Below are 144179 nucleotides of genomic sequence, written 5' to 3' on the forward strand. Positions count from 1 at the left end.
TGAGGGTCACCCCTAGACACATCAGAACATGTGGGAGACACTTGGGTGGCAGGGATTCAGGACAGGCGGAAGGGCCATCTGTTGGGGGCAGGGCTGGGGCCTCAGAGGAGGTGGAAAGTGCCACAGGCAGCTCGCTGGACACCTCACTGGATGAAGCTCTGAGGAGGTCAGGAGCCAAGGACCGAAGGTTAGACCAGGGCTCCTCTGAGACTCCAGGCAGAAGAAAAGAGCTGAACTCTCATAGCTCGTGCAGATGACTTCTCTGCCTTCTTCAGCGGCAAGTCTGTGAAAATCAGAGCCGCAGGCCACGTGCCCCTTGACTGTTCGGCTGGTTTCACAGTGTGGCTGTTCTGTGCACACTTGGGCTAGGTGAGAAGGTATTTATTAGTGCAGGCCAGCACCTAGATGAACATCCAGCCGAGGCCTTGGGAGAACGCCAACCCACAGGCCTGGAGCCGTCGACGTTTCCAGAGCAGGGATGCAGGCAGGCCAGGGTTAGTGATGTGGCTTGGTTTAGCAAATAACATCCCAGACGATCTCAGACCACAAAATTGTGCTCAGTCCGGAAAGCTCCAAAATTAGAACTTCAAACATTAGCTAGTTACAAATTAGAGGAGTCCTTTATTTACCTGGGTCTCCCACAGTGGGCCACGTCTTTCTGTGAAGATGGCCAAAGCAAAGAGAGTCAATAGAGTTAAAGTTGCTATGCTGGGATGTGTTTGGGTTGGGTCTCTTCAGACTCACACCCGCCATCTTGTGTGAAAGAAAAGGGGCTTTCTCAAAGCTGCTGGCTTTTTCCATCTCTTTGTGATTCAAGTTCTTTTGACCCCAGCCCAGGTCAAGGAGAGAGCTAGGGACTTGAGCCCAGCAGACCAGTTGCTGAGGATTGGGAATGCCAACTATTCTTGTGAATCTGTGTAAAAGCTATCTACAACTGATCAAACAGCAGAACAAGCTTGAGGTGCAGGTGGGTCTGTGAGTTCAAGGCCAGCCTAGTCTATATAGCGAGGTCTAGGACAGCCAGGACTACATAGAGAGACTCTGTCTCAAAAATATAACAGAACAACCGTGTGTGTGTGTGTGTGTGTGTGTGTGTGTGTGTGTGTGTGTGTGCTTCCAACATTACCAGTGTTCAGGTGACCAAGCACAGGTCACAGCTTTCGTGACAAGCTGCTTTACCCACTGAGCTATCATCTCACCAGTCCTGTAAACACCTCTGATCACATGAAAAAAAAAATACCAACTCTGCTTCAACGGGCTAAAAAGTTTTTTTTCTGAGCCAAATCTAAATTATGACATAGTGGCCTGGGATCACAGATTCCAGTTACCCCAAATGACATGCCCCTCCATGCAAAGGTTGCATGAGCGCTGGTTTTTCAAACTATTGCACATGTTGTCCTCAAAATCTTGCAACATGTTCTGGAGAGGGCACCTTTAGAGCTCCTAGAGTCACAGACTCCACGGAACAATAACCTCTGTCTACATAATGACATAGTCACTGGTGAGGAGAGAATTCGCCTAAGATGGGCTAGGCCAGCGGGCTGTCACTGAGCTACATCCGTCGCCTGACATGAACTTTTTATAGTTCCAGAAAGGAAACTCATGAATTAATGTGTTTACAAAATGGACAGTAACTGGGTGTGGTGTGCATGCCCATAAACCCAGCTCTCCCTGGACTGAATTCTGAATTCCGAAGGAGATGGGAAGTTCCTGGCTCTAGCAAGTTCTAGGGCAGCTTGGGCCACTTAGAGATACCCTGTCTCTCTAAGGCAATAGCCTCGAGGTCGGGGGTTGAGCTCCACTTTGATCTCGGCGCTCAGGAAGCAGAGGCAGATGGGTATCTGTTCAAAGCCAGCCTGATCTCCAGAGGGAGTTCCAGCCTAGCCAGGGCTGCACGGAGAAACCCTGTCTACAAACAACTAAAACAAAGACCCAACAAAGCCTGACCTTCAGGCTCGGGCCCAGAGGCCCGGCTTCTGGGGAGTGTGAGAGAGGAAGGTTCCAAGTTCAAGAGAGTTCAAGGGTATCCTGGGCAACCCAGCAAAGTCTGCAAAGCAAATCATTAAGGGGCGATGAGATGGCTTCCCAGCTTGAGTTTGATCCCTGAACACCTTGTGGTGGAAGTAAAGATCCACTCTTAAAAGTTTTCCTCTCTCCGGTGGTGGTGGTGGTGGTGGTGGTGGTGGTGGTGGTGGTGGTGGTGGTGGCAGTGGCAGCGGCAATCCCAGCACTTGGGAGGCAGAGGCAGGCAGATCTCTGAGTTCCAGGCCAGCCTGGTCTACAGAGTGAGTTCCAGGACAGCCAGGGCAACACAGAGAAACCCTGTCTGGAAAAAACAAAACAAAACAAAACAAAAACCTTTTCCTTAGACTCCTGTGCACACACTGTGAGATACTCACACCTGTGCGCACAGACACAGACAGACACAGATACACACACACACACACACACACACACCAAATAAACAAGATGTTAGCTAATTTTAAAAAGGAAAATCCTAGCCGGGCTGTGGTGGCGCACAGTGGCGCACACCTATAGTCCCAGCACTTGGGAGGCAGAGGCAGGCGGATTTCTGAGTTCAAGGCCAGCCTGGTCTACAGAGTGAGTTCAGGACAGCCAGGGCTACACAGAGAAACCCTGTCTGGGGGGGGGGGGGGGACGACAAACAAACAAACAAAAAGGAAAGTCCAACACTGAAGAGGCAGAGGCAGGCAGACCTCTGAGCTTGAGGCTAGCATGGTCTACAGAGCTAGTTCCAATACATCCAGGATTATACAGAAAAAAAAAAAAAAACCCTGTCTTCAAATACCACCACCACCACCACCACCCCTCACAAAAAGGCAAAAAGCATTTACCTAGCATGTGCAAAGTCTTGAGCTTGAGTGTACATGTCACTTCTTCAAAGAACTTCAGTTCCATAGTCATATATGACAGGCTCCAAGCACAGGATGAGGACAGATGCCATCTTAATGGGGTGGGAGTTGGGGGAGGGCACGGAGCGCTGCTATTGGTAGGTTGGCTAGTGGCAGAAGGTCTCTTGTGAGTGGGAGCCCATGCTGTTGGCCTAGTCTCCCATTCCTCAGACTCCCATTCATGTACTACTGTCTTGGGTCTATTTCTCTCACTAACAACACAGTATCCACAGCATGGGTAACATATAAAGAAAGGGTTATTTTCAGCCCATGGTTCTGGAGGCTTGGTGTTGAAGGGCAGTGTCTGGTGATATCCTTCTTGCTGAGAGTCTCACGACAGAACAGGTTAGCATGCGTAAAGAGACGGAATATGTGTGTGTCTATATGTTCTGCTCTTTCCCTCTACCCCACCTTCTGTGTAGCCCTGAGTGTCCTGGAATTCATTCTGTAGATCCGCCTGCCTCTGCCTCCAAGTGCTGGGATTAAAGGCGTGCGCTACCACCGTCTGGCTCTCTCTCTTCCTATAGACTCAGCAGTACTCAACCTATGCATTTTAATCCCTTTGGGGGGGGTCACATATCAGATATCCTGCATATCATATATTTACATTATGATTTATAACAGTAGCAAAATTATTTATGAAGTAGCAATGAAACAGTTTTATGGTTGGGGTCATTACAACATGAGGAACTGTATTAAAGGGTTGCAGCATTAGCAAGACTGAGAACCAGCTATAGAGCAAGCCATCGGTATTCAGTTATGGGGCTCTATTCCCTAACCTTATTTAATCTTAATCTCCTCCCCAAATCCCTACCCCTAAACACCATTCTCAAATTAAATTCCACCTTTTTTTCCCATTAATTAATTTATTTTACATCTCGGTTGCTGCCCCCGAGTCTCCCCTCATACCTCCCTCCCCTTCTACTATGAGAGGGAGGAGGTCCCCCTGGATATCCCCTCCACACCCTGGCATATCAAGTTTCTGCAGGGCTAGACACGCCCTGTCCCATTGAGGCCAAACAAGGCAGCCCAGTTAGGGGTACGGGATCCACAGACAGGCAGCAGCTTTAGAGACAGCCCCTGCCCCAGCTGTTGGGGGACCCACACGGAGACGGAGCTGCCCACCTGCTAGGTATGCGTGCAGGGAGGGCAAATTCCACCTTCTTCCAACCTCAGGATGACTAATCTCCAACATGAACTTCCGAGGCAAACCATATTAAAATCCCAGGACACGCAGCAAGCATGCAGTGAGCGGAACAGCCGCAGAGGCTGGCTGAGGCGTGGTGTGTCCTACTCGCGTCGGCTCGCGTCGGCTGTAGGATTTCCCAGGCAGATGTTTAACACAGAGACCCTTGACCGTCACGTCCACAGGTCCACCTGCAGCTCTCGGCCCTGCCTACTTCCCCGCCAGGCCCATCTTATCTTTCAAGTCCCCGGCCACCAGTCAAGTCACTTCCCCCCTGGGCATGACCCTTAGCTTCTCTTCCCTCTGTCCTTTTCCCAGAAAGTCTTGGATGCTCCGGGGCCTAGCGAAGCTCTGCATGCTGGGAGGACTGGTCACTGTCTCTGATGTTATCCAGAGGGTGACAAAGAGGGACTGCCCTGCAGTTGACATCTGTTCTTCGTTTATTTCCACTGAGTCAACCCATCTGTGGCCTAGGTCTTGAAGGATCATCACCCTCCCTATGTGGGCAGGGCCGTGGTGGAAGATAACACAGTCTGGGCCTTCAGCCTATACAGCCTGTACCTCGTGTGTCCTGTTTTTCTCAAGTTCAATCCTGGATACACTCCTTCTCAAACCTCAGAGTGCTGCTAGGCCTATGTGACTTTGTAGATTTGACAGAATTGAACTCAGGATGGGTCGTTCTAGTTTCAGGAACCTTGAGAAGCATGGCCAGCTGTTCTCTTTCTACTGGAGGCTGCCTCACTCCACCCCAGCCCCACCCCCACCCACCCACAGTAGGGATTAAATCTAGGGCTTGGCGTCTCTACCTCTGAGTTACAGGTCAAGACTTCAGAAGCCATTCAGCAAAATGCACACAGTGATCTTAAATAGATAACAGATCTTAAAATTCTGACAGCTCCAGAATCCCACGTGTCTCCCATTTCACCGGTGTGCTCCGTAAACTGCACGTAGTTTCTCAAAGATATCGCATACTATAGTTGTATGCCAGAGGCTGCGCTGTGGTAATGCTCACACTGTGGCTGGACCCTGCTTCCTTACTCTGGACACCTCCAACAGCATCCAAGGCAGTGCTTCTAAATATGGAAAGATGCCTCCAGAACCCACAGGACCTCCAGCCCCACCCCCCACATCCAATTACAATAAGAATTGCAAACCTTAAATCTCGTGTAAATATTAGCTCGAGAACAAACAAACCAAACAAAATTGGGAAGTGGGGCTGGGGAGATGGCTCATCAGTTAAGAGCACTGGCTGCTCTTCCAGAGGTCCCAGTTTCAATTCCCAGCAACTACATGGTGGCTCACAACTGTAAACGCCAACCCCAGGAGATAAGGTGCCCTCTCCTGGCCTCTTCCAGTACTGCATGTGCGGAGTGCACATACATACTGCACGCAAAGCACCCATACCCAATAAAATAAAATGAAAAAGAAAAGTTTGCCTGGCAGTAGTGGCGCATGCCTTTAATCCCAGCACTTGGGAGGCAGAGGCAGGTGGATTTCTCAGTTCGAGGCCAGCCTGGTCTACAAAGTGAGTTCCAGGACAGCCAGGACTATACAGAGAAACCCTGTCTTGGAAATAACAACAAAAAAAAACAAAACAAAAAGTTCAAAATTTTATTTGTGAGTCGGGTGTAGCTTATTCCTTTAATGTGAGCCTATAAGTAACAGCTGTAGGTAAGTTTCTTCTCCCCCTCTGAACCCATGAAGTTAAAGAAAAAAGTTACAAGCCAGGCCTACAATCTGTTTCTTGGGATTATAAGACAAGATGGTTGAAAGTTCAAGACCTGCCCAGGCTGTTAGTAAATTTGAGGCTGTTAAGGGCAGTTTAGCAAGACGGCATCTCAAAAAGTAGACAACGTGGGGCGGATGTGACGGGGCAGGGTGCGGGCGGGGGTGTGGGATGAGATACCGCCCGGGCCGGTAGCACGGATGAGGCCTGAGACTTACTTTTTTTTTTTTAAAGATTTATTTTATTTATATGAGTACACTGTAGCTGTCTTGAGACACACCAGAAGAGGGCGCCAGATCTCATTATAGATGGTTGTGAGCCACCATGTGGTTGCTGGGAATTGAACTCAGGGCCTCTGGAAGAACAGTCAGTGCTCTTAACCGCTGAGCCATCTCTCCAGCCCCCGAGACTTACTTTTTAGAACTAAAAAGGATTTAGTATGTCACCGAGAGTCACAATACACAACAGTGGGTCAGGATAAGCTTAGCGGTTCCATTTGGCTCACCAAGGAAGAAATGCCGGAGTACAAACCAGTTTGCCCCAGGTCCTAGGCAAACTCACGGGTTTTAATTCTGAGGATGGTTCTTTCCAGACCTTGCTGCACCCTCTGGCTCTGAAGCCGGCTTGGCCTCCTCTACCCTTCCCACAGGACCTTCAGGTTTGCTGCTGTGATATCAACCTGCCCCCTGGCGGCAACATCTTGGGAAGCCTGGAATCTTCTTCCATCTTGGACTCCATGCCACGTAGCTAGAGGCTCCTGAGCTCTGTGGGTGCAACGCGAGTAAGACGCCTGTGGGTCAGCACAGGTGTGGCAAAGACTCATTTTATTCATCCAAATGTTTTTCAGATCTTCCCAAAGTGATCCTTCCTGAGCCAGACATGGTATTTCCATAGCTGGGAAGCTGAGACAGAGAGAGGTCAGGAGTTCAATGCCCGTCCAGGGTACTTGGAGACAGGGTTTTCCCATGGCTGACCTGGAACTTACTCTGTAGACCAGGCTGGCCTTGAACTTGGTAGACCTACATGCCTCTCCCTCCCAGTACTGGGATTAAAGGTATAAGCCATCATGGTGAATTCTATCTTCAAAAAAGAAACAAACAGGTGGTTGTGATCTTTAAGAAAAAAGAAACAAACAAACTAAGTACAACAAAAAAAGCATTGTGTGGTGGTGTGACACCTTTAGTCCCAGCACTTGGGGAACAGAGGCAGGAGTATCTCTGTGAGTTCTAGGCCAGCCTGATTTTACATAGCAAGTTTCAAGTTCCAGGAGAGCCCGAGACCCTGGTTGTTTCTGTTGTTGGTTTTTCTACTTTGTTGTTGTTTTGATTTTGTTTTTCTGAGACGAGGTTTCTCTATGTAGTATTGGCTGTCCTGGAACTCTCTATAGACCAGGCTGGCCTCTGATTCAGTGACCTTCCTGCCTCTGCCTCCTGACCGCAGTGACAAAAGGGTTGCACCTCCACCCCGTAAATCCTGTCTTAAAAAAACAAGGCCAAGGCCGCATGAGCTCCTTAGAGTTCCCTAAGACTCTAATGGGCAGATGCAAGAACAATCACCCTTAGCACAGGATGAATTCATAAGGCAAAGTCCTAACCCTGGGCACTTAACTCAGCCTGATTAGAAAACGGGGTTTCATAGAAGTCGTTAGTTAAGATGAAGTTGAGAGCTATGGCCAAGAGGCGAGAGCAGATACTTACCCAGCAGAAGTGAAGACTGGTTTCATTCTTAGTGCTACTAAAACTAAAACGAATAAGTGAAAGAATGCAGGGTCACACCTATAAACCTCTCCCTGGTAAACTGAGACAGGAGGATTACCAGCAGTTCAAGACAAAGTCAGGTGTTGCCACCCACACATTTAAACCCAGTACTCAGGAAGTAGAGGTAGGCATATCTCTGGGTTCCAGGACAGCCAGGGCTACTCAGGGAAACTCTTGTTTCACAAAAAAGTTCAAGACAGCCAGGGTTCCATGATAGAGACTCTGTCAACGAACTCAACGGGGGTGGGGTGGGGGTGGGTGGGGGTGGGGTTAAGGAACAGGGTGGACCCTTGATCTACTGTGACTGGGGCAGTTTAGGTACAGACACGTGCACATAGGGAACACCTCCTCAGGGTGAGGGTCAGGTAGACATTCTGCAAGCCAAACAGTATTAAAAGCTGCCTGCAAACTGGCAGAAAGGAGTGGCAGGGAATGTGTCCTCAGAGAGCACAGACAGGCGGCTGTCACGTGGCAGTCGCCAGAACCGTGAGGAGACTGGTCCAGGCTGGCCTCAGAGTCAGCATGTCACCGAGAATCACCCTGAGATCTTAATCCTCCTGCCTTCACCGTTATTATATTTGTAATTTAATTTTAGCTTCTCTGAGTGCTGAGGATGGACCTAGAGCCCGCGCGCGCACATCAAGCCGGCCCACTCTCAAGCAGCTGTCCCACTCACAGCTCTAGACACAGGGTTTGCTCAGCTGCTCAGCCTGGCCTTGAACTCGCTTGTCTTCCTGCATCGATCCCTGAGCGCTGGCGCCTCAGGAATCAATCACGGAGCATGTTCAGCACGATCCCCGAGCTTTAGGGTTTTTTCCTGTCTTTCATTTCTATTTTCCTTTTTTAAAGAAAAGTCTTTTGGGCTGGCTGCGGGGGCACGTGCTCCCAGCATTCAGGGACGGGGAGGCCGGCAGACCTCGGAGTCCAAGGCCAGTTTGGTCGGTCTACGGTCTACATAGCAAGCTCAAGGCCAGTCCGGGCTATATAGTAAGACTCTGTCTAAACAAACAAACAAAAAACAAACAAACAAACAAAAATAACACACTGTTCACAGGCTGGCTAGGTTGAGAATTTTTCAAATTAAAGTCCTGGCCTCTTTGGACTTTGTAAAAGTATTTATTTATTTAGAGTCTTATTCCTTTAATGTGTGTAAATGTTTTCCCTGTATGTATGCATGTATGTGTGTATATGTATGTATGTATGTATGCATGCATGCACACCACGTGTGCCTGGTGCTTCAGGAAGACAGAAGATGGAGATCTGGAGTTGTAGATGGTTGTGAGCCACCATGCTGGTTCTAGGAATTGATCCCAGGTCTTCTATAAGAGCAACAAGTAGCCTCCGAGCTGATTTACTTTCTGCAAAGATGAGGCCTCTTCCTGTAGCCCCAGCTGTCCAGGGTCTCATAGGCCAGGCTGGCTTCAAATCCACAAAGAGTTAGCTGCCTCTGCTGTTCAGAGTGCTGGGATTAAAGGTGCTCCTATCAAGCCCAGGCAGTTGTTTTAATTACACTTTTTTTGGGTAAGTTCATGCATCATGAGTGTGTATGTGTGTATATGTGTGTATGTGAATATATGTGTGTATGTGTATATATGTATATATGTATATGTTGGTGTGTATATGTATGTATAAGTGTGTATGTGTATGTGTATATATGTGTATGTGTATATATGTGTGTGTGTATATGTGTGTATGTGAGTATATAGTGTATATATGTGTATGTGTGTATGTGTGTGTATGTGTGTTTATGTGTGTATGTGTATATATGTGTATATGTGTGTATGCGTATATGTATATATATGTGTGTGTATGTGTGTATATGTGTGTATATGTGAATATATGTGTGTATGTGTATATATGTATATATGTGTATGTAGGTGTGTATATGTATGTATAAGTGTTTATGTGTGTGTATATGTGTATGTATATATGTGTGTGTATATGTGTGTATGTGAGTATATATGTGTGTATATGTGTATGTGTGTATGTGTGTGTATATATGTGTGTTTATGTGTGTATGTGCATGTGTATATATGTGTATATGTGTGTATGCGTATGTGTGTATGTGTGTATGTGTGTGTGTATATATGTGTGTTTATATGTGTATGTGTATATTTGTGTATATGTATGTATGTGTATGTGTGTATGTGTGTATATGTATATGTGTATATGTATATGTATTGTGTGTGTGTGTGAACTCATTTGCGCAATGCAAATGCCTAGCCACTATGGTACAACTATGTCAGTCAGAAGACCAGTTGTGGAGCCGGGCGTGGTAGCGCATGCCTGCTATCCCAGCACTTGGGAGGCAGAGGCAGGCAGATTTCTGATTTCGAGGCCAGCCTGGTATACAGAGTGAGTTCCAGAACAGCCAGGGCTACACAGAGAAACCCTGTCTCGAAAAAAACAAAACAAAACAAAAAGCCAACCCCCCCCCCAAAAAAAGACCAGTTGTGCAGCTGTGGGAGCCATTTGTCCCTTTCCGCTGTGTGGATTCCATGAATTGTATTCAGACTTGATGGTAGGTGCTTCACGCCCTGAGCCAATCACAGCCCCTACAACAAACAACACCGTTTTATATAGCTAGGCTCAACTTGAAATCCTAATCCCTCTGTCTCTGCTTCCCAAGTGCAGGGATTACAGGCATGAGTCACAGAAGTAGAAACTTAAGGGTTCTTTGAAAGTCACTTGTGTCGGATGGTGTTTTGCTGGGGCAAACACGTGAAGGAGTGCGTTCCTGAAGTGGACACAGGTGAAAGGCTAAGGCAGACTCGTGAAGAAACATTTCGCTGAAGCAGACACAGGAGAGAGGATGTTCTGCTAAAACAAACATGTGAAAGGACACGGATGAAGGATTCTTTGCTAACGACAAATGTCTTGGTCTGCCTTACACTGAACAGTTAAGCTCTGTTTGTCCTGACTCCAAGGACTCGGGTTGATTGGATGCACATGCTGAGACAAGACCTGGGCTGAGGCAAAACACGTGACGTTTGGAGGGTATAAATAGGACACCGAGTGACAGGCACAGAGCTTGGCTTGCTGCTAGCTGCGCAACGCGTGTTCCTCTTCACTATTATTCGCTTCCCTGAGAGAGGCACAGCTGAGAACTTCTCCTGCTGTCCCTCCAGGTCCCTCCTGCTGAGGCTGAGGCCTGGCCTGGCTCTGCCACTGTTGCTAACCCGACTCTACCGAACTGGGCTGCTGGTGTATCTGTGAGGTGTTTGTGAGCCGATCGAGATGCTGCCGCCTGCTGACCTGTGAACTAAACTGCCGATTTCCAGACACCAGACAGGAGTTGCTCCAAAGAACCTTTCTAAACAGGTCCACACACACACACACACACACACACACACCTCTCACTCACTCCCCCCCCCCTTATTCTTTCCTTTCTTCTACCTCTGGTGGGTGATAGGCTACAAGGGAGGCTAAAGAGTTTAAGAACCATCATTAAAAATAAGGTTTAAAAATATTAAAGGTCACCAGCTTGCTTTTTAAGAGAAATATTGGTGGTGGGGGGCATTAGTTAGCTCTGGAGCTCGGATTCAGGCCCTCAGGCTTTTGAGGCAAGCCCCTTACCCACTGAGACAGCTTGCCTCTTCCCCCGCCTCCTGCATAGCTTGACGTTTGTTTAACAGTTCTTTCCTGACATATTTTTTTTCCTTTATCTCACACATTACTGTGAGTAGCAAAAAAGTGGCCAAGCTTCACCCTGGAAGTCGCTTTAGCATTTGCAAACTCTGTTTTGCATAGAACGGCTACAGTCCCAGGCTGGCCACCAAAGGCACATTCCTCTCAGAGTGTCCACTGAGGGTGTCCAGTCCAGCTGCTTCTACCAAGGTCTCTTCCTCAAGCTTCAAGATTTCTGCTGGGTGTGGCCTATCACTCAGTACCTGGGAAGCACAGGCAGGATTGCTGTGAGTTCGAGGCTAACCTGGTCTACACAACATGTTCCCAGGCTAGCCAAGGTGGCACTGTGAAACTGTGTTGGAAGGAAACCAACACATGAAGGCAATTTAAGATTTTTTATGATGGCTACACAGTTGTAATTTTTACTCTAACAGTATCACTAGCTTGTATGAATTTTTTTTTTTTTTTGAAACAGGGTCTCACTATGTAGCCCTTGGCTAGCCTGAACTTTTTTTTTGTTCAAGACAGGGTTTCTCTGTGTAGCCCTAGCTGTCCTGGAACTCATTCTGTAGACCAGGCTGGCCTCGAACTCAGAAATCTGCCTGCCTCTGCCTCCCAGAGTGCTGGGATTACAGGTGTGCACCACCACTGCCCAACTCTGAACTTTCTTATGTGGACAAGGCTGACCTTGAACACTCCCTGCCTCTGCTTCCTGAGGACCACCATACCCAGGCCAGCTTCTGTATTTTTACCGAAGTTGATCAAGGCAATCTTTCAAAAAACAAACACAAACAAACAAAAAAAACCCCCCAAACAATAATAATGTTTTAAAATCAAACTTCGCCGGGCGGTGGTGGCATGCCTGTAATCCCAGCACTCTGGGAGGCAGAGGCAGGCGGATTTCTGAGTTCGAGGCCAGCCTGGTCTACAGAGTGAGTTCCAGAATAGCCAGGGCTATACAGAGAAACCCTGTCTCGGAAAAAAAAAAAAATCCAAAAAAAAAAAAAACCCAAAAAAAACAAAAAAATAAAAATAAAAAAATAAAAAATAAAATCAAACTTCACAAAGTTCTTCCAGGCCCCTCTCACCTGCCTACTTCCAGAGCTGTGACTGTAGATGTCTACCATAGCAATATCAGGGCACTTACATTCTCGTTTTCTGCTGGATAACATATAGCAAAGGATTTGTTGTTGTTGTTGTCATTGTTATTGTTGTTTTTGTTTTTTGAGAGAAAGAGGGTCTCACTATGTAGTTCTGGCTGTCCTGGAACTCACTGTGTAGAGTACTGGTGCTCAATCTGAGGGTCCTTTGGGGTTCAAATGAGCCTTTCACAGGGGTCACATCCTGTGACGCCAAATACTTACATTATGATTCGTAACAGTAGCAAAGTTACAGTTATGAAACAGCAAGGAAATAATCTTGTGGTTGGGGGTTCAGCACATTAGGAATTACATTAAAGGGTCACAGCATTAGAAAGGTTGAGAACCACAGCTGTAGACCAGGCTGGCCTCCGAAAGACATCCACCTGCCTGTCTCCCAAGTACTGGGATTAAAGATTTTTACAAAACTCAAATGTAGTGCCCTTAAGCAATTCAGAGCCCTGTGACTTTACACTTACTCCTCGGTCCTCTACCCCCATGGGTGACAAGACAGTCACACTTGTCCTCCAGCTCCCCATCTGTGCTCAGCAGGAGCCCACAGACAGTACTTCCCTGGCTGACCCTGTGACCTGCGTCCAGGGCGCTGGGCGCTGCCCTACTTTAACCATGCTCAGTGGCTCCACCACCAGGGCAGAGGCGGTATTACTAGTAGGCTAGCAATTCCCACACAAGAGCTGCCTTCCTCGAGCCCCTCAAACCCATCAGACGTTCTGAGCACTGACACCAGCAGTCAAAGGTAAGAGCTGGTAAGTGAAGGAAGTAGGTCAGGTCGGAGGTCATGTTGGAAGTAGGTCAGGTCAGAGGTCATGCTGGATACAGGGTCTGGCCGTGATGCCGTCACAGCAAAGTCTGCAGTTGATGTCACAGGAGTTCAGTAAAGGGTAACTCTTGATCTCATCCCGTCCAAAGCAACAGGCCTGGTTTGTATGCCAGGCAGAGGTGGGCCTCCCCTGGGGAGACGGGAGACACTGAGAGATCAGGGCTGGGTGACTGACCCCTTCATCCTGGAGAGGAACATCTGGGCACAAGCCATAGCGGCACTGCCACGGTTGTTTTCTTGTTTCTCACCCTCTTGATAGTCCATAATGGTACTTTTAATTTTTTTATTATGTTTACTTTTTGAATTGTGTGTGTGTGTGTGTGTGTGTGTAGTATGCTACCATGCATGGTGCATGTGTGGAAAGTCAGGTCAACTTTTGGAGTCAGTTCTCTCCTTCGCCCATCTGGGTCCCAGAGAACAGACTCAATAGACAAACAGATCTCCCTTTATTTTGTTTTGTTTTTGTTTTTTTCGAGACAGGGTTTCTCTGTGTAGCCCTGGCTGTCCTGGAGCTCACTCTCTAGACCAGGCTGGCCTCGAACTCAGAAATTCCACATGTCTCTGCCTCCCAAGTGCTGGGATTAAAGGCGAGCGCCACCACGGCCCGGCCAGATCTCCCTTTGTAACGCAGGCTGAAATTCACAATCCTCCTTTGCTTATAGTTGTGTACCACTGTGTCTGGCTGTCATAATTATACCTTTTTCTTTTTTAATTGAGACAAGGTTGTGTGTAGCCAAGGTTAGTCCCAAACTTGCTGTGTAGTCAAGGGTGAGCTCGGACTCCTGATTGTCTTGCCTCCACTTCCAAGTTCTAGAACTGCAGGTGTGTGCCAGCCGCCATATGCTGGGGACTGAACCTAACTAAGACTTTGTGCATAAATGCATTCCCTGATCCTTGCAATTTAAACTTTATTGCTTTATAACAAATTAGCTCTAGAACCAGGCCTGTCACCCCGGGTTCTTGGGAGGCCGAGGCAGTGTGATCTAAAGTCAAAGGCTTGCATGGACTGCAGAGTGAGTTCACAGCCAACCTGGGCAACTTGTTGAGACTCAGTCTCAAAATGCGTTACAAGAAAGGCTGGGGCTATAAGAGTGTGCACAGCATGCATAAGGCTCTTGCTTTCCGGTGCCATTCAAATCTAAAACAAAAGACAAAACTGCCCCCCAAAGTTAGCGGCTAAAAAATGCATTACCTCAGTTTCCGTCGTCAGGAGTCTGAGCTCAGCTTAACTGAGTGTCTGGCTCTGGGGTTTCCTGAGACTGTTATCACACACCCAGCCTAGAAGCTCAAGGCTCGGCCCTGCCTGGAGAGTCCTCTTCTAACCTAGAGTATGCGTCTCCTGGCAGGCCTTAGCAGATCTGCTTCCAAGTTCACTCTCGTGGTTGTTGGCCAGCTTCAGTTCTGTGGCATTTTCCGTAGTTGCTTTAGTGCCCTTGTGACTCAGCAGCTGGTGACTGAAGATCAAGGCCGCATCCTGAAGGGGTCTTGTGTGTGTGTGTGTGTGTGTGTGTGTGTTTGAGATAGTGTCTCATGTAGCCCAGGCTGGTCAGAACTTACTAGGCTAGCCCAAGGATGTCTTTGAACTTCTGATTTTCCTGACTCTACTTCCTGAGGGGCAGTGATCACAGCTAAATTTCTAGAGTTCTTTATGATTTCACCTTGCCTGTCACCTCTGCCATACTGCACTGACCAGGAGGAAGTCACTGAATCCAAGCCACATAAAAGAGGGCATCACTTACAGAGTCCCATGTTATTGGAAGTTAACTGTCCCAAAACCGATCTGGCAGACACTGAGCTGAGAGACTTTTACCCGCCTGGCTTCTCTTAATCCTCAGGCTGATCTATGGCCGTGGTTATCAACGCTACCACTTGCAGACATGGGAACCAGCTCCGAGTGGTTAAACTGCTTGCTCACACCCATGGACTATGACTCAGAGGTTCGCAACCTGAGTCACACATCAGATATCCTACGTATCAGGTGTTTACCTTGCGATTAATAACAGTAGCAAGATTACAGTTATGAAGTAGCAGTGAACTAATCTTGTAGTTGGCAGGAGGGGGGTCACCATAACGTGAACTGTATCAAGGGGTTGCAGAGTTAGGAAGGATAGAATCACTGAAGTATGTGGTGGAGAGGAGCTGTATCCTGTGATCACCTGTGAACAAGCCCACGTGTTTCTGCTTCCTTTGCGGTAAGAGCTCCTTCTCTGGTATGTTGGGAAGAATCAAGGTTGTGCAGATTGAGTGGAGCTGAACTGGTGCAGGTCAGAGGGTGGGAAATCCCACATTCCCTGAATGCAGAGCTCAGGAACGGGTCTGGGAACATGGAGCACATGGTCGTATTTGTTTCCAGATCCCTGCTTCCTGTTCTGTTCTCAAGGAAGGAGGGAGAATTTCATCCATATGACCATTTCAGTTTTCACTGAGATAGGGTCTCACCGTGTATCCCTGGCTCGCCTGGGACTCTTGGCAGACCTGGCTGATCTAGATCCCAGAGATCCACCTGCCTCTGCCTCCTGAGTGCTAGGATTAGAGGTGTGCACCACCATGCCCAGCACAATCACTTACCTTGGGGACCTCAAAAAGATGAGTTATAAGCTAGGCTGTGGTGGTGCATGCCTTTAATCCCAGCACTTGGGAGGCAGAGGCAGGTGGATTTCTGAGTTTGAGGCCAGCCTGGTCTACAGAGTGAGTTCTAGGACAGCCAGGGCTATACAGAGAAAGCCTGTCTCGAAAAACCAAAAGAGTTATGTAGAGCTTTGAAGGTAGCTAAGTGGTAGAGTACTTGCCTAGAATATGTACCCCTCCAGTCCAACGCCCAGTACCCACTTCCCAAAAGGTGCCTATGTTTGAATTGCAAAGAAGTGCTTGTACTTAGCTGCTGGTTACGGCACTAGTAATGGCCATGGGCTCCAGTGAGAAAGAACTGCAAAGTGCCTGAGAAGAAAGGGTCTCCACTGCAGGACACTGTGCTGAATAATGGCCAGTTAGGAGCAATCAGACAGAGAAGTGGCAAAGCTTAAGACATCAGAAAATCCAGTTAAAACAACCAGATTGTCTATGAAATTGAATTCAGGCTGCTGCTGCAAAGGGACTGTGGACATACGCTGCTCTGGGACAGGGTTTGCACTCCAAACAGAACTCATTAGTGAGCCTCAAAATTAGTTTAGGGGCTCAGGATCCACATTTAAAAAAAACAGTAAATCCAGGGGCTGAGGATGGTGGTTCAGTCAGTAAAGGGCGTGCCCTGCAAGCAGGAGTCCCCGAGTTCATCAGAGAAGCACAGTCAAAGGCCAGGCGTTGGTGGCACTTCATTGGTAATCCCAGGGCTGGGGAAGCAGAGGCAGAAGGATCACTGGGCTTGCTGCCCAGCCAGGTTAGCCTAACAGGTGAGTTCAAAGTTCAGTGAGACACCCTTTCTCAAGGGAGGTGGATGACATTTCTGAGGATGGCTGAGGCTATCCTCTGGCCTACTGATACACACACACACACACACACACACCACACACATACACAATACTTATATAGACACATAACACACTCAACGCACATACACATACCACACATAATCACACCCTTACACACACATATACATAACACGTACCACACACACACACATACACATATACCACACACACACACCACACATACACATGCACACACACACATATATACATAACACACACACATATACACATACATACACATATACCACACATACACACACAACACACATATACATAAAAAAACATACATACACATACATCAATAGGCAAATAGGTAATAGGACTTGAGAGGCTGAGGTTGGAGATTTGTAAGTTCAAGGCCAGCCTATATTATATCATGAGCTCCAGGTCAGCCAGAGGTACATTGTGAAACTTACTCTCGCAAAAAAAATGAATGAAAGCACAGCAGATAAGGCTATCTTTGATTTTTTCCCCCACTTATATAAGTAAGTGTTTACATGTGTGTTAGATAGAAAATACCTGTAAATATATTTCTTACTAAAGTTGTGGTCAAGTCTGAAAGCCACTGCTGTAATGTGTGCTGGTGGAGGGCTTCAGTGGGTACTAGTAAGGAAACTGTGCGGCTGGCTGGGTGGGCCTGGGGGCACACACCTGTAAACCTAGCACTAGGGACTTGGAAGCAGGAAGAACAGGAACTCAATGTCACCCTCAAATACACAGCAAGTACTACAGAGCCAGGACTACTAAAGCCATCTCCAAAACGGAAACAGCTAGGCATTGCGGCATACCCTTCAAGCCCAGCACTGAAGAGGCAGAGGCAGCTAGGTCTTTATAGAGGGCTTCAGGCCAATGTGGCTACTGTGAGACTTTGTCTCAAAATCAAAACCAATCAAACAAACAGAAAACTAAGAAAAGAAACTGTTAATATCTGTGTCTAGGCAGAGATAGGGAGGGGGGAGAGGGGGAGATGACTCAGCAGTTAAGAAACATCAGCACCTTATCAGGCAGCTCAGAAGCATCAGGCACTCCAGCTCACGAGGGCGCACACACAAACACCTACACACACACACCATACACATCACACACACTACACATACACACCACACACACACCACACACACACCATACACATCACACACACTACACATACACACCACACACACGCACCATACACATCACACACACTATACACATCACACACACTACACATACACACAGATACCACACATGGACACACACCACACACATAAACCACACCACACACACATCATATGCACATGTACATACTCTAAAACAAACCTTAAAAAGAAAAGAATAAAAATGGCGATTCTGTGGTCTGTTCAGCTCTGCTCTGTTCTAAGTTTCAAACAGGGAAATGTGAACAATAAGGTTTCCTTCCTAGACACTAACCTCCCTAATTGGAATCCCGTAAAAAGGAACAAACAGGGTGGATGTGAGCTGGAAAGGCTTGTGACAGAGCTGGCTTATCTTCCAGTTGGCACAGCCCTATCTCAGAGGGCAAGCTTCAGGTTACAGCGACCCACATCACCTGACACCAAATTACAAAATTTTAAATGTATATACCCATGTACGCTCTCCCTCCCCCAGTGCAAAGGATGGGCCCCAGGACCTTTGTCAGGCTGAGTGGACACTCTTGTCACCCAACACCATCCCTAGATCCTCCTGTTTTGTAGTGAAAACAGGGTCTCACTAAGTTTTCCAGGTGGTCTTTGAATGTCTGATCCTCTTGCTTCAGGCTCTCAAGTGGCCGAATTATATATAGGCCACGGCCCCAGGCTTAGCTGACATAACTCAGCAAGTCAGCCTTCCTCCACTGGAAAGCATGTTTGGTGAGAGTGAGGGCCCTGCAATGCTCACTGCTCACTCTCTAAGCACTCCATCAGCACCTAGGCACTCGCCAGACACACGTGGAGTGACTGCTGGGGGCCTGAACCCGTGGGGGTGAGGAAAGCGGCTGCCTCCCACTGACTGTACTTGATAAGCTGTTTGCACTTGGGTCAACTCTTCTAGCTGCATCATACTCAATCCTGATCCTTTCCCCAAACACCGTCTCAGAAAGCCTGCGGCCACCGCTCAGTTGGCCAGAGCAGTGTTACTGCAGCTCAGGGGCACCGAGGCAGTAGCACTGTAGAGATGAGATCGGGGTTAACTGTGGTAGGTAGGCAACCTTGGAAGTAAATCATGGTTCACATGGACCTGGTGGTGCAGGCCTGTGAGCCCAGGCTTTTCAGGAAGCTTGAGACAGGAGGACAGCAAGTTAAAGACCTGCCTGAGCTCCTGAGTGAGTTCAGGACTAGCCTGGCAACTCAGTAAGAGCCTATCTCAAAATGCAAAGTAAGGAGAAGAGGACATAGGACATAGCTCAATGGCACAGCTGACCTACAAGCCCTAGACTCAGTCACTACACCTGGACAGGCAGATGGAGGGCAGGAGTACATTATTCTTAAGGGACCAGGCTAGATGTGGGGCTTGGGGTACGCACACTACCAATAGCACTGGAGATACCAACCAAAAATACATGATTACTTTACATAGAATGAACAATCATTAAACAAGGGGCCCTCAAAATGTCATCTGAGCTTAAAGAAGAAATGAAGAGAAAGACACAGGAATATGGCTACTTTTCTTTTTTTACTTTGAACATTAGCATGAAGTTGGTTACCATATACATCCAAAGGCCCAGCGGGGGGGGGGGGGGGGGGGGGGAGAAATCATTAAATGGCACACCTTGTACCAGAGTCTTAATAAGAATAAAATATACAATGCTACATTGAGTGGTTAAAAATACACAAAAAAGTAGTTTTAACAATCTATAAATTTTTATACTTAAAATCATGATTGAGTTGAAATTAAAAAAAAGTGCATTTCCATTGCTAAAAAAATAATATTGGTATAGTTAACACAGGGAAGGAAGAAAACCATCACGCCGGGGATCTGACAGGATGCTAGCGGAAAAGATGAGTAAGGGAGGCCAGGCATCTGGACCAGTTCAGAGCCCACCTAGCTCCACCCATCACGCAGCTAGCTCCACCCATCACACAGCTAGCTCCACCCATCACGCAGCTAGCTCCACCCATCACGCAGCTAGCTCCCTGGGCCAAGCAGCCCTCCTCTCCCTCCTTCACATCCTAACAGACTCAGTCCTGCCCACCGCTCACCCACCCCCCCCTGAAGGCCAATAACCTTCTTTACAGCATGACAGGTGCCTTCCCTCACCGAGTCCCAACCTGACCTTCAACACCGTCTACAGAGGTAAGGGAGAGACACCGTCCCATTCTAGAATAGACGTAGTCGTAAATCTTCTTGGCCTTGCAAGCAGGACTGGGACCAAGCAGCTCCTGCCTTCTTACACTCCTCTGGACAAACATTCAACAGCAAGCTTTGTAAACCTAAGGCTAAGGATTCCTGGCAAGAAAACTGGACTTCCTTTAAGAAATGAGAAAGTGCAAGTGACCTCGGGACTGTGGGGACACCTGCTGCCCACCCTGGTCACAGCTTCCCTTCCACTTCTGCCTGGGCTGGAATCACAAGGAGCCCCACTTTGCATCCAGCATTGCTCAGGCTGTTGGGGGTGGGGGGGAAGAAGGGACCAGGAAGAAATCAGTAGGGGAGGCCCTTCCACAGGTAAATGCTTCCTGACCCTACAAGGTAAAATCGTCTCAGGCTGGTGCTTTCCTGAGTGGATATCCAACTGTTCCTCTGAAGACACTGCAATGGGCGCAATCAAAATTCCCAGAGAGCTGAAAAGGCCAGGAGTCCAAAGACAGGCAACCAGTGCAGAGGGCCAGGCCTGAGGGTGCCTGCTCTGAGAGACCTTCCTACCCACCCTGGTAGAAGACCTGCTCTTGGTGACTGATAGCTACCTGGAGCAGACAAAGTGAGAGAGGGTGTGCTTACACATATGCCAGAGGTCCCCACTGCTGTCACAGATGTGACAGGGCAGGCTGGGCTGCAGCGGGATTTGGAGGGTGGAAACAGGGAGGCGGGTCACCTTTGGCTCTCCGTTTAGTAACCAAGATTAACAAAGGCTATGGTTATGCTGCCTGATGAGTCACATGGGCCTCAGACACGAGACTCCAGCTCTGCTCACATCGTCAAGTCTGAGTAACTGCTCAACTTAGTGATGTGAAAATGCTTTAGTCAAATCCAGTCAGTGAGTCAAGGGGTAGCCTGGAAGAGACTTAAGAGCTGAGAAGAAAGTACTTTATCGCCCCTTATGGCCAAAACAAGTACTGCAGAGGAAACAAAAATCCAAAACAACCCTCACCACGCCCCAAACACCCCATGTTCTGGAAGATAATTCACCTGGTTTTCTGAGGCCAGTATCTAGTGATACAATTTGAGAAGTAAACACAGACATTACACCACACCGTTTATTTCTTTTCAACTTAACTCAAGTGAGTAATCACTTATAGTTTCCCATGCAGCCACTGAGTCTCAAAGCCTATGCAGGCTGTGATGGAGACCCTGTTTCTGGCTACCTGGCCCCTACATGGTAAGGCAGATGGAAGAGGCTGTGCTCCTTCAGGGGAGCCAGAGATGCAGAAACAAGTCGCTGCGCTCTTCTCAGACCCAGACAGGCAGGCTCTTGGCTCGACTGAAACCATCAGATTTCCTTTTGACATTAAACAAAAACCCAGCTTCCATCCCTTTTTGAGCATCTCCATTTCCTATAAAATTATTTTCAAGTAATTTGTCACATCCCCAATCTCACCAGAGAAGCTCAAATAGGACAAAGGTAACCTGGAGTTAGTGACAGGGAAACCTCTGAGGGGCAAGAACTCTCTTTGATACTTGACCAAAAGTATCCTAATCGAGACACAAAAAAGCAGCCATCCTTCTCCAAGGGTGGGTCTTCCCAGTGACAGGTAACTGTGATGCTCCACTGTCCAAGTGCCTGAGGTGCTGGAGAGAAAAGCACCCAATTTAAAAGCACAGACTTTCAGGCACTCAGTGCTCAGGACTGACTGTCTAGGCAGCAATGGGCGACGGCAAACACGGAGAGTACTTCAGAAATTTGTTAATGAAAGGATGACAAATTTATCAACAGCTGCCTTTCAAGACTCCTACGGCCTGCAACCATCAGTCTTGGACGCCTGGATACTAATAACAGGAAGGAAAGATGCGAGAGGTCCTAAGTTGGAAAGCAAAGATTTTGACTAAGGTCAAAATACTCTAATTAGTGTTCATTTGCCTAAAAAAAAAAAAAAAATCCAATTTCCTCACTGAAAGACTTTATCTGTTTTCACTTTAGGAGGGAACAATCAACCCATTACATAGCACAAACTTTAATTGGGGATGTGAGAGACCAGGCAGTTACTAAAGTGATTTTTATCCATGAACTGTACATACCACACACAGAGCACACGTCCGCTTCCTTCTCCTCCGTCTTTTGTATATTTGACATCAATTACACTTTTTCAATGATGTACAAGAGGACAACAAGAAAACAAACTGGGGTTTGTGAGGGGGACAGGGGCTGATCAAAAACCAAGAAAGGACTTTTGTTAACCCCAGAGAGCACTTTTCTACTCCTATGACTAAGCTAAAGTCATGGGAAGAACCCTGTAAATGTTTATGAAATGCTACGTGCGCCCCAGCGGCAGTCCGCATTCCTTTCATTTGAAGGGTGGGTACTCAGGAAGACTTCAGAGGAGAAAAGGATGGCCCAAAGCCTCTCTGGGTGACCTTGGATGTTTAAAGGGACAGCCGGTCTGTGGTGAGAGACTAGAAGGTGAAGGAAGGGTGGATGGCTCTAGCCCAAGGTGTTGGGAGCACTGGGGGGGTGGGGAGGGGGAAGGGGCGGGGAGTAGGATACAAAGAAGCTACAAAGGTGACCCAGCCGTGAGTGACAAGGGACAACAAAACACAAATGTGCTCACAATCCTCAGCCAGGTTTTAGCATGTTTGTAGTTAAGCCCTTTGGAGCAGGGTGAATTCCAATACTCATGAGAACGACAATCAGAGGTAGGATCCAGGCCAGGACAGAGGTTCCAGGGCGTGGGCTTTTTGAAGGCACTGGAGAGCAGAGTGACTGAGACTAAAGCTGCGTACGACAGTAGGGGGCCAGACGGACAGGTACTCAGGGCTCTGTGCTACAGTAATGGAAACAACCCCAGGACCATGATCCGGACACACATCCCCCGGGACCTGAGTTAACAGGTGGAGAGAGACCCACTTCATAACAACAGGCCCTCTACTAAGGGAACAAAAGGAGTTTGTTTTCAGAATATGTAGATCTGCACAGTAGTTTTGAATTAAACATGTAATTTTTTTTGAATGATATGTCATCTGGTTCTTCAAACAAATTTATTGAAGCTAAAGAGCTTCAAAGTTGAAACATTTGAGGAATTTGACTTTCCTTGGAGTCTTGGGAAAGCTATCCCCTAAGGGGGAAAGGTCTGATTATAAGTCTATAAAAAGGTCTAGCGAGTATAAAAGTACTCAACTGTGAAGGTGAACGGACACTGACGACTTTATGGCTTCCACAGAAAGTGTAGTGAGGACTCTGGGCTGCTTTATCGAGGTAGTTCCGGGTTGGAAGGTCAGCACTGCTTCTTAAGAATGCTACAGATGACAGAATCAGATTAGCTAGGGAGTTGTTATTGCATAACGATGCCACTATTTCTAATGGCTTATGACCTTTTATTCCTGAAAAAAAAAATGGAGAGAGAAAACTCCTGGGAAATTTTCTAACTTGGTTTAAGTAAAGGAAAAACTTAAACCTGATATTCTTTTCTCAGCTTTAGAATTTTAAGCATCCCAAGCTGATCTTTAAGTTGATAAATGCTTAGATCTAACACACCCTCTCTTTCTATGATGTGCTCCACGTGTAGAACAGCATCAAATCTCTAACATGGGGACATCAAAGTAACAAAAGTGGTATTTTTCATACAGTAGCTTAAACAGAGGGGCTCCTTTAACTGAAACAGGGGTTCTTTTAATGGAAACTTTAGTTTTTCTCTCTTTAAAAACAAACAAACAAACAAAAATCTCCTACATAGTGTGTTTTCCTAATCAAAATCTCCAAGAGGGACTAGATACATATATATGTGCATCCATGACTATGTATGTGCGCACGCCTCTGCAGTGGAGTTCTTTCTCTGCATCATAGTTTCAAATTTTAAATCTTCTAGGGAAATAAAAATAAAACTAAATACATATCCACTCAACAATAATAAAACTGAAAAGGATTTTCAAGAAGTTAAAAATTCAAAACTTCAAAGATGTTGTCTCTGGTTAGCAGTGGTGGGGGTGAGGGTGTGGGTTGGGGTGTATGGGGTGGGGGCTAGCTCAGAAAGATACCAACAGATGAGGTTCTCAGACTGGACAACTCTGGACAGGTCCACGCTGAAGGACTAATCTGAGGGTTACTAAGACAGTACCTGGAAATGATTTTCAAAGGTTTCTTTGAACTTTATTAAAGTTTTATGTGGAGACTTCCCCATTTGCTAAAAATAAGAATTAAGTCAAAATAATATACAAAAAAAAATGGAACCACATGCCTTTAAATGGTCATCTTCTTTTCATTCAGTTTTAAAATCTAACCCAGTATGAGACTGATTCAATTTGAGAGCAGCAGCCATTCATTAGGCTAAAAAAATTTGTATCCAAATGATAAATGTCTGAGAAGAAAACTCCAAAAATATAATGGCAACACAAAAACATCCTTGTGGAAGCCAGGCGGGGCGAGCAGGTAGCCATGAGCCCAGCATCAGGAAGCTGAGGTGAGGAGTCACAGGTCTGAGGTAACCATGACCCACACCAGCTGGGGTTCAGCTCCGCAGCTCAGAGACCCTTTCTCAAAAAAGCGAAACAAGAGCCCCAACAACAACAAGATTATTGGGTGGACTGGTTTAGACTCAGCACTCAGGCTGTGAATTCAAGGCTAGCCTGGTCTACATATAAGTAAATAAGTAATCCTTGCAACTACAAAAGCCTTTGAAGATAGTTCAAAAAGGCATCATGAGAAAGCCTTGATTTAAAATCTGTTATTCTGAAATGTGATATGTTTATAAAAAGATACAACAGCACAGACATGGGCCTAGAACTCAGACTAGAACTCACGGGTCTTTTCCAGACAAGTAACAAGAACATGCCAGGCTCTGCAGACTCCCAGGGCACTGCAGCACATGTGGTGGCACAGCACACACTGCCGCTTCACCTGAGCTCGCAGACCCTGAGCACACTGTTAACCCTGAGCTGAGTCCTGCGCGTTAGAGCTCACGTGCCTGCACGTCTAAGGCGACCCTGTGGTTTCTGACTCGGAAGCATTTCCGTATGGATTTCATATGCACATGCCCATTATTTGTGCATGACACTTTTGAGAGTCATTTTCAGAGCAGGCTTCTCAAGTCAGGGAAGATATACTTACCCAGAAAAAAAAAATTGGCATTTCTATCTTGTTCCACATTTGAGTAAGAATGATAGAATGTGGTAGGGCTAAGTCACTGTTTTAAATTCTTTTCCTGCTTCTGTTAAGGATGGTGATGCTTACTGACATGGTATTGGGTTTCCTATGTAGAGGACAGTTTCTTATGGCTATAGTTATTTGAATAAAGTCAGAACTGAATACCTGAATTTTTCAATGAGCATTCATAGTATAACCATAGAATGGTTTTAATTCAACAGCCTCAAGTGTAGAATTCAGAATCTCTGCCTCATTTTGCAAAAGCATTTAGTATAAAATAAGGTATAACCAATTAACTTAGCTACAGTTTATACCTTTTTTGATAAAAATATTTTAATATTATAGCTTAGCCATGAAATATGGATATGTCTACATGAAAGTGTGAATTTGCAGACTTTCCATAGGATGCAAAGGAGACTGTGCAGGCAAATGGGGGGAGGGGTGACCTCTAAGTCATGACATTCAGAAAAGGAATCTGCTTCCTTGTCTGCCTCGGGTATGTGAGGGCTCCAAGAATATATGTGAATATTAAAAATATCATTCATTAAAATTCATAGCTAGAAACTGTAAGGAAAATGTGTCCTGAGATATGTTCCTGACTCAGCCACAATTTTTCCTATGTTTACAAATGACAAGGGCAAAACTGGAGTAAATCTAGAAATAATAAACCAAAAACCCTAATTTAGAGTGTGATACTTAAGAGCAGGAGCCTAACCTCAGTCCAGAGCCCGTGTGTCCACTGCAGAGTTAAGGAGCCAGAAAAAGTGCATGGCGCACATCTGCACATTTAATATCAAAGATAAATAAATAACAGCTACGGTGCTGATTTAAGAGCCTGAGGATAGAGAGCTGAGGAGGCGAGAGGCAGAGGAGGCAGTCCATTCTAGGGACTCAGCCTCTGAGAGGCAGAGCAGAGAGTGTGTGGCAGCTGTGCCGTGCACACCTGTCAGCTGACTGAACCACCACGTTAGTCTTTCTCTTTGGCCTTCCGTATATCCACTCTGGGGTGACCACGCTCTGTGGAAGTTCCCCAAATCCTGACCGAGTAAGCTGCCACTCAAGAGGCACCTAAGAGGCTGCGGTCTTCATCCTCTGCAGAGGACAAGCAGCAGTGTGTGTGTGTGTGTGTGTGTGTGTGTGTATGTATGGGTCCTCTCACTACAGTTTTAATGGCAGACACCAGTCACCTGTGGACATCTACATTTTAGAGGCTGCAGACATTTTAAAACTCAAAAGCCAACTTGTCTTCTCATCCAAATTTCTCAGTCACTATCAGCAATTAAGTTTTTGATTTCAGCTCACCATATCAGCTTCTTCTAACAACTCTTGGAAAGCCCAAGAACCTCAAAAGTAAGAGATTCCAATTCTTCTTCCCCTAACAGCTGAGTACAACACAGTTCCTAAGGAAAGCGAGACACAGATGTGATCCAAGGGAACGCCCTGCCGCTTCCTCCCAAGGGATTCACAAATGCCGGTTCACATCTGCAAGCCCGGCTAACTCTGGGCAACCCCATTCCCTCAAACCAGCCCACTGAATCCATAGAGTACTCAAGGAACACCAACATTGGCTGTGTCAGTGGCCCAGTGGACTGAATGCCTAGCAGAGATTTTTAAATCACTGATGACTAACTTTGTCCTGAACCTCGCTTTTGTACCTGGTCTGGTGACCCGTTCAGATACATCCAGTCTCAGAAGCACCTTTGAGTTGTATGGATGTAAGAATACATTTGAAATAGAAGTTATTATATGCATCTTTAAGAATCACATTTTGATGATTATAAAAATTTATCTATTTTACAACATGGGTTTAGCTACACTGAAAAATTACACAGCTTATTGAAATACATCTCATTTTAGAAACAGACTACTAAAGTCTATACAAAAACTCTAAAATAATTTCTGTAGTAAAATAAAGAGTGTGTTAAAAGAGCTACACAAAGAAGAAAATTCCCATCTTCTCTATAATGCTTGATATTGTGTGAAACGCAGCCAGCTCGACTCTGCGGCCAGCACCAAAAGCTGAAAAGAATTCATTACAATACACAGTGATACAGTTAACGCTCCGGATTCATCTCACAGCCTTCCCGATTAGTATAAAGGAAACCAGGCCTATCCCCTCTTTGAGGAGAAGACCGAGATATAAAAGCAAGCATACCTCATCCGCTGATATGAAATTATAAAATCCCACAGTCACAGTATCTGAAATTTATAAAACTCATCAGAAAATGCAAGCAAATTGGGCTTTAGTTCGGTGGTTCCCCTGGTTTCAAGGGCAGTCTTCACTCCCTCAGGTCAGTCTGATGGGTCACCAGGACAATGGCGAAGGCCCTGAAGGAGACGGGAAGACCCCAGAGAAGTACAGCTGCACCCCTTCTGCCAGCTCGCCATGGGATGACACTGGCTGGTGCTAATGGTGCTGGGCCTGGGGTGCGCTGTTCTTCTCCGCCAGGTGCCTCAGAAAGGTGTCCTCACTCTGGCTTCTGTGGTTTAGGGGCTCACTCTTGAAGAGGGCTGGAGGTGGGGGCAGGTGAGGCACAGGAGGGATGGGGAGGTGGTGTGCATGGTGTGGATGTGTGTGGATGTGCAGGTGTGAGAAAGGGTGCGGGACAGGCCTTGAGGGAAGCGCGCCCCCACCCACGGGGTTCATACTGACTGCAGGGGCTGGGCTGGTAGGAGTGTTGGCCACGGCTGGAGCAGGAGCAGCCGGAGCTGAGGCCAGTGGCATCTGGACAGCTGGCGGCACATTCACTGGGCTGGTCACTCGGAAGCACTTCTCCTTGTGGGCCTTCAGCATGTTGGAAAAGCGGAAGCGCTGACCGCACACATCACAGGGATAGGGCTTCTCGCCTGTGTGAGTTCTGCGGTGCCTCTTCATGTTGGGTCGACTGGTGAAGCTTTTGCCGCAGATTTCACAGATGAAAGGCTTCTCTCCTGAGATGAGCACAGACAAACAGGGTTGGTGTGCCAGGTGTAAAGACAGGCACCTGCCACTCATGCTCTCCTTACAGCAGTCTGTCTCTCATTGACACTTAGCATGTCTCAGTGGACACAAATACAACTTACAAGCTATAGTAATGCTGGTAGGAAGAGAGGAGGGCAATTAGAGGTAGTGTGGATGTTGCAGGTGTGGCCTGCCCTATGGGTGGCCTATGGGTACCTTGTCTCTGAAATATAACCATTTCTTGTGCCAGTTCACTGTGACTTCAGCTACCACCCCTTTCCCTTGCAACAGGCACTCACTCTAGACTTATCCAGGGAACCCAGCTCTATCCCAATCACCACAGCTAGTAGCTTTCCATTCTCACTGCAGCTGTGTGAGGTAGTAGCTGTCCTATTGTCTGAGGGCATCTTGCCCAAGGTATAATCTGTTAGGCACAGTCAAAGTTAGGAATGAGAAGACTAGCTCCCAGAATCTGTTCTGCCAGCGTAAGAATCCACATCACTCCCTCCCCCATGGGAATATTTCTACATGAGATACATGAGAATACACAATGAAGATACAAGCCAGCATGGTAGCTTTAAGCTGTATTGGTGCCTACTGAGACATGCTAAGAATCCATTGTCTTAGCCGGGCAGTGGTGGCGCACGCCTTTACTCCCAGCACTTGGGAGGCAGAGGCAGGTGGATTTCTGAATTCAAGGCCAGCCTGGTCTACAGAGTGAGTTCCAGGACAGCCACGGCTACACAGAGAAACCCTGTCTTGAGGGGAGGAGGAGGAGGAGGAGGAGGAGGAAGACGAGGGGAGGAGGAAGGAGAGGAGGAGGAAGAAGAGTAGAGAAAGAAAGAATCCATTTTCTTACATTTTTCTGTAACTCCCTTTCTGCAAATACCTCTTTATCCACACCACAGTTCTCTCTCTCTCAGTCTGGAAGAAAGCTGGATCTCTTTCTTATTCTAGAAGAAAGTAGATCTCCTATTGCCTCCTTCTACAGAATCCAGAACTATACCCTACCCACTCCTAATTCCTAAGAGATAGGACTCAAGAGTCAGATGGGGCCAGCTACCCCTTGCTGAAGGACCTTTCCTCCCTATGACTGACGCTCCTCTTTCTGGTTGACTTCTGAGCCTAGCTTGTCTCCTTTTTAATCCATTTCTTCCTATCTTTTCTGTGTCCCATTTTATTTTATTTTATTTTATTTTGAGACAAGGAGGATTTATTATGTATTTTAGGCTTAGAACTCAAGATCTCTTACCTCAGCGTCCAGGTGTAAACCACAAACACCTGGCTCCTCTAATCATCTCTCCCATCCCTTTACAGAAAGGGCCTCACGCATCTCAGAAGTGCACCTTAAATGTTCTATGTACCGAAGGGTGAAGAAGGGTGACCTTGAACTTCTTTTTCTTTTTTTTTTTTTTTTGTTTTTTTTTTTTTTTTTCCGAGACAGGGTTGCTCTGTATAGCCCTGGCTGTCTTGGAACTCACTCTGTAGCCCAGGCTGGTCTCGAACTCAGAAATCCGCCTGCCTCTGCCTCCCAAGTGTTGGGATTAAAGTCGTGCACCACCACCGCCCAGCCAACCTTGAACTTCTAATTCTCATGCCTCCGCCTCCCAAGTGCTGGTATACAGGTTTGTGTCACCATGCTCAGTATTCCTTTAATTATCTTAAAATCCTCAAATATGGTCTAGTAAGAAGTGGATAAAGGCACTTGATGCCTAGCCTGAGAACCTGGGTTTGATCCCCATGGTAAGAGATAATTGATCACAAAAGCTATTCGTTGACTACCATAAATGTTCCACCGTACAAGTTCATCCTTACCCCCAAAAAACAAACAAACCCTTCAATCTATACAAAGTGGATTTGGTTGTATCCATCTGAGAGAAATGCCACTGGAAACAACTGTATATAGTATAGAAATATAACTATTAACATGCAATCTATGTAAAAACATCTATAATCTATTAAAGTAAAACAAGCATGCTATGAAAGTATGTGCATAGCATTATCCACTCTGATGAGATATGCATAGGAAATATATGGAAAAAAATACATTGTATTGCTAAGATTACTTCTAGGAATCAGAATTGCAGATGATCCATCTGTCCTTCCTTCCTTTCCTTCCTTTCTCCATCCTTCCCTCTTTCCCTCCCTCCCTCCCTCCCCCCTCTCTTTCTTTCTCTCTTGACAGCATCTCACAATGTAGCCCTGATTGGCTTACAACTCATATGTAGATCAAACTCACAGTGATCGTCTTGCCTCTGAGCTCCAAGTGCTGTGATTAAAGGTATATACTGCCACAGTCAGCCTTATTTTTCATTATTAGTTCTTATGTGTGTGAGTGTTTTGTCTGTATACATGTTCCACATTCATGCCTAGTATCTATAGAGGCTAGAAGATGGTACCAGATCCTCTGGACTGCAGTTACAAATGGCTGTGAGCCATAATATGGGTGCTGGGAACTGAACCCAGGCTTTCTGCAAGTGCACAAAATGCTTTTAACACTGAGCTGTCTCTCCAAGTCCCATCCTTATTTTTAATACTTGTCTTTATTTCTGTTTTTGCTGAAATAAATATGATTTCCTTATTCAATAAAATGCTTAATTATTTTTCAGATAGACTGGCTTGGTAATCAGTATGCAATGTGCACTGGCCTCAAACTCACCACAATCCTCTTGTCTTAGCCTTCTGAGTTCTGGAAAGCAGGATTGATCCCCAGTGAAGTATTTAAAAGCACAGCTGTTTGCTAAATTCTTAAGCCCTGAATTCCTGTCCTTTCTTTCAAAGTCAGTGTCTTCATTTGCAGCAGCCACATGGAAGCAGCCCAAAGACCCTGTCTCTGAGCCGCTAGTCCAGCGAGAGCATCTGCCTCTCCACCGGACTCACTGACCATGTCTACACTTCACTCACAGCAGCACATACTGAATGGACACTCAACAAAATATGTTCAAGTTTCTAGACCTCTTTAGTCACGCCCATTCACAATCTCCTGGGCTGTGTGACTCGCCATAGGGAGCCCCAGAGGAATTACGGATGATAACAAATCTAATGACTCAAGCAAAAATCTTACTGCATTAACAATCTTTTACTTCTTAATAATCCTCCCATGCCTTCCCCTGACATCGAGATGTCGCCCTGAGCTTCCGACTCACTTCTCACTTGGCACCACTGCCTAACAGTGCCTCATGGTTAATGTTAAGGCCACTCTGAAGCTTAGGATAAACTAAAACGTAACATCTGAAGTCAACCACTGTACCTTGCTGTTTTAAAGAAGAGGTGGGAAATGTGAGCTAGAAGACACAAGAACAGTTAAAGCTACAAGATAACCAGAAAAGCACGTACACGAACTTATCCAGAGATCTGCCCTACAGACAAAGCTGACCCAGCTCGGAGAAGTGGCTCTATAAAGCCCAGAGAAGGCCACTATAAATGAAAAAGAATCTGCGGGGAAGACAGATGAGGAAAGGGCGTGGGTGGTTGTCCTTTGCACTGTGCAAAGGGAAGAGCATCCGTCCTGTACACCCAAGCATTGATGCCATGCAGCAGGAATATCCTTGGGCAGCATCGGAAATCCACCTGTCTATCTCATGTGATTTTCCTTCTTGAGCTTTAAATCTGTTCCCAAACTGCTTCTTAGATATTTTCACTTGATTGCCCCAAAGATCTCAAAACTAACAAAAGAAAGTTAAATTCATTATCCTACCTAGCATACTACTCTACTCTCTACTATTTTCTACCTAAATACCACTATTCTAAAGGCTCTGAAACTAAGCCTTAATTCATCTAACTGGTTTACCATCTGTGTTCTTGTTCCCCTCACTATCCACACTGGAGCCAAAGGGAACGCTCAAAACACTTGTGGCACATACCACATAAAACCACACTCTACTCACTGTTCTTAAAGTCCAAAGGTTTCATACTGGGTTTAAAAGATTCTTTATGCTAGAGTCTCTGTTCACGATGGATCATGTCTTCCACTCGTGGCCTCTCTGCACATCCGGTTCACTCTTACTTCAGTGCACTCTCATCTACATCCACCCAGCCTGAGTATAAGCTTGGTTGGGCTGAGGGCTATCTTGCTCTTGCTTACCACATTAGCTTCATTTAGCAGGCTCTTCTCCCTTGCTTTTGGTTTTTTGAGACAGGGTCTCTCTATGTAACTCTGGCCATTCTAGAACTCACTATGTGGCTGGCCTCAAATAGATATTCGCCTGCCTCTGCATCCCATGTTTGGGGGAATTAAAGATGTGCACCACCATGCCAAGCCTTAGCAGGCTCTTTCATGGTTTTAATATTTATTTATTTATACATACATGAATGATCTATCTTTACACGCATCCAGAAGAAGAAATCAAATTCCATTACAGAAGGTTGTGAGCCACCATGTGGTTGCTGAAAATTGAACCCCAGACCTCTAGAATAGTAGCCAGTATTCTTAACCTCTCTGAGCCATCTCCCCAGCCTTCTAATAAATATTTACAAATAAATTTAAAAATCTCCTTAAAGACATGGATTTCTTCCAACATTTTAATGCTTCTGAAACTGTCATTTACCTTATATTCAATCACCACTGAATAAGTTTACCATTGTTTAATTTACAACATTTTCTTAGCAGCATATAAATTGATTTTACAACTGATGGCAACCTAGATTCAATGAAGTATAGTGATCACCACTTAGGTTGTTACATTAACTTCCTTTGCTAATTCTCTATCCCTGGCAATCTTCTCATAATTCAGCTTCTAATATAGAATTTAGTTTAAGCAAACAATGTTGACCAAAATGCATTATCAGTTCTGGCCTGGGATGAAGATGTAGCTCTGTAGTAGAAAACTTGATTAGCACATGCCAAGACCCTAAGTTCAATCCCTAGGACAGGAACAAACAAACAAACAAACAAACAAACAAATCTGAGCTGAGAGATGGCTCAGTGGTTAAGAGCACTGACTGCTCTTCCAAAAGACCTGGGTCCAATTCCCAGCACTCACATGGTGGCTCACACCCAGCTGTAACTCCTGTCCCAGGGCATCCAGCACCCTCTTCTGGCTTCTTCACCAGGTAAGCATATGATGCACAGACATACATGCAGGCAAAACATGCATACACATTAAATAATAACAATAGCAATAATACTCAGCTTTCCAAACTACTTGCAATTTATAAATAATACACAAGCGATTTGATATCATCAGGACCACACAGCACACATAAGAACTGATCCTGAGCTGCTGAGCACAGTGAACAAATCCAAGAAGCAGACCGTGCGATGCTGCTGACCACGCTTAGGATGGCCTATGTAACCTGTTTTATACGTTGCTACATTACATTGACATCAGAATCAGTAAGTGTCCAGTTGAGGATAAGGCTGCCTGGAACAAATTATTTACTCTTTCAGCCTCAGTTTCTTCATCAGAAAAATAAAGATAACAACCCCTACAAAGGTCACTGTAGAATAAACACAAGCTGGAGTTTAGAGCAGCACCAGAACACAGGCGCTCAATAGGCAGCAGCCTCTGTTACTGTATTATTGCTGCCGCTATTCTGTGGACCGTGGGCCTCTAAAGGGCAGAAACCAGGTCTTCATTCATCTTTTGTCCTTATGCATGTGGTATAAGGACAATCAGCATATATTCTGCTTTGAACTTACCCTGTGCTCAGACTGTACTAGGAACCCTGCCTGATGGTGGCCAGCTTCCCTAGGTAAGTTCTGTCATACTTCTCTTTAACTGCAAAGAAATAACTCAATCAATGCCAGTTCCCACAACAGGTATAATCCCCACCCAAATGGACTGCTGCGTATAAATGTCATCTCATCCAGCCTTTCTCTCTTTTCCTCTCTAAAACTCTCTTACCTTCTACTTTCTCAGACACTACTACAGTCATTCATTCGTATTTAATACCATGAAACTAGAGGCCAACTACGGTTGTACAATTCTGCTAAGGTTTGTTCAAACCTACCAGCCAGTTAGTTACACTTTTTGTTTTGTTTTTGTTTTGTTTTAATACTCTGTGTCACCCTGGCTGTGCTGGAACTCACTCTGTGGACCAAGCTAGGCTTGAGATCTGTCTGCCTCTGCCTCCTAAGAGCCAGGATTAAAGCATATGTATCACCGTTGCCCAGCCTCCCTCTCCTCTCCCCCCTCCCCCCGTTTTAATATTACAAACAATACTGAAAAGCAGAATAAAGACTGGGGATGAGGGGTACCTCAATATGTGTGTTAAAGTCTAAGATACTTAATATATCAAGACTTGTTGTAAACAGTAAAAAGGACAAATACAAAAGGCACAAGCAATTCAAAAAAGAAAAAATATCACTACTCAACAAACAAGTGAAAAATATTCAATTCTATTTAGTAGTTAAAACTGCAAATGAATACTTGAAACTGTTTCTCACCAGTCGGAAAGGCTTTCCTAGCTCTTAGACTGGAGAATGGGACTTTTCATGTACACATGGCAAGAATACCATGGTGAGGAGGGCAACTTTATAATACATGCCATCAGATGTGAGAAACACAACTCTGTGCCCTAATTATTAACCCCATTCCCAGAGCTTTGCCCCAAGTAAATAACTGTGGACATGCTAACAATGTTATTTATTACAGCATTGTTTATAATAGAAACTGGAAACAGAAACAACTTAAATATCCAACAGGGAGTGACTAAATAAACAGAGAACCTCTTTTCCTTCCCAGGGCTGCTATAAATGTTGTGCTAAAGAGGTAAATGTAGTGAGCATCAGTTAATCCCTGCATGTCTGTACATAGTATTACTGATAATGATATGATATATGGTAAAGTAGGTTACAAATCCTATTGTGGGGAAGGGGCTGGAGCAGTGCTCAGAGAGTACTTGTTGCCCTTCCAGACAACTGGGTTTGACTCCCGTACCATGTGGTGACTCATAACCACTTGGAACTCCAGGTCTAGGGGATTCAATAATACCCTCCCTCAACCTCTGAAGGCACCGGCCATGTATATGTGCACATACAAGCATTCAAGCAAAATGGTTATACACATAAAACTAATTAATCTAAAATTAAAGAAATAAAAAGTTACAATAGAGTACAAGGAGCTGAGTGTACCATATATATGAACATGTGAACATCTTAGACACAGTACTTGCCTGTAACAATACTAAGAACTAAAAGTTTTGTTTTGTTTATGATGCTGGCTATGGAATCTGCACTTGCTAAGCAATGCCGTACTGCTGGACTACACTCTTAGCCCTTCAGAGATTTTTTTTTTTTTTTCCGAGACAGGGTTTCTCTGTGTAGGTTTCCAGGCTGTCCTGGAACTCACTCTATAGACCAGGCTGGCCTCGAACTCAGAAATTCGCCTGCCTCTGCCTCCCAAGTACTGGGATTAAAGGCGTGCGCCACCACTGCCCAGTGGAAGAATTTTTTTATATATCAATTAAATCTTGGCTGGAGAGATAACTCGGTGACTATGAGCACTTGGTTCTTGCTGAGAACCTAGGTTCAGTTAACAGAAACCAAATGGCAGTTTACAAATATGCTTAATTCTAGTTCCTGCTGTTCTGATGCCCTCTTCTGGCTTCCAAGAGCATCAGGCATGCACACAGTGTACATACATACATACATACATATATGCAAGCAAAAACTTTCATACACATAAAATAAAATAGATTAAATCAGCCAAAGTGTTATTATTTGATTAAATCTCATTGTTCTTTCTGCGGTGAGATTTTATTTAGTTCCTAATTTTCATAGCAGGCTATATAAAGTAGGCTGGTCTTGAATTCACAGAGATCTACCTGTCTCTGACTCTCAAGTGCTGGGATTAAAGTCATGTGCCACCATTTCTGGCTGGCCCCTTCTAACATTTTAATAAGTATGTGTTACTATGATAATGGGGAAGAGAAAAATCTAAATGAATTAGTTGTATTCTTTTGGAGGAAACATTTCTTGCCTATTGGCTGAAGAATAATGATCATAAAATTTTACATAACTAGAATAACCACAAACTAAAATTTTTGGAGCCACAGATACAGTCCAGTTGGTAGAGTACCAAGGTCAGCTGTGGACAATACTAGTAGTGTATGTAAAGGGAACTATTATATTTTAGCCAGTTCTCCAGAAGCTAGATAATTAAATGTTTATAAGATCCTTATCAATAATATGGAATACACATCCATCCATCCAGAGAGAGAGAGAGAGAGAGAGAGAGAGAGAGAATTAGAGAGAGAGAGAGAGAGAGAGAGAGAGAATTTATTTAACTCCATTTAATGGATATGATCCTGAAAGGTAGTGAATTTTGGAAGTTAAATCCAATCAACTCTAAGAATATTGAAAGGGCTTTAATGCCTTTAATTCAGCACTCCAGAGGCAGAGAAAAGGCCAGCCTGGTCTACAGAGATACCATGTCTCAGAAAATAAGACAAAACAAACAAACAAATAAATGATTTATAGTTGAGCATGGTAGCATACACCTATAATTCTAGCACATGGGAGCAGAAGGCAGGAGGATTACTATGAGTTCCAGAGCAGTCTATGCTTTAGTGATAGTCTGTCTTAAAAAAACAAAATACCAAAACAAAAACCTCAAAAGGCATTCACATAAATAATTCTTTTAAAAATAGTTATAAAAGAGAAAATCTCAGTATTACATTTATTTATATATCTCAGGCTTACTTAAAGTGAGATTACTATGCAAATGTGTGCCAGTCACAATGGTAGACACCTTTGACTTCAGCACCTAGGAGGTTGAGACAGGAGGATTGCTGTGAATACGGGACCAGCCTCAGCTGCAGAGTAAGACTTCATCTCAAGACAAAAACAACAACAACAACAACAACAAAAAAAACCCAAAAAACAGGGAAATGATGCAAACGAATGGTTGTTTACAGATAGGGCAGCGGACAGTACCAACACGCACTGGGGACTGCGTGCGCCCTCCCCAAGCCATCCTTACCCGTGTGCGTCTTCATGTGCTCGTCGAAGTACTGCTTCATGTTGAAGTCCTTGCCGCACCACTGGCACATGAACTGCTTGTGCCCAATGTGGATGCTCATGTGGGAGCGGAGCTGGTACTTGTACTGGAACCTCTCGTCGCAGTTCTGCAGGGACACAGAGGACAGTGCTGGTTGCCACCCACAGAAGCACCACTCCAGCCCACCCACAGAAGCTTATAGGGTTTTTTCTCAGACTCAAAGCACAGTCTGCTTATGGCGGTAGTTTGTATTCACTGTGTTCCTGCAGCTGAATTATGAACACCAGCGGGAATTTCTCGTGTAATTATTACTGGCTCGTACAACTTTTCTGAATCACTGAGAAAGATCAGCTACTGCACTCTCAAGTTACCCCTAAGAGACTGGGTGCTGATGGGACATCTCTCTTCTCAGCACTGAGAGATCAAATCACCAAGCATGTGGCATGCCGGAAGTTCCAGTGTGACACAGCCTTGTGCGTCACACCCTGCTACATCACCCACACAACCCTAGCTGTGGACCAGACCTGGGTGTAGCCGGTCCCTTACCTCACATCTGAAGGGTTTCTCTCCAGAATGCTGCAAGGAGTGCACCTTGAGTGACATACTGCGCTTGAAGGACTTTCCACAGGTCTCACATGTAAATGGCATGTCTTTTGTGTGTGCTGTAACACAGAATGCATTTAAACTCAAATCATTTCCACCAAAACTCTCATACTGGAGAAGACAGATGTCATAAGGTGAGGAAACTATGCTGTCTTAATTTCTACCTCTCTCCAAAGAAAGAACAAACTGCACTACTGAAAAGAACGCTGCGTAGGGAAGACTACACTGTCCAACCTGATCATGCTTACTAAAGACAAGCTGCATGTATCTCAACAAGCTAAAACCGACTGCAGTACACTGGCTCTACATATCCTGCCCAATGTGGAGCAGAGCACTCCCAGAGTCTGCAGGTAGAGAACAGAGAGTGGAGACTCACCAACCATGTGTTTCCGCACATGAGCCATGGTATAGAACTTCTTCTCGCAAATCTCACAGGCAAACTTTTTTTCTGCATATCCATGGACAATCTTGATATGTTCATGAAGGGACCAGAGTTTCTTGAAGGATTTGTTACAGGAAACACACTAGCAGGATAAACAGAAAGACTTTATTTTCTGAGGCTTCCGGAGGCCATCCTACCCCTAGGCAGATGAAATGGATCTACTTTAGATTCATGGCACAAGGCCAGAATCCTGACAAAAATGATTCCTGCATGCATCTGTATATTCCAACACTAACATCTGTATATTCTATTTCCTAAGACCCATCTTTCAGATGCCTTGGGAGCAAGCAAACAGGACCAAATCTAAGGCAAGAATTAAGAAGTTCCACTAGCACCAAAGAAATAATTGCTATTACCACTCCTGTGTTCCACTGATGAAAAGAACATTCAACATCCACTTTGGTGTTTATGTATTCTGTTGTTGTTGCTCGTTTTGAGATAGGGTGTCTCACTATAGAACCACCCTCAAATCATGAGCCACTGAGGCCAACCTCAAGTCAGGATCCTGCTCCAGTCTCAGGTGCGGGGAGCATACACACATCTGGCATCCCTCTGAGAACCTTCAGGCATGCTATGGCGTAGACCAGCACGCACAGCTGCCTCCTACCCAGGCTGCCATGCAGTTAAGATGTATTTACCAGAGAACATAAATGAGTTTGAAATTAACACAACCAAAGATAAGATATAAAAATTATAGATCTGAAGGGTATTAAAAATGTCCTCATGTCTTAGAAAACACATTTTTCTAAGAAGAATTCTGTAACAAAATGTTCAAGATTTACTAACTTCCCTTAAATTTAACTCAGTTTGTTGCCACTTCCCTCCAGCAGAAGCTAAAGTAACGTCTGAAACTACTGAGCACCCCCATCCCCACCCCAATTCCAGACCTCCTTAGGTCACAATGCCCAGCTCTCCAAATCACGGCTCATAGCGGCCTGGACTATTAGGCATAAAGTATGGCTAGATCAACCAAACAATACTAGAAAACTCTTGACAACTGCCAGGCTCTGAGGAATGAACAGTAAGAGGACTCAGTCACTACGGCCCTGAATGGCACTGCCACTGCAGAAGACAAGAACCAGGAGCTAAGAGACAAGCCCCTGGTTGGACACTGCCCTGGAAAACAGATGAGCCCTTTAAGCCATCATTTCTGCAAGGATTAATTTAATTTTCTCTTATCATGAGATGGTCAGGATTCTCAGGAGCTGTATGAAGACACACAGCACAAGATTCCTTAGGAATGGGAAGATTTTTTGTTTTTTGTTTTTTAATATTTCCTTATATACGAGTATTTTGCCTGCTGTATGTATGTATACTGTATATGTGCCTGGTGCCCAGGGAGGGCAGAAGAGGGTGTTAGATCCCTGGAACGAGATGATGAACTGCCATGCGGGCACTGGGCACCAAGCTCAGGTCCTCTGCAAGAGTGGCCAGTGCTGAGCTAGGAATATGGAATTCCAGTCTAGGAATATGCAAGTTGTTCATTCAGCAGAGCCTACACAGCCTAAGCACAAGGGTGAACGTACTATGATTAGGAAAAGCACAGAAGCTTACAAAAAAGATCTGTTGTTTTCTGTTACTTAAGCAAATTCAAGTTAAAAAATAAGAAGGGGGAGGAGGAGAAGGAGGGAAGAAAGGAGAGGGGGAGAAAGCCCACAAAATAAGCAGGTCACAGAGACAGAAAGGAAGAAAGCCTTTTCAGTAAAGACCCACGATGAAATCCGAGTTTGACCTCTAGGGGGCAGCACTGGACCATGCTCCATTGAACTGACCCTACAATCAACTTCGGCCCAGGCACCTGCCAGAGAACATGGCCAGAGTCTTTTATTTACCCAGCATAACTCTATCATGTCATGATATACAAGCTAAATCCGTGGATTATAAAAACAAAAAAAATCTCTTTAAAGAAAGGCACTCAGTTATTGATTAAAAGCAATTGTCAAAAAGAGAAAATTAAAGGTCCTCACCAATATTAGCAGTTCCCAAACCAAAATTTTACTTTTTAAAACAATTTATCTTTTAAAAAGTTAGCTTCAATACGGTAATTATTATATACATCTTGTAGAAGCATAATGGACTTACCGTGTATGAATATCCATTAATACACAAACATATGCACACACCAATAAAGCCGCAATACATTCAGGACCTCTTAACCTGTTCCACACAATCTTTCCGAGACAGCAGAGGTTTGACGGGCACACTGTGACATCAGCAGCGCTGTGACATCAGCAGCGCTGTACAGCAGCTATGGAGCCCTACTGCCAGGTAAGCAACATTTTCAAACAGCTCAGCCTCTGTTTAAGGTCTGCGTATTCCCACGGGCTCGCCTCTTGACACATTTAGTGTTGCCATCTCTCCACGGGTGTAAGGACATCTTCCATTCCACAGGTCTGAGTCATTACAGTCTCTGTCCCCATCAGCTGCACTAGACTCTGGCATCCTTCTAAATTGAAAGAAACTTTCTCTACTCCTGACCCTCACTCAACATACCTCCCACAGAAGATGCCAGAACGACTTATTATCTCACAGGTCCCACAACAGAGACTCTCAGGGCAAAGTCGGCGCTGACTTTACATCCCAGTCAGTCATCTATAACCAAGCCCCCTTCCAGTGTACCTGGGTTCTCACTAATCCATCGTCAGTAAGTGTAATGCTTTTGAAATACAGGATTAAGCCTTTGTTTTGCAAAGACCCAAGCAGCAGAGTCTAAGGTGTTAAACTGATGGAATCTGTCCCTTCAGCCTGTATTCTATTTATTCTCTTGGGCAGACACCAGGTGACTCTGAACAGCCAGGTTCTATCCTGGAAACTTTGCCCTCTCGCTGATGAGACCTACCTGAATGTTTTTTTCACAGTCTGTTTGCTGGTGAAGGGACAGCTCACTTTCCAGGACAAACTTCTTGCCACACTTATCACAGATCTGCATGCGCCTGTGAGTAACGTTCATGTGCTTCTCCAGGTACCAGCGAGTGTTGAACACCCTGGGGCACTTCTCACAGGTCAGAGTCTCTTTCTCTTCACACTTAGCTTTCTGGGCTGGCGCTTTAGGCTCCTTGGCAGCCCGCTTCTTCCTCTTGGGTAGCTCTGCACTCTTCCTACGGCCTCGAGTTGTGCGGGGTGTGGGGGAAGTGGTAGCTGTGGCTACAGAGGCAGCTCTCCGGGTTCTCCTTTGTGTAACCCTGACTTTCTCCACTTGCTTCTCCTTTTTCTTCTGCCGTCCGTTCTCTCCGTAGTCACTGCTGTTATCTGTAGCCTCCTCCTCAGTCTCTTCGTCTTCCTCACTGCTTGTCTTAAGAACAGGAGTCTCTTTGGACTGAGAAGAGACACCCTTTTCCCCTTTAGATACATTTAACGTTTGATTATTAAGGTTTACCTCCACTATGATCTGCTCCCTTTTGTAAGAGACTTCCTCCTCCTCTTCCGTGTCATCAGAATTCTCCCGGTCTTCCTTGACAGTATGCACATCAGACACTGCCCTTGGCTCCCTGAAATATGGCTGCTCCTCCGTCTCGTGGAGATGTGGTTTGCTCATCTTGGTGTCTGCTAGCACAGAGTAAGGGCTTCCAGACTCCCTTTTATACACTTTGGTGGACAGGTCGAGCTCCTGGCTGGCACCATGGTAGAAGGTGGGTGGCGCCTGACTTCGATGGCTCTCATCCTGGGCCATTCCTTCTGCATGCACTGCACAGGGTTCAACCAGCTCCTGACAAGGACTGGCTGGGAAGCTCATTGGAAAGTGGCCCAGTTCAAACTACACAGAACACCTTGAAAACAGGGCAATTAAGACTCAAATCTTTCTCCATCCACAGAGAACTAACTACTCAAGAAGAGAAAATAAGAAACTCCTGGAGCCTGCATGCAGTTCTTCCTGGGTCACAGCACCAGCAACACGGTAAGTCAAAAAAAGGGCTGTTCTTACGGCAAGAGCAGAACACTCCTGATCTTCTTTCAAAGAGAACTACAAGGGACTTGGAGCATCTTGTCTATAAAGAGAAGAAAAAAAAAAACATGAGGGAAAAATTATCCCACCATTTTCTTCTTAGGCCATGAAATTTCTCATGACACCTTAAGTTTAAAATCATTACACTCCATATACTTTGATTTATTGTACCCCTCAAATGGTTTGAAATGGATATTATTTTACAGGTTTGTATGAGTCCCCTATTTCAGTTAGAATGTAAGTTCTATCTTGCCAAGAGCCATATCGGTTAAATTCACCAAAATATCTTTAGATCATATAATAGTCCTAGCATATAGCATGTATTTGATGAATAAATACCTACTACTACATGATGCCTGCCACACTGGATGCTGCAGGGTCTGCTGTCAACCGTCTCATAATACCAGAGGCCATGAAACCCTGAGGGAGCCATGCAGGCAGTCTCCTTTAGCGACAGCCACCACCTCTACCAGAGTGAGAGCCCACAAAAAGGCGGCAACATGGGCACTGTAGGCCACAGAACTAAAGCAGCTAACTGGCACAATCCCACAGGAAAAATGGCCTGGCCTTTACTAATTATAAATGAACTGTCACCATAACTGCTTTAACACTCACCGCTCAGCTATCCTACAGCCGGGTGATTTTTCAGGTGTCAGTTGCAGAGAAGTCAAAATTCTGAGAATCAGTAACCACCAGGTCGATGTGGTTCTAAGAAAACTAAAACCATCCGTGAAAAAAAAAATGAAGGGCATACAATTTGCTTGCAACATGCTTAAACTGCTATTTAGCCAGCTAGCCAACAGCTGAGTCATACAAATAACAATGGAGGATCTGTCCAGTCTAGCTGACAAAAGGAAGAAAAACAGCATTTACTGAATGTCTGTCGTGTGATGGGCACCGGAGACATTTTTATTATTCAGCATCTACTTAGTACCTACTGCAAGACTTTGGGGCTGATTTTTAATCAATCAAAAAATAAACAAAACTTAATTTTCCCCCTTCTTTTTATTGAGACAAGGGTCTCGCTAGCCTGGCTGTTCTGGAATTTGCTATATGGACTAGGTTACCTGGTTTCACAGAGTTCTGCCTACCTCTGCCTCCCAAGGCCTGGGATGGGTGATACGGCCACCACTTCTGGCTTTTTCTTTTTTTTTTTTTTTATTTTGGTTTTTTTTTTTTTTTGGATTTGGTTTTTTTCGAGACAGGGTTTCTCTGTATAGCCCTGGCTGGCCTGGAACTCACTCTGTAGACCCTGGCTGGCCTCGAACTCTGGCTTTTTCTTAATATATTGGCTCTACTTGGCTGAAGTGAGAGAAATTTTGCTATGAAATAACCATAGTAAGAAACTGTTCAGTACACTTGATGCTGAACTGTTATGTAACGTTAACAGGTAACAGGAATCACTTAGACCTCGCTGAGCTGTTCTATATAAAGCAAATCAAACTATTAGAGAAGAAAGCATGTGCTAATGAGGTTCATAAACAGACCAATAAATAGGAATAATTTCTAACCTGATTTCAGTGTTGCCAGTCCTAAACTGTAACAACAATCTATACCTTAATAGTCCGTCTACAAATGTGAAGAGTGGGAGGAGCCAAGGCGGCAAACTAAAAACTGCAAAGCTTGACTAATTCTCTAGTTTATGAAATAATCATAAGGATTTGCATTTATGCAAAGCACTTTGTCACGTCCTCGTCAAACACTTAAGTTTTCCCATCTGTCAGATGCTGTGCAGTTATAGTAAGCTATCTGTAAGAGAGCAGAGCAGAGCTGCTCTTAGGTACTATCTAAGGACCTGCCAGTATAAAAAGTCTCCACACAAGAACAAAACCACCTATGTATCACTCACCACGAGCCAGCCGAAGCACTTAAGTTTCCTCAAACAACCTCTTGGGTCAAAGAAGCAACCAAATCCTAAGTAAGTGACTCCACAAGACCTACAAGATCCCAATGGGCATTCAAAGCATTTGCCATTATTCAGTTCTATCCAAAAATATCATCTAAATGTACAAATAAGTTCTAAATAAAAGGAACTATTTATTTTTAAGGTAAGAAAATTTTTGTGTGTGTCACTGAGATATTTTTCTATTGAAATCCAACGCAATTCAGGCTCTAATAAAATTCAACAGCTCTCAAGTACCAAAAGAAAGCCTGACATGGCTCTGCCTACATGAGACTCCCAAAGTCATTTTTACCTTCATATCAAGTTTGATGCTAGGGTCTTGGGAGGGCTAAGTCTAGCTGTGACCAAGGGTAATTTTCTAGAATGTAATTTTTAATACAGTAGTCTTATCTTTAAGGTGGATAACAAAAAAGAAAGCCTATGTAGATAATGAAACTGAGAAATGTCCTCTTTAAGCAAACAAACAAACGAACGAATGAACAAACTAGGTTCTCACTATGTAGCCCCGACTGAACCACAGCTCTCTATATAGACACAGACCAGGTTGGCCTGCAACTAACAGAACAGAGATCTGCCTGCCTCTGCCTCCAGAGCCCTAGGATTCAAAGTGTTCATGACCATGCCTGGCTCCACAATTCTGTATTTTACAAAAATTAAAAGTCACAAATATTTTTTTTAACTTTTTTTCTTTTTTAAGTTAGGGTCTCATATAGTCCAGTCTGGAGACAAACTATGTGAATTTCAACTTCTTTAAGTTATTTTTAATTTTATGTGCATGGGTGTTTTTGTCTGTCTGTAGATCTCTGTACAGTGAGCACAGCTGATGCCTTGATGCCCAAGGAAGCCAGAAATAGGCATGGGATCCTCTGGGGCTGGACTTAGAGATGGCTGTAGGCCACCATGGGGGTGATGGGAATTGGACCTGGCTCCTCTGGGAGGAGGAGTGGATTAACCCCGAGCCTTTCTTCTCACTAGCTCCCACTGAACTTCGGACCCCTCACCTCTATTTCCTGAGTGCTGGGATTACCAGTTTTATATGTTGCTGGGAACCAAACTCAGGTCTTCATGTGTGTTAGTTAGCCCAACAGTCTCAGTACACAGCCTAAAATGGCCTCAATCTCCAGCTCCTTCCTGCCTCTGCCTCCTAAGTAATAGGATTATAGGTTTGTACCACTATGGCTTACATACACACACAACTTACTTTAGGTGTGTAGAGTAGTGTCAGGGAAGGCTAATCATCTGTTATTTTCTTACTAGTCAAATTTTTTGGCATTTCAAAGAGCAGCACTTGGGGAAGCAGATCTTATCTAGTTTTAAACCAACAGGTATAAACAAACAAACAAACAAACAAACAAATAAATAGTCTAAAAAAAAATTGAACCAGATGGGAAGGAAGGTTTATTCCAAAATCATAACATACCCAGAACACAGCCAATGTAAAAAGATGAACTGCCAACACAACCCCTGCCTTTTCCTGCCAACAAGCCTATATTTATCTCTTCTTAGTAGTAATTCTAAAACACTGTAAGATTCTTTTGAAAATTAAAAATCTTCTCACTACCCAGAAATAGAAACATAGCAAATAAAATTTCATATGTAGTTTCCAGGTTGCTGTCCACTTCTAAGAACCTATCAATGAATTACCAAAAGCCCCACGTAGAAACTAAGAAAAGAGGTCTTCTTCTTTCTTATCTAGAGTGTGTATTTAGACAAAGCACAGAGACTGAAGTCCCCACCTCTCCTCCTTAGCTCCCTACCCGCTTTTCTTCGCTTTTCTTCGTACTTCTACAGCACACACATGGGTCAGAAATGAATTAACAACATAAAAGGAGACCAACTTTGAAGTCATATACAGAAAAGTTAGCACATGTTTTACACACAATTATGCTATACTGTCAGAAAGGAAGCTAGGTACAGCCTCAGGAGCTTGTTGTGTACCCCAGTGTACTGTCTACCCAGGCCTATGACTCCAGGCAAGGCAATTCCCATACATACCCATCCTCAGGGGCTGCATAGAGGCCTGGGTGCCACCTCTTTTCCCACTCTGTTTGAAGAGGGCTTTTCCAAAGAGATTACAAGTGTGGACAGAACATCAGAGGCTTATGTACAGAACACTGCATAGCCTTTGCAGAGTGAATGTCAAGAAGATAAAATAAGGAAAGAAAAGTTAAAGATGAAAAGGTGGAGGCAGGGAAGACGGTGCAGTCAGTGAACTAACTCCCTGCCATACAAACATGAGTTTAGTCCCTGGACCCAGGTTTAAAAGCTAGGCATAGTAGTAGATGTCTATAATCCTAGTGCTGGGGACACAGACACAGGAGGACCCTGGGGGCTTGATGGCCAGCCAGGTAGCCAAATCAGTAACTTCCAAGTTCAGTGTCTTAAAAACACAATGGCAAGCAGCAATCTGAATATTCACACACATGGCCACAGACACACAAACACCAACAAAGTGAATCACTGGCAGAGTCCAGCCTGGGCAAAGTAGAAACAACCAGTCCAAGGTCATCCTTGTCTAAGAGCAAATTCACATGCAGCCTGTGTTCCAGGAGACCCTGGCCTAACCCCCCCCCCCACCCCCCACCCCCACACACCACATACACACACTCACACTTGCTCAAGTAACACCTCCTTCTGCTTGTATCCACTCCCTAGCTGCTGACACTATGTGACTAGCTACAGAATCCAGCTAGGAAATCTTCCATGTCATGATGAAGTGTTTTCCCTCAGACTCAAGCCAGAACAAAGCTCCCTTCCTTATACTGCTTCGGTCAATTGATTTGTCTCTGCAACAAGCAAAGTAACCAACACACAAAAAATTTCTATGAAGAAGAAGGGCTTCTGCTGTCAAAAAAAACCCTGACTATGCTGTCCACTGGTCTGAGGAGTTGGCACCATATGCTGAGAAACCCTAGAATGCTATAAAAGGTCCAAGGAGCCAGTCTAATGGAGTCTAGAAGACCAGTATGCCAATGAAATCAATGAAGGTCTGATCCAAGGGAACTAGGCTAATGCCCTTTTGTGTTGCATTTCAGCAAAGACTCAGTTACATTCCCCCCAGTCCTGAAAATCTGAATGAGATTGGATTCACAAACTACATTGTTCTGAGAAAACTACACTGTTCTGAGAAAGCAATGTTACGACAGCAAATATCCAGTCTGTGGCACAGTTACTAATTACTTCTCTTAGTCATATCTACAGTGAGAGGAAGCAGAAAAATATGTATTGCTTGAAAGGAGCTGTGAGTTTAAGGGTACAGACAAAACAGGTATAGAGAAACTGTTAAAGAGATTAGCACCACTGAAGAGAAACCTGCTCTGCAGTGGGACTAAGGGGAAGGCGTTTCAAGGCAGAACCATCCGAAAAGTGGGGCTGGAGCTGAGACTGCTGCAGAACATCTCCACTTTGGGAAACAATCTAAAAAATGCTTTCCTGGGGTCAGTCACTAAATGCACAGCAAGCAAAACCTAGTTTTCAGTGGAGAAATAAGGATGCTGGAGATGTTAGAATGTGGTACACCTGCTGCGTAAAGCCATAGGTGGGATGGTACCAACTGAGGAAACAAACTCTGTGCTACCCACAGCAGAGCGCAAAAGCAGAGCCACCCAAGGTCCCTGGAGCCCACAGAATCCCATCCCGAGCTCCAGGTACTATGCTTGTCCTACTGGCTTTGTTTTGCTTTGGCCTAATCTTTTCTTAGGGAGGTTTATACTGTGCCTTTGTATATTGGAAGTATGTAACTTGTTTTTATTTTATTTTATAGTCTCATAATTAAGGCATTTATTTGAATTTCAGAAGAGACTCTGGACTTGGGTTTTGAACACTATTAAAACTGTTAATGCTTTGGGAACTTTACTGAGGGGTGGAATGCATTTGCATTATGAGATAAACCTTGAGGAGGAGTGGTGAGTTGTGGTTTAACTGTGATGTGTTCAGATGTCCAAGCTAGCAAGGTCAACAGTTAAGTCTCACTCTCAACTTGACTGCACTTGGAATCAGCTGTGCCTTTGTGGGCATTTCCATCTGGAAGGCAGCACCCCATAGAATGTGGTCCCCAACAGATATTCACTCTCTTGCTGACTGCAGACAGTGTGGCCAGCCACCTCATGCTCTGTTCAGATGCCTTCTCTACCATGATGAACTATTTCCCCTCACACGGTGAGCCAAACTAAAACACAAAGGGAAAAAGAAGGCGAGAAAGAGAAGGGGGAGGTGAGGAAGGGCAAAAGAAAAGGAAAAAACTATAAACATGAAAAGAAAAACTACAAATTGAACTTTATTAACATTAGTAATGTCTATACAGCAAAAGAGGATATCAAGAGAATAGAAGCAACACATAGAATCAGAAGAACATATTAATAAATCATAGATTTGATAAAGGTCTGGTATCCAGAATATTCAACAATAAAAAGACAAATAAAATAATATGGGCTGGAGAAACAGCTCAGTGGTTATACAGGCTACTGTTGCAGAAGACCTGGGTTTGATTCCCAGCAATCTACACAGTGGTATACAGACATCTTAACATAAGTTCCTAGATCCAAACTTCTTCTGAATTTTGCCTGATACCAGGCACACACATGATGCACAGACATACATGTAGGCAAAACATTCACACATATTATAGTGATAATTTAAAATATAATTTTTTCCCCTATGAGATCCAGCTGTAAGGCATTTCTTCAATTAGACGGGGAGGGCTTACCCATTATGAGTAGCGTCATCTCTGGGCTGGTGGTCCTGGGTTCTATAAGAAAAGCAGTCTAAGCAAGCCATATGGAGCTAGGCAGTAAGCAGCACCCCCTCCACAGAGTCTGCATTAGCTCCTGCCTCCAGGTTCCTGCCCTATGTGAGTTCCTGTCCTGACTTCCTTCAGTGATGAACAGCAATATGGAAATGTAAGCAGAATAAACCCTTTCCTGCCCCTTGCTTTGGGGTCATGATGTTTCATTGTAGCAATGGAAACTCTAAGACAGATCCACATTGGCATTACACTTCATAGTCACTAAGACAACTCTAATTTTTTTTAAAGGTGAAAAAAGAGTTTAAAAGGACATGGAAAAAGCATAAGCCCCATACATTATTGGAACATTTAAAATGGCACACTTTGGAAAATAATTTGCTAAGTCCCAAAAAGGTTAAACAAAGAGTTCCTACATGACCTAGTAGTTCCATTTCTAAGCATATCTAAGACTGGAAAACTACACTCATATGAAAACTTATAACACAAACATCCATAGCAGCATCCCTAACAGCCCAACGTGAGAGCAACACAGACCTATGTCAGCGGGGGGACAGGTACATAACCTTACAGGTGAACATTATCAGGCACCCAACAAGGAGAAGCTCTATGCCTACTCTAACATGCATGAACCCTGAAAGCATTATGCCAAATACAAACATTCACACAACTGAAGACTCTTTCTATGTGAAATGGCCAGAATAAACCAACCCACACACAGCACACACACAGTAACCACTAGGAGCCAGGGTTAGGGAGGTATGGCAATCACTCTTAGTAGACTCCAGAGTCAGTGAAAATGTTTCTGAATTATGTATTGGTGATAGTTATGTGAATGCACACACACACACACACACACACACACACACAGAACTGTTCTATGATATATAAATTATATCCTGAGAAATGACTAGAGACAGTTCAGTGGTAATGAATTGCATTGCTTAGCATGTGTGAAGCCCTGGCTTCACTCTCTAGTATTGAAAAACAAGTCAATAAAAATAAACGAAAAGAAACAGAATATCTGATTACAAACAGTCCAAACATTATATAAAACATAAACATTTCACATAAAAACAATATTCTCTGTCCCTTGGATAGCTCAAATAGAAACTGGTTGATGAGACAGTGGAAAACAACAGCCACAGTGCTGAGAGAGGGGCACAGGATGCTAACATGTGAGGCGCCTCTGAACTGTTGGGCAGCCTATGCTACACTCCTAACCCTCAGGGTTTTCTTCAACATGAACTTAAGGAATCCCATTCCACTAACTTTTTTTTTTTTTTGAGACAGGGTTTCTCTGTGTAGCCCTGGCTGTCCTGGAACTCACTCTGTAGACCATGCTGGCCTCGAACTCAGAAATCTGCCTGCCTCTGCCTCCCAAGTGCTGGGATTACAGGTGTACGCCACAACGCCCAGCTTGCACAAACATTTACTATCCCACAAAATAATTCACTTGGCCATCTACTGCCACACAAGTAATTCCCAACCTCTAAACTTATAAGCTATGACATGCTTCCTCTTCTCCCCACCATGCCACACTTTTGTTTGAAAACTTGTGTGTATGTATATGTGTATCACTAATAAAAAAACAGCCAGTCACCATATCTTAGTTTGACTGTAAAGTGTTATCATGACTTCTATTTGACTAAAAAAAAATTATTTATGAATCTCACTTTGGGGAGCCCAGGATTAAGATAATAGAATAGTCTTGAAATAAATATGCGTAACGGGACTGAACCGTAACATTACCCACGGGATATGTACTTTTTCCCAGAGACAGTACTGGGTCTACCCCCAAAGGGCAGACAGCCGTGTCCACTCTCAACACCGTTCCTTGTATGTTGACACTTGAGCCTGCACCTTGATCAGAAGCGCTCAAGGGCAGGAAGTCAAGGAAGAATGTATAAGGAAGTCACAAAGCCAACACTGGACAACATAGTTATTGCAACTGGAAAAAAAAGGGGGGTCCTCTCCATCTTTATTTAATAATAGGCTAAGTGAATTAAAACCTAGCAACAATACCACAGCCACATCAAAATTCAAAGTAAAAATGTCCATCAACCCCTAAGCAGCTTGAGCAAAGCCACCAAAAATAGGTCTTCCCAGAGGATGCTGGGAAACAATCCAAGGGCACCTTTCTCCTTTGGGGGAGTACAAGTTAACAGAGCAGAGGTTGATACTGAGATCTGAGGTGTTATACCTCAGAGGTGACAAGTAAATCTTTTTTGTGAAGATTTTTATTATTACCTATGTGCATTCTTGCATGTGTCTTATGTAAGTGGATGCTACATATGTCGGTATCCGTGGAAGCAATAAGAAGGTGTTGAATCTCCTGGAGCTGAAGCTACATGTGACTGTGAGCCACCCCATGTTTGTGCTAGGAAGCAACCTTGGATCCTCTACAAAAGTAACAGGTGCCCTTAACCACTGGGGCATCTCTGCAGGCCCAGTGATTAATGATCATACACAATACTATCATATCATTGTGATAGAACTGAGGTGACTATTACTGAAATTGGTGCTGCTCAGCCTAGGGCAAACATGCAAGGCTATCTACACCTTCTCTTTCCTGCAAACAGTCGCTTTTTAATTTCCTTGTCATAAAGGTAAAGCAACAGATAGGATGGGTTATACAGCAAGTGCTTCCTGCTCCGTTCCTGCACTGTATGCTTTGACTACTGTGTATAAGGGGAAGATGTTTACTTATTTATTACTGCAAATAAGTACTGTATTTATTTGTTCATTTTTAAGACAGTAACTCCCTATGAATAACAGCCTCAAACTCAGAGAGATCTGCCTGCCTCTGACTCCAACGTGTACCACCACAACTGACTACTATGTTGTCTTAACTTTCACAAGCTCCAAATCTGTCAGCAAACAAATTCTATGCACAGAGTAAGTCACGATTGCCAATGACAATATTTAAAGGGTAAGACAGAATGACCTGGACGTGACAGGAGGCTGTATGGAGAGCCTGGGACCCAGCAGCATTCTCAAGAGTGGAGAAATCTTAAGGCAGAGAAAATGAAAGGATGTTCCGGGCAGAGGAGCCTCAGAGAGAGCTGCCATGTTCTGGATGAAGCAGTCTACTTAGGAAGAGGTGAAGAACATGGGTTCACCTAAAGAAGTCCAGGGCTAGTAGGAGATATGGTTATAAACATAGAGCAGAAACAGAGAATGGAGGGTGTGTGTGTTTGTGTGTGTGTGTGCATGTGTAATGTGTATGGAAGTTTGTGCTATGTCTAAGTATGGAGGTTAGAGAACAACTTAGCAGTCGTTATACAGTAAACACCTTTACCTGAAGAGCCATCTTGTTCACCCAGAACAGAGAGTTTAGATGGAGTCTGAGAAATAGGGACAGTAAAGGTGGCAGAAAGAGCAATAAAGCAGAGATGTGTGAGAGACAAGGCAAGCTTGGACAAGAGTCCAGTCAGCCTAAGCAACCAGAGAGACTGTCTCAAACAATTAGAAATTCCACTCCTCTATTTAATGGAAAAATGTAGGTGGGAAAAATAAATTACATTATTTTTTACTACTTTTCAAATAAGACATCTCAAATTTAAATACAGTATCTAATTCTGCCTTTGTATAGAGTATAAAAAATGGAGTTTAATTTGTTTTCAGTATAGGAAATCGGGCTGGGGCTTTGGCTATGCCACACACGCTCTACCTAGCACTAAGCTATTCACAGCCCTCTTTTAACCTTTTTTTTTTCTTCTTTGTGGAGCCAGGGGCTCTCTCTCTATGTTGCTTTGAGCTTGCTCTAGCCCAGGTGGGCTATGAACTTGCAATTCTCCTGCCTCCATGTCTGGAGTGTTCTTGTATCACAGGCATGGGTCACAGCTCTGGCTCAAAAACTGCTTACCCATCCTCACACCCTGTGCTAGGATGGTCTGGAGTTGGCCTGATGGAATAATACACGATGGGATTTAAGTAGAACTCTGCTGAAGTAAGACTTCTGAGAAAATGGTGTGAACTGTCGTACAAAGAAAATACCGACTTCCGAATGCCATCTTGTGTAGAAGCGATACCAGGACCTGGGGCACCATCTTGCACCTGGGTAGGGACTTAGACAGAGGACAAAGCATGTTCAAGTTGCTGTGGTAGAAAACTGGGAAGAATGGGTCTTGAATTTTATCATTAAGCCAGAATCAAACCAATCCACAACAAAAACATCCTGTTAATGAGGGTAAATTTTCCTTATTTTCATGTTGCTTTAAACTGGACTATTATCTGAAGCTCAAAATATCCAAGTTCACCTAATCATGTTTGCAATATAAACTAGACACTTCTGAAGAGCTGTCAAGCAATCAGGTGGACAAACAAGTCTCCAGATCAAGAAGAAATCAGGGCTGTGTATATACTGATTGTCTCTGATTTACAATAACAAGATTTTTTATGATTTTTATTATCACACAAATGTATGTTCAACAACTATGTAAGACAGAATTAAAATGTTAGGTGCTGTATGTAGCACATGCCTTTAACCCCAGCACCCAGGAGGCAGAGGCTGACAAATCTTGTGAATTTAAGGCCAGCCTAGTCTATATAGTGAGTTCCACCTCAGCCAGAACTACATAAAGAGACCTGGTCTCAAAACAAAAATCAAAAACTTTGAAAAGTTCTAAAATTTAAAACCACTCTGTGATAGACTATGAGACTTTTGAAGTTGGAATGAATGCTTATATGTTTGACATTTGACTCTGGTTTAATGATAAAATTTAAGACCCATTCTTGCCAGTTTTCTGCCACACCAACTTGAACATGCTTTGTCCTCTGTACATTTCCTAACACAGGAGCAAGATGGTGCCTCAGTATCTGGCATCGTTTCTATAAGCCTATGGGGGCCAAGAAGTAGAATATGGCGGTTTGAATGAGGATGGCCCCCATAGGCTCATATATTTGAATTAGTCACCAGGGAGTGGAACTGTTTGAAAGGATTAGAAGGATTAGGAGGTTGCCTCCAACAGTGTGTCACTGGGAATAAGCTGAAATTTCAAAAGCCCAAGCTAGTCCAAGTGTGGCTCTGCCTATAGATCAAGATGTCACTCTCAGCATTGCTCCAGTGGCTGCCTGCATGACACCATGTTCCCTGCCATGAGGGTAAAGGACTAAACCTCTGAAACTGTAAACAAGCCCCCAATTAAATGCTTTCCTTTATAAGAGCTGCCATGATCATAGTGTCTCTTCCCAGCAGTAGAACAGTGACTAAGACACACTTTAAAATTAAAATATGACCACTTCAAAGTCAAGACCAAGACAGCTTTTGATGCAAACCACTGCATGTTGCAGAAGTAGTAACCTAGTTTCGTTCTGAGTGGGACATCTGATGCCCTCAAGAGAGCTGCAACTTTCAAGCAAGATTTCCTTCATTACACGCCAGATAACATGTAAAGCAGAGGGAGCGGGGAGCGCCAGCAACACACTCCTGTGCTGTAAGCCTGTTCATGTCTTCTGTCTGGGGAAAAAAAAGCAAATTTCCAGGAAAAACTCACACATGCATACATGCATGCACAGACAAGCCTCTGTTTATTATTTCTGACCTAATGCTGAAATTTAACTAGAGGCTAAAGGTAGGACTTGTGATGGATTGGTGGGGTCGGAGGATTCCCCTTGATACAAGGAATTATTCTTGGCAATTTGTTTTATCCACGACTGCTCATGGATAACCTCATCCAGGAAACATGATGATGTTTGAACATATGAAGTTTTATCCACATGGCCTTTTTTTTCTTTTTATACATATGGGTATTTTGTTTCAATGCATGTCTGTTTGCCACCTGTGTGCCTGATGTCAGTAGAGCCTAGAAAGAGGCATCAAGTTGGGGGTTGTGATACACATTTGTAATCTCCTCAGGAGGCAGAGGCAGGCAAATGTCCTCAAATTCCTGGCAAACCAGATCTACATAATGAGATGCTGGTCAGCCAAGGCTCTCTCAAAAGAAAAGAGCGGATGGGCGTCCCAACCTTACAACAGAGAATTAAATCCCTGGAACTAGAGCTACAGATGGTTGTGAGCTGCTATGAGGGTGGCAGGAATCAAATGTAAATCTTCTGGAAGAGCAGCCAGTGCTCTTAACTGACAAGCCATCTCTTCAGCCTTTCCTCCTTTGGTTTTTAATTGCAGTGCTAGAGATAGTTCTAGGGCTTTGTGCAGGATGGGCAAATGTTCTACTGCCGAGCTGCATCCCCAGCCCTCCACAAACAATTTTTATTTACCTTTCCCCAAAACATTCCACTAAGACAGAAGTCCTACATACCTATATTTCCAACTGGACATATATTCTAGTCATTCCATAACCCCTTCATACATCCCAAAGAAATTACTTTTGTAATATGTGCCCATTTGTTTCAGACATTTCTATTTTAACTGCACAAGAATGTCTAAAAAGCCAGGCAATGGTGGCGCACGCCTGTAATCCCAGCACTTGGAAGCAGAGGCAGGCAGATTTCTGAGTTCAAGGCCAGCCTGGTCTACAGAGTGAGTTCCAGGACAGCCAGGAACCCTGTCCTAGGAAAAAAAAAAAAAAAAGAATATCGAAAAAGGATCAATGAGCAGCAAGGGCACTGAGCCAAGAGAAGTGAATAGACACTGGTCTGCAGACAGGCAGGTGGAAGAAACACTTACTGGGAAAATGGTTTCTACATTAATTGTGACTAATACATAAATCTTACATTAATCTAAAGAAAACCCTAACTCCTCACAATGCATGTGCTATGAATAAACATAATCAGTAGAAACTTTATTTGTTTGTTTGTTTGTTTGTTTATTTCCATTTTTAGAGACAGGGTTTCTCTGTGTAGCCCTGGCTGTCCTGGAACTTACTCTGTAGATCAGGCTGGCCTTAGAAATCCGCCTGCCTCTGCCTCCCAAGTACTGGGATTACAGGCTTGTGCCATCACTGCCCGGACAGTATAAACTTTAATGTTTTGATTTTTAAAAACTTTGTATTTGTTTTACTTCATGTGTGTGTGCTAGCATGTGTGCCATGGCACACGTGTGGTAGTCAGAGGACAAGCTGCCAAGGGATAAAACACGCCATCAGATTTGGTGGCAGGCACCTTCACAGATGAGCCATCTCACAGACCACTTGTCTTTGTTTCAAAATTGGTTTGGCATAACACAACCTAGTTCATGGCCAAACATAAAAGCAATGATGTGAACACACAGGAATGTGCCACCACACCTGACTTGCCTTCATTAATGAAGAAAAACTTGTGAGTAATGAGTTTTACTGTAATATCTTTAAATTCAGTTATCTTTCTGAATCCAAAAAATTTTTTTGTTTTGTTTTGTTTTGTTTTTTGAGACAGGGTTTCACTATGTAGCCTGGGCCGTCCTGTGAGGTAGACCAGGCTTGCCTCAAACTCACAGATCCACATGTTGCTGCCTCCTGAGTGCTGGGATTAAAGGAATGCACCACCACTACCCGCCCAACAAGAATTTTTACAGTAGCTGAACCCATAGGAAATTCTTCTTTAAAAAATTTTACACATTGGACTGAAGAAATGCCTAAGCAGTTAAGAACACTGACTGCTCTTTCAGATGACCTGGATTTGATTCCCAGCACCTACAAGGCAGTTTACAACCATCTATAATTCCAGCCCCAATGGATGTGATACCTTTGTCTGGTCTCCACAGGCACCAGGCATGGACATTATATAGATATATCTGTAGACAAAATATCCATACATATTAAAAAATAATCTTTTTAAATGTGCCTGAGAGAAAGGAAGAGAGAGAGAATGAATGATTGAGAATTTGAGCTAGAATGCTTTGTGTGTGCGGTGGATCTCCTGGAGCTAGAGTTACAGGGAGTTATGAGCCACCTAACATGGGTGCAGGGAACCAACCCAGGTCCTCTGAAGAGCCACAGTGCTCTTTAACTGCTGAGCTGCCTCTCTGCCCCAGGGGAATTTTCTATCGCTGCCTTTTATAACATTTTCAAAAAATACAGCTGGAGCAGAGGACAATAGTTCTGACTGCAGAAACATAGTTAAAGGAATCACTTCTTCCCTGACCTCAAAAACACATGGATCTAAGGTGGAACAACAACAACAACAACAACAACAAAAACCCAAAAAACAAAAGCAAAACAACCTGCATGCATTAAAGTCAATCACCTTATTTTCTATATATGGGTGGTTTGTCTGCATGTATGTATATGCACCATGTGCAGACAGTGCCCAGAGGCCAGAAGAGAGTGTCAAATGCCCTGGACCTGGAATTTCCATGTGGGTGCTGGGAATCAAACCCAGGTACTCTGCAAGAGCTGCAGTGTTCTTAACCTCTGAGCCAGCTCTCCAGAACCAGCCACAGTTATTGTGGGGGGATATCAGACAGTTATTCTATTTATTAAAAATAACAACCATCAGGGCTGGAGAGATGGCTCAGAGGTTAAGAGTACTGGCTGCTCTTCCAAGGTCTAGGTTTGGTTCCCAGCAATCATATGGTAGGTCACAGCCATTTGGAACTCTACCTCCAGGGGATCTGACACCTGCTCTGACTTTTTAGGACTTTAGCACACCCAGTGCACATGCATGCACTCAGTTGCATACACACACATACATACACATACACACACATATAAATATTTTTAAAAACAAACTACTGTTCCTATAGGGTAGTGGTTTCTCAGCCTTCTTAATGCTGTGACCCTTTAGTACAGTTCCTTGTGTTGTAGTGACCCCAAACAAAGAATTATTTTCATTGCTACTTAATTACTGTAATTTTGATACTGTTATGAAACATAATGTAAATATCTATGTTTTGCAATGGTCTTTAGTAAAAAGGACATTTGACCCTAAAGGGGTTGTAACCCATAGGTTATAAATTACTGCCATAGGGACTCAGGTTTGTAAAACATTTATTTACTATTATTTTAAAGACAGGGTCTCACAATGCAGTTCTTGCTGGCATGGAACTTATGATACAGGCTAGGCTGGCCTCAAGCACTCTGTGTGTGTGTGTGTGTGTGTGTCTGCCCCTCTTTCCCTCTCTCTTGCTCGCACTCACATGCCTGGCTTTCTTTCATTTTTTTAAATTTTTATTTAAAAATTTAAAGAACTGTTTATATTACTGTATGTGTATGAGTGTTTAGCCTGCAAGTATGTGTCCCACATGCATCCTGCAAGTATGTGCACCACACGCATGCCTGGTACCTGCAGAGGTCAGAAGAGGGTATCATCAGATCCCCTAGAACTGAAGTTACAAATGGATTGTAAGACACATGTGAATACTGAAAACTGAACCTGTTCCTTTGCAAGAGCAACAAGTGCTCTTAACCACTGAGCCCTTTTCAAAACCTCCAGCCCTTCTCAAAAAAATTTTAAAGGTACTTTTATTTTGCTGGGCAGTGGTGGTGCACACCTGTAATCCCAGCACTTGAGAGGCAGAGGCAGACGGATTTCTAAGTTCGAGGCCAGCCTGGTCTACAGAGTGAGTTCCAGGACAGCCAGAACCACACAGAGAAACCCTGTCTTGAAAAACCAAAACCAAAACCAAAACCAAAGATACTTTTATTTCACAGCCAAAGCTGGCCTCAGTTACTATGTGACCAAGGCTAGCCTCAAAGTCCTAAGCTTCCTGCATCAGTTTCCACATGCTAGGATTACAACATGCATCACCACGCTTTAATTACTCTACCTACTTACTACCTACTACCTACCTACCTATCCTTTAGTTATTTAAATAAGGTTTCTCGGTAGGCCAGGATGACCTTGAACTCACTTACTTAGTCAAGTCTGGATTTGAACTCTTAATCTACCTGGCTCCATCTTTTGAATACTAAGATAACAGATGAATATTACCTGGCTGGATTATCATGCTTATCTTTAATTTCAGTTTTTAGTTTACTGAGATTTTTACTTCTTCCTTTCGCTTTTCTTCTTTCTTTTCTTTCTGCCTATATGTATGTGCTAAGGTGGTTCAAATCAAGGTTCTGGACCAAGTTAAGCAAATACTACAATACAGAACAACTAATTATACATGAGATTTCTCAAATTATATAATAGATAACTCACTTTGACACATACACACACACATACACACACACATATATACATATATGCATAGTATATAAAGAGATCAAACCTTTGCTAGAATCAAGAATAAAGTCTTTGGGGACTGAGGTGACAGTTCAGTTGATAAAGTCCTACCTCAGCATGGAGGGTCATAGTTCAATCCCCAACACCTGTGTAAGATTCTGGGTTTGTTTGGTGGTACATGCTACAATCTCAGTCCTGAAGAGGCACAGACAAGATGATCCCTGGAATTCAATGCCCAGCCAAACTAATGATCAGTGAGCGCCAGGTCCCAGGGAAATGCTGTCTCAAAATACTAGGTAGATGGCTTGTGAGTAATAACACCCAAGGTTGACATCTATCTTCTACATGTGTATGTACACACACACACACACACACACACACAAATTCAATCCCTATCCACCTCCACATGTAAATAAATAAAATCTGATTTTTGATAATATAAAAATATACATAAAGCAATTAGTTTAAAAACTTTTAAAACAAAACTTTACATATTATAAATTCCTTGAGGTATATATGTAGCTTTTTGTTTTGTTTTTGAGACAGATATTTCTCTTAGGAAATGCAATTTCCCAGGGCTACCCAGGCTGGATATTGTTATCTGTAGTTATGAAATAAATTAATATCCTCAATTAATTTAGAGACAGGGTCTTTATATAGTCCAAGCTGGCCTCAAACTTTCATTCTCCTTTTTCAGCCTCTTCTGGGATTGCAGAGTGAGCTAGTACAGCTGACCAGAAATTTCTTTTTTGGTATTCCAGATACTAAATAAAGGAGGAATCAGCTGGGCGGTGGTGGCACACGCCTGTAATCCCAGCACTCTGGGAGGCAGAGGCAGGCGGATTTCTGAGTTCGAGGCCAGCCTGATCTACAGAGTGAGCTCCAGGACAGCCAGGGCTATACAGAGAAACCCTGTGTCCAAAAAAACCAAATCCAAAAAACCATAAATAAATAAATGAATGAATGAATGAATAAATAAATAAGTAAAAAACCAAGCACTTGGGAGGCAGAGGCAGGCAGATTTCTGAGTTTGAGGCCAGCCTGGTCTACAGAGTGAGTTCCAGGACAGCCAGGGCTACACAGAGAAACCCTGTCTTGAAAAAAAACAAAAAAAAAAAAAAAAAAAGGAGGAATCATACGATGGTATATATATTGCTCTTCAACTCCTGATGAAGGAATGACTATGCAATGCTAATTAAGGGCTGGATAACATCACCAAAAAGAAATGTTTCCTGCTAGAATCGCATGCTATTGCCTATAAAATAATCTTCCCCCATGGCAGTCAAGAATTGAACAGTAATCTGATCAAGCATAGAGAGTTAAAACCAAATTGTAAATCATAAAAAGAAGAAGTATGTTACATGACATCAAATGGATACAATCAGCAAAATTCAGACTACAGGAAACTATACAACAAATGACTGGACTCTTCAACAAAAGAACTGCAAAGGCAGTGGGGTGAGGCAGAGTGGGGTACCTCAGCCAACCAGCCTAGAGATCTAAAGGGACTTACATGGATTAACTAATCTGCAGCACCCTCTCCTCCTCCTGCTGCTGCTTTTTTTAATTTTGAGACAGTCTCACCATGTTACTCTGTTGGCCTGAAACTCTCAACTCTCTATGTAGACCAGGCTAGTCTCAAACTCAGAGAACTGACTGCTTCTCCCAAGTGCTGAGATTAAAGGTAATCAGAAAATTTGTTTTTGAGCATAGCAGTAATGGTAGCTGTCCTTTTCATTTGTTTTTTGGAGTCAGAGTCTCAGATTGCCCTGGCTGGCCTAAAGTTAGTTCACTATGTCGCCAAGACCTTGAACTTCCTATCCTCCTGCCTCTGTTTCCTGAATACCAGGATTACTGGACCCAGCTTTGTGTGGTGCTGAGGATCAAACTCAGGGCCTTCTAGCATGCCAGGCAAACATTCTATCAACTGAGTGACATCTACAGATTGGTAGTTGTCTTTTTCTTATACTGATAAGCAAATAATATCTGAAATTGCTTCAAATTAATGATAGGAGCTGTAGGTTGAGAAGTATAGTGAGCATGAATATTCATAAGCAAAAGTAGTTCCATATATGAATAAGTGAAACTGGTTCCATGGATCTATTAAGTTGAGCCCTTTCTCTCCTGCCCCTCCACCCCCCATTCTTTAGAGGGGGAGGGCCTCGGTCTGTAGCCCAGTCTAACCCTCGACTTGTGGGGATCTTCTGGATGTTGCTACCTCTACTTCTGAACTCTGAGATTACAGACATGAGCCACCGATGACTAATTTATATTTCCTTCTTTTTCTTTTTATATACCTGAGCATTTTTCATAATACAAAAGTTTTATTTCTTTGTTTTGTCTCCGTTTGTTTTTAGTTTTGTGGTTCAGGGGTTTTTGGCTTTTTTTTTTAAGCAAACTCAGAATCCTCCTATCTTATTCTCTTGAGCTAACAATATGCCCCTCCCCCTCCCCCAAAGCAGTATTAACTATATTTTTTGGCTGGTCTTGAACTCAAAGATCTGCCTGTCTCTGCCTCCAAAATTCTTGGAGATTAAAGGCATGGACCACTACTGCCTTGCTTATGTAGTGCCTTTAATCTCTAAACCCTAGAGAGGCAGAGGGAGGAGGTGCTCTGTGAGTTTGAAGCCAGCTTGGTCTACAGAATGAGTTCTAGGAAAGGCAAGGCTACACAGAAAAACTCTGCCTCAATTAATGAATGAGTGGTTTAATTAGCTAAAAACCCATGCACATAAAATTAAAAAAAAAAAATTTAAAAAAATCTACACCTGGGTTGGAGAGAATGGCTCAGCAGTTAAGAACACTGACTGCTGTTCTTCCAGAGGTCCTGAGCTCAATTCCCAGCAACCACATGGTGGCTCACAACCATCTGTAATGGGATCTGATGCCCTCTTCTGGTGTGTCTGAAGACAGCAACAGTGTACTCACATATATAAAATAAATAAATCTTAAAAAAAGAAAAAAATCTACAACTGAAAGCTAGAGCTGGCTCAGTAGTTAAGACACTTGCTTACTCTTGCAGAGGACCCAGATTTTGATTCTTATCACTAACACAGTAGCTCATACCATCTGAGACTCTAGTCCCATGGGATCAGACGCCTTCTTCTGGCCTCCAATGGTCACTACATATATACATATGGGCAAAACACCCATACACATAAAAGTAAGTAAGTTGGGGGCTGGAGAGATGGCTCAGTGGTTAAGAGCTCCGACTGCTCTTCCAGAGGACCTGAGTTCAAATCTCAGCAACCATATGGTGGCTCACAACCATCTGTAACGAGATCTGACTCCCTCTTCTGGTGTCTGAAGACAGCTACAGTGTACTTACATATAATAAATAAATCTTAAAAAAAAAAAAAAAAAAAAAGTAAGTAAGTCTGGAGAAAAAGGCCACAACTTTAACCTGTGAGATGGCTCAAAAGGTAAAAGTACATTGCCTCCAAGCTGACATATTTGTGTTTGACCTTTAGAACCACATAGTGAAAAGAGAACCCATTCCCCAAAATTGTCTTCTGGCCTCCAAACAGAGAAAATAAATAAAATTATAAACTTAAAATGCTATATATACTTGATGTTATTAATTCCTTCTTCCTCTGCCATAAACCCATCTTAAATGATCAGATGAATTTATTTATTAAGTCTAGACAAGTAGCACAGTTTAACCTCAGCAGGATTCTATGCATTGAAATCCAATAGTATTCTGCCTCAAGACCAGCACCACCCAACAGGGCTGGGAATGAGGGAAACACTTGCCTAGAATGCTTAAGGCCCTGGGTTCAGTCCCTAGTTCTAGAAACAAAATAAAACAACCCAGGATACTTAACTAACTAAACTAACAGTGAAAGCACCTACACAAGAGCCCAGAGACTACCAATCTCAGCTGGGTCAACTTCCTAGTAAGACAAAGTGACTATTTTCCCTATGTTTTTGGAAATGTGAGCTTCTAACTCTACTGGAAAATGCAACACTGTGTATGAACCAAACAGGTGATTATAAATCATGTTTCTGCAGGAACACAAGAAGGGTGGAGAAAGTTCTTTAGCCCTACCTTAAAACTGCCCTGGGGAGAATTATCTATGAATGTTAAAAGATAATTTTTTGAGATACTAATGTCAAAGATAACATTTGTTTAAACAAATAGAGATCCATATAATTATACATAACATGTATATAATAAATGTTATAAAATTAATCTATGACAAGGTTCAGGAATTTAATGTTTAGCAGTTTAATTTGTTTTCAAATAGAAAAGTGTGTATGTTGAAAGCCTGGTGACCTCTGAGCTCTGAGCTCTGGTTTGAAGGAACAGAGCGAAGCTGCTTTCTTAGCTCTGAGAACCACTGTTACATGAGACTCTATCTGGGAAACACCGAGGAAAGTGCACGTGGCTTTTTCCAGCTTCTCTCTTCCCTCCCTCCCGCCACCTCTCCGCCAACCCCTCACCTCTCTAGGGTCTCACTAGATAGCCCAAGATAGCCTCTAACTTAAGCCTCCCAAGTACTGGGATTGCAACTTTTCTGTAAACATAAAATCACTGCAATAGCCTATATTGCATTATAATCACCTTAAAAGGTTTTTTTCTGCTTAAAAAAAAAAAAAAGGAATCTGCTTTGCTTTTTTCCTCAAAAGAGACATTTTGGGTTTTGGTTCTCCAACTGCCTCTTCCAGCCTCCACCCTGCACTGGAAATGAAACCCAGGACCTTCACAATAAGAGCTTTACCACCGAGATAGATTCCTGACCCTTTTTATTTTGAGACAAAGTCTTGCTAAGTAGCCCAAGTCAGCTTTAAAAAAACTGGTGGTTTTGTTTTCTAAGCTTTGATGTTTTTAAATATTCTGTTTATTTGGTAAAGGCTATCAATGAGCAAACGGGGCTGGTTTTCCCCAGAATCCATGTACCAGCATGTGTGAATGTTTTATGGCATAACTCCCCAAGTGACTAATGCCAAGATAACCTGACTGACTCCTGGCATTAGCTGGCACTGCTGCCTACTGCTCATGAACTGGGAATCGGGAACAACTTGCCTGTGTGGTTAGTGCTTTTCCTAATTCTGAGGAGTACCTGCTTTTGGAGCTGAGCAGGGAAGAACTGACCACCACAAGAGTATAAAGACATGAGGACAACCCTATCTACTGCAACCAAAACCCTATCTACTTGCAAAAAAACAAGTATGTTTTTGTTTTTTTTTTTTTGGATTTGTTTTTTTTTTCGAGACAGGGTTTCTCTGTGTAGCCCTGGCCATCCTGGAACTCACTCTGTAGACCAGGCTGGCCTGGAACTCAGAAATCCACCTGCCTCTGCCTCCCAGAGTGCTGGGATTACAGGCGTGCGCCACCACCGCCCAGCTAACAAATGATATGTATAGATAGAGAAACATTACAAAACCACCTGCATTTATGATATAAATATGTATTAACTGAAACAGAAATAGGTCCATGTAGGAAAAGAGATTTCCGAATATGTGAGAAGGAAATCACGCAGTTTCATTATATAATACCACAAGCATACTCCCTGAAGTCTGGACCCTTCTCCTATCCCCACTCTGTAGCACCACATTCTCTCTTACACACAGACATCATACATATGCAGTAATGATTAAACTTAAAATAAACGTAAAAAAAAAAAATCAAGAGACCGACATGGTAGTTCAGACCTACAGTGCCAGCACTGTTTTACATCAGAGTTCTATTTAACTGACCAGTGCTACAGTTAAAGCCTATCTCAAATAAAATAAAGGCTCAGGGAAAGCCAGATATGGTAGTACATTTATAGTACTTGGAGGCTGAGGCAGGAGGAACCTGAGTTTGAAGTCAGACTTGACTACACAGGAGCCTGTTCAAAAAACACAAACATAGCACTAGCAGACAAGCTCATGGCTTTTTATAGCAGTAACATATACATCATGTGATACAGTGGTCCCCCCCAAATCTGCCTATGAATGTTTATAGTGGTTCTGTTCACAATCACCAACAAGCTGGAACCAATTCAAATGTCCTTCGAATGGTGAGTGATTAGTGTACACTCAACAGTAGGATATTACCTGGCAATAAAACTCAACAAGTGGCTGTGCACAGAAACTTGTACACCTCAAAGACACTGCATCATCTCTATAGGTTACATTCAGAATGGTCCTATCTCTGTCATCTCCTCCAGAAGACAAGGCTACAGTGATGGCTTGAGGAGGTGAGGGGTGATGTAAAGGCCTGGAGGGAGACCTGGGTGGGAACCATACCACACCATACCATATCTGTGGCGATATACCTACACAGATGTATCCTCATACTGACAGTTTCTAAAAGACAGAAATATTTATGGAATTTAAACCTTTATATTACTTTTTCAATTAGTAATGTTAAAATAGTTTCAAAGTGCTTTCATTAATGTAAAAAACAGTCAACTTAGAACATTAACAACTGATCTATTGGAAATGTGGAATAATAATTGATATAATAATACTTTAAAAGGTCCTAAGATTAATTAGTAAACTAGTTACTAACCAGTAACTACCTACTTAAACAAATATTTATACACAGTATATACAAATTTGGGTATAAAATTTAAAAGACCACTCTAACCAAGAAATTTTTCCTTTGGATGCTCAGGTTCTGACTATATTATTTTCTGGCTAGGGCCTCCATGCAGCCTGGCTCATCATGAGCTTCCTGAGTGCTAGGTACAGGCTGTACCTGTTGTCCAGCATGATCACTGCTTCTGACTGAGCTGTCTCTGAAATACTGTCCAAGTTCATGCATGGATTTCTACAGTAAATAAGTAAATAAGCTGCTGCTTACACAGGGCAGTGTTAAAGGAGGCTAAGCTACATAGTTTGAAACATCTTCTGTGTGCTGGCAACACAGCTTAATAGGTAAAAGTGCACCGGGCAGTGCTGGTGCACGCCTGTAATCCCAGCACTCTGGGAGGCAGAGGCAGGCGGATTTCTGAGTTCGAGGCCAGCCTGGTCTACAGAGTGAGCTCCAGGACAGCCAAGGCTACACAGAGAAAACCCTGTCTCGAAAAAACCAAACCCCCCCCCCCAAAAAAAAAAAAAAAAAAAAAAAAAAAAGGTAAAAGTGCTTGCCCATGAGCTTAATGACCTGAGTCCCGTCCCCAGAAGCCACATGGTGGAAGTAGAGAACTGACTCCAGCTCCTGCGAGCTTTCTCTGACCCCCATATGCACGCACCAAGCCCACACTACAAATACACACATACAAAATTTTAAAAATCTTTCTGTATGTTCATGAGTTCTGTCAACTTAACCTAACACAACAGGTTCTAGGATGTGAGTTGTGTGCGCATGTGTATATATCAAGTAATGTTAAGCATATATCTTATAGATCATTGCTTTAAATGTGATACAAAAGTGACATCCAACCTTAAATCCCGTTTTGAAATTTCAAATCTTGAAAGAACTGCCACTCTATGTGGGACAAGATCATACTCATACTGATTTTTTTAAGTACTTATTTTTAATTATGTGTGTGTGTGTGTGTCCATGTGGTGCTATGAGCACATGTGCTGTGCATACAGTGCCTGTGGAAGGCAGAGGAGGGCACTGGAGCTACAGGCAGGTGTGTGTGGGCCTAGTGATCTGGGCACTGGGAACCAACCTCAGGTCCTCTGCTAGAGCAGTAAACGCTCCTAACTATTGCATCAGTTCCCCAGTACATAGATATAAAAATCGTATCATTGATTCTCTACTCCCTTTATCTGGTGAGCAGCTGAGCCTCTATTTTAAGAGGTTGCTCTTTGTGAAATATATAGGGCAGTGGGCTTTCTTTCTCTTTCTTTCTTTCTTTCTTTCTTTCTTTCTTTCTTTCTTTCTTTCTTTCTTTCGGTTTTGGTTTTTCGAGACAGGGTTTCTCTGTGTAGCCCCAGCTGTCCTGGAACTTACTCCATAGACCAGGCTGGCCTCGAACTCAGAAATCCGCCTGCCTCTGCCTCCCAGAGTGCTGGGATTAAAGGCATGCGCCACCACCGCCTGGCTTTTTCTTTATTTTTTAACTTTTACTTTTATTTTATGTGTATGAGTATTTTTGCCTGCATGTATGTCTGTGCACCATGTAGATGCAATATTGTGGAGGTATCAGATCCCCTGGGACTGGAGTTATAGGCAGTTACGATCCACCATGTGGGTTCTAGGAATTGGACCAGGTCTTGTTAGAAGAGTAAAAGTGTTCTTAAGAGCTGAGCCATCTCTCCAGCTCCAGCAATAGCTTTTCCAAACTGTCTGCCCAGTCCAACTCAATTTTTCTAAAAGAAGTAGACCTGAATAGAAATGGAGTACCCACTAACCTGAGGTCAGACCCCCAGAATGCACATAAAAGCTGGGACTCAGTCACACACCTCTGTAATGCCAACACTCTTATGCTGAGATGGGAAACAGAAAACTCCCAGGACCCACAGGCCAGCTAGTCTGGCATATGCAGAGGTGTTGAACATAAGACCCTGTCCCATGCCGAGACCAACATCTGAGGTTGTCCTGTGACCTATGCACATGCACATCTGCACTTACATAACAATATCCATGAAGAAACTTTACCAGGCAAGGCACACACAGCTTTAGTCCCAGTCCCTCAAAGGCTGAGAGGCAGACAGATCTCAGAGGATCAGCCTGGTCTACATACTAAGTTCCAGTCTCAAAAACAACCAAACAAATCAAACTTGTCGGCTGTACTTTATACTGCAGTCTTCCTATTTAGGACTATTTACTCAGAAGACGACCTACCTGAGCTCCTCCCTAAGCGAAGCTGAGTGTTCCTCTCATCCTCAGCTAACCAAGCGGAAACTACAGCTGTTACCTGCCTCCTAGCATCAGCCTGGTCACTGCTTTCTCAGCCAGGCACTGTAAACATTCCAGTTCACAGCTGAGATGAGAAAGCCTGTGTACTGAGGGCTTAGCAGTACCCAGTAGCACAATCCCACCACAGCCCCAAAGTTAAAAAAAAAAAAAAAAACAAGCAAAAAACCTTTCCAGACATTGCCAAAAGTCCTCTGCAGGCAAAATAAACCACCTGGCTGAGAATCAGCTTTACAGATTTACATGCTTTAGTCATTTCTGCATTTAAGCAAAGGGGTGGGCAGCATTTCTACAATAAAGGAAACTACCTGATCAAACATGGCTTTTAATGGGAACAGTAACACCTCAAGATTTATTCAGGTATGTATTTATGACAACTGCATTCCATCAGCCAACAGATTGACAAATCTAACACATCCTAAAATATTCAGAACAAGATTTTGCTACATTGTTATTTATTTAGTACTTTATACACTCCAAAATATACTTCACATGTTACATTTATAAAAGTTATATTAGCTGGGCAATGGTGACACATGTCCTTAATCCTGGCACTTGGGAAGCAGAACCAGGAAGATCTCTGATTAAGGCCATTCAAATGAGTTCCAGAATAACCAAGGCTACACAGAGAAACCTTGTCTTTAAAAAAACAAAAGAAGAGCCGGGCGGTGGTGGCGCACACCTGTAATCCCAGCACTCTGGGAGGCAGAGGCAGGCGGATTTCTGAGTTCGAGGCCAGCCTGGCTGGTCTACAGAGTGAGCTCCAGGACAGCCAGGGCTACACAGAGAAACCCTGTCTCGAAAAAAAACCAAAATCAAAAAAGAAAAAAGAAAAAAGAAAAAAAACAAAAAACAAAAGAAGGGTTGGTGAGATGGCTCAGCTGCTATTCCAGAGGTCTTGAGTTCAATTCCCAACAACCACATGGTGGCTCGCAACCATCTGTAATGGGGATCTGATGCCCCCTTCTGGTATGCAGGTACACATGCAGATGTATGTATATGTGTGTGTGTGTGTATATATATATGCATATATATGTATATATATAATCTTTTTTAAAACTATATTAAGTAAACATTTTAATGTCCAGCAAAGGCGGAATATAGTGAAACTGATTTATTTTTTGAGACAGGGTCTCTTGGAGCCCAAGTGGGTCTCAAACCACATAATGAAGGATGACTTTGAACTTCTCATCCTCTTGCCTCTATGTCCCAAGAGCTGGGAATATAGATATGTAATATCATGTCCAGCTGTGGTTTTGAGAGATAAAATAAGATAGTAAAAGAAATATTTAAAAAATATAAAAATACACCTTTCAGGTATTATAATTTAAAAAAAAACACGAAAAAAAAACCAGGGTTTATGTTCACTAGGTAGGCTTGAACAATCTTCCTGCCTCCGCCTCCCCAATAGCTGGGACTATATAGATGTCTACCTCCACAGTCGGCTCAGTTGTAATACTTAAACGACATTTCTCATCATACTATTTGAGAATCAGAGTACCTTCAGGGGAGCAGCAACTGGGAAGAGCAGGAGAGGTTTCTGGGATTTCAACCATCTATCTGCTTCTTAGCAGGTCACAGAAGCAGCACCTACATGCCAGCTACTCAGAAAGCTGAGGGGAGGAGAGCTTGAGCTCAAGAGTTCTAAACCAGTCTGGACAATACAGTAAGAGCTTTAAAAAACAATCCCCAAATCTGGAGAGATGGCTCATCTCCCAGAGGAGCTGGTTTCATTCTTAGCATCCTCACAGTGGCTCACAGCAATCTATAACTCCAGTTTCAAGGGACTCCACACCCCCTTCTGATCTCCACAGTACAAGGAATGCAGATGGTACACTTACATACATGCTGGCAAAACATGCATACGCATAAATAAATGTAAAAAAATATTTTAAAAATATTTCCACTCCTGGTGCACATGGAGACAGAGACAGGAGGATCTCTATGAATTTGAAGCTAGGCTGGTCTACATAGGGACTTTCAGGCCAGCCAGAGCTACGTGACCCTGTGTCAGAAATAAAACAAAACTACAACAAAACAATTTCCTCTTTTGGGTACTAATTATACAGAAAAAAATTCAACAAACAGTACACCCAGGATTTTTTCTACTTTTCTGTGTGTACTTTAGTAAAATTTTATTTAAAACAAAATATACTGAACTAGTTACCTTCACCTCAAGTTCTCCATCCTTCAAGTCAACCCGAACAGACAACCAATATCATTAGCTCTTTAGGAAACGACTAAGTTTTTATTAGTTATTTTTACTCAGGAAAATACCCTAAACAGTGACACGCCTAGAATACTATTCCTAGTCTTCAGGTTTTGTTTTTGTTTTTTGAGACAGGGTCTCTTGTAGTCCAAGATGGCTTCAGGCTTGCTATGTAGCTGAAACTGGCCTTGAACTCTTGATCCTCCTGCCTCAAGTGCTGGGACTACAGGCATAAGTCACCACATTAATTTTCCTCTGGCCTTTCAAAGGTAACAATACTATATACAGAATGTACAATAATATATAGTATCCTCTTATTTGTTGCAATTATATATTATCTTACTATGTAAATATATGCTAATTTAATTAATTCTATACCAGTAGACATTAAGATAGTTTCTAAACTTTTTCTCTTTTTTTTTTGACGCAGGGTCTATATGATTCCCTGGCCTTGAACTCAGACACCTAGAGTTTTTTTTCTTCTGAGTGCTTCTGAGATTTGCCTTCTGAGTGCTGGAATGAAAGACTTCTATCACCATACCTAGCTGGTTTCTGAACCTTTGATGAATTAATCTTCATTTAAATGACTATATGCTAAAAAGAGATGTACAAGGCTATCTCTAATGAGTAACCCTCAAGCGAGGTATTTTCAAACTACAATCATATACTAATACCAGGAGAAGTCCTGGCCACTCCAGTTGCCCAGTCACACAGATTTATTCTGACTTGAGATCACACCCTTTTCTCCCATATAAAATGCTACCTGAATGTGTCAGAAAGATACACTCAGAAGGGGAAAAGCACTCAGGTCTTCTCACTATGTAGGTCACATAGTGTAAACAGTAAGTTCTGTTCTGATGCCCAGCCTGAGAGTCAGAAGCCAAAGCCAAGAGGCAGAGATATGCTCAAAAATACATTCTGTGCCATCAACACTATGTCTTTGCTTAACCTTCTGATGTCACATGCACTCTGTGTGTGTGTGTGTGAGAGAGAGAGAGAGAGAGAGAGAGAGAGAGAGGAGAGATTCAGACTAGCTTTGTGCTAAACCATTTAATTTTAGTGGCTTGGGAAAATTAATTCTTGTTTGTTAAAAGAAAGCATCCCTGTGGGAAAACATTTACTCAGAAGAATCTACTATAGTTTATCAGAACATGTGGCCTCATTCCATTCAGTGTACACTTTCAATCCAGGCACACTCAGTGCTAATGCTATTACCATTACATACTCTGGCCAAGGGTAACTTTTTCTCAGTGTGTAGCAAATCTATGGCAAGTCAAAGACCACTGTTTGCCAATCCCTCTTTATCATAATTCAAAGCTAGTAACTGATTGTACCACTAGGCAAACTACTAGGTAGCTCAATAATAAAAGAAAATAAGGATTAGCAAACTCCCTTGAGGTAAACCCAAGGCTGATATGTATCCTCCTATCTGAGAAGTCTCTGGTAACTGTGGTGGACTCAAAGAGACTTACCACAATGCTATCCTGCAAAATGTGACAGAGGTGATTTATTCTACACCAGTCAAAGAGATTCTATTTTAAATGTTGCATGAACCAAATAATATTGCATACACGACCTTAACTAAACCTGTTTTTCTTTCTATATTTTTTCTTTCTCTTTTTTCTTTCTGTTTATTTGTTTGCTTGTTTTCTTTTTGAGACAGGGTTTCTCTGTATGCCCCTGAAACTCATTCGTTAGACCAGGCTAACGTCAAACTCACAGAGCTCTGCCTATCTCTGCTCCTAAGTGGTGGGATTAAAGATGTGCACCACCACAGCCTGATATTTTTCAAAGCAATAGATAATCTATCTTTAAAAGAAAATACAATGTCCTGTTTTACCATAAAATTGTCTTTTTATTTTTTTTAACTAATAAGCAAGGCAACATATATGATCTATAGCACATAATTAATTAAATTTAACAGATGGAAGACCTTATTTTTCACTCCTGTCCTGACTAAGGCAACAATGTATAAAGCACATCCAGACCTACAGTCCTACTGACAGTTCATGATCAAAAACTCAGATGGACATTGGGATTTCTCGAAATATTTTCACAAAATATACACAAATATTTTCAAGTCGAACATAACTGCTACATAAATAAACAGATTAACTAAAATAAACATCTGATGTCTCTACTAACTTTACCAAGCACTTTATGGCTTGCCTTAACCATGGGAATTTACACAAGGCTTTCCACATGATTTGACTCTGACACAGAACTCATTGAAATATATTAATGTCCTAAAATACCCCCCCCCTTTAAATGATTTCTTTTAGTTCATGTACATTACAAGAAATTTTGTCTGTATATCTGTCTGTGCGAGGGTGTTGGATCTCTTGGAACTTGAATTATAGACAGTTGTAAGTTGCCATATGAGTGCTGAAGAATTGGACCTGGGTCCTCTGAAGAGCAGTCAGTGCTCTTAACTGCTGATCCATCTCCTCAGCCCCCCATTAAATACCCTTTTAACCACATAGGCTCTGAATAAGCTTAAAAACAAGCACAGATGTAGAGTAATGCTGCAGAATTTGGAGCTGGGTTTATTGTCTCTACAAAGCTTAATCAGCTAACAATCACACACACTAACAAAGTAATTTTCTAACAACCATACTGCACCTGCGAGACTCAGAGGGGCTCCAAGCCAAAGATTTGCAATTTTTTCATCCTAAATCTATGCAAACAGAAAAAATATACCAAACCTCCCAGTCCTGTCTTAAGTTAAAACGATATTCACTCTACTTTCATGAAAACATTCTACAAATCCCACCATTTACATTACGAGTTCCTAACATGAACATATACCAGGAACTAACTGTGCTCAGAATGTGCATACTTTATCTCTAATCCTCACAAGAAATCTCATTGTACTTATGAGGAAACTGAGGGGAAAGAAATCAAAGGGATTTATTTCTTCAACGCCATAAGGCCAGGACATAGTGGGGCTGGAATATCAGCCTCTTTACCTGATTCCAAGCAACTCTCTCTTTAGCTAAGGTCACCAACTGAAATGCCAGTTCATCCCTATCAGAGTCAACACACACACTTACTTGTCTCAAAGACAAGAGCTGAGAAAAACACCATACCTAAGAGTGGCACAAACACATGAGTGACCCAGGAGACACGGTCAGCCAGTCCAGAAGAACTAGTTTCAAAGACTTATTTGTTCAAACATTAGTTTCTCCCTCTCTCTCAACTGACTTTTTAGAACAAGGATAAAGAAACTCAAGTATATACTCCCAATTTTGGTGCAATCATCAAAAACCTATGAGAAAAGAGAGAAAAGTATAGTTCACATTATAGTTTGTTTCTTCAATAGGCTTCAGACAAGTAAAACCAAAAATCATATCAGTAACCTACTAATCCATCCATCCATCCATCCACCCACCCACCCACCCATCCATCCATCTATCTATCTACCATTTATCCATATTTCCTACAGTCCTGAAAAGGATTTCTTACCATACTATAAGCTTACTTCCCAAACTTCCAGCACAAATGAAAACAGCTCTTCTGGGTGTCTGGAAACATATCTGCAGTACTTGCAGAGAGGAGCTGCTGGTCTGAAGCCTCCTAAGGAAAAGCTGTCTGAAGAGGAGTGCTGACGAAACTAAAGCAGTCAGTGCTAATGAGGGTGAACTGCTGGCATCACTCCTGCTCGCTCCAACATCTCACTGCTATACTGTGCAATTGTTTTCCAGACTCCATGTTCTGAATCTGGCAAGCAGAGAGAGAATGTTGTTCTCCCAGCCTGAAGTGTTACTTGATCAGCCACTCTGTGGTATGTGGGTGTGTAACTAGTTAAGTGACTGGTTAGAATAGGTTCTGCAAAACTAAACCAAGTAAGCACATTGTTCCAGAGACACCTGTGGTCCTCCTCTAACACTACCTTCACTAACAAAGAAAAACAACATGTTTGCAACTTTGAAGTCCTTTGCATCTAGGCTAGGCAAATAATTCAGATGATAAAACTACAGGCGTGCCACCAACAAAAAATATAACCTGTAATATAAGTCATTTCAGTCATGCATATTAGGTAATAAAAATGCAGCATATGCCACCTCAGCATACTTTCAAACATCACAGCACACACTGCATAATTATTAGAATAAATGCTGTTCTTCAGGTGTGTGGAATAGCTTCTGTGCAAGATCCCAAGCCTCGTTTGCCTTTCAAAATGCTAGTAAATGCCAAGAATTCCTTAGGCTCTCAGAACATTAATTAATTTTTTTTTTTAAAGTGGAAAGTGTATGCTCCTAGAGACCCAGGGACTGTGATCACTATCACTGTCTATAACAGCACTATCATAAGCTAGAATACAAGTCTCTTGGTTGAAATATGATCAAAAGACAAAGACTGAATGCAGAGTAATTTAAGCACACACACACAAACTGACATTTATCAACTGCTTTTTGATAGAATGGTGCAAAGTTCATCCTCAGCTTTGGATTCTGAATGTGGAGAGCAAATAGTCCGATTATAACAGAAATTTACCCATTAAAATGGATGGTTTTGATGTGCCATGAAATCAGATTTAGCAAACTAGGGGGAAAAAGCCTCAGCTCTGAACAGGTGTTCTACCATGGGGTGACAAAGAGATCAGCCTCAATCTTTAAGCACTGAATAGCCCCTCACAGATGCTTTAAAACATATCTCACATTTGGCTGTTGAACTTTGCTACAATTAAAATATGCCAGGATGATAAAGGATCAATTGGTCAAATGTAGATGATTTTGTCTCTAGTTTTAACTTCTGCTGAATTATTCTCGGGCTTTTTTTGTGGAAAGGAAAAATATAGGAAATATAGGAAAAATAAAATTTCTAACTGGCCTTACTTCAAAGAAACCAATACAATAATAAGCAACCTGAGAGCTGGCTCAGTAGTTAAGGGCGCTTGTTGCTCTTACAGAGAGGACTCAGGTTCTATTCCTAGCACCAACATGGTGACTCACAACCATTCTTAACTCTAGTTCCAGGGGTTCTGCCACCTTATTTTTTTTTTAACCTCTGTACACACCAGACATACACATGGTGCACATACACGCAGATAAAATATCCCTACACATAAAATAAAAATTTAAAAAGTTTTCAATTAAAAAAAAACCTACAATGACACGTATGCAAGCTCCTTTGCTCTTTATTCCAGGGCCAAAATAAGTCTAATGCTTAAGAGAAACAAAACACAAAACCCAAACTCAAACTGCTTTCACTTTTGCATAACACAAATCTTAACTTGAGGTCCCTGAACCAGCTTCGAGATTGTGTAATTGCATACAAAATCATGTATGTATTTCACTGCAAAGGACCCTAAAGACTTCCACAGCCCTAGTGAAGAGCTTAATTGTGGTGAATCTTTTATACCAAAGACCGTATCTATGTGAACACATGTGCACAGTGGTGATTCAAATAAGCAAGCCACTAACACAAGGCAACCTACGCACCACAGAGCAGCCCCACGGGGGAACATCACTGGCCACATGTAAGCAGTTTTCCTTTCCTAAGCAAACATACATGCTGTCAACAAAGCATGTGCTCCTTGCCTTTCTCAGAACAATACGGACCCGACCATCCTTTGGAAAAAAGTATATAGACCTTCATCCCGAAAGACTTCACTACTCTTACAGGCTATGCCTTGTTATGTTAAAATCGAAGCAACAGCAGCAACAACAACAAAACCAATGAAATTGCTGTGTGCAGTTGGTGTCTAACTGGGGGGCCGGGAGAGAGCATCGTTCAGGTGATACTGAGAGTGCGCTAGAGAAGCAAAGAAGGGAAACACGACGAAGGTGCTTAAATATGGGTAAGATCCAGGGAGGGAACCAAAGACTGGTTGACATCCTGTAGCTTGGTTGTGGAAAAACATCTTCCTCCAAAGGCACATTCCTTTGATTGGCACAAGCCATTTCTGACAATGGATCCGCAATGACAGGGGCCGTACCGCAATCAGGAAGTGTGCGAGTGTGCGTGTGCATATGTGTGTGTGCTCGCGCGTGTTCGTGATGTTGTTGTTGGGGGAGGGATGAGTTAGATGTAAATCAAAGACTGGCCCGCTTCAAAGAGGAGCATACAGGATCTTAAATCCCAAAGACTGGCTTCGAGGCAAGGCAGAGACATCTCTCGACAACGAACACGTTTCGTAGAGATGTAACAGGGGTATCACTCTCTTTGGTATCTCCGACCTGGGACTCTTCAGTAAAGCCTGATTGGAGGGGAGGACGAAGTGGGGGTGGAGAAAGGTCTGCATCGCCCACTGGACTGAGTGTGGTGCGGCCGGTGGCGAGTGTACATCACATGCGTGTTATCTCCTGGTGCCACAATACTCTCGAGGGCTGGAGGTTTGGGCGCAACCGCAGGGCGGGGGAGGTAGTGGGTGCAAGCCACCAGCTGCAGGGCAAGAGAATGCTCTCCTCAGCCTGCTAACCCGTGCACCCCGGCCACCCCGTCAGGCCTCGAGGCGAGCCCCCCTAGCTGCAAAACTGCAGCTAAGCTGGGGTCCCGGAGAGAGGGGGCGGGGGTACGCAGCCGGCACCCCGGGCCAAGCTGAGAGTGGCAGACGCGCAGCGCCCGGGGCCTGCCCGCCGGATGGGGGCTGCTCCGGCCTAGCGCACGCAGCTGCCTCAGCGCAGGCTCCGCCGGCCCCGCTAGCCCGGCCGGACGCAGAGGAAACGCGGCTGCCAGGGCGCCGCCGCGGCGGGGGGCGAGAGCGCGGGGAAGGGGCTCCTACTCACCCGGGCCGCCGCGGCCGCCGCTTCGGCGGCCCATCCCCGCGGCGGGGGCCTGTCGCCGCGCCGCGTCGCTCCAGTCCCCACCGCCCGCCGGGCCGGCCCCTCCCCCTGCCCAACGTCTGCGCTCTGGGCCGCTCCTCAGACCCGGCCTCGGCCGCCGCCGCCGCAGCGCTACGTGGCCGCCGCTCCGACGTCTCGCGACTCCCTTCCGAGCGCGCGAGGCCGAGCGGGGCCGCGGAGCGGGCGGCGCGCGGGGCGGGCGGCGGGGGAGGGGGTGTGCTGTAGGGATGTGTGCGCGAAGGGGGTAGGGAGGCCGGCGGGAGCGCGCGCGCGCGCGCCCCTGCACTGGCCCCCCCTTCCCCCCGCGCGGTCGGGATCCCGACACCTCCCCCCCCCCCATCCCCGGCTGTGGGGTCGGCGCGCATGCGCGGCCCTCTGCTCGGCCCGGGCGCACCTTTTCTCCCTCCTGCCACAATGTGAGCGCTCAGCCGAGCAGATAACCGCCCGCTGCCTGCTCCACCCCCGGCCCTTGCCCACTCCGCCCACTCCCTAGCGCCCAGGTAAAGTCGCGGGCTGCGCATGCGCGTCGCTTAAGGGGGTGGGGGGCGTGGTTTTCAAAAGGAAGCCTAAATGCAGAAGACCAAGTATTTGTGGGCAGGGGGTTTGAGATCCTAAGAAATAAGGAAACATCAAAGCGAAAAGGGGGAGAAAGTGAAAAAGTGGATCAGAGTGAGATTTGGAAGTAGATGTCTTTGCCTTATGGAATGCGGCTCAAAAAGAAAAAAAAAGCCCTATAATTGCTGGCCACGTTGTTAGTAGGGAGCAGCAAGTGACAGAAATAGAAAGGGCGACACACTTATAAGCAGTAGTCATCCTGCAGATAAATGGGATAGTTGATAACAATTAGGGGAATTTAGAGACCGCCAGGATGGTCAGCAAACAGGATGGATTGCTGAGTTTATCCTGTGGCCAGAAATAGGGAAGTGTGGTGTGTGTGTGTGTGTGTGTGTGTGTGTGTGTGTGTGCGCGCGTGCGCGCGCGCGCGCTAGAGTCCCAAAACTGTTGCAAGAAAAGAAGGCTCCATTGGAAGAAGCATGACCACATTATGACTAATTAGCTATTAATCATTAATATAATTAATGGTACTATTAGCTAACAAGGTAGCATTTATCCAAGCTCAGAGCCAAGAGAGTGTCTGCAATTGAAAGTGCTTAGGGTACAGGAAAAGGAAATGACTTGGCAATTGAAGTCTCCATGAAAAAGACCCAAGGTGACATCCCTAAGGTCAGGATAACCCTTTCCCACCAGAAACCAAATGTCTGAAGTTCTCTATGGCTTAACTGAAACTCCTAACATTGTTTGTTTGTTTGTTTTTTATTGATGGGTTCTACTACATTTTCTACTTATTTATTTTATATTGTGTGTATGAATGTTTTACCTGGATGCATGTATGTACATCTGTTATGTTTGGTGGATCTCTTGGAACTGGGGTTATGAGTGGTTTGTAGGACACTGTGTGGGTGCTAGGAATTGAACCCAGGTCCTCTGCAAGACTAACAAGCACTCTTAACTTCTGAGCCATCTCTCCAGCCCCTTTCTTCTATGATTAAGAAATAGGATATTAGGACTGGAGAGATGGCTCAGCGGCTAAGAGCACTGGCTGCTCTTCCAGAGGTCCTGAGTTCAATTCCCAGCAACCACATGGTGGCTCACAACCATCTGCAGTGGAATCTGATGCCTTCTTCTGGTGTGTCTGAAGACAGCTACAGTGTACTCGTATACATAAATAAATAATTCTTTTTTAAAAAAAAGAAATAGGATATTAATGTTTTTCCACAAAAGCTGACCTCTCACACCATAGAAACAATTTCCACATAGATGCGACTACCTTTTTCCCCCAGAACAGCCAGCCATAACCCCACTCACCCAAATCCCCGAGGGAATAAAATGACCTGAATCTGGGACAAAGTTAAGAGATTGAAACTCTTTAAAGAGCTGACTCTGTCTTTGGCCCCTTCCAAAAAAAGATATTTGGGTTTTATTGTGCTTGGACTCCAGACAAGAGGAATCAGAGTTTTGGAACTTTGGGCCAAGTTCTTCAATAGTGAGCGCTTTCAGTGGATAAACACTAAAATCTATATCACATTGCAATAGGTAGAGAGATCTTCAAGTGGAAAAGAAGAAAATAAGCATTTGTAATAATCAAATTCAGTGTGAAAATGAGCTTGGGTCTGGTGAAGTCAGAATGTCTTCTTGGACACCTGATCTATTCCTCCACCCTGTGCTGGTCAGACTGTCCTGCTTGGACAGGGAATGCAGGGTAATAGCCAAAAATTGAGGTGACCTTTCAAGTGTTCTAACGCTCCATCCGTAGACCAACTCTCTGGATGGTCCCTAGTAATCACAGTATTATATTAATTCAGCTTTCCATTTCAATAGTGCTTTGGGGACTTTTTAAAAAATTATTACCTCTTTATTATTTATGTTTATGCATGTGTGTAGTTGACCACTCCGTGCATGTAGAGGTCAAAGGACAACTTGTGGGAGTCAGTTCTTTCTACCATGTGGTTCTGTGCATTGAAATCAAGTCATCAGGCTTAGGGACAAGCAGTTTTATCCAATGAGCCATTTCACCTGCCTCACTGGACATTTATTATCTCATCAGCCTTTCCAGCAACTGCAAGGGCCAGAGCAGGTATTATTCCCAATGAAGGACATGTATGCCAAGGAATGTTTTGATGGCTTAGCCAAAGTCATCCATTCTAGTCGACAACAGAACCAAGACCCAAGTTCCCTAGGTGTCACCGTGCTGGTCTAGGGGGCAGGAGGGCAGTTGATATCCCCACTCTAAAAAGCTGTCACATCCAGGACAGCCAGAGCTACACAGAGAAACCCTGTCTCAAAAATCAAAAAGAAACAAAAACAAAGCTGTCACATATTCTTAATATATATTATAAGCATTAGTGTTTTGCATGCATGCATGCCTGGGGGAGGCTGTGTGTGCCAGATCCCCTAGAACTGGAGTCACAGACAGTGAGCCGTTTGGGTGCTGAAAATTGAACCCAGGTTCCCTCTGGAAAAATATCTGGTGCTCTTAACCACTGAGCCATTCATTTCTCCAGCCCCTCACATATTTTTTTCTTCCTTTCTTTTTGTTTGGTTTTTGTTGTTGTTGTTGTTTGCTTGTTTGCTTGTTTGTTTGTTTGTTTGTTGTCTTCTAGACAGGTTTCTCTGTGTAGCCCTGACTGTCCTGGAACTTGTTCTGTAGACCAGACTCGGCCTCAAACTCACAGAGATCTACCTGCCTCTGCCTTCATGCCTGGCTTCAACACATGTTCTTCCTTCTTTCTTTCCTTCCTTCCTTCCTTCCTTCCTTCCTTCCTTCCTTCCTTCCTTTCTTTCTTTTTTTAAAATTGTATGTGTATTGGTGTTTTGTCTGCATGTATGTCTGTGTGAGGATGTTGTATCCCCTAGAACTAGAGTTACAGACAGCTGGGAGCTGCCATGTGGGTGCTGGGAATTGAACTCAGGTCCTCTTGAAAGGCAGCCTGAGCTCTTAAAGGCTGAGCCATCTTTCCAGTCGCTCTATCACATATTCTTTTTTTTTTTTTTTAAGATTTACTTATTATATGTAAGTACACTGTAGCTGTCTTCAGACACTCTAGAAGAGGGCATCTAATCTTGTTATAGATGGTTGTGAGCCACCATGTGGTTGCTGGGATTTGAACTCAGGACCTTCGGAAGAGCAATCAGTGCTCTTAACTGCTGAGCCATCTCTCCAGCCCAAACACCTGAACTTCTGATCCTTTTGCTTCCACCTCCCAAGTACTGAAGTTACAGACATTCATTTCCATGCCTATGAACTCAGAAACTATCCCCCCTTTTAATGGAAACAAGGTCTCACTATATAGTCTTAGCTGGCCTGAGACTGGCTGTGCCAACCAGGCTGGCCTCAAACTCATGGCAATATGCCTCTGTCTCTGGAATGCTGGAATTGAAGGTGTGCACACTACACCTGGCCCCCACATGAAATTTTTAACAATCAATAAAAATAAGGCCCTAAGCCAGGCAGTGGTGGCACACACCTTTAATCCCAGCACTTGGGAGGCAGAGGCAGGCGGATTTCTGAGTTCGAGGCCAGCCTGGTCTTCAGAGTGAGTTCCAGGACAGCCAGAGCTATATTAAGAAACTCTGTCTCAAAAAAAAAAAAAAAAAAAGTGCTAATTTTAAGAGTCACATGGGCAGAGCTAGAACCTGGGCTGCCAGGGTCCAAGTCCAAGACTTCTCTGACTCCACCCTGTAACTCTTTGCTGGACACCATACAAAGCAAATTGAACAGATGTGGTCTCTGCCCTCTGAAAGTTTGGACTCAAATGGTCAGCCAGGATGCTGACAAACAAAAGAACAAAGTGATTTATAGTCAACACACACCGCTAGATGAATGAGTTTAACAGATAAGGAGAGCTATGTTTATCTTGTCTACTAATAATATTTTAGTTCCAGTCAGGCAAAAAGGACAATATTAGTAATTCTGAGGGTTAGGGCTTATCTCAATCTGCCAACTTACTTTTCACAGATAAAAAAATATTTGTAGGGCCTAGAGATGACTCAACAGTTAGGAGCACCGGCTGCTCTTCTAGAGAACTTGGGTTTGATTCCCAGGACCCACGCAGGCTCCAGGCATGCACGTGACATAGACATACATGTTGGTTTTTCCATGCAGTTTGTCTACCTGCACGCCGCGCAGGTCACCTGTTTGCCCGCCGCATGGGCCACGGGGATGCAGCGGAGGTGCGGGCCGCAGTGAGATCACACCAGGCCAAACAGTTCCACGTGGGGCTTTATTTAAGATGGGGAAGGGTGTAGCGGGCAGGAAGAAAGAAGGATAAGAGAGAGAGGAGAAATGCTACCCCATTATATACGGGTGATGACGTAAATTACAAAAGGTGGGCCCTTGAATTCTGGGTATATGGTGGCTATTGCCTTGGCAATAGGCCTGTAGTCACACTGTGCTAATTGTCACTTATATGACGTCACAGGTCTCACAGGTCTTGGTACTAACAATACATGAAGGCAAAATACCCATATATATAAAATAAAAATAAGTCTATAAAAGTGAAGAGGTGGGGCTGGAGAGATGGCTTAGCGGTTAAGAGCACTGACTGCTCTTCCAGAGGTCATGAGTTCAATTCCCAGCAACCACATGGTGGCTCACAACCATCTACAGGAGAATCTGATGCCCTCTTCTGGTGTCTGAAGACAGCTACAGTGTACTCATATGAATAAAATAAATCTTTAAAAAAAAAAAAAAAAGTGAAGAGGTGGCTCACACCTTTGATCAATTCTAGCATTAGGGAGGCAGAGGCAGGCAGATCCTATGAGTTTGAGGTTTGAGGCCAGCTAGTTCTACCTACCAAGAGCTCTTTCTCCAAAATTAAATAAATAAATAAATAAATAAATAAATAAATAAATAAAGGGAAGCAGTGGGAAGGAAGGAAGGAGAATGGATCTTTGTCTCCTTCTGTCTTCCCAGTCTTCAGTAACATCTTCAACATTACTCTCCATGCAAGGTCTATAGTGATAGCAAAATGAGATCAATTCAATATACGTTTTAGAGTTGGATGGAGCACACAGGAAAGATTCATTCTTACCTTTGCCAAATGGCCACTTCCTGTAATGGACAGGTAGACTTTTACATTTGAGTGACTTTGGTCTAGTCCTAAGAGAAATGCCTTAGGAAATTGGGCCCAAGTTCCTCCCTAGGGTTCAGTTGCCTCTAGGTCTATCTATAACAAAGAGTTCCAAGACTCTTAGACTGTAGTTGTATATTACTCTTCAAAAGATGCTCATGCACTCTTTTAGGATTAATTGTTTTTATGTTTTGTTTTGTTGTAATTGATGTGACATGTACCCCTGAGGCACACACTGAGGTCCAATTGAGTTTTTTGGTTTTTTGTTTTGTTTTTTGTTTTAATTGGAATTAATTAAAGAGGGCAGCTGAGAGGGGCTAGAGTCAGTGCCAAACTCTGTAACCCTAAACCAGCCAACCTACCTAACCGGCCGTACCACTTGAGAAACATCCGGAAGTTCTCAAGTAGACACCCGGGAAGCTGGGCAGGAATTGGGGACTGCTAGGGAATTCTAAGCACCTCAGATTTCACACCCCACCCCCACCCCCACCCCCAGAGGCTTGACTCTTGAAGGGGAAACTCACTCGGTAGCTGCAATACAGGAGAAAGAAGGTCAAAGGAGATAAGTGAGATAACCAAGCCTGGGAACAGGGGGCTGGAAAAGCAGGGATTGGCCGGAGTCAGAGTGAAGGAGCATCTGCCTAGGAGCGCCCGGGTGAGCCGAGTCAGAGGAGGTGGAGCCTGCTGGAGGAGTTGTGGGGGTGGACAACACGTTGCCTGAGGGCTCAGCCTTCAGAGGTATTAATTAAACTCAGACCTGAGGTTGTTAACAAACCTGTGGCGGCTTTTCATAAGAGTTGGGTTAATAACAATAACAATTAAGGATGAGGAGACCTTATCTGGAGCAAGTTTTTCTTAGAGGTTGTACCAGTAGTCTTTAACTCCCCTGGCCCCTCAGGGCCTCGTTTCCTAGAAAGTAAATAAGGGCTTAAAAGTATATCCATTGCCCTTGTGCACCCGAGGATGTAGCTGGGATCCCTTGCCAGCCCCGAAGGCCTTGGGTAGGTGGCTTTCTTCATTACTCGGAACAAAAGCCCAGGATTTAAGACTTTGTGCTTGGGGGTGGGGGAGAGGTTTCGATGGGGGGTGGGGAGTTGGGGGGCGTGGGCTGGAGGGATGACTCAGTCGCAACACTTAGTGTTTTTGAGGAGAACTAGAATTTGATTCCCACCACCCACCACGTGGTGGTTCACAACCACTCGTCAATTCCAAGTCCAGGGTTTCTGACACCCTCATCTGGCCTTCCCAGATACCAGGCACTCACTCACGGGACACACAGGCATACAGGCAGACACTCCCACATACACATAAAATAAAAGTAAACCCTAGGAGGGAGAAAAAATTCCATGAGCTGTTAAAATATTCGGCATGGTTTAGTCTCAGAAAGGATACTTAAAAGAGTGGAAATGGAGACCTCAACACCACAAGATGGCTGGGCAAGGCTGATGCGAACGGAAGTCTGTCTGAGACAGTGAGACAAGACTAAGACTGGAGTGGAGAGCCAAAAAGGGCTCCTGGAAGTGGAGGGGTTGGCGGGCTGCAGGGAGAGGTCTGGCTGGCCCAGCACTGAACTTTGGACTTCAGTCATGATAACCTGGGGAGACAGAGGCAGGAAAGACGGAGGGGGGGGGGAGGAGGAGAAGGAGGAGGGAGAAGGAGCAGGAGAAGAAGAAGAGGAGGAGGAGAAGGAGAAGAAGAAGAAAAAGAAGAAGAAGAAGAAGAAGAAGAAGAAGAAGAAGAAGAAGAAGAAGAAGAAGAAGAAGAAGAAGAAGAAAAGATATTGAGATAGGAGGGGTATATCAGGCAACTAATCCACAGACTATGAAAGAAAATTTAGAATGAGGAATTGGGGATGAGGAGGAGGAAATTCAAACCGTAGCTTGTACAACAGATCACATACTCTAATCCAAGGCATAGCCCACAGGTGGTGAAGGATTTAGCAGGATGATGAGGCTTAAAGGGGGTAATATAGGGAGTTAGGTGAGTGTGGCTAAGCAGTGTGGGGGAAGGTGTCCAGGCGGGCCCTTGCCTGGGCACCTCTGCCCCTGAGGGACCACACACACACAGAGACATGGTATAGAATAGAGTTTATTCAGAATAGGGGATGGGAGTTAGTGGTAGAGAGAGAGAGGTAGAGAGAGAGAGAGAGAGAGAGAGAGAGAGTGGAGTGGAGGCCGGCCATGACCACATGGGGGGGGGGGGGGGAAGAGCCCCAGGGGCAGAGAGGGGAGAGCGGAGAGCAAAGAGGGAGAGGAGGAGCAAGTAGCCCCTCTTATAGTGGGCCAGATCTCTGGGGCGGGGCATACCTGGCTATTGCCAGGTAGGTGTGGGGTGGAGCTTAGACAAAACCCCAACAGGTGGGAAGAGTTGACATTATCCCAGGCTGCAATGTGGAACACGCTTTGTACAGCATACAAATGGATTAGTTGATTCCATTTTGAAAGATGGGTTTCTGTGCCGTTCAGGCTGGACTCAAACATGAAATCCTTCTGCCTCAGCCTCCCAGTTGTGGGATTTCACACACATGTGCCATGACATGCAACTAGCACCTGTTTTCAAAAGAAAGCTGAGCAACGATCTCAATACACTTCAACAGAGCAGTGTCCTGAGTGCTCTCCCCAGGGAGGGCGGCTGAAGTGGGGCTTGTCTGAGTGTGTTGTGAAACACAGAGCCGGGCAGCAGAAGGGTCCAGTGCCCAGTCTTCTGATCATCATCCCCCCAGAACCATCCTCTTCCCTCCTTCCTCTGTGTTACCATAAAGAACTACCTGTAAAGAGGACACTGACACTTTCTGGACTTGAATACCAGTTTACCTTGTAAACTGTATCAGAGAACAGAGGTAAGTATTACTTGGTGATGCTACAAAATGCAATGTTCTGCTTAATCAAATAACTGGTAGGACTATTTGGAATATACTTAGACTAGAATTACTCATTGTTTGTCTGAAATCCAAATTTCACTGGCTAAGTTCTGTTTTGTTTGACAACCCTGCTGATAGACAAACCCCTAGATCTGCATCTGTGGAGGAACTTAGAGAAGAAATCAACAAAGGAAAGAGAACAAGGAACCTATTGATGCCATAGTAGAAAGCAGGACAAAGGAGATGGCCGAAGGCGTGTAAGGGCATCTAGGGAACCAGAACCAAATCAGTCAAGTATATATCATCACACTGGGTATCTGGCTGAGACATTACTAAGTCTTCAAATGGTCAAAATGTCACCAACAGTGTTATGGAAATCTCAGTGGGGGAGGGGGATAAATAAAGAATAAATAGCATTAAGGAATTAAGTAAGTATCATAGCTGGTAATTGGTAATCCCAGCACTTGGGAAGCTGAGGAAGGAGGATCACCAGGGGATTGAGGCCAGCCTGGGCTACATTGTAGCCCCAGGCAAACATTGTGTACAGAGACAGGCAGATCTCTGAGTTCCAGGCCAGCCTGGTCTACAGAATGAGTTCTAGGACAAAACTACACAGAGAAACCCTGTCTCAAAATACAAGCAAGCAAGCAAACAAACAAATCATTTACTCTTTAACATCCAGAAAGGAGAACAGATGGCCGCTTCCAGCCTTTGTTTCCTTACAGCGACAGAGGAAGCAGGCGAGAGTCATCCAGAGGGCTGTAGTGTCACGTGTTCTTCATGGCAGAGCATCCCTGGTGCTTGGGTGTCTCCTTCCTTCCTGTGCTGGTGAGCCTTAGAGCAGGCTAGGTTCTGTCTTTAGCACTGAGCATCAAGATATTTGCAGTTTACTAAATGGTTTCCCCCTGTCCTAACTTTCATCCCGGCTACCCCATATAACCTGAATAGCTAGGGAGAAAGCAGGGGTATTTTTTTGGTCTGTTTTACAGACAAGAAATCCCAGGGACAGAGACCATGACTCCGAAATGACATAAGGTGACACTGCTCTTACTGACAGAGGCAAGAGTGAACTGGGGTAGTCAGAGCCCACACCAGCCCTTTTTTCTTTTTCTTTTTTTCTTTTTCTTTCCCCAAGACTTTTTTTTTAATGTGGGTACCATGAGTGCCCACATGCATGTATATGCACTATATGCATACCTGGTACCCAGAAGAGGGGTTCATATCCCCCTGGAACTGGAATTATAGCTGATTGTGACTCACCGCATGGGTGCTAAGAATTGAGCTCCAGTCCTCCGTAAGAGCAGACCACTGAACCATCCCCCTAGACCCCATACCAGCTCCCTTAGACGCAATGTTGTGCTACCTGGCACCCCAAGCTTCAGTCAGGTTTCTTCACTGTTTCCTGTCATTTATGTATAGAATAGTGTTTCCCCCCCCCCCCCCCCAGGCCCACATCCACTTTTCTGAACCTGTGAATAAACTACCTTACATTGTAAAAAGGTTTTGCAAGGTGACTTGAGTTCATTCAGGAGTGTGGTGCTTATACTGATTCTAATGGATCTGGTGCCATCAGAGACAGAAGAGTGCTGGAGTCTGAGATACAGTTAGGGAAACAGGATTGAAACCATGTGAGGCTATGAAGATGGAGAAGGATGTGAGCTGAGGATTGTGGGCTGCCAGGAGAAGCAGAAGTAGCGAGCAAGGAATCAGTTCTCCCGGTAGCTGTCAAAGGGGAGCCGATGCTGTCCGTGGCAGCCCAGTGAGAATTCACAGTTGGGTGGTTTTATGCTACCCGGCCTGTGGCGATTGGCTAGAGCAGCCGTAGTAAACCCATCCAGCTCTCCATAGCTGAGTGGGAATCCAAACACTTTTGCAAGGCATTTCAGGACTTGTTCAAGAGTGGGGTCAACGTCACTGTCCCTGACTCCCCTTTGTTGTACATGTCAAACATCTCCAGCATCTATAGCGGGCCGTGCTCCTTGGTCTGAGTGTTCCCCCAAGCCACGTCTCCTGCCTGGAACACCCCACGGGCACTTGTTTACCTGGCAGAGAGCTTGCCCTTCACATTTCAACTCAAATGCTGCCTCCTCTGGGAAGCCTTTCCCACTTCCCCCACAGGGCTTTGGGCCACTTCCTCTGTGTTCTGCTACATCTTGTATTCAGTCTGGTTAAAGCAGGGCCTCCCTGGATTTATAGGCTCTTTGAGGAAGCTAGGGTTTCCTCCTTCCTCTTTGGTATCCTTTAGCAGCCATAAAATGAAGGCTACCAAGGAGGGGGCTCTTCCTTGATGACCGCTGTGCCCCGGCTCATCAATGTGATACTCTGACTCCATTTTCCCACCCATAGTGTGCCCTGGGTAAACTACTACTTTCTTTCTTTTTTTTTTTTTCCTTTTGGTTCTTTTTCTTTTGTATGGTTTGTTTGTTTGTTTGTTTGTTTGGTTGGTTGGTTGGTTGGTTGGTTGGTTTTTGGTTTTTTTGAGACAGGGTTTAGGGTTTCTCTGTATAGCCCTGGCTGTCCTGGAACTCACTCTGTAGACCAGACTGGTCTCAAACTCAGAAATCCACCTGTCTCTGCCTCCCAAGTGCTAGGATTAAAGGCATGCACCATCACTGCCCATACTGCTTTCTTCTTTAACAAGAGACGAGGATAAAGGAGACTGTGTTTCAGCTTTAAGAAGAAAGGGGCGGGGGTGGGGGGTTGGGGGAGCTGTGCTGGGATGCAGGTCAACTGGTAGAATCCTTGTCTAGCAAACACAAGCCATGGGTTTGACCCCCAATGGTATCTATAGTCTAAATGTGGTGGCAAACACCTGTAATACCAGTACTTAGGAAATGGATGCAGGAGGATCAGAACTCATGAGACCCTGTCTCAAAAGAAGAAGAAGGGGGAGGTGATGATGATGAGATTATAATAATCCAATAGTTCTCACTATATATACAACTTCCTCTCCAACTCTCAATTCCTTGGGCCGAGACATGATTCTGGAGACAACCTTCACTATCTGCCTTGCCCCTTAGCATTTACACTGGTCTTTATCTCGAGCATTTACACTGGTCTTTAGTCGTAGGTGAGTTCTTCCATGTTGACAGGTGACAGTCCTACAGAAAGCTTTCTGATGTGCTTTGGATTCCCAGTTTCTTCCTAAGGTGCACACTGCTGTTTGGAATCGCCTGGGCCAAAGGCTTCCCCACAGGTAATTGAACTCCATGGTATTATGAAAGATGTCCTCCATCCCCCAAGGCTGCCCCACTATGGCGCATCTAAAAGTGTGGATTCTGTCTATCAGGAGTCTAACTGATGTTGTATGAGATGTTTCTCCACCCAGATAAGCCTTCACTGTTCTGGTGGCCACCTTTCAGGGCACATTGTTCCGAGTTTAATGAGCCCCATCGAGTCCTACAAGGACTCATCCTTGTGCTCAGTGCTTTAAGGGATTAGAAATGGTCTTTCGAGCTACACAAACAAATCAGGTGTTTGTATATCAAATAGCAAGCCGTATGCAATGAAACTAGGATTCGGAGAAAGGAGTGTTCAACCAGGGCTTGACCAGCTGGGCAAGGTGATAGAAAAGGCCTGAAGCTGACCTGAGGCATGCTGGGATAAAAGCTAGATAGGTAAAGGGTGTGCTTGGCTGTGAGGTATCCTCAGAGTGGTATCCTCATAGAGGGACTCGCTGTTCGATTCCACGATTCCACAGGGAAGCAAAAAGGAAAGAGGCGGGGAGGGGGAGGGGGAAGAGGAAGAAGAAGAAGAAAGAGAAAAGAGGAATAGGAGGAAAGAAGGAAAGAAGGGAAGGGAGGTAGAAAAGGGAGGTCATACACTCGTAATGACCTACCCTTTGATTTGGGAAACACCACACATAGGGCTGCTATCTCTCACATCTGTCTCACTGAATAGCCCCACTTTTTGCTGTAGCCAGGCAGACCTAAAAAGGATTGCTTTGAGCTGGAGAGATGACTCAGCAGTTAAGAGCACTGACTGCTCTTCCAGAGGTCCTGAGTTCAATTCCCAGCAACCACATGGTGGCTCACAACCATCTGTAATGGGACCTGATGCCATCTTCTGCTATGTCTGAAGACAGCTACAGTGTCTTATATATATATATATATATCCTCGGCTTCTGGACACAGCAGCTTCTCTCTTAGCATTTTTGAGAGTTATCCCAGTTTCATGACTAGGACGTCTACCCCTGGTTCCTTGGAGACAGAGTGAGTCACCAAGTTGTGGGGGACAGCCCCAATTCTGAGAGGACTGGGAGACCAAAGCTCCTTCTGGCTTCCACCTTCTCCCCAGCTATCAAAACTTTCAAAACTCTCCATATGAACGTTTATGCTTGAGGAAATGGGGGTGATCAGACCCAAAGGCCACTTGCTTGTGTCGGTTTACAGTAGCTGTGTATAGAGAGAACATCTCATACCTTGCCAGGTGGTCTGGGGCAGATAAGGAAGAAGGAGGGATTTGTGGCGTCTTGCCTTGGTGAGGCAGTTGGAAGACTTTTCTTCTGATTAGCTTGGTGAAGCATCCACCCCCACATCAAGCAACCGCATGAGGAGACTTCATGAACAAGTCTCACCCAGGAGAGCCACTCACCCCTGTAGCTAAAGCCAAGGACAGTGGATTTCTTTCCCCACAAGATGGCTGCCCTGTGGGTCAGGAGACGGGAGCTTCCTAACTAGATGGAATGGTGAGAGCCTTCTGCAGCCCTTCATAACTTCCACTGTTTAAAGGGTGTGTGGCTGAGGTGAGCATGTTCATGCACATGTGTGTGTGTGTGTGTGTGTGTGTGTGTGTGTGTGTGTGCGTGTGCGTGCGCGCGTGCGCACGCTGTCTTCCGCTGACATTTGTCATCTTAGCTTCTGAGATGGGGTTTTTCACTGAACCTAGAACTCACTGATTAGCAAGACTGGCTGGCCAGCAGACCCCGGGCTGTGCCTCCCCAGTCCTGGGCTGGAGACTGAGTCCAGGTCCTCAGGCTTGTTTAGCAAGCATTTTACTAATCAAGTCCAGTCTCCAAAGGGCTTTCTTTCTTTTTTTTTTTTTTAAACGCAGATATTTTAGACTCTAATTTCTGAGTCTGTTTCCTGTGTCACTTCCAGAGGATGCTGACTGCAGGAATGGAGGAACTTTTCCCACTGCAGAAGAACAATGTGGTGCCTACAGGACTGTGCTGGGTGAACATTGTCCATTCCTCCCCGCAAGGTGCTCTGGGCCGTGTGGTGAGCCCAGGGAGGAATGCTGGAGGAGACCATGGCGGGCAGCAGAGCAGGACTTGGGAAAGCCGTGCGCACTGCTCCATCTATCCTCAGTACATCTGTTCTCATCAGTGTCTACCTACCCTGCTCACACGTGCCCCTCACTCCTCACTGGCAACAGGCCTTTCTTTCCCCCACCATCAAAAGAGCTATTTCAGTGATTGTCATCGTACCTGGTCCATAGCCTCTAGACTATACATATGTCTGTCAAATTAATCGGTTATAAACATGGAAAGGTTTCTTTCAAAAACGTTCATGCTGTTGTTCAGATGTTGATAGTTTACATTACTGATATTTGTGTGCTGAGGATGGGAAGGGACACTATTGGGGACAGGAAGGGACTCTTTTGGGGATGAGGAGAGACACTGTTGGGCAGTAAGAATAAAAACCTATGGCAGGGGCCTGAAAATCCCCCAGAAGCTCATATTGTATCTAATTAGCTTTGAGAGTCTGCCCTGGATTCTTTGGATCACTGACAGGAGAAAGCAAGTCGGTGGAGGTCTTGTCAGAAGGATGTATTTGAGCTGATAGGGTCGCTGTGAGCCGTATGTGGTCTGACACAACGGGAAGCTCAAGAGTGACTTTTGTCAATGAAGGCTGGGTGTTTTGGTTGGGGTGGTGTCCAGACACCAGGAAGAGTTCTAGTGAAACTTGCTTGTGTGTGTGTGTGTGTGTGTGTGTGTGTGTGTGTGTGAAACTCCAGAGAACAGGCAGACTTCTGGCATGGGTAGAGTGGGCACAACCACCATCAGGAGGACTAAGATGTCTCTGGATTCAACTAAGAAGTTGTCAAGGAGAAAGACTTGTCTTTCTCCCGAGAGCCTCCTGAGAGCAGAGAATAAATCTCATGTATCGCACCACAGGGCCAAGTAGGCTGCCTCGCTCACAGCAGGTGCTAGCTTCATGAGTGTGTGACTGAGGTGGATCCCGGGGAGTGCTTGTGGAAGCTGCGGGCATACTGCTTATCACCGTCTCTCTTCCAGTGTCCATGGCCTATGCTGCATTGACCCACTTTCCCTTTAAGCCAGAAGATGTTTCCAGGGGTTGCTACTCTCTAAGTGACAGGCCCGGGTAGAGAAAGGGCCTCAGCCTGCCAACCATTGAACTGTTCCCTTCCTTCTCCAGTGGGTGCCCAGTGGGCCAGAATCCATCTGTTTTGTAGAATTCCATTCAACCCCTTACCTAAGTCATCAGTCTGCCATTCATATCCCCTTCCGGCACCTTCTCCCTTTGATCTGTCTCGGCAAGCAGAGACACATCCCCACTGGAAGCTGGTGTTAACAAATGTACAGACAGCACACGTGGATGCACACAACACACACACCTTTCTCAGTCTATGAGCCTTTGTCTGGTCCTTTGCTCCTGGGCCTGACCCATCTTTATGAGATCTAGGCTTTTCCCATTCCAGGATGCTGAATCTGGCCTCCACTGGGACAGAGCCGGGCATTTTGTGCGTCTCCAGCCTTGCCCTCCCTTGGGGGCTTGTAGAAGATCCACCCATATGGCAGAACCTTCCAGAGAGACTCGAAACTAGGGAGTCTGACCTCATGATGCCCGAAGCACCTGGCACGTAGGGTACCAACTCTGATGTCCTGGCCCCAGCCCAGTTCTCTCTTCTAGAATTCACTCCTTCTCTGGCTCTCCTCCAGCCCTGCAAGAGCAGCCCCAGCTTGCAAAGGATAAGCATAACCTTATGAAGGACAGAGCGAGGGAGGGAAGGGTCTCCGCTGAGGGGCCTTACCATTTCATTCATCGCTGGTGTGACTCAGTGAAACTGCTATGTGTCCATGGTCATAAAAGAGTTCCGAACGGCCGGAAAACCCTGGTTATGTCCTGTTCCCTTGCTGCCAGGAGCTACCTGCCCGCCCCACCCTTGCTAGTTGGTGACGCCTGCCCAGCCAGGCAGGGTCCTGCAGGATGAAAGTTCCAAGAAGCCTGAGCAGGAATAATGCTAATACTCATCAGCAGTGGTGGCGTCTTAGCCCCACGCCCTGTGCCTCACACCCCAGGACACTGCATGGGCTCCTTTCCCTAGGTTTTATTACAGGGATCCCACACTCTGCCATTCCCAGCCCAACCCATCTGAGTTTCCAAGAGCTTCAGTCTAGCCACCAGCCCCATCCACCACCCAGCTTCCTGGGAAGATTTGACTTAACAAGACCCAAGCCAACAGAGGTGTAGGACGCCCAGCCGCTTGGAAACTTGGGTTCCAGGGTTTCTCAGAGAAGCAATCCACCTGCCCCTGGCCCAGGGCACTTTCCCACAGCCCCGTCTGTGTCTGGTCAGTACAAAGGCCTGAAGCCTTGCATCTGACTTGCTATTCCCAAGTACATCTGAATCACTGTTCCCAAGTAACTCACTGGAGGGCTCTGGACAAGTTTTAGTTTGATCGTTACTCACCCAGAAACCTTCCAAAGCTTGTAGTGTTCATGAGTGATAAATGGGGGAGGGGTGCATTGGAGAGTATCTCTCATTTCCAATAAACATTTGTAATCCTAGTCTCCTGTATTCTTTCCTCACTAGAGTGAAGTAACTACTCAGCTCACCGCGTGTGTCCCACAATTCTCCGTTTGTGGGGTTGGCTCGCTCTTTGGGGTATCATTATCTCCCATCTCTACTTGATCAGATTCTCTGACCCTTCAAGACTAGGCCTTGAGCCGTGACCCTGCCTGACTCTCATTCCACTCTGGTTCCACTTCATCTGAACCTCTCAAATCCTTATCCATCTGTGTCATAGTTATCTGCAAATCTTAACTTACCCACAAGGTCATCTATGCCCTGGCATCTCCCCTGTGCTTTCTTGGTACATGATTTCGAAGCCAAGGCGTAAGCTTAATGAATATATATGCTGGACATAAGTTGTGGAGAAGAATCACTTTTGCTCTGTTAAATTCCTCACACAAATGTACTTTTAGATAGAACACATACTTACTTTACTACAAATCGTAATTGGTGCGGAAAGAGATGGGGGGTGGGGAGGAGATGAACCCCACCCTAGTTTTCTTGGGAGATAGGCTGTAGGCACCCCAGCCCCAGTGAAGATTCCATCCCATAGCTTTGGTCCCTAGGCTGGCACATATAATGCTTTTGCATGACCAGTCACTGTCCCAATTCACTTTTGACCTCTGTCTAGAAGGAGGTAGACTCTTCCTTCCACAGAGAATGACAGTTCCCCCACTTTCCCCCTTTTCAGGCTTTCGTTTTTCTAATCCCTAGCAGCCTCTATGCCCCCTAGGACTCATATGCCTCAGGGACCCCTAGATTCATATGGTGTCAAGAGAGCAAGTGTTGGAGTGTGCGCTCTTGACCCCTGGTCTGGATGGTCACTGGAACCCCTCAGAGGCCTGTACAGCACAGCTGCTAGAGTTGTTAAATAGTAACAATAACTCGGCAACGTCCTGTATTTACCTAAAGCTTTTCTCCAGGGAGCTCCACTAATCTTTCTCTCATCTCCAGAAGGAAGGGAAGGACCGAGGCGCTGAAGGACAAGTGAGCCATCGCAGCCGCACTCCCGAATACAAGCACCCTTTGTTGTGCAGGACGAATACAACCCTTAGTGTTTCAGATGTGAAGCACTGAGGAAGTAGAAAGGTAGCTTGTTCTCTGGGATCCAAGACCCAGGATTTTAAAACGTTTGCAAAGTACTTAACTGACATCTTGTTGTTTTGAGACAGAGACTCACTATCAGCTCTGATTGTGCTGGAACTCACTCACGGGCCTCAGACTCACAGAGATCCACCTGCCTCTGTCTCCTGAGTGCTGGGATTAAAGGTGTGTGCCACTGCGTTCAGCTAAGATAGTACATTTTATCAGCAATAACATTTTTTTTATTTGATTTTTTTTTTCCGAGACAGGGTTTTTCTGTATAGCCCTGGCTGTCCTGGAACTCACTCTGTAGACTAGGTTGGCCTCGAACTCAGAAATCCACCTGCCTCTGCCTCCCAGAGTGCTGGGATTACAGGTGTGCGCCACCACTGCCCGGCTCAGCAATAACATTTTAACATGAACCTTTAATACATGTTTAATTATTTCATGTGTGAATGTGTGTATGTATATGTATATGCATGTATATGTATGTATGTGTGGGTATGTATGTGTGTGTGTGTGTACACATGTATGCACAAGTTATATATCTGTGTGCTTGTTAGTAGAGGCTCAAAGAAGATGTTGGGAGTGCTGCTTTTCCACCTTCCATTTTTCCCCTCAAGACAAGATTGTCACTGAGCCTGGATTGGCTCAGTTGCTAGTTAGCAAGCCCCAGTAATCCACCAGTCTCCATTCCCCTACCTCAGCACTGAGGTCCGCCAACTCAGATACACTCAGCTTTTTAACATAGCTGCCAGGATCCAAACTAAGGCCCCTGTGCTTCCAAACCAATGCATTTTCCCCCAGGCTTTCTGTATTCCTGGCTGGCCTCACACTTGCTACGTAGTCAAGGCTAGCCCAGAACTCCTGGACCCTCTTGCCTCCACTTCCCAAGACGTGCATCACACCCAGCTCAGCTATTTCTAACACTCGGCCTGCTGTCTCAAGCCATAATATATATCTGAGGCGAGTCTTGTTTTTTAAACAGTGGCACAACTGTCCACTTCAAATTGTTGCCTTAACAGCGTTAAGAGTCATTTCTGCCATATTCCTGTTAGACCTCATTAAACTCTCACTATTTTAGCATCGAAATGGAAATATCAACGGAGACAGATGGACAGGAGGTCAACTTTGCTCTTTCCTTCGTTGCTTATCACTTCATTTTCCCCTTTCACTTGAAAAAATATTTATTCTGTGGCATATGGTGTGTGTGTGTGTGTGTGTGTGTGTGTGTGTGTGTGTGTGTGATGTGCACATGTGTCTGCAGGTGCCAGTGTACACCTGAAGGCCCGAGGAGGATACTGGGTATCTTGCTTTATTACTGTCCACCTTATTCTTTTGAGACAGGGTCTCACCCTGAACCTGGAGCTTGGTTAGTGGTCAGCAAGCTTCGATGACTCTCCTGTCTCTGTCCCTCACAGCACCAAGATTATAGGAACCTATAGCTTTTAAGTAGATGATGGGTTCTAAACTCAGGCCTCCAAGTAGTAAGCACAAGCACGCTTACCTACTAAATCATCTCCCCAACTCCCATTGCGTTTTCTTTTTTCTTTTTGTGTGTTCAGGTACGCATGTGGGTGGAGGGGCTAAACGAAGGTCAAAGGTCATCAGTGGATGTCTTCCTCAGTCATTTTCCATCTTATTCTTTGAGCCAGGGTCTCAAACCCTGGAGCTTGCTGAGTCAGCCAGACTAGCCATCCAGAAAACACAGGGATTCTCCCATGTCCGCTTCTTTGGCGCTGGGATTATGGGCTCCTGTGTCACCACCCCCCTTTACAGGGCACTGGGGATCAAAATCGGGGTCATCGTGCTTGCACAGATAATGCTTCACTAGTGGAGCTAGCGCCCCTCAGCCTTTCTCTTTCCTTCCGTCCCTTCCCCCACTCTTCCTTCCTTTTAGCAGGGTCTCATTGCGTAGCTCTGGCTGACCTGAGCCTTGCTGTGTAGACCAGGCTGGCCTCAAACTTGCAGTGCTCCCTGTTTCTCTGGGTGGCGAGAGTCCAGGTGTGCACCTCCACGCCTGGCTTGTCATTTGCTGTGAGCTAGCATCTCCTGAATTCCCATGATCTTTATCTACATGTCTTGGCAAGATCGCCTTAAGTCATTTTTCTATTTTGTAAAAATAATTGATTTAGCTCGGGTCCAATAATAATGCATGTGTCATTTATGATCCAGTGTAAAGTCTGGTGCTTTATCATCTTTCTGACTACAAACTAAAAAGCAAGGGAGCCTTGTTGGCCCCCCGGGATGCCTCTCATACCCTCTTCCTGAGGAAGCTTCATCTACTATACAAAGCCAGTGATGATATCCAACTATACATTAAAATCATAGTAGGGGCTCAGCAGTAGGGTTATGAGTTATACAACTAATTTTTTAAAAATAGCCGTGATTATGCTGAACATGGTGGCACATGCCTTTAATCCTAGTACTCAAGAAACAGAGGCAGGTGGATCTTTGTAAATTCAAGGCCAGCCTTGTCTAAAAGGTGAGTTCCAAGACAGCCGGGCCTATGTAGAAAGACCCTGTCTCAGATAAATTAATAAAGTTCATAGACGGCCAGGGCTATCTAGAGAGACCCTGTCTTAAACACACACACACACACACACACAAAGTAACTATTGCTCAATTCTGAAGGGAGCCTTCTGCCTGCTCCCCTTATTCCTACTGTCACATCTCTGGACCTTGGCACGCCCCCACCTACCCCGAGCACCTGGCCATCTCAGCCTCTGAAACGGTGCTATTCTATACAAAGGTTCTTTGTAATTCTTTCCCTCCCTTTATTCCCTGTCTCCACTAAAGAACATTACTACCTGTCCAGGGGAGGGACCACACATCACGAAGATGTCTTCTCTCTCCCTGTCATCTCTCCAGTTACTCTGCTGGCTAAGAGCTTTCTTTGTGTCTCTTGCCTGGCCATACCAGGGGCCGTTTGACCTGCTGGCCTCCCTACCACAAACCTCTTCCCCTCTCAATTACGCTTCACACCTCTACCAATGAAATCTGTTCAGCACACAGATTGAACACCACCTTCAGCTCCCCTCCTCCTTTTGCCTCCTGCCTGAACTATAAGGTGCTGTCGTCATTGTCACAGCACCTCAAGCATGTTAGTATGTTACAGGAGGGGACTCTTGTCTTTGAGCTGCATCCCAGTTGCTAAAGTACAAATTCTTTGTTGTTTTATTTTGTCTTTCGAGACAGGGTTTCTCTGTGTAGCCCTGGCTGTCCTGGAACTGGACCTGTAGAGCAGGCTAGCCTCGAACTCACAGAGATCCATCTGCCTCTACCTCCCAAGTGATGACATTAAAGATATATTCCACTATGCGTGGCTATATTTGATTTTTTTTAATTTATTTTTTTAAAAGATCTCTTTCTTTCTCTTTTTATTTATTTATTTATTTATTTTTGGCGTTTTCAAGATAGGGTTTCTCTGTGTAGCCCTGGCTGTCCTGGAACTCACTTTGTAGACCAGGCTGGCCTCGAACTCAGAAATCCACCTGCCTCTGCCTCCCAAGTGCTGGGATTAAAGGCGTGTGCCACCACTGCCCGGCTGACTTTTTTTTAAAGATAGATGTTGCTCAGACTGGTCCAGAACTCATGATCCCCCTGCCTCAGACTCCCAAATGCTGAGATTACAGGTGCGATCCACTGTACCCAACCAGAAGCAAACTTTTTTTTTTTTTTAAGATTTATTTATTTATTATATGTAAGTACTGTAGCTGTCTTCAGACAGCAGAAGAGGGCATCAGATCTCTTTACAGATGGTTGTGAGCCACCAAGTGGGTGCTGGGATTTGAACTCAGGACCTTCAGAAGAGCAGTCAGTGCTCTTACCAGCTGAGCCATCTCTTCAACCCAGAAGCAAACTCTTTTTTTTTTGTTTGTTTGTTTGGTTTTTTTGGGTTTTTTTGGGTTTTTTGGGGTTTTTTGGATTTGTTTTTTTCCGAGACAGGGTTTCTCTGTATAGCCCTGGCTGTCCTGGAACTCACTCTAGACCAGGCTGGCCTCGAACTCAGAAATCTGCCTGCCTCTGCCTCCCAGAGTGCTGGCAGAAGCAAACTCTTAACAATGCACCCTGAGTCTGTCCCTGTTAACTCTCCCACTCGCTCCTGCCGCTCCAGAGATATCCTCTTGTGTGCAATTTGACTCTGTTTTACTTAACTGTATTCTCTTGGCTTCCTTCTTGTCAGGATTCCTTCCAGCTAGCCTGGTCCCCTCCCCACCCTAAGGACAAAGGGTTTAGCTTTGCCTCCTGGAGGTTGGCACAAAAATATTCTCCAATCACACTAAGATATGACTGCGTAGTTGTCTGTATCTGCCATGGGCATTGGTTTCGGAACGCGTGGGTCTGTGCTGCATTTACCACACATCATCTTGTTTTATGGCTCCCTCCTGGCCAGGTGGAGTGCAGGCTTCCTGTGAAAGGCCGCCCATCGGTGTTGGTTAAGAGCATCTCTCCATCGTGCACCTCCATCACACCTTTCGTAGCCAGCTTTAAGAAGCAACTTGTAGGGACCAGTAACTTTGATGGGCTTACTTAATCCTCTCTGAGATGCTACCAGGCTTCCGTCTACAGCTGTCTGCTTTCCACATATAAGGAAACGGACACACGCGAGGTCATTGCAGCTAGTACGGGAAGAGTCAGATTTCCTGCTCCCAGAGCCTCGATCGACATCTCTGTTTCACAGACACTAGGCCGGCTCCATTTAGCTCTCTGATTCACTATTCTTCCTTTCCCCAAAGAGTGGGTGAGGTTCCAGGCCAGCTAAACACCCTTGCCAATCTCCCCAGGGTGGAAGGTCTGCTGGTTCAGTGACTCTTCCCAGGGACACGTGTGACAAGCTGTCCTCCAAGTCTCTGAGTCCCACCAACCTGAAGCTGTCTGCTTGTGCATCTCAAACCTGGCTCGAGACTTTTTGTGGAGATTCGAATCCTGGTCTCAGCGAACATAAACCATTTCTCTGTGAGGACCTGCCCGGATGGCCTGCCCACCAAGGGTACCTGAGGAGCATGCCTTAGAATCTCCACCCGATTCACTCTGAGCCTTTAATACAACCTTCTCTGGGGCTTTTGCTCTAGACTGCCTTCCCACACTTCCTTCCTGTGCCTATTTCTCTTTACAACAAGCTGGGTATTTTTAACCTGAGGTTTCCATCTATCTCATCTTGTCTGTCTGATGGGATCTGGACTGAGTGAGGGGATGCTGCATGCTCCCGGGGCCAGGAGTGTCTGGCCAGTTCTCACCGCTGAGCCCACATTCTGCCCTTCTCTGGACAGAGCTTTTGTCCAGGGCAGGTTTGGAAACCTAGTAGGGCATCAAAGAAACTCACACCGGTGCTGTTAGCAAGATTGTATGTGCAGCGAATAAAAGAGGGTCACCTCGAACCTCACGGGCATGCATCCTTGGGTCAGTCACCAGGATGTGTCTCTGCCCCACTCTCATGAGCATGGTACCCCTTGAGGACTTTTAGAGCAATTGCCTCAAGGACCCCTCCATGCCCCCTCCTCCTTCTGTTCTCTAGTGCTGGGGAATTGAACCTCCAGCCTTGAGCTTGAGATCCTGCACCGAGCTACACACCTAGATCTTGCTGCAGTTTTTTGTGACCTAGCTGGGTGAACTCCATGCTCCCTCTGCATTCATCTGCTTCCATATTGTCCTATCTCATCCCCATCCTGGCAGTGCCACCTGCATGGGGTCCCCACCCTTCCACACCTGGTCTCCACCCTTCCACACCTGGTCCCCACCTTTCCACACCTGGTCCCCACCTCTCCATACCTGATCCCACCCTTCCACACCTGGTCTCCACCCTTCCACACCTGGTCCCCACCTTTCCACACCTGGTCCCCACCTTTCCATACCTGGTCCCACCCTTCCACACCTGGTCCCCACCCTTCCACACCTGGTCCCCACCTTTCCATACCTGGTCCCACCCTTCCACACCTGGTCCCCACCCTTCCACACCTGGTCTCCACCCTTCCACACCTGGTCCCCACCCTTCCACACCTGGTCCCCACTCTTTCATACCTGGTCTCCCACCCTTCCATACCTGGTCCCCATTCTTCCACACCTGGTCCCCACCCTTCCACACCTGGTCCCCACCCTTTCACACCTGGTCCCCACCCTTCCATACCTGGTCCCCACTCTTCCACACCTATCTCTCTTCTCTCCACCCAGGTGCTTAATAAAGAAACTTTTATTCAAAGTCCAGCCAACCACAAAGAAAAGATGGCTGGGTGTTTAGAGTTTTGTAGTATGTGTGTGTGTGTGTGTGTGTGTGTGTGCTCATGTTCTTTTCTTTCTGCATCCAGTTTTCTAAAAAAACCAAAACAATAACAACTAAACAGGTTTGTAGCAGAGAGGTTTCTTCTTCCTCCTCCTCCCTCCTCCTCTCTCCTCCTTCCCCCTCTTCCTCCTCTCTCCTTCTCTTCCCTCCTCCTCCCCCCTCCTCCTCTTCCTCCTTCTCCTCCTCCTTTTCTATTAAATGACAATGACTCAACCCAGGCTGCCAGGCCCACTGCTAATGTTCTCCACAGTAGCTGATAGTCATAAAGATTGCCCGAGGCACGACGGTATCCTACTTTATACTCTGAGTCACACTGTAAGGGATTAGATGCATGTTCAACATTATGTTTATGTCTGACAGTAGCTTTTTACATCTTATTGATTTATTTACTTTATGGGTATGCTTTTCTTTTTTCTTTCTTTTTTTTTTTTGGTTTTTTTTTTTTTTTTTTTCGTGACAGGGTTTCTCTGCATAGCCCTGGCTGTCCTGGAACTCACTCTGTAGACCAGGCTGGCCTCGAACTCAGAGATCCGCCTGCCTCTGACTCCCAGAGTGCTGGGATTACAGGTGTGCGCCACCACTGCCTGGCATGGGTATGCTTTTCTTTTGTAGACTTCTATGTTTGCGCACTGCATGCATGCATGCCCACAGAGGCCAGAGGAAAGTCGGATCCCTGGGTCTGGAGTTCCAGAGGGTTCTTACCCTCCATGTGGGCACGGGGAAGGGAACCAGGGTCCTCCAGAAGAGCAGCAAGTGCCTTCAACCGTGAGCCATCTCGCAGCCCCTCTTGCAGTATCTGTAAAAATCCGAGCTCCTTTTGAACGCAAGCGGCTCTCTGATGGCCGAGGGACTGTTCAGTCAGGCAGCCTATCTCCCGTGTGCACTGGTGGCAGGCAGGACTTGTTCACTGCACCAAATATATCTGTAGTTCTCATCTCCAGCCTCCACCGGGCCATACCTCTGTTTCACACTCTTGTAACTGTCCCCAGCACTGTCCCCAGGACTTCCTCGGGTTTATCGGTCCCACGTGATTGTCACCTAAAGAGCTGCTTCATGGAAGTTCAGGGGTGTCTCATGTCAGAGTGGTGGAGGCTGAGGGACCCAGCAGGGTTGCGTTTATCAGAGAAGACTTCCCCGAGGGGAGATAGGAGATAGACTTTCTCTGTCAGGAAGGCTGGCCAACCAGGGTAAACAGGTCCCCGGAGTAGGGAGCCAGTCCTGGCAGTGGGACCAAAATTCCTTGTGACCTCTAGCAGGAAGTTGTTTTCTGAATCCTGGCTGCTCCTTCCCCTCTGGGCTAACAAGCAGATAAAGAGCCAGGGGCCAGCCTTACCAAAGAGGAAGTGGACTGGCTTCCTGTTTGTTTGTGACTCTCAGAGCTGCATGGCACAGCCCTGTAGAGCAGTCAAACAGAACAATCTGGTCCTGAGGAGTCTGAGCTCTGAGGGGTGGGTTTGCGGTGGAGCACGCCCTCCCTCCACAGCTGGGAGTCCGTCTCAGAACTCTGTCCTAGTGGTGGGTGCTCAGGAGAACAGGCCAGGAGCAGCTAAGTCTGCAGATCAGGAAAGAGAGGCAGCAACTTCCCCAAAGAAGCCAAGGTCATAGATTCGCAATGCTAAGTCCCTGGGAAGCTAAGGGCCCAAAGTGACTGTCCTCTTCACAAAGGCCATTTCTGGGTACAATCCAGTTACCTGTAACAAAACCAAGGGCAGGGATCTTTTGGGTCTTTGAAGAAGCAGACAACAGTGTTAAGATTTTTTTCTTTTTATTTCTTTTTACATATTTTAACTATTTATTTATTTATTTATTTATTTATTTATTTTATTAGATATTTTCTTTATTACATTTTCAAATGTTATCCCCTTTCCTTGTTTTCCCTCTGAAAACCCCCTATCCTATCCCCCCTCCCCCTGCTCACTAACCCACCCATCCCCCTCCCCCTGCTCTCTAACCCACCCCTCCCCCCTCCCCTGCTCACTAACCCACCCATCCCCCCTCCCCCTGCTCACTAACCCACCCATCCCCCCTCCCCCTTCTCACTAACCCTCCCATTCCCCCTCCCCTGCTCACTAACCCTCCCATCCCCCCTCCCCCTGCTCACTAACCCACCCCTCCCCCTCCTCCCTAATCCACCCCCCCTCCCCTGCTCACTAACCCACCCATCCCCCTCCTCCTGCTCACTAACCCACCCATCCCCCCTCCCCTGCTCACTAACCCACCCATCCCCCCTCCCCTGCTCACTAACCCTCCCATCCCCCCTCCCCCTGCTCACTAACCCTCCCACTCCCACTTCCCTGCCCTGGCATTCCCCTATACTGGGGCATGGAGCCTTCTCAGGACCAAGGGCCTCTCCTCCTTTTTTTTTTTTTTTTTTTTTTTTTTTTTTTTTTTGGTTCTTTTTGGTTTTTTGGAGACAGGGTTTCTCTGTATAGTCCTGGCTGTCCTGGAACTCACTCTGTAGACCAGACTGGCCTCGAACTCACAAATCCGCCTGCCTCTGCCTCTCAGAGTGCTGGGATTACAGGCGTATGCCACTCCTCCTTTTGATGCCCTACAAGGCCATTCTCTGCTCCATATGCAGCTGGAGCCATGGATCCCTCTGTGTGTACTCTTTGGTTGGTAGTTTAGTCCCTGGGAGCTCTGGGGTACTGGTTGGTAAGTGTTAAGATTTATCAGCAACAGTAAAAGCTGATTAGAGGCAACACAACAAAAGCAAAAGCAGACACCCTTCATGAGTTCACGGGAAGGAAAAGAGGACCTGTGTTTGATTCCCCAGATCTATGGGGAGAACCGGCCCTTGAGACAGGGTTTCTCTGTGTAGCCCTGGTTGTCCTGGGACTCACTCTGTACACCAGGCTGCCCTTGAACTCAGAGATCCACCTGCCTCTGCCTCCAAGTGCTGGGATTAAAGGTGTGTGCCACCGCTGCCCATCTGAGAGTGGCTCTTGAAAGTCCTCCACAATTGTGCTGTGGCACACACAATTACCTCCACCCCCACCAGCGTAATGCAAATAGCATAGAAAGATTATAAAAGTGAAAGTATTTTTGACCAATTTCTCTTATGGGTCTTTCCTCCCCAAATAACTTACTTGATTTCTTAAATTTCCCAACCTGACAAAAACAAAAACAAAAAAAATTCAGTAGTGCATATAACTCTTAGCTTCTATGTGTCTTTTGTAATTATTTGCAGGAAACAGTTCATATTTATAGCATCTGATTATCCTTCTCCTTCCCAAAGCAAATATTCATTATTATTCATGTATGTATATGTATATCACCTGAGGGCAAAGAGACAATGGCCGTCTGTTTTCTTTTTTACATTTCTCTGCGTCTTTGACAAGGTGTCCTGAGTCCAGTGGTGGCTCACAACCGTCCGTAGGAGGATCCAACGCCCTCTTGCGGTGTATCTGAAGACTTGAAGGTGAGGCCGAGTGGGGCTAGGGTCAGGGGTCCCCTGAGACTCTGGCAGGGAAGAGCTGGGGAGATGCCTCCCTTTCGGATGGAAACGAACAGTGTAGGGCACTCACGCTCTGCTTCCTGGATCTTTGTGGCAAGTCTGAACCTCCAGCCACTCCCTTTCCGTTTCTTCCCCATTTCACCACCTCATCAGCCTGAACCAGATAATGAAGGTCAGAAATCTGAAGGAAAAACAGAAAATCGATAATATAAAGTCCTTTAATACAGATGACCCAGATCACCCATCTCGTGGTGGTAAATTGTATTTATTTTATGTATGTGTGGGGTATGTTGAGTCTACATGTATATTTGTGCACCATTGTGTGTGCCTGGTGCCTGGTGCCAGGGGTGTAGAAAAGGGCATCTGATTCTCTGGGACTGGAGTTACAGATAGTTATGAGCTATCTTGTAGGCGCTGGGAATCAAACCTGTATTTTTTGGAAGAGAAGCCAGCGCTCTTAACTGCTAGGCTCCCTCCCCAAGTCCCTGGATGGTGCCTTTTGACCAAGGATCTGTGTCCTATCTGCATTTTTATCCCCTGAGGCATCTAGCCTAGGACTGCACATAGTAAGTGCTCATGAAACTTGTTGGATCAATGGACAAAGTAATACTTGCTGGATGAATGGATAAAGGAATTCACGTAGCATTCAGATCTGTGCACTCATTAAAAACACCTGCAAGACTGCAGGTCGAAACTCCCTGAGCTCGTGATCTATCAGATTTCATGACGGCCCCTCTTTCCCCTCCCAAGTATTTTGGGAAACTGCAAGGAAAACTTTGGGGTTTCAGAAAGAAAACCCGATGTCCCTTCTGTGTCCTATAAATTTGTTAACAACTGGATAAGCCCCCCCCCCCCCGCCCCAACCTGACCTCGGGCCACTAAAATCCGAGTATTCAGCACCCTGAGAGACTCACTGCTCTAAGAGCAGGTGAGACCAGAGCTGCCTAGAGATTCCGGTTCCCCCTGGTAGAAATGTGGGTAACACCGGTTTGGCCTGTGGTTTGAACTGTTAGTATATTTACAACCACAGATGCCCAGGGGGTTCTCTATCAGGAACTCAATATACAGAGGGTCACCTTAATCTATTTGCTTATCTTCAGTGTTGGCCAGAACAGATGGGTCTTTTTCTGAACATGTTTTTCCTGTCACAAGGCCTAGAACTCTCATTGGCAATCGGGCTGCTGCCACCTGGTGGAGAAGAACAGGCAGAGTCACGCCTGGCTGGGGGTTTGGCCCTGTGAGGGCTAGCTCCTGAGAATAAACACAGGATTCCAAGCCTGCCCATCACAGAACCTTCCCACAATCCACAGCAGCATCTAAGGCCTCTGTGGGAGGTGGAAACACTCCTCAGTGCTCTCCTAGCGAGGACTTCTGTGCCCCGCAGCTCATCCTTCATGTACCGGCATATGGAGATGTTAGCCAACATTTGGAGCTTTGAAAAGTTACCTGAGAAAAATCAGCTTAAAGGAAGAAAGGTTTGGTCGGGTTCACAGTTTCTGAGGCCTCAGTCCATGGTGAGAAACGTCATTACAGAGGGAGCATGTGGAGGGAGGGTCACGGCTTGTCTCATACCGGCTGGGGGAGTTGGGGGTGAGGGGGAAGAGAGGAGAGGCAAACCTGTTGCCATGCTGACTGACTTCCTCCAACGAGAGGCCTTCTCCCAATGTCATTAACTTTTGAACCCATCAATGGATTTGTTTCTAAAGTGTGCATTTAACAGCCTACGTGCAGAGACTAAAGGGAGATATCCAAGTCCAGTTTCCTGCTCTATTACTCAGGGTTTCCATAAAATAGGGTGCTTCACTGAACCTGGGGCTTGAGTTTTACTTAATTCTTTTTTGGCTAGGCTGGTGGCCCACAATCCCAACAATCCTTCTGTCTTCATCCAAGCCCACACTGGGGTTACAGGCACTAAAAACCACGCCTGCCTTTTTTATATGGGGTGCTGGGGATGTGAACTCAGGCTTTGATGCTTAGGTAGAAAGCACTGTTATCCACCAAAAACTCTTCCTAACTCATGATTAATGTACTGACTAGGTTAGAGCCCCCATGGTCCGCTCAGTTCCCCCAAATCATACCACTGGACATTGCATTAGAAACCAAGCCTTTAATGCAGGGGCCTTTTATATCCAAAGGACAAGAGCCATATCCTCAGGGGGTTTGTTGTCATTGGGGCGGAAGCTGTTTTCTATTGTGGGTTATTACAGATGGGACCTCCTGGATTTGTGCATGTTAGACATGTGTTCTCCCCTTGTCTACCTCCCTAGCTCTCTCAGTTTTGTTTTTATGTATTAAAACAAACAAACAAACAAACAAACAAACCCAGGGGCTGGAGAGATGGCTCAGTGGTTAAGAGCACTGGCTGTTCTTCCAGAAGATCTGGGTTCGATTCCCACTCACTACTGTCTAGAACTTCAGTTCTAGGGGATCCAACATCCACACACAGATATGCAGGTAAAACACCAGTGCACACAAATGCACATAAAGAAAACATTAAAAAGTGTAAACACATTAAAAAAAAAAAGCCTAGAGTGAGGAATTTATGTAATTGATCAGCATTCTCCCAAGAGCTAGAATTTGAACCCAGATCTCTCTGGTTCTACAACTTTCCCTTTACTTTGAGTCACCTTCCCGTGAGCCTATGGGCAGTCTCACCCAGTGGCCATCTTCATCCTGGCAGTAATCACTGCTGACTTCAGGGGCAGGAAAGGAGGGGCTTTCAAAGGAGAAGGTGCTGTCGGCTTCCTGCCCAGCCTAGTCTAGCTGGTAACAGAACTGTGCTCGGGTGCTACCATGAAGGGCGCTGGATCAGCACCTGTGGGAGCAGAGAAAGGATTTCCAAGCTGGTGGCTCAACCCTGGAACGACTGAGAGCTGAGCAGGAGCCTCAGGACAGCGCTAGAGGATGTGTGGAGACCTGGACCTCCCTGGTGACTCTGCTACCTGATCCTGTGGGATGTCCAGCAAGACCCCTGGCCCTCCACACCTAAAGGAAGCTGAAAACTCCCTGTTCTGTTCCCTGCTGTCTGGCATGTCAGTGGAGTACAGTTAGATAGGAAGGGAGCCTGGAGGAGAGAAGGGCCAAAGGGGACCTTGACAAAGTCAGAGGTGGTGGCTCAGGGTACAGGGAAAAAAAAATTCCTCAAATTGCAAAAGGTCAGGTTTGGCACAATCTACCACAAAGAGCTTCTTCTGCAGGTTCTCTTTGGGTCTCTGACTGTTGAGGATTAACATGACCTAAACTAGAAGCCATGATTTTTGGGGTCCAGGGGCTCATCACTTTCCTTGTCTCCATCCTTGGCTGTGGCCTCTTGTGTTGTCAGGATGGTCCAGCAGGGAATAGTTCCTGGGGGACAAAGCTGTGGAAGTAAAGGTGTCTGACACATAGACTTCCTCAGATCCGTTGGAGACTAGAGTCCCCTTCCTTCCTAAGCCCCATTTGCTCCCCCATTCTCCTTCTAGTGCCTTGGACATGTATGTAAGCCAGTGAACAAGCGTGCAAGCAGGTGCTATATGTCACATGTCAGAGCCTCGGTGTAACTACTCCTCAGACCACTGTGGCCTTAGACACAATCAAGAACCTGGTGACAATACACTGTATCAAGTCAAGGGTCAGGCCCTAGGGAGGGACAGTGTTTTAGGTTCTGTGGGCCACCACTGGGTTCCGCTGCGACCCTTGGATGCTGCGGCCGGAGCGCTCAGGAGCACAGTCACACTCCAAACAAACCCAGCTTATGGACATTAAACATGGACATTTCTCGTGTGTCACAAAATACTATCATCTTGATTTCCCCCTCCAACCCTTTAAAGGTCTAGAAACAGTTCCCAGTTTGTAAGCTATACGAAAGCAAGCAGTGGCTAGAGTTGGCGTGCAGGTGACAGTTTTCAAGCTCGGAAGTACTTAGCACTCCTGCAGTCACACTTAGATGGTCCTAGCCTTTCACAGCTCATGGCTTCCCCTGTAGTCAGGCGGGATGACAACAGCCGGACGCTCCCCGACAGCAGCCCTGTCATATTAGCATCTTCAGGAGCAGCTGGACTATAGGGTGCTGAAGAGAAAGTCCCTTTCCGCCAACTACCCAGCTTCAGCAGCAACGACCCAGGCCCAGGACATTCCCATCCCGGCTTTGCCAAGGCAACCAAACATCTACTACCATCTGGGCTCTGGGGCAAGCCTCACAACTCCGTTTCTACTCAGTTCTCAGTCCTGACGTTGGTAGAGTTCCAGGGACAGGCTCTTCTGTATAAAGGGAGACTTCCTATGTGAGCAAACCTTCAGCGAGGCCAGCCGTTGCTGGTGGAGTTCTGGAGCGGGCCTTAAGTTGTGCCTGAGACCAGAACATCTGTGTACCTCCAGTACTTGGGACATAGACTGCAGGATGATGACCTCATGGTTATCCTCAGCTACATAATGAGCTGGAGGCTAGCCTGGGATATATGAGACCTTGTCTCAAGCAAAACCACACTAACCCAGAGCTGGAGCCTTAGCTCCCAGCTTGGCCTTCTAACTCAGCCCCATGAGTGCAGTTCCCTCTTCCATTCACTTGACCAACAGACTTCCCAAAGGGGCAAGGAGGGAGGGCTTCCTGGCCTAACCTATGTTAGGACACCACACACACACACACACACACACACGTATGTTCACCAACACGCACACAGAACTGCACTCCAGTGCGGATGCCCAGCGCCTCCCAGGAATGCAGATGCATGTTGTTCAGGCCTGGGAGAGGCAGCAGGGATAGGGACAAGGGGCCATGAGGGAAAATGTTGCCGACAAGAAGCAAACAAATCAAGACTCCAAGGTCAGGGCATCTGGACCTGTGGGCGTCGGGAAGGGCAGGCTGTCCAATGTGAGGTGACTGTGGGAAGAGTTGTAGCACAGGTCTGGGGGGGCGGGGAATGAGGGTGAGGAGCAGGGTTTTCAGGAGAGGTGCTATTGATAAAACGAGCCTTGTCCCTCAGCCTCCTTCCCACCCTGGTTACTTCCCATAGAGCTGGTGCCTTCATGCAAAATTGGTAGCAGATGGCAAAGGTCATGGGGAGGTCCTAAGCACACAGCTCCCCTTGCTGGTGCTGGAAGGTCTCATTAGAACAGCGTGACATTTACAAACTGGACATGGTGGCACATCGGTGCCTGTGACCTAGCACTCAGGGTGGAGAAAGGAGATAGGAGATCGGGGCTAGCCTACGCTACATGAGAGCCTGTCTCCACACAAAAATAAAAAATAATAAATGCCATTTACCGATCAATATTTGGCAAATAGTCCATTTTCTTTCAGTTTTTTTTTTTTTCACAGAAACCCACATAGGAATGACTATGACCCTGGCCCACTGTGAAGCTATCAAGTTCTCACAAGTGAGAAAAACGGCGAGCTTTGGAGGTCTTTGTTCCTCCCTCGTCCAGGACCACTGTCTGAGCATGTAAGCCTTAGAACCTGAACAAGGAAACTATTCATGCCCCATGGAGCCAACGGGGAGGAAGCCACTTCCTGTTCTCTCCCTTCCTGGCCAGGCCAGGCCGGCCACGGCTCTCCATCCCAGGCTGGGAGAATGGAATTGATAAAGGCCCATTGTGATAGCCTCACAAACCCAGAGGCCATCCGAGGGGCTAAGGAGCCACTTAACAGCTCTTGAACATTTGTGGAAAGACTTATTCTGCGGAAGGAAGGCAGCGAGAGGCCCCAGGGTTGCCACCGGGACAGGGAGGCTGACGGCGAAGCCAGCAGGGGCCCAGCCTGCCCATCACCGGACGGGCTGACCTGAGGCAGGAGGGATCCAGCCACCAACAGGCAGCGTTACAGTTATAGTCCGGACTCCCAGACACCTGGAAACGAAACCCAATCTCCTGCCTAATGCAGGAAACACAAGGGTCCTTAAAAGGGCCTGAGGGAGAGAGAGAAGCCTCCTGCCTCCTCCTCCCAAGGGTGCTCGAAGTAATAAATGGCAGGAAAAGGGGCCGGCTGGATAGCGGATGCTGGTCTGGAACTTATTAGAAGGTAGGGTCCTTCTGCTGCCGTCTTCCGTGTGTGAGAGCCAGGCACCACCTCATCATTTGCAGGCCTCCCCAGGAAGCAAGAGGAGGCAGGAGGCCTGAGAGCGTAAGGACACCAGGCTAGCACAGCGACGGGAAGCTTGGAGGGGCCTCCCCCTTCTTGGGAGGTGAGAGACCAGGGCCTGTGTAGGTCCAGTGACAGGAGCAGTGTTGGGAGATCCCATCCTTTAGCTCCACCCCAAATCTGTCCTGCTGTTCAGCCTGGCCCTGTGGGAGAGGAACTGCAGGGTCCTGGTGGGACAGGGGCTTGGAGCCTTCCTAAGGATCCCTGTGAGGCCGGGAGGTGAGAGGAGGAAGCGCTTCCGTCTTGTTCCTAAAGACACAAGGTAAGAGGTCAGTCCTGGTCATTTCTCAGTCCTAGGTTTGCTCTCACTCCGTGATCTAAATGAATGTATTTGGTATTCCTCAGATGCCAAGAGGCTGCCAAGCCGGCCAGCCAAAGTAAGGCGGAATAACCCACTGTTGAGAAATTCAAGTCACCTGATGTCCACAGTGGAGGACAGGAGGCATCCGGGTCTGATCACCTGATCCCAACTGTATTCCCCCTGCCAAGGGAGAAGTGACCGACTCTTGTGGGTGTAACAACCCTGTTTGTAATGACATTAAAACACAGAAGAGGGCTGGAGACATGGCTCAGAGGTTAAAAGCACTAACTGCTCTTCCAGAGGTCCCAAGTTCAATTCCCAAAAACCACATGGTGGCTCACAACCATCTGTAATGGGATCTGATTCTCTCTTCTGGTATGTCTGAAGACAGCTACAGTTTATTCATATACATAAAATAAATGAAAAGCAGAAAACAAAAACAAAACCGCAAAAGAAAATTAACCTCTTCCCCTGCCTCTCTTTCTATGAACTCATTTCATGAAAAACTCACCCAGGGTGTGGTACCAAGGTTCCCATTAGGATGGGGTAGGATCCACCTCACACAGCTAAGCATTTCCTAAAACCAAAGCACTTCTAGCCTTGCTGGACACCCCTCCCCATCTGGTGACATAAACATGCGTGCACACACCACTGCTGGGACACTCTGTTCTGATCCTCTCGCTCCCACAAATTGAAAACACACCCCAAATGCAGCTGGAAGGTCTGGGTGTCATTTATTGACAGCGGCTTACACTGTTTTCTTTCCTTGATTGCTTCCTTCGGAGCACTGGCCCACAGCCCTTGGGAAGGAAGGACAATCTCTGAGAGAGAGGGAGCGGGAAGGCAGGCGCACGTGTCCTTGGCAGGTGTGCTTGCCCCGGCAGGATGCAATCCTTCAAGCTGGAATCCCATTGGGCATTTGAGAGGACTGATGTGGGGGGTGGAGCGGAAGTCTTCCACGGGACTCACATCTCAGTCCAGGCCTCTCGTCCTGTCCAAGTCCATCCACGTTTTAGGACTCTGGCGGGGACAGCAACATTAGGCCCACCCACCTTGATGGGCAGATTCTTCACTCCAGGCCCTGGCCGCACACACCTGCTTCCGCTGGTCACGGTTAAGAGGGCGTGGGCCTTACCGTTAAGACAGGGAACTTCGCCTGGCCCTCCACAGCTGCATCTGTCCAGGTTCGTATGGCTGGAAAAATGGAGAGCTTGCCTTTTGGTTCAAGTGTGTGCGCCACTGTCTTTAAATCTTCAATATACGGCAGAATGCAGGCTCTAGGCCTGCTCAGGCTGCCAGCAGTCTCCCCGTCCACCACACACACTGCCCTGTCTTTCTTCTGCAAACTGCCAGCACCTAGGGCGGAGGGCCAGTCTGCATAGGCACTTGGCGATTTTGGATATGAAAGAGGGTAAAAAGTGTAACAATAAAAGCTTCATGTGATAATTAGAGATCTGAAGTGATTTTACCTTTATTTCCTTCACTTTAAGCCAATCATTAAATTTCACAGTGATTTCTGGGGCGGGGCAGAAGGAAGGCGTCATTCAGGATGATGGTGGCCATGGCCCGGCCGGCCTCACTGGGGGAGCTGGAGGAGCACGGACTGCCCCGCTGGCAGGTAGGTGATGTTCCGAGAGCGGGAAAGCTGGTACGCAATGTCCTCAGCTGCCTCCAGCTTGCGCAGCTCAATCAGGCCGTCGCCGGCCGTGGCCAGCGAGTTGGCGATCAGCTCCGCGGCCTTGGAGTCTCCCTCCGCAGAGATGATGGCCGCCTTCTTCTGCTGCTCAGCCTACAGGAGAGGGGGCAGAGACTGGCTTTACTCCATAGCACGCACACGGAGCCATGCCTGAACCAGGACCCCTGGGAGCGTTCATGCCTGAACCAGGACCGAGCTCCTCAGAGGAGGCCCGCAAGGTCCCCTGGGAGCGTTCTTCCTTTATAATGGGGTCAAAACTGTCCCCCCAGTCTTCCTCCTTCCCTTCATGCCCACGTGTCACCATAGGACATGCTTCTGTTGGCTACATGGACATGGCCACTTACACGCTGATCCAAAGCCAAAGAAACAGAAAGGGAAAACTGGGATCAATCTTTAGGTCTGACTTTCCTTCCATTGCTAAGTCAAAATGACTTCCATCAAAGCCAGGACACCCCGTGTGGTGGCTATCAACTGTAATCTTAGCACTAAAGTGGCGATGGTAGAAGGGAGGCTCGCTGTAAGTTGGAAGCTTACACCGGACATTTTAGGTCAACCAGGGCCACAAACAACAACAACAACAACAACAACAACAACAACAACAACAACAAAAAAAAAACCCCAAAACCCCAAACAAAAACTCCAAAACAAGCCTAGCAGAGCTGGGTGTAGCTGAGCGGCAGTGTCTCCTAGGGACTGACCCCGGGCGCCGCCAATAAACAAATTAACTGCCCAGAGAGCTGTCTGCTCCTGTGTCTGCCGTCTGTAGTTACCCATGGAAATCACCGACTCCCAACATGTACCCAAAGACATCCTGGCCCACCCTACCAATGCCAGCAGGATGACATTTATCAGGATATAGGATTTTCAGAGCGTGGGAGGAGAGTCTGGCTTTAAGACTCGAAGCTCAACATACAGCCTTCCCTCCCATCCTCCATTTTGGTGCTGAACGGAATTTAAGCATCTCGTACATGCTAGGTAAACACTCTTCACCGAACTACATCTTTAATGCTCAAAACATTACGCTGTCTGCTTAACAAACGCCAACATCACCCAGCAGTACTAGATTTGGAGGCACAGTAGGTCCAAAAGGAAAACATTCCTGCTACTCAGGGCGTGTGCTCCCTGCAACCAAATGCCTCTTCTGCATTTTAAGGATTAAACATCCTTAGATTAGGAAAGCTAGCAGCAACAAGAGGTAGATAGCAATCAGCCTTTACATACACCAGGAAGAACAGGCTACTACTATGCACATATACTGTATTCCATCACTCTCTAAAACATCTGGATAGATTTGACAAAAGGAAAAAAACCCACCAAGCACATCTGGCACGTTTGATCTCTTGCTGTCGGTTTCACTATGTAACCTCGGTGTAAAAGTAACTCCTCAGCCAGGCTGAAAACATGCCAGGGGTAACATTTTTATGTGTAGGAGAGGGTTTTTGATCTTGGGAAGCAGGAAACAAGTGACCCTTCAGTGATTTAGGACCATAACCTCACAACCTCAACAGCTCCCATGGACTCTGGAACTGACTGGAGGAGGAAGGCTCCCTCAACCCTCTTCTGCTCATTCCAGACAGATGACGGATGACCATTTCTAGGCCACCCGGCAGATGGGGAAGTCAAGCACTGTGAGGGAAAGGCTGCCTCTGCCATCTGGTTGAACGCTCACCTTTTCCACCACGAATCTGGCTCTCTCCGCTTCCTGCTGAGCCACCTGTTTGGCTTCTACCGCCTCTGTGAACTCCTTCCCGAAGGTCAGATGTGTCTGTGGGGAGAAGAGAGTACACACTGAGGCAGTAATTGCTTAGCCAGCACTGCTGGGAAGCCTCCCTGGCCACTGCACGGAAGCGGTTGGGAAGGACTCTAGCAGCGGCTGGAGGCAGAAGATGCCCTTCTATCTCAGTGCCCTCTTAACACGGAGCTCACACCTCTGCATTCTTAGCTGCTCACACCATGTGTACACAGAATTCAGTTACCCCATGAGCAAAGTGGCACCTGGAGCTTTGATGGGGCCCAGGGATACTAGACGGGATCTACTCATCAATCACCTCCCTAGAGGAAGGAACTCGTGGGTTCCAAGACCCCCATCGCTGATGACTGCTTTTCCAAGATCTTTTGATGCCCTGTTCCAAGACTTAGGCGGGGGTGGGGGGTGGGAAGGGTAGGGGGTAGGGGGATGGGGGGGCGGAAAGCTGAGGCCTGAGAGCAGGGGACGGAGCTGGTTCCCAGGGATGCCTAATGCTCTCTGCTTATGGATTAACCAGCCCTGCCTTCTTACTTCCACCCTGGACAGGAAGACGGAGGGTGGCGTGCAAATCGTGGCATCCCCAACACACGCGTGGTTCTGGTAAAGGTTTTAAAAGAAAGGCAGGGAAAGCCATTGGTCAGGGTGAGCACTCCAGTCGGACTAGCCACAGACCTTCCCTAACCACGTAAGTAGCTGCGACTGTTTGGCTGAAGCGACTCTCTGAGGACAGCACAGGAGAGGGAACAGACCTTGGCGCTCCGAAGGCCTAGCCTGGAGCAAGTCACTGTACCTAACTTTTATTGCAAAAGAAGGCGCAGGGGCTAGAGAAATGGTTCAATGGTTAGGAGCACTGGCTGCTCTTGCAGAGGGCACAGGATTGACCCTCAGCACCTACATGGTGATTCACAACCATCTGTAACTCTAGTCACAGGGCATCAGATGCATACACGTGGCACACTTACATATACAGACAAAGCATAAACGTGAGCTAAAAGAATGTAAATCTAGGAAAAAATTTCAAAAGGTGTTAGATAATTTAGGTTCAAATGCAATCTGCTTTATCCTGCCTCCAATCTCTGCTATGTACAATACAAGCAAAAATCTCGGCCCCACATCTTTCCAAGTTTTTTACACTATATGTACTGGCTGGTTTTGTGTGTCAACTTGACACAGGCTGGAGTTATCACAAAGAAAGGAGTTTCAGGTGAGGAAGTACCTCCATGAGATCCAGCTGTGGGGCATTTTCTCAATTAGTGATCAAGGGGGGAGGACCCATTGTGGGTGGTGCCATCTTTGGGCTGTATTCTTAGGTTCTATAAGAAAGCAGGCTGAGCAAACCAGGGGAAGTAAGCCAGTAAGGAACATCCCTCCATGGTCTCTGCATCAGCGCCTGCTTCCTGACCTGCTTGAGTTCCAGTCCTGACCTCCTTTGGTGATGAACAGTGGTGTGGAAGTGTAAGCGGAATAAACCCTTTCCTCCCCAGCTTGCTTCTTGGTCATGACGTTTTGTGCAGGAATAGAAACCCTGACTACGACACCACACATCTAAGTCTTTGGAGTGTTTCTTTCTTTGGGACAGCCTTACCCTGCAGCCCAGGTGGGCTGGGCGCATGGTAGTCACGGGCATGGGCCGACACGCCAGCTAACTCTCACACTGCAGCTGATCTACTCTCCCTGATCCACTTCTGGACTCTCATCTGAAGTTTCCATTCGGAAATACAACCCTAAGAATTGAAAAGCTAAATGTGTAATTAAAGAATACAATTTCTATCTGAGAGGGCCAGCTGAGGGCAGCAAATTCCCCAGGAAATCTAATTTTCTCCTCACACCTCTTAGCTATGGTTTCTTGTGGTCAGCCCACATTTCCCCAGGATGGAGTCTGTGGTCAGAATCTCGAAAGATGCCAAGTTTCTCTTAGGTTTTTACTCATGTGTTCTCACTGCCAAGGTGCTTGTGTTAACTGGGAGAGCCTGAAGCAAAGCTGGCTGCAGTGGAGGGCTGCAGCCTGGCATGCTTCCAGAAGAGGGCGCCACATGCCCTTCCCCAGGAGAGCCGGAGGAGAGAGGCCCAGCCTGAGGGGAAACAGGGGTTGTTCTGAGAATGGCTGTTTGAACAGCTGCACAGATGCTGAGGGGAAACCTTTCCCAGGATGGCCACAGCGAGAACAGGAAGCACTCTGCCTTGTTACCCGACAAATCACTCCAAGACTTTTCCCAGAGAATCTAGAAACACGACCCTTCCCCTCACCTTGGTCTGAAATACTACACTTCCTATGTTGCCTTCCGCTGAAGTTAGGACACCCAGCTTCACATTAATACAGAGAAGGTAAAGCCTCAGAGGCTGGCCTGGCCTCGGAGGTGTCTCCCATCCTCCCCTCCAGGCCCGGACCGGTCACTCGCTGGCGCTCATCGCTTCTTAGCAGAGGCGCCCACGACTCCCTTGCTGGGGAATCTCTGGCCCGGACCTACTCTAGAGAGGAAGACTGTCAGTTGCTCCCAGGCTGACCAGTCAGCTATGCCCTGTGCCCGACAAAGCCAACAAGAATCACCTTCTAGAGAGCTTTGGGGATAGTTCAGTGGTTAGGGAGCATGGGGGCAATCAGAGCCATGACAAAAATGTGTCATGACAAGAATGCTCACGAAAAGCCGGGCGGTGGTGGCGCACGCCTGTAATCCCAGCACTCTGGGAGGCAGAGGCAGGCGGATTTCTGAGTTCAAGGCCAGCCTGGTCTACAGAGTGAGTTCCAGGACAGCCAGGGCTACACAGAGAAACCCTGCCTCAAAAAAACCAAATCCAAAAAAAAAAAAAAGAATGCTCATGAAAGAGACCTAAGGCGATGCCTTCAGGCACTGGGACGTTTTCATTTTTCAAGCTAAGCAGATATGGGACCTAACCCCGTGTGCCCGGAAACGAAGCCAGTCACGGAAGCAAGAGAAGCAGCCCTTTCCCTCCGCCTCCCCGTGGATCTTACCAGGGACACGTCATCCAGGATGAGCCCAAATGTCGCTGCTCGCTCTGTGAGGTCATCGCTCACCTGCCTGGAGACCAGTTCTCGCTGGGTAATCAGCTCTCCGGCATCGAATCGAGCCTGGCCACAGAGGGATGGACAGAAATCTGTCAGGTTACTGAGGAAGGAGAAAGAAGCAGCATACTCACGGCTCCACCCCACCTACCCACCGCCCCTCCCTTGCTCTCCTGGCCCCCACTGTTCACTCACCACCACCGACTTGAGGATCTCTGTGGTGATAGACGGTAGCACCCGCTCATCATAGTCCTCGCCGATGCTGGTGTAGATCCGAGGAAGCTGGCTGGCCACCGGCCGGAAGAGGATGCGTAGTGTGATGTTGACGTTCTGCAAGTCTTAGGGTAGGGGATATATGGGAGTTAGACACTAACACCATAGGTGGACTTCTCTGTGACTTTCTACTGTAAGTCCACGATAAGCCACATACAGGATTTCCGTTAGATCCTAGAGGAGAAAGCCGGCTTCCTCTAGTTCCTCAGCAGAGCCTGGCCCAGCACTCAGCAGCAGTCAGGAGCCACTGACAGGATGGGGGTGCATTAGCTTTTCAGTGCGCCCTGAATGCCCTCTGAGAGCCATCAGGCCATGGGACCAAAGAGCGTTTGGGACTGTGAACACCTTAAGACAGCATATAAGCTAACGCCAAGGGTTCTAGAGTGAGCCTGCCTAAGGGCTGGTGTGTGTGCCCGAGACAGCCGTCAACAGCCCTGGGTTACCTGGATCTGGTGATCCAAACGTCCAGAGTCCACTGACCTGGGCTGTGGTACATTGTGCTGCTTACTAACGGTGGAACCCGGTCTTAGTCAAACTGACTGTATTAGTCTGTGAGAATGAGGAGAAGCCATGGGGACAGCACCTTTCCATAGATAGCAGACCAGGGCTAGCTTATCAGACGCATCCAGGGCCTCTTCCTGACACCTGAGAGAAGGTGGCAGACAGCACCTGGGCACACTGAGGTGTAAGGATTTCTGAGAAAGTCTAAACAAAGGCTGTCAGGCGAATGAGAGGGTAAATTCAAATGGCTCAATACCCACAGGCATCCAGGGAGCCAGTCAGCCCCTACCACTGACCACTGTGTCAGCCACACTATGTGTAAGTTCACCAGCCCCACCAGCCAAGAGCCGCCAGAACTGGAGTCGCAACCCAGCCAGAGAGAGAAGTGGGCAATTCCTGACTACACACAAAATTTTAACAAGTGCAGGTACAAACACAACTTAGCACAACTGTGAGACAACAGAGACGGAGACTTTAAATCAACCTAGCACCAGGCTTGCCGCAGCACAAGCAAACCTAGGAACAGCCCTGAGGGCATCTGCAGGGTGAGCCCCACGGGAGCCCTCTTCTTCCCGCCAGTTAGCGCCCTTTGCCCTGTGCTCTGACGGGAGGGGAATGGTAAGGGCTGATCACTTCAGGCTCCAGCTAGAAATTCAGTGGCGTATCTCAGGCACAGGGCTGTGGGGTGAGGCCCAGCCCGTGAGAGAGCCGTCTGAGGTCTGCCCTGCCAGGGCAGAGACCATGGAAAACAAGGCAAAGGGAACATTGTCAGTCACAGGGAAAGACAAATTGCCAAATTTGTCTGGACGGTCACTCAGGGGATCAAGAACTGATGGGAAGGGACAACTGACGCGGTGAAAGACACATTTAGATTTCCTCAAAGTCAGAACAGCACGTGACTTCCCTCCTACGATTACTTTTTAATGTATAGCATTTTGCCTGCGTGTAAGTGTGAGGACCATGTACCTGCTTGCTGGATTCCCCTGCAGCTGGGGTTACAGATGGTTGTGTCACCATGTGGATGCTGGGATTTGAACCCAGGTCCCCTGCAAGAGCAACAAGTGCTCTTAATTACCGAGCCATACGTCCAGCACCCAATATGAAACTCTTAGATTCACCCGTATGGTCGTCTCTGAATGTATCCTGCTGCCTGTGTTTACCTTTGATATATATTTCAGCCTACACACACACACACACACACACATACACACACACCACTCTCTAGGAAAGTCATACTATAAATTTTTAAATTTTTTTTTAAATTACAATTTTTATTTACATATTTCCTGTGGTTGTGTGTGTGTGCAGCACATTACACATGCGGAGGCCGAGAGACAGCTCGCAGGCCTCAGTTCTCTGCTTCGACAATGTGGTTTCTGGAGATTAAATTCAGGCTGAACACCAGGATCAATTTACCAGCCTGCAATTTTTTTTTAAAATTAACCTTTAAAATCTATTGATTTATGCATTCTGTATTGTGTGTGTGTGTGTGTGTGTGTGTAGGCGTGTACAGCCAAGGTGTGTGTGTAGAGGTCAAAGGGCAACTTGAAGGAATCAGTTTTCTTTTCCTACCACATTTGACCTGGTATTGAACTCAGGTTGTCAGGCTTGGCCTCTGGCATCTCTCTAGTCTTAAATTAACTTTTTTTTTTTTTTTGAGACAGGGTTTCTCTGTGTAGTCCTGGAACTCACTCTGTAGACCAGGCTGGCCTCGAACTCAGAAATACACCTGCCTCTGCCTCCCAAGCACTGGGATCAAAGGTGTGTGACACCACTGCCTGGCTTAAATTAACTTTTTAAGTTAGTGTGCAAAGCAATGAGTTTTATTACATTTCTTTTCCTTTCCATCTACATATATTTTAAAGCGGAGACTCATATATAAGAGGTTAGCACTGGACTCACTAAGCAGCAAAGATGTCCTTGAACTTCTGATCCTCCTGAGTGCTGCCTCCTGAGTGCTGGGGTCTGAATTCAGGGACCTGAGCATGCTAGGTGCAGACTCTCCCAAGTGAGCTACACCTCCAGATACCCAGATACCCATGACGGTATTTTCACGTGAGTCACTATGCTTTGGTGTTCCTCCTCCAATGCCCCAGGTACTCCTGCCTATCTGCCTAGAAACCCACCCCCCCACCTCCACCCCTTGGTTTATGATGACAGGTTGTCCGGGAACTCGCTCTGTAAACCAGACCAGCCTGGAACTCAGATCCACCCAATTAAAGGCATGTACCATCTCTCTACATAGCCTTGCTTGGCCAGGCTGCCCTGATAAACCAGAGATCCATTCCCCACCATCACACGGCATAGATAGGCTCATGAGGTGAAGTTTAACCTCTGTATCCCAGATGTTTCTAGAATGAGCACAGCAGCACGATTTACCTCCACATCTTCGTATACAGCGGTAGGCAAGACTCACCTTTGCTACCAGTGATGACGGGTACGTTCCGCGGTCGAGAGCGGCAGTCAAAGATAATTGGCTTCTGTACCCAAGGGATGAGAAAGTGAGTTCCTTCCCCCACCACAATGTCCTGTACACCACGGAATCTGTCAAAGATGACAGCTCTGTGTCCAGCATCCACTGGGAAGGAATAATAATGACAGGTCAGAAAAACCACTTCACTCTCTAACAAAAAGAGTCCTACCTCCTCAAGATCCTTGCCTCTTTTGTTTTTGGATTTGTTTTCTTCGAGACAGGGTTTCTCTGTGTAGTCCTGGCTGTCCTGGAGCTCACTCTGTAGACCAGGCTGGCCTCGAACTCAGAAATCCGCCTGCCTCTGCCTCCCAGAGTGCTGGGATTATAGGCGTGCGCCACCACCACCCGGCTCTCTTTCTGTACTTTAACATTTGTAAAAATTCTTTATTTTAGAGTGTGTGTGTGTGTGTGTACACACACGTGTGTGCATGCCGCGATGATCAAAGGACAACTGCAGAGGTCAGGTCTGTCCTTCCACCAACTGGGTCCTGGGAGTTAAACTCACGTTGTCAGACTCGACAGAAAGCATCTTTACCCACTGAGCCACCTTGACAATCCTTTCCTTTATTTTTAGAAATAATTTCGTAGAGCTGGAGGGTGGGGCAGTGTGCATGCTACCATGCATGTGTGGGCATCGGGAAGCAATTTCCTGGAGCCTGTTTGATTCCTCTGTCTGTACACAGAAGTTTTATTCTTCAGGAATAAAACTCAAGTCAACTGGTTTGTGCTGTTCGTGGTTTTATCAGCTAAGCTGGTGAAATGACCAGCCCCCCCCCCTTTTTTCTTGTAATATTTGAAGAGTTTAGACTCCTGCTCCTTTCTCTCATTCATTAGCTTTCCTCTTCTGTGCTGTCTCCCTGAACAATCACTTCCTGCCCCGTCATCCCAGGGACTTCAGTAACAGCCTGCTCCTGTGCCTTCTCTCCTTTAAAGAGCAGGCCTTAGACTTTCTGATTACCATCCCACCCCTCCCCCAACTCCCATCAGCACAATCCCAGGAACCACCTCTCAGGAGTTCTATAATCTGAGATCACCTGGAGCTGACCTGTATATACTGGATCTAATTTAAACTGGTGTTCCCAGAAACAGAAGCTTATGGGAACCCTAAAATATAGATGTCCCCATTGCTCAGTCTCTTTCCTTCTTTTTTTTTTTTTTTTTTTGCTTTTTGAGACAGGGTCTCAGGCTATCGCTCAGACTAGCCTAGAACTCAGTCTCATCCCTCCCCCGCCAGCACTGGGAGCAGAAGGAAGCAGCCGCTCTGCCTGGCATCCTTCTGTGTTTTAAGATAAGTTCTTACTATGTAGCTCTGACTACCCTGGAATTTGTTCTGTTCACCAGGTTGGCCTAGAACTCAGGAAACCTGCTTGTCTCTGCTTTCTGAGGACTGGGTTTAAAGGTGCACAAACCACCACCTGGCTTTTCTTTTTTCTCAAGGTAGGTTCTTACCATGTAGCCTTGGCTATCCTGGAACTCACCATGGAGACCAAGCTGGCGTTGCTTTGCAGGGACTAGTCGTGTGCACCACTATGAGCGTGCCCAGGATCTTTCTAACAGCTGTTTCTCTAACATTTGGAGGAGATGTAGAGATGTCTTGTGGACTCAGTGAGATTTAAAGATGCCAACTGTCTAGCTATAGGGGAGTCTTCCTCCCTCCTCCCCTCTCCTCTAACTTTTAGAGACAAGGTTTTACTTTGTAGCCCATGTGGAACTGGAACTCAAGATCCTCAGCCTTGTGAGTGCTGGGATTACAGGAGTACCCCACCAGACCCAGGCTCAAGTAGCTGCTTCCTCTCGGTTTCTTATTTGAATTTAGAATTGATCTAAAAACCTTTACTCTGAAAATAATACTCATTAAAAAGTCATATAGCAGAAGGTTCAGGAGTTCTAAGCCAGCCTGGGGCTACAGGAGACACAGAACAGCTGGATGTGGCTCTGAGTTACTTAAAACTAATACATTTGAGCTAGGTAGACAGGCGCACACTTGAGGGGGAAGCAGGTGGATCTCTGTGAGTTCCAGACCACCCTAATCTACATAAAGAGTTTCAGGCCAGTCAAGAACTACATGGTAAAGATTGTGTCTTAAACAAAACAAAACAAAACAAACAAAATCAACCCACCCAATACAAATAAAACAAAAACCACACAGGAGGTGTATCAAAATCTGTTGCTGTTTTAAAAGAGTATCGGAATTAGAGGGATCTTAAGAGAAAAACTAGTTCAGTCCCTATGTTTGACCAATGAGAAAGCTGGGGACTAAAAGGAGGGAGTTGCCAATAAGGCCATGTAACTCAGTCAAAGAAACCCCAGCTTTGCCCGGTAGCACTATTAAACGCCTGGCAATGCAGCTCAAAAACTATTCTTTTGGGCTGGAGAGATGGCTCAGTGGTTAAGAGCGCTGACTGCTCTTCCAGAGGTCCTGAGTTCAATTCCCAGCCACCACATGGTGGCTCCCAACCATCTGTAATGGGATCTGGTGCCCTCTTCTGGTATGTCTGAAGAGAGTAATGGTGGTGTACTCATATGCATAAAACAAATAAATAAATCCTTAAACAAAACAAAACAAAACAAAACAAAACTACTCTCTTTCCAACCAGCTGAGCAAAACCTTCTTTCAGGACAAGGTTTCTCACACTGGTCTAGAGATGTTGCCAGGTTATTTCATGTACATAAAGAGGAGAACCAATGGAATCCGGTCACCTCAGAGGCATCTGGGTAACACGACATCATTTCAAAGTGGCTAAAGTGCTAAAACAGCCAACCACCAATTGGACAGGAGGGCTCCTCTTTCAACTTGTGAGTCACAACCCCATGGTGGGGTGGAGTAGGGGGGTAGTGGAGTGGGGATGGGGGGGTGTTGAAAGATCCTATTCCAGGGGTTGCCTATGACCATCTGAAAACACCAATATTTACATTACACTTCATAAAAGCAAAATTACAGTTATGAAGTAGCAAGGAAAAGAACTGTATGGTTGAGGGGTGGGCTCACTATGATGTGAGAAACTATTAAATGTTCCAAGTATTAGGAAGGTTGAAAACCACTGCCTAAGTGATGTCAGGGCCTCTGATGACACACAACTAATGTGTGTGTGGGGTTAACCCACACACACCTTCAGACAGCAGCTAGCATCAGGAACATCAAATGGGCTCTGCAGATCAAGAGAAACCACGCAGAAAGTCGGGACCATGCCTCACCATTATATAAAGCAGAGTTCACCACGCCTCCTGCAACTGCTAACGCCAGGCCGAACTTTCCGATGGACTCAAACACTTTGGCAGCCATGACTCCTTCTGTTGCTTCCACTTGCACCTAAACAAGGGGTAAACATTAAAACACCTTGACACCAGAGTCTCAGAGAAAGCCCCCTCCTCCGAGGCACAGCGTTCATGTCTCAAGATACATTTTCATTTATCTACTCCTGTGGGCTCTAACTCACTCACTGAACACCCCACAATACCGAACAAACTGAAGATCATGTTTGCTTTTGTGGATGGTTTTCTTTAGAATCATTCAAAGAAAGAGCCTGCAACACTTGGCTCAGCGTAGGAACGATGCTTTGTACCCAGGAAGAACTTAGTACCACAGAAAACCACACTCCCATTTCCTAGACAAATGGGCCACCAGAGAGAGCGGCGCCACACGGGCGAAGCCAACAACAAAAAAGGCAATTCCTGTTAATATTTAAGTCACACAGTCTCCGACAGCTTTGTTTAACCTTCAGTTACTCTGTGAAGGTTATTACTGCAGAGGTGCACAGAGAGGTTACACTATTAAGTAGTAGAACCAGGGTTAGGATGAGGAGATCGAATTCTAGAAGGCATTGTAGAACTCCTCCCCATAGTTAGTAGAAAAGCGGAGGCAGCGGCAGAGCGGCGAAGGGCTGGAGGTGGGGCTGCGGCAGGGTGGGTGGGAGCACATAGCCGACAAACTAGAAACCATTTAGCCTTGAACTTTTTAATGCCCCGCCCCTACGTCGCTCTGGGTACACTCTTCAAATCCTCCCTCCCCTTTCCCAGACTTCAACTGCGACTGCTTCTCGTGTTCTCCACGCACATCTATCCTCCGTCTCTGACACCCAGTCCTTTCTATTTCTATTAGCTTCTGGAGTTTTCCTTATCCTGTCCCCTCCCCTTGCACAATCCTAGCTCATTCTGGACTCAGCTTTTTCCCCTTCTCCACTAGGCGTACCTACGCATGCACCCCCATGCCTTCATGGCACACAGGAAAGCAAAGGAAGGCTGCAGGGACATAGAAACAGAGGCCTGTTCCGCCCCTACCACGCTTACCTGCTTTCACTCTGACCTCCACATGAATTCCCCAGCCCCGCATACTGCGCGTGCGCCAGGCAGCTCCTCCCTTTCCCCCGCCCTCTTCAAGATCCGACCCTTCAATTGGTGAAGCCGAGCGAAGTGCATTCTGGGAAACGTGTTTTGCAGTCTTCCGCGGGCTCTGTGGATTTTCTGAGGTCGACTACAACTCCCAAAATCGTATGCAGCAGCGGGCTCGTTCAGGAAACCCGTTTCTGACTGGTAAGAACGCATGGGATGTTGCCGCAAAGCCTTTCGGGAGCTGTAGTTCCTTGGTAATATATGCACGTGCCTTGTCCACAGGGAGGTGGTGCCAGAAGTGGAAAGCGGGATCGATCTGAAGGGAGGTGGGCTTTCACTTGGTGGAGGAAATAACAGGGTAGGGAAGGAATGGGTGGGCATTTTGGATAAAGGTGAGGTGAAATAATTCATGCACTGAGAGAGTTCTAGGGAAGCTAAGGTTGGCCCTCAGGGACGTGAGACCTTGATCTCTAGAGCTACTTCATAACCTTAAAATGGGAAGAGGAAGAGAGTCTGCCATTCAGATCTTGCAATACTCCAGTAAAGGCTCTTGATTTAGGTTGTAAATCTTTGGGCGTCTTTTTTTTCAAGTTATATTCGAGAAGTTGCAGTAATGGGACGGAGACCATATGCATGGTTTCTCAAGTTCACCTGTTGTCAAACAACAATCTGGGTATTTGCTGTTGTTTTTGTTGATCCCAATCCTTGCCTCCCTCCGCTTTTCTCTCCCTCCTACTATTCTCTAAGAACAAGGATATTTATCCTCTTAAGTAAATATTATCCACATCTAGATTCCAATTTTGTCAATTGGGCAAATAGTGACTTTTATAGCATTCCTCTCCATGATTCGATAAAAATCTAAAATGAAGTACTGTTTATTTTCGTGGACTTGTTGCTCCCTAAATACAAACTCTTCAAAGAATATATGTATATACACACATAGGTAAAGAACATAAAAGCAAGCTAGGCATGTAATGAGTGCACGACTTCAATCCCAGCACTCAGGAGGCAGAAGCAGGTGAATCTTTTTTTTTTTTTTAAAGATTTATTTATTTTATGTCTATGAGTACACTGTAGTTGTCTTCAGACACACCAGAAGAGGGCATCATATGCTATTGTAGGTGCTTGTGAGCCACCATGTGGTTGCCGGGATTTGAACTCAGGATCTTTGGAAGAGCAGTCAGTGCTCTTAACAGCTGAGCCATCTCTCCAGCTCAAAGCAGGTGAATTCTGAGAGTTTGAGGCCAGCCTGGACTACACAGCAAGTCCCAAGACACCCAGGAAGGGGGGAAGGGAGAGAGAGAGCGAGAGAGAGAGAGAATGAGGATATGAAGACACAAGGAAGACTATTTGGGTGGAAGAAAGACTGCTTGGAAGGTGGGAGAAAGGCCTGGGGAGGGTAAATAAGGTGATGAATATAAGCGAAATACTCAAAATGAATAAAAATACATTTTATTAGAAAAATGAAAGTGTAAATGATGTTACAGAACTCAAATGGGTAAGAATCAATATGCGAAGAGCTTTTCCTCCTAATAAATGATTAAATAAGAGAACCGCCAATTTTGAAACTTAATGTTTGCAAGGGTTGTTGGCTTCACAAAGGAAGAGAAGGGTGCAGGAGAGGGCTGGGGAGAGGGCTAGAGAGAGGGCTGGGGAAAGGGCTGGAGAGAGGGTTGGGGAGAGGGCTGGGGAGAGAGCTGGAGAGAGGGCTGGGGAGAGGGCTGGGGAGAGGGCTGGTTGGTGTGGCTCTCCCTGAGGACCTAAGCCTGGTTACCAGCACACAGCAGGTGACTCTCAGAGACCTGTGACTCCAGGTCCAGGGGATCCAATGCCCTCTTCTTGCCTCTGGAACACAAGCACACATGTCGTGTGGTATGTTTGCACACATGTGCCTGTGTGCGTACACACACATGCATATACACACACACCTTAAAAAATTCAGAATGGGGCTAGAGAGATGGCTCAGCCGTTAGGAACACTGATTGTTTTTCCAGAGGTCCTGAGTTCAGTTCCCAGCAACCACATGTTGGCTTACAACCATTTGTAATAAGATCTGATGCCCTGTTCTTGTGTGTCTGAATACATCTACAATGTACTTATATACATAAAGTAAATAAAAGTTATTAAACATTCAGAATGTATGGAAAATTAACATTTGCTTAAAGATCTTTGGTTTGGCATTACACCTATTTGATAGACACTGAGTATTTTTCAAAAATAAATTGTCTTTTTTAATTCCATTTTTACATCTCCATTTGGAAATAAGAAAAGGAGGTGTGTGTGTGTGTATGTGTGTGTGTGTGTGTTTTTTTAAATACATTCATGGGGCTGGAGAGATTACTCGGGGGTTAAGAGCACTGGCTGCTCTTCCAGAGGACTTGGGCTCAATTCCCATCATCTACAGAGAAAACTTCATTTTCAGGAGCTCTGATGCCCTCTTCTGGCCTCTGGGAGTACCAGTCATGCAATTAGTACACAGACATACATGCAGGCAAAACACCCATACACAGAAATAAAAATACAGATGTTGATTTATTCATTTGAGTGGGTATGTGCGTGGTCATGCGTGGCCACAGTGTGCGTGTGGAGGTCAGAAGACAACTCAAAGGCATTGGTTCCGTGTGAGTCCAAGGACCAAACTCAAGTTGTCAGGCTTGGCAGCAAGTGCCTTCACCCACGGAGCCATCTCTCTGGCCCCAGTGTGGCCCTGGGCCAGAGAAGTCATGTGCAGGCAGGTAGAGGCACACAGCTGACAAACCGCAGACTGTTCCTACTGCAACTTGTAATTTTCCAAGCTTTGAGAAGGCGTGGTCAGTAAGTAACACTTTAACAATGTGGGATTTTCTCACAGAGAAGAGGGTAATTACAGAAATGGTCACGGAAGAGTGTCTCTTTTACTTTCTTCAACTGACACACATATCCAGGAAGTCCATTATTGCAGACATTGCTGGACGATGCACTTGATGAGGTCAGGGCTCTCTGGCTGCGTAGAGCTCACATTCAGGGATGACGACGTCTCCAGAGCAGTGGTCCTCAACCTGTGGTTTGGCAAACCTTGGTCTCCACAGATATTTACATTACCATTCATAACAGCACAACTGAAGTTATGAAGTAGCAACGAAAATAATTGTATGTCTGGGGACGGGGCACCACTACAACATGAGAAACTGTATTAAATGTTCCAAGCATTAGGAAGATTGAGAACCATTTGTCTAGACGAAAACAAATCAGGAGTGAACCCTTAGATGAAAGTTTGGTAGTTTCCTAACGGATCTGGGCAGACAATTGGAGGATGTGAGAAGCTGGTTAGGTGGCCGAGAGCTAGGAGCCCTGGCTACTGTACCAGAGGACTTGGGTTCAATTCCCTGCATGCACACAGAGGCTCATAACCATCTGTGACTCCTGTTCCATGACATCTACCACCTCCTAACTTCCACAGGTACCAGGTACATACTTGGTGCACAAATACCCTCACAGGAAAAATATCCATACACATAAAATAGTAAACTCGATAACAGTAATAAAGATTTAGATGGAGGATGAGGGAATTTTGCACGGCAGGTCTGGGCTGCGGCAGCGGTCACGTGGACTCAACTGTCTTAAGCAATAAGGAAAGGCATAGGAAGAGGTCTCGGAGGAGCTGTTCTGAGGGTGACTCATTCAATGGCTCACTCACTCTTAATTACTTTTCTAATTGCTGTGAGGAGATCTCTGGAACTTAAGGAAGGAGGAGTTTATTTGGGGCTCACTGTTTGACGGTGTAGTCCATTGGGCGGGGAAGTACTGCTGGGGGCGGGGCAGCAGAAATGCCAGGCAGCTGTCATTGCTTCTTCAGGGAGGAGGGGGAGATTTTTTTTTTTTTCGAGACAGGGTTTCTCTGTGTAGCCCTGGCTGTCCTGGAACTCACTCTGTAGACCAGGCTGGCCTCGAACTCAGAAATCCACCTGCCTCTGCCTCCCAAGTGCTGGGATTACAGGCGTGCGCCACCACCGCCCGGCTTGCTTCTTCCGGGAGGAAACAGATCAACATTGCCACTCCATTCACCCTTGTTATTTAGTCCATTCGCTTTCTCCTTGTGATTTAGTCCAAGATGCAGCCCATGGGACAGTGTCATCTACATTCAGTGTAGGTCTTCTCAGTTAAACCTTTCTGGAAACTCTCACAGACTCACCTGGAGGTGTGTTTCTGTCTTGATTCTAGATCCAGGCTGGGGAACAGTCAAAACTTACGTACCCACCGATCTCATAGATGAGGGAAGGCTCCACCCATCAGTCCTGACACCTTTAGGTGCTGGTTCTTGTCCTTACACTTGGCACCTCCAGGTCATAAGATGCTATAGGAGGTCTGAACCTGTTTCATAGTATAATCAAATGCCAGAAGGCAGGGACAGGACATACCATATTTTGGGGTCTTTTTTATAAGAGTGAACTAAAGTTTCTCAGTATGCCAACCAAACGGTTCGCTTCTGTCACTGGGCAGAACTGTGTCCCTGCCCATTTCTAGGCCACTTACTGGCAAACAAACACCAATGACCATTTGGACACAAGGACTCAAGAGGCAAACTCCAGCAGGAGGGCTTGGGTTCTAAACCTCAAGATTGCCAGTACCCTAGCAAATCAAAACGAGCGTGCTCCCCAGTGAGGAAGGGAAGGGAGGTTGGATATTGGAAATGGACCCAACAGCATCTTCCAGAATGATCCATCTTGGACAAGCTAGTGAAGGAAACCTCTATGGGGAGATGGCATTGAAGGCTGGTTATGAAACAGTGAGGCATGGGAAGGGCAGAGGGGGAGAGCACCTGGCCGAAAGGATCAGTATGTGTGGCGGGCACCAAGGAGGACAGGGCAGGACCAGGAGGTTAGGCACGCAAAGACAGTGAAAACAGAATAGCCTAAGGCACCAGCTCTTGCCTGGAAACCAGAGTAGTAGTAGTAGCAGCAGCAGCAGCAGCAGCAACAACAGCAGCAGCAGCAGGGTCAGTCAGACAAGTGTGACATGATGACAGGAGAAGCTGATGCCACACCAGGCTGTTGTTGGTAGTTATCTCTCTGGGGGTGGGAGCGGGACAGGATGGCAGCCAATGAGAATCTGCCTCCTGGCAGTGCCTGGAGGCGGGACAGGTGAGGGTGAGAGGGCCTTGGATCAGCTCACAAGCCTCCCCTGTGTTGTTCTGACAAGACTGCGATCCCACTGACCTCCTCCCAGGCTTCCTCAGAGCAACTGTGTGTGGGCATGTCAGGTAGCCAACCCCACCATGGGGGAGCTGGTTCCCTACAGTGTACAGATGTGAGGCAGATCAAGCTGGGTCTACCGAAGACATCAATCAGATGAAGATGAAGACAGCCAGAGAGAAGTGGAAACGTAAGGGTTCTTTGGAAAGTCGGCTCGATGGTGTCTCGTTGGGGCAAACACATGAAGGAACGTTTAGCTGAAGTGGACACAGGTATGGAAGACTAAGGCCGACTCGAGAAGGAATGTTTGGCTGAAGCAGACACAGGAGAGAGAATGTTCTGCTAAAGCAAGCATTTGAAAGGACACGTGATGAAGGAGTCTTTGTTAACAATGTGCATGTGTTGGTCTGCCTTACAGAGCACAGTTGAGTTGCATTTGTTGGGACTCCATAGAGAGAAACACACCAAAAAAACTGGTGGTGTGCTGCAGTTTCTTGCCACTTCAGGCTGATTGATGTCAGCCGAGACAGATGCTAAGGCAAGACCTGTGCTGTGGAGACCTGGGGAGGACATGATGTCTGCAGGGTATAAATAGGACTCGATGGACAGTGATGGAGGGTGAGCTTGTCTTGCTTATAGAGCCAACTGTGCAATGCTTGTGGGTCTCCCCACTTCATCGATCTTCACTTTGCCGAGAGAGGCACAGGCAGGTGGCATCCCTCTGGATTTCTCCTGCTGATTTGTGCTGAGGCTGAGGCCTGGCTGTCTCTGCTAGGCCGTTCACCACTGCTAATTCCTGTTTGCTATCCCGACACTACCGAACTTGACTGCTGATATATCCATGAAATGTTTACTGGTGGATCGAGCTGCCACTGAGGACCCGTGAACTGAACTGCCAATTTCCAGACAACACAGACCAGAGCTGCTTCAAAGAACCTTTTGTGTGTGTGTGTGTGGTTTTTTTGGTATTTTTCGAGACAGGGTTTCTCTGTGTAGCTTTGGCTGTCCTGGAACTCACTCTGGAGACCAGGCTGGCCTCGAACTCAGAAATCTGCCTGCCTCTGCCTCCCAGAGTGCTGGGATTACAGGCGTGCGCCACCACCGCCTGGCTTTTTTTTTTTAAAGTATTTATTTATTATATGTAAGTACACTGTAGCTGTCTTCAGAAACTCCAGAAGAGGGAGTCAGATCTCATTATGGATGGTTGTGAGCCACCATGTGGTTGCTGTGATTTGAACTCAGGACCTTTGGAAGAACAGTTGGTGCTCTTAACCGCTGAGCCATCTCTCCAGCCCCAAAGAACCTTTCTAAACAGGTCCACTTCCCTGTGTCCTTTCTTTCTCACTTCCTCTGGTGAGTGGTGGGCTAAAAGGGAGGCTAAAGTATTTAAGAACCATCATTAAAAATAGATTTTTAAAAAATTAAAGTTACAGTAGAGTGTAGTTTGTGGGCAGGAAACTGAGCCCCAGGGCTACAGCAGGGGATGAACAAGCCCTACTTTTGTGGGCTTGGCAGGGAATCTTTGCTTTATTTTAAGGGTATAGGGGAGTTCTGGAAAGTTTTGAAGTACCAGAATGGGTACTTTTAGTGGAGAATAGTGGATCCAAGAGAAATGTATGACTACAACACATGGAATTCCCCAGCAAAGGAACCAGGCAGATAACCCTACCTCAGTGGTTCTTGGAAATTTTAAAGTTTTTAAAATTTAAAACATGTTTTTTTGTTTGTTTGTTTGTTTGTTTTTGTTTTTTGAGACAGGGTTTCTCTGTGTAACCCTGGCTGCCCTGGAATTCACTCTGTAGACCAGGTTGGCCTCAAACTCAGAAATCCGCCTGCCTCTGCCTCCCAAGTGCTGGGATTAAAGGCATGCGCCACCACTGCTTGGTTTAATATGCTTTAAATATTTTTTTTATTTGTGTGTATGTATGCATGGTTGTGCATGTGCATGGTGTGTGTGAATAGTTGTATGTGTGGTTATATGTGCATATGTGTGTGTATAGTTGTATGTGTGTAAGGTTGCATGTGTGTATAGTTGTGTGTATGTGTATGTGTGGTGTGTATGGTTGTATGTGTATGTATGTATGTGGTTGTATGCATGTGTGTACCTGTGTGTTGTGTGTGTGTGTGTGTGTGTGGTTAAGTACATACTCACACACACACATGTACCTGGTATGAGGGTGTTTGCAGAGGCTGGAAGGCTTCAGAGCTGTTGGAGCTGGCAGTTTTTGTGTTGGGAGTGGTCTGATATGGGTGCTGGGAGCTAAACTCTGTCCTCTCCAGGGGCAACAAGCCCTTTCATCTACTGAGCGATCTCTCACTCCCTTAATTTTTATTTGACAGCACTAAAACCTGACCCCAGGACCTCAGGCACCCTAGGCAGGCACACTATCCCCGAGTTACATCTCCAGCTATTCTTGAATTATTTTATTATAGAGCGCCGGTCTATTTTTAAAGTGATCAGGTTCCTCAAAGAGTTTTAAAATATGAATTCCGTACACTCAAAATAAAAACCGAGAAACTTAATACTTTGAACCCATTTAAAAATAACAAGAGTAGCCAGGTGTGGTACACACGAGTAATCCAAGGATTCAGGCTGAGGCATGAGGGTCACGAGGCCAGCCAGGGCTACGTGTCAACATCCTGTCTCAGAAAACAAACAACGGCAGGACATGGTGGGACAGGTCCCGAATCTGTCTTAAGGAGGCACAAACAGGCAGATCTTTATGAGTTCAAGCCTGCCCTATTAGTTAGATAATGAGTTCCAGACCAGTCAGGACTACATAGCAAGAATGTGCTCAAATAAAAATAGCAAAGCACCAAACAAGATACAACTTCCGGAAACTCACAGTGTCTCAAAACTGTTTGCTGAGGAGGTCGGTGTTGTTTCGTGGTATTGCAAATCTTGGATCCTTCATTTAACCCCTGGGCTATCCTAAGTCAAGTGGCCTCTGGAAAGCTCAGGGGAATAGCGATGAGCTAGATGTGGTGGTGTGTGTCACCACATGACCTAAGCTCTGGCGGGTGAGTCAGAAGAATCACAAACTCAAGGCCTGTTTGAATTCCATAGCGAGAGTCTATTTCAAAGAAAAAAAAACACACACACACAATAAAAGAAGATGGCGAGACTGAGGTGGGATTGATGCTCAGTCAGGAAAGCAAGCCTGAAGACTGAGCTTGGTCCCACATAGCATGTATAGTTGCATGAGCCCAGTGCTGACAAGATGGAGAGCAGAGAATCCTGGGGGCTCACTGGCCATCTACTCTGGTTGAATTAGCAAGCTCTGGGTTGAGTGAGAGACCCTGCCTCAAAAAATAAGGTGGGGGCCAGGCGGTGGTGGCGCACGCCTGTAATCCCAGCACTCTGGGAGGCAGAGGCAGGTGGATTTCTGAGTTCGAGGCCAGCCTGGTCTACAGAGTGAGTTCCAGGATAGTCAGGGCTACACAGAGAAACCCTGTCTCAACAAAACCAAATTAAAAAAAAAAAGGTGGGGAGCAACTGAGGAAGTCACCTGACAATGACCTCCCGCTCCCTCATGTTTGCATCACATGCACGCACATGCGTGTGCGCACACACACGCACACACACACACAATGACCTCCTGCTCCCTCATGTTTGCATTCACATGTACGCACATGCATGCACACAAACACACACACACACACACACACACACACACACAATGACCTCCCGCTCCCTCATGTTTGCATTCACATGCACGCACATGTGTGTGCACACACACATACGCCCCCATATACAGACTCACACAAAAGAAGATAGAGATTCTTTTTGGAGATGGATTCCAGCTGTGTGCCACCATGCTCAGCAGAAGTTAACTTAGTTTTGCCCTACAGCTAGCTCACTTACAGGTTCAACTTCTTTTTTTTTGTGTGCTGGGTTTCTGAAAATTAATTTTTTCTATCTTATCTGTAGGAAAGTTTTGCCTGTATATATATCATGCAGTTGTCTAGTGCCCACAGATGTTAGAAGAAGAAGGCATCAGACCGCCTGGGACTGGAGTTATAAATGGTTGTGAGCCACCATGTGGGTGCTGGGAATATAACCCAGGTAGTTTGGAAGAGCAGTCAGTACTCTTAACCTCGGATCCATCTCTCCAGCCTTCTATTTTATTTTGTCTTCTTTTTTTCTTTTTTCTAAACCAACCCCTAAATGATCTTCCTCTAGCCAAGATACATCTGTATTCTGACTTGCAGGACAGAGAAAACAGACAGTAGCGATTTTACTTTTGGCAAATGAAGCAGAAACAGCACATATTTTGTGCCCCCCCCCTTTGGTGAATATTCAGTTACTTGATCTCATGTGGTCACAAAATAGGCTTGGAAATGTAGTTTGTGACTGGCCAACCAAATACACAGGAAGAAAGGATGAGGGGGGGGGGAGGCTGACCGGTCATCCTGGGGGTCTTACTCCTTGGGGGTCTTACTCCTGGGGGGTCTTACTCCTGGGGGGTCTTACTCCTGGGGGTCTTACTCCTGGGGGTCTTACTCCTCTGTGTGTGCCAGCAAACAAGTGACACACTTCAGCATAAGAGAAGCAGGAAAGAAAATCAAACAAAAATGATGCAAACCAAAAGCTTTGGAGAACCTGAGACAAAGACATAAAAGATCTAAACAAACTATTTGCTGTAATGGATACATTCAAAGAAAGATTTTTACCTTTCATGACACCAGAACAAGCGTAAGAAAAAGAGGAAGAGATAAAAAACCAGCTGTTTTCTTCTAAAAGAAGCTGCCTGGGGCTGGGAAGCGACCTAATGGCTCGAGCACTTGCCAAGCAGGAGGAGACGGTTTAGATCCCCAGGGCCCACATAGAGGCTGGGTGGGCGTGGCCACCTTCCTGTGACCTGGTCCCCTAAAGTGAGCTGGCTAGCTAGACTCTCAGCGTCAGTGAGCTCTGGGTTCAGCATGATGTCCTGCCTCAGTAAATAAAGTGCATGGCAGCCAAAGAAGACACTGTACATGAACCTCTGGCCTCCACACACATGAACACACATGTACTCACAGCTGTACATGTGTTGTCCCATATGCAGCTCCCTGACCCCCCCCCCTTCACCAAAGACGGTGCTCAGTCTCACTCATTCATCATGGGGAAGGAGGAGGAGGGGGAAGAGGAGGGAGAGGAGGGGGAGGGGAGAGAGGAGGGGAAGGAGGGAGAGGAGGGGGAAGGAGGAGGTAGGCAGCAGCACATGATTTAAAGGAGATGTAAAACTCCATTAGCATGGTAACATGATTGCATATGTAGAAAACCATAAAGAATATGCAAAAGAACTATTATAAGCAGTGATTACATTTAGAAATGATGGAATATGCAAGAACAAGAGATATTTGAAGACTGATGTTTGAAATTATCATGTATAGGAGGCTGGAGAGATGGCTCAGTGGTTAAGAGCACTGACTGCTCTTCCAGAAGTCCTGAATTCAATTCCCAGCAACCACATGGTGGCTCACAACCATCTGCAGTGGGATCTGAGGCCCTCTTCTGGTGTGTCTGAAGACAGCTACAGTCTACTCATATACATAAAATAAATAAATACATCTTTTGAAAAGGACTGTTGCTTATTATATCACCAAAACTATGACATATTTAGGGATACACATTTATACCTGTATGATAAAATGCTAACCATCGTTAAATGATATTAAAGGAGATCTAAGTGGAGAGATGACAGCGATCTATTTGTATGAAAATGGGCTTCATCCAGTATGTGTAAAGAGTTCAACTGTAAAAAATAAAAACCCAGTTGTAAAATGTTTACAGGATACTGAGATGGCTTAGTGGATAAAGGAGTTTCCCACCAAGATGGTATATGATGATCAGATGGCTTGTATATGCTTGGCCCAGGGAGTGGCTCTGTTGGGAGGTGTGGCCTCGTTGGAGTAGGTGTGGCCTTGTGGGTGTGGGTTTTAATACCCTAATCCTAGCTGCCTGGGGGAGAGCCAGTCTTTCTCTAAAGACCTTCAGATGAAGATGTAGAACTCTCAGTTCTGCCTGCACCATGCCTGCCTGGATGCTGCCCTACTTCCCACCTTGAAGATAATGGGCTGAACTTCTGAACCTGTAAACCAGCTCCAATTAAATATTGTCCTTTATAAGACTTGCCTTGGTCATGGTGTCTGTTCACAGCAATAAAACCCTAACTAAGATAACAGCTGACCTGAAGTTGATTCCCAGAGCCCACATGGTGGGAAGACAGAGCTCACTCCCACAGGTTGTCCTCTGACAAAGCTATCAAGACAAAAACGTTTTAGCTTGTGCATTTCTCAAGACATTGCTTAAGGATGCCCTGGAGCAAAAGAGGAAGAAAAGCTGAAAGAGATTCAGAAAGTAAGACACCAAACTGAGAGAGGGCAAAGGGCGTCTAAGATGGTGGGAAGGAAAGTTGGGCAGGAACACGGGATGATGATAGGAGCGGGAGGAAATGTGACTAGGAAAAGTGAAGATACTGAGGGGGTGTTAAAACAGCTCATCCAGGGAAGGGGTCGCTGCACAGGCTTGAAGAACTGAGTTTAGTCTCCCAGGATCCATATAAGAAATGGGTGTGGCTGCGAGTGCCTGAACTCCCAGCACTGGGGAGGTGAAGAGAGGAGGGTCTCTGGCTAGTCAATCTACTTAATGGGTGTACTCTGGGCTCCTTGAACGACCCTCTCTGAAAAAAAATATAGGTAGAGAATTATTAAGATACCTAACATTAACCTTTGACCTACACACACATACACGCCCAAACATGCACACACATATAGACACACACACACCAATACGGTGGAGAATGATTAAGGAAATGACTGACATTAACCTCTGGTTGCCACATAAGTGTGCACAGGCATACACACACACACACACACACACACACACACACACATGTACACGCCAAGTTTGCAATCCCAGCACTAGGAAGGCAGAGGTAGAAGGCTCATGGGGAGCCACTGGCCGGCTACCCTAGCTTCTCTGGCAAGTTCCAGGCCAGTGAGAGATCCTGGGAAGAAAACAAGGCTGGGGAGATGCTACAGCACTGAGAGCACTTGCTGCTCTCGTAGAGGACCTGGCTGGGTTTCCAGCACCCACATGATGGCTCACAGTCTCCCATAACTCCAGCTCCAGGGTCTCTTCTGACCTCCTCAGGCTCCTGCGTGACAGTGGTGCACACCAACTCATGCAAACACACATACACACATAACAACCTTTAGAGAATAACACCTGAAGTAGACCTCCGGGCTGCACATACATGCATTCTTGTATGTGCCTGCACACACACACACACACACACACACACACACACACACACACACGAATAAAACAAACAAATGAAATACTAAGCAAAAATTTTACTTCTCTCAGTGTGTGGATGGGTCAGCAACAGGTACATAGAAAGGTAGTTAGAATTTTTTTTTTTAAAGATTTATTTATTTATTATATGTAAGTACACTGTAGCTGTCTTCAGACACACCAGAAGAGGGCATCAGATCTCTTTAAGGATGGTTGTGAGCCACCATGTGGGTGCTGGGATTTGAACTCATAACCTTTGGAAGAGCAGTCGGTGCTCTTACCCACTGAGCCATCTCTCCAGCCCAGGTAGTTAGAATTTAAAGAGAGGCGAATTTCATTCCCAGGCTATGACCATAGGAAAGATCTCCAAGTATGGAATATGCTCATAGTGATAAGATTAGCACTTCAGAGCTCGCCGGAAGTATGTTATGAGATGGCTGCTCTGGGCACGGGGTAGGGGGGCAGGGAGGAGGGTGTGCATAGGCTCAGTACCCACCGCCCCAGTGGGAGGGAATGGGTAAGTATTGGCAGTGGGGGATTCTGGGAGGAGAGTAGATAGTGTGTTTATGGGTAGAAATTCGAAGGGGACACCAGAACCAACAGATAAAAGAGGGACAGAGTGAAATCGGACATGGTGGCACGTGGCAGTAATCCTAACACTTAGGGGACAGAGGCAGGAGGATCAGGAGTCCAAGGAAGATTATCCCTGCCTAGACAGTGAGTTTAGGGCCAGCCTGAGCTACCTAGCGCCCAGTCTAAAATACACACAAATGAAGATCTGAAGGTGCCTGGGAGTCCTGCTCTATGCTTATAACCCCTCAGCGCTCCCAAGGCTGTGACAGGGGAGGGGATCAGAGTAAAGAGGCCAGGAGTTAGAGTTAGCAAGACCTCGCCCATGTTAGTTACTATAACTAACTAACTAACTAACTAACCTACTTACTTACTAATTAAAGTGTGATCTTTGGAAACTGTGAAGATGGGGTGCTCCTCAGTCTTTACCCACCCTTCTGGAACTTGGTTCATTTTTAAAAATTTTGAGACTAGGCTGGCCTTGAACTCACAGAGATCCAACTCTCTTTGCCTTCCTAATGCTGGGATTAAATGTGTATGCCTACAGGGTTGGCTGGAACTCTGAGTTCTATATACATATGTACTACATAGGTTTTGTTTTGTTTTGTTTTGTTTTTGAGGCAGGGTCTCTCTGTATAGCCCTGGCTGTCCTGGAATTCACTCTGTAGACCAGGCTGGCTTCGAACTCAGAAATCCACCTGCCTCTGCCTCCCAAGTGCTGGGACCACCACCGCCCGGCTAGGTATCTATCTTTGAGAGGACAATAAAAAGAGGGGGTAAACAAGCATGGTGTCTCATGCCCGTGTTCAAATCACCCAGCAGGCTGAGGCAGGAGGATCATGAGGTTGAGACAGCCTGGGTTACATAGCAAGACTCGGTCTCCAAAAATGGGGGCAGGGAGGAAGAAGAAGAGAAGGGGAAGAGGAGGAAGAAGAAGAGAAGGAAAGACAGATGCTAAAAAGAAGAAAACAGACCGGAAAAGTGGCAGAGCTCTGTGTTAACGGAACCTGATTGTCAGTATAAAAAAAAAAAAACCAAAAAACTCTAAATGTAACCAAAGTTGTTTTCCTAAACTGCTAAAAATAAGCATAATGTGTTAACTCGATTGATTGGAGTAATTATTTCGTGATATGTGTGTATCAAAATAATTACTTACAGCATTGATTAATTAATTACAGAGAACATGCCACAATAATTATGCAGCACAAGATACCTATACTTCTTAGGCACAAGCGCAAGACATCTAGCTAAAGCGATTTTTTCTTCTTCTTTATATAATACTTTTTTTTTATCATAAAAACTGAAATAAAAAAAAAGGCAACCAATAAGAAACCACTATTAGGATTTTGGCATTCTTTTTTTTTTAATGTATGGATAATTGGGATCTGACGGAGCACCTGCCTTCCTATGGGCGGGTGCCTCATTCTCCCTGGGGAATCTCCTGAATGTTTTTGCAAGCACAGGCGAAGATGACAGAACAGGACAGGAGGAAGTGGCAGTTGACTGTGCCAGTGATTCTTTGGGGATAGGAAATCAGCAATGAGGTGGGGGCCAGAGGATGAAGTGAGGAAAGAGGGGAGTCCACCCCCGGGGTGCTGGAAAACCACCGGTGGGAAAGCAACCACGAGCTACTTTATCTGGTGTCGCAAGGGCGGGTTCAGGAAAGGGCACAGGACAGGAGCAAAACCTCCAAAGAGGCGAAGGAGTCAACTGGGGAGCCTTGGTCATAGCGTGGGAATGACAACACAAAGTCAGGAGGGTTGAGGCTAGTGGTAGGTAGAGGTGGAGCTGTGGCAGTGGTGTCTCCATTTATGACATGCTAAGGTTGAGTGGGGGTAGAGGGAGTTGCAGGGCTGGGCAGGTTCCAGGAGCGGTGGAGAGAAGCAAGACTTCTAAGACAGGGCAGACTCGCTGGCCAACCTGCCCCTGTTCATGTTTGTGGGCATGAACAGTGATGACCTGACCGTAACTGGGTCCTGAAATCCCCTGAAGCAATGGCTGGCTCTTCCAGAATGCACATGCAGAATTTGGCCACTTGTCATAGCACGAAAGAGGGAAGTTAGGGGCCGGAGAGATGGCTCAGCAGTTAAGAGCACTGGCTGCTTTTCCAGAGGACCCAGGTTCAATTCCCAGCCACCACATGGCAGCTCACAACTGCCTGTAGTCTAAATGAGGGGTTGTATTCCTGCACAAAACATCATGACCAAGAAGCAAGTTGGGGAGGAGAGGGTTTATTCAGCTTACATGTCCACATTGCTGTTCATCACCAAAGGAAGTCAGGACTGGAACTCACACAGGGCAGGAACTTGAAGGTAGGAGTTAATACAGAGGCCATGGAGGGTGCTGCTTACTGGCTTGCTTCCGCTGGCTTGCTCAGCCTGCTCTCTTATAGAAGCCAGGACTATCAGCTCAGGGATGTCTCCATTCACAGTGGGCTGGGCCCTCGAGGGGGGGGGGCCTTGATCGCTAATTGAGAAAATGCCTTACAGCTGCATCTCATGCAGGCATTTCCTCAAGAGAGGCTCCTTTCTCTGTGATAACTCCAGCTTGTGTCAAGTTGACACAAAACCAGCCAGTACAAGTTCCTGTTCCAGGGGTCTGACACCCTCATACATGCAGGCAAAACACCAATGTACACAAAGTAAAAATAAAATTAAAAAGGAGGGGAAGTTAGGTGGAGTGGCTATCGGGTAGTAGAAAATGGTACCTGCCTGGGAGCCTCTGAGGAAGGGTTGCTAAGGAAACCAAAGTGAGTGGGCAAGAAGGGCGCGAGGTGCTTTTCAGGACATACATGTTGGGAATGTTTGCTGGGTTAGTCAAAGGTGTGTGGGGGGGGGAGCCAATGACTCTTCATAAGATTGAGGGCAGTCATTACAAAAAAGGGAAGGGATTGAGGGCTTGTCTACTCTAGGCAGAGGGAAGGAATGGGAAAAATAAGTGAGAACTAAGGAGATACCTTTTCCACCCCCACCCCTGTTACCCACAGGAAGGCTGCAACGATTGCAGGAGCCTCCTGAGAAGGGGGAAGGGAGTGTGAGCATCAGACAAGGGGGCTGTGAAGGGGACGGAAGGGTTGCATTGTAGATGTGCAGAACGGTGGGAGGGAACAGGGCCAGAGTGGGGCTTGGGGACATGGAAGCCAGGGGGCCTTCTCGTGGTGATGGGGGGGTTGGGGGGGAAAGGGAGAGAGGGAGGGAGGAGGGGAAGAGGGAGAGAGAAAGGGAGAGAAAGAGGGAGGGAGGAGGAGGGGAAGAGGGAAAGGAAAGAAAGGGAAAGGGAGGGAGAGGGAGAGGGAGAGAGAGAGAGAGAGAGAGAGAGAGAGAGACCACTTGCTAGCTCCTGCCAGGAAGGTTGGGTCAATGGTTAGCTCAGGTGGTGGTAGAGGCAGCTGGAGGATTCCCCACCCCTTGCTGTCCTTGCTCTGGGATGGGTTTCTTGCTGTGGCACACTTGTCCTTCGATAGGGTCACCACCTGCACATTGCTAGCTCTCAAAGGACATTGTAACACTCACTACTCTACCCTAATCACCACTACTCAGTGCTCACAGAGAGCAAAATGCCATCAAGATCGGTCCAGGGCTCAGAGCTTGGCCCCACTCCACAGAGGGCTCCCTAGGAGTGAGTCAGAGCTCAGCAGGCCTCGAATGTTGGCTCCACCCTTCTTCCAACTCAGCTGCTGTCCAGCTGTGCTCTGCCAGGTCCCGTGTGGGGCCAGTTCTCAGAGTGACAGAAGCTGAACTCTTAGGGCTCTTACCTTCCGTGGTCTCCTGACCATTAGTCTGATCCTAACATACAGACTGGAAAAAGGAAGGGAAGGAGGGAGAAGGAGGTGGCCCTGTGTCTGAGTCAATCCTGGGAATCCATCTCTCCAGGTCACCAAGCCCGAGGCCATCACCAAACAGGTCTCTCAGAGGTCTCGGGCTGTGCAGGGGGAGGCAGTTATGGGAAAAGACACTGACCTCTAGTCAGGAGGCCCAGTCATGACACTTGACAGTTCTGTGACCACAAGCTGCGTGTTTGATCTGTTTCCTCTTTTACAAAATGGGGGTGGTGGAGCACCCCCAAAGTGGTGCACAGAAGCACCTCAGGGCTCGAGTGAATGCCAGCTAGTGCTGGGATCATATCCAAGGGCTGTTCCAGCGTAGGCTGCCCTCCCTCCTCAGGACTGCTTTCTTGTTGCTATCCCAGAAGTGCAGCCCGGGCTGGAAAGAGGAGACACAGTGCCTCGGGTGGACGCCCATGCAACCAATTCGTCCTGGGAAAAAGATGTAAAGTCTCAGAAATGGCATAACCCACATCTTCCCAGGGCTGCCAAGCATGGAAAATCCTCTTGGATGGGGTGGGGTGGGGCGGTGGGGGGGAGCAAAAGCAGGGTTCTTGACAGTGCTGAGAGAGCGCCCAGGTGTGGCTGCTGCTTCTTGCTCTCAGTAAGCAGAACTGTAGAGAACTGAGAGCTGGTTGGAGCCCGGAGAGGCGCTTCGGAACCGCTGATGTCACCAGAGGAACCTGGAGTCAGCTTCTCTCTCTCTTTCCTCCCCACCCCCTCTCTTCCTGTCCCTCCCTGCTCTGTGTGTACTTGCAAGCACATACTCCTGGCACCTGGAAGCCAGAGGTTGACCTTGGGTGTCTTCTTCAGTCACACCTCTACCTTATTTTTGTCTTTGTTTTCGTTTCTTGGGACAGGGTCTCACTACATAGACCAGACTTCCCTTGAACTCATAGAGGCAGGCCTGCCTCTGCCTTTTAAGTGCTGGGATGAAAGGCGTGTGTCACCACCTCTGCCGTCTTCTTTTTTGTCAAGGTCTCTCTCTGGGCCTAGAGTTCACTGATTCGGATAGACTGGCAGACCAGCAAGCCCTCGGGATCCTCTCGTCTCCTTCTTCCCAGTGTTAGATGGCAGGCATGTTCAGTCACTCTTTGCTTTTGGCCCGGACGGCATGGTTGAATGGTAAGGATTTTACCAATTGAACCATTATCGCCCTAGGTCCTGGAAACTGTTTTATTTATTTAAGGCTTACATGACAATGACTGGGCATGTGGCTCAGCATAGACCCCCTTGCCTAGACATGCTAGCACATGCTAAACTCTAACACCTAAATAAATAAGTTACTAACGTCGTGCTGGATTGAACTGCAGAGGCTCAGTGGGTGAGGGCATTCCAAGCAGGAGCAAGGGGTGGACGGGTGGTGTGGGCTTCTGACTCCCGTGGACACTGAACACTGGCATAGTGCAAGCACTATGTCCAGCCTGGAGGAGGCAGCAGGGTGCCTCTGGTCCAGGTGGGCCATGAGAGGCACAAATGGACTGACTCTTTAAGTCCCCTCCCCCTTGCTGTAAGTCATGGAAATACTTCTGTTCAGTCCCAGAGGAAGAGAGCAGCTGCGGGTCAGTTCACAGCCTTGTTTGGAGTGACCGTGTCCTCTGTGAGGAGGAAGGTCTGTCCGGGGTGAAGATCACTGGGACTGGGCTCAATTTGGACATGGATCAGAGGGAAATTGATGCCCTAGGGACTTCAGCTCCAAGCCAGTGGGGGACCAGAAGCAATGCTCCATGTGGCCACTAGGAGGAGCCAGTGTCCTTGAGTAACAGGGTGGCATTCTCCAGGGATTGGGAGCCAGCTACCTTGGGAAAGGGTCTCCAAGCTTCTTCCAGAAACTTCTCCCTTGACCCTGTGTGCTAGCTCTCTCTCCCTACCACACATAGGCTCCATGGAAATAGACTGTGTGCATGGTTCACAGGTAAATGCAGATTCCCCGTCCTCACCCCAATGTAATCTGGGAGGCAAGGCCGGTCTCCATTTCTGCATCTGAAAAACATGAGGATTTGCTTAGTCAGATGTTTTCTAAGGCATAATCATGGGGGGGGGTTGAAGTCCACCCATTCCCAGCATGGCCATATAACCCCTGACTGGTGTTGGTCTTCCTCTGGAAGTCACGAGAGGCAGCAGCCTCCTTGAGACACTAACAGGGCATTTGCTGATCTCCACGCTCTTGATATGAATGACCCCCTGGGCCAGTTCCCCAGGACACATCTCATCTCTAAGTGCAGACAAGGTTTCCAGGTCTCCACCTGCTTGTCCCTCAGTATCTGCTCTCCAACAAGCCTCAGGCTTCCCTTCCCCCAATCACCTAAGCTTGCAATCCAGATGTTGACCTCAAACTCTCTTGTTTCACATGTCCCCTTCCGTGGTCACGAAGTCTGGGCAGGCTTTCCCTGAAAATGTCCCCACCCCCGCTGTCACCGTTTCTTCCGGAACAGTCCGTCTCCCTGACTCCAGCCTGTCCCCTCTCCGGTCTATCATATCTCTCCGCTGCCAGAGTGCTCTCTGAAGCACAAATCTGATTATGCACATTTCTGTTCTAGCCCCACTGTAGCCTTGTGGTCTGATGATGAAGCCAAGTCCTAATGAGCCTTCCGAGTCCATTCATGGTCTGACCCTTGCCTGCATAGCCAAAGTTCATTTCCCAGCATGCTCCTTGACCTGTCTGTACCACACTTCTGCCCATGCTCTGGCCAGCTCGTGTTCTTTCAAGGGGTCCTGGACATCTGCCTGGTGAACTTGGACTCCCCTGTGGAGCCTGGGGTCAGGAACGAACATTTGTCTCCTCTGTGTCCTCCCCGTCATCCCTATGATACTCCCCTCAAGTGTCCAGACAGGCTTCCCGTTACACGTCTTATATTTCTCTGTAATCTGTCTGCCTTCTCCGATAGGCCATAATCCCTATTTATGTCTCGTTGTGCCTAACCAGTATTTGATTCGGTGGAGGGATTCAGTACATGTGCTGAGAGATTAAATGCTTGCACAAATGGTCCGGGAAGTCGCACGCTGGGTTGCAATCTTCCCTTGTCTCTGCTGAATCCCATGGAGTCAGGGGAAAGGAAGATGGGCAGGAGAGACACGGGTGGGAGACACGGGCAAGCAGCGTGGCTGTCTGTCTTGTGGGACCTCAGGACACAAGTTTTATAAGTCCAAGCATATTCCTCAAAGGAGGGGCGTCGGCCTCGGCACTGTCATTACCACCTGGCTGGGGAGGGGGGGTCCCCGCTTCCTACAGAGAAAAGTCAAAGCACTTTCTTCTTGTCCATCCTTCCGCCCTCCGCACCTCACGGATAGCAGACTTTTCCTTTCAGTCTCAGGGCCATGAGAAGTCCATAGAGGCTTTTAAGTGAGGAAGTGACATGAT

At 46.0% G+C, this 144179-nt stretch overlaps 2 protein-coding genes and 1 long non-coding RNA gene across 4 annotated transcripts; 1 reads left to right on the forward strand and 2 right to left on the reverse strand.

Moving 5' to 3' along the window:
• Nucleotides 1-21871: 21871 nt before the first annotated feature.
• Nucleotides 21872-76738, reverse strand: Znf652 (zinc finger protein 652). 2 transcript variants are annotated; one of them, XM_052194584.1, is made up of 6 exons: nt 76392-76738; nt 40854-42000; nt 37949-38096; nt 37516-37631; nt 36952-37096; nt 21872-28017 (listed from the first exon to the last, which is right to left on the reverse strand). In XM_052194584.1, exons 2-6 carry the CDS (start codon nt 41745-41747, stop codon nt 27494-27496), a joined length of 1827 nt encoding a protein of 608 aa, XP_052050544.1. In that variant the 5' UTR covers nt 41748-42000; nt 76392-76738; the 3' UTR covers nt 21872-27493. The 2 variants fall into 2 exon arrangements, with proteins under 2 accessions (XP_052050544.1, XP_052050545.1); XM_052194585.1 differs by lacking the exon at nt 76392-76738 and adding an exon at nt 42573-42651.
• A 12458-nt stretch (nt 76739-89196) lies between these two features.
• Nucleotides 89197-90447, forward strand: LOC127693609 (uncharacterized). Its single transcript, XR_007979726.1, has 2 exons — nt 89197-89625; nt 90038-90447. It is a non-coding gene; the product is annotated as an uncharacterized LOC127693609 (long non-coding RNA).
• Nucleotides 90448-111377: 20930 nt separating this feature from the next.
• Phb1 (prohibitin 1) lies at nt 111378-123994 on the reverse strand. Its single transcript, XM_052196200.1, has 7 exons — nt 123931-123994; nt 122839-122953; nt 119587-119748; nt 116592-116734; nt 116346-116462; nt 113297-113392; nt 111378-111720 (listed from the first exon to the last, which is right to left on the reverse strand). The coding sequence occupies exons 2-7, from the start codon at nt 122924-122926 to the stop codon at nt 111508-111510; spliced, it is 819 nt and encodes a 272-aa protein (XP_052052160.1). The 5' UTR covers nt 122927-122953; nt 123931-123994; the 3' UTR covers nt 111378-111507.
• Between the last annotated feature and the right edge of the window lie 20185 nt (nt 123995-144179).

This window comes from Apodemus sylvaticus, chromosome 10 (genome assembly GCF_947179515.1).
Source record: "Apodemus sylvaticus chromosome 10, mApoSyl1.1, whole genome shotgun sequence".
NCBI lineage: Eukaryota > Metazoa > Chordata > Mammalia > Rodentia > Muridae > Apodemus > Apodemus sylvaticus.

Coding starts and splice junctions, on each gene's coding strand:
- Znf652 (XM_052194584.1), bottom strand. CDS start 41,747: ATGAGCTTCCCAGCCAGTCCTTGTCAGGAGCTGGTTGAACCCTGTGCA. Junction 37,097..37,515: donor AGAAACCCTTCAGATGTGAG/GTAAGGGACCGG, acceptor GTGTCCCTGCAG/AACTGCGACGAGAGGTTCCA. Junction 28,018..36,951: donor GCACATGAAGACGCACACGG/GTAAGGATGGCT, acceptor TGCTCATCTCAG/GAGAGAAGCCTTTCATCTGT.
- Phb1 (XM_052196200.1), bottom strand. CDS start 122,926: ATGGCTGCCAAAGTGTTTGAGTCCATCGGAAAGTTCGGCCTGGCGTTA. Junction 116,735..119,586: donor CGTCATCACTGGTAGCAAAG/GTGAGTCTTGCC, acceptor CCCTACCCTAAG/ACTTGCAGAACGTCAACATC. Junction 111,721..113,296: donor CCAGATTCGTGGTGGAAAAG/GTGAGCGTTCAA, acceptor CCTCTCCTGTAG/GCTGAGCAGCAGAAGAAGGC.